The sequence below is a fragment of the Geotrypetes seraphini genome, chromosome 12, assembly GCF_902459505.1.
Source record: "Geotrypetes seraphini chromosome 12, aGeoSer1.1, whole genome shotgun sequence".
Lineage (NCBI taxonomy): Eukaryota > Metazoa > Chordata > Amphibia > Gymnophiona > Dermophiidae > Geotrypetes > Geotrypetes seraphini.
The window spans coordinates 109,540,159-109,680,587 of NC_047095.1; the positions used below are offsets into that span (position 1 = coordinate 109,540,159).

Genomic DNA, 140,429 nt, shown 5'->3' on the forward strand with positions numbered 1-140,429 from the left:
GTGTTGTTTACTGTGTCGTTTGGTGAAATTTAAAGTTTTTTAAAATTTATTGATTTATTTGTTACATTTACATAACAAAAACACAGGTATATCCAGTTCACACATAGCATATAAATGCTCATCAAATAAAGTCAAAGGCAATAGTTTATCAATGATCAATGGCCGAGAGTAAAAGAAAAATGTAGAGTAAAAAAGTTTATAATACTTTCATTAATCACAGCTCTTATACAAAAGTGCTAAATAATAAATAAATTTAAATTAAATGTGAAGTGCTCAGACCTTATAACCAGTGTTTTAAGTGTTATCACCAAAACGAGGTTAACATAGGGACCTATGTCTATAGAGTAAAAAAGTTTAACATCTTGGCAGGCTAAGGGATGTGGCACATTCTTTAAATCATCAATTACACTCTCCAGCAAACAAATAATAATTTAAGAAACTATCTGGAAACGTTTATGTCTAAGAAAATCTTCTAACTGGACTGGTTCCAGAAACACATATTTGTCACTTGCAAATGAAATAAGGCATTTATATGGGGATTTTAAGAAGAAAGTCGTGCCCCCTGCTAAGGCCTTAGGCCTAAGCAATAGAAACTGCTTCCTCTTTATCTGAGTCTGCTTAGAAACATCAGGAAATATTTACACTTGTTGGCCACAATACAGAGCTTGTTTCTTAGTAAAGTACAACTTCAAAATAACCTGTTTCTCTAGTTCTGTTTTGAAAGTTACCATGAGTGTAGCATGTTTTGTAATTGTGTCCTTAGAGGACTCAAGAAAATGAGACATAAGAACATAAGAACTGCCGCTGTTGGGTCAGACCAGTGGTCTATCGTGCCCAGCAGTCCGCTCCCGCGGTGGCCCCCAGGTCAAAGACCAACGCCCTAACCATGACCAGCCCTACCTGCGTACGTTCTAGTTCCACAGAAACTTGTCTAACTTTGTCTTGAATCCCTGGATGGTGTTTTCCCCTATGACAGCCTCCGGAAGAACGTTCTAGCTTTCTACCACTCTCTGGGTGAAAAAGAACTTCCTTATGTTTGTACAGAATCTATCCCCTTTTAACTTTAGAGTGCCCTCTCGTTCTTCCTACCTTGGAGAGGGTGAACAACCTGTCTTTATCTATTAAGTCTATTCCCTTCATTATCTTGAAGGTTTCGACGGATCCCAACTGTCTGGTGATACTAATTTATCTATTTCCTCCTGATCTACCACCTCCCTAGAAGCCCTCGGAATGTAAAAGAGGTTATCAGGCTCAACCTTATCCACGTTAGAGTACTGCAAAATCTCCCTCATATACATTCGTAATAGCTCCAATGGAGATAGGTAATGAGTGATGGGAAAGTTTAAAAAACAAAGATTTTTAGCTCTCATATAATTCTCCATTTTTTCCATCTTGGCATGAACCGTTATATTATCTTTAATGTTAGCAGAGGCAGTACTCTGTAAATTATTCACTGATTTATCCAATTTATCTAATTTATTTCCTAGCTCTGTTATTCGAGTTTCATGGTCATTTATTTTAACTGCTATATCAGAGGAGAACTGGCACCATTTCAAAACTGTATTTTGCAATGAAGACTCAATTCTATTAACAGTGACTACTTTATCTTTAGGGAGAACATTCAGGCTTGATTCCACAACCATTAGTACAGGAGTCAAACCTTTTTTTCCCACCATACTAAATTGTCAGACAGTTGTAAGAAGGAGGTTACATCCTCAACCTTGGAGGGTGTCTCTACTCTTCCTACAAAGCTTAATGGAGGGGAGGTGCTGATAGCTCCCCAGAGCAGAGGGAAGCAGACTGTATACCTAAAATTACCTGCTCTTCCAACTGTGGCAATGAAGAAACCATATCTTTGGGACAGTGCTGTGAACAAGGCTGCCCTGTGAACTTGTAAAAGCTAAGTTACTCAGCATTTCATATTCTGCTCTTTTCACTGTTTTTCAGCATTATGTCTGCTTAATTTCTCTTCTACTCCCTGTTTCTTACTTTAAAAAAACCCAAAAAAGCACACAAAAAACCCTTCTCATCCCTCTGTAAAATCTTATTTCCTCTTCCTCTTCATAGGAATAAGGGTAAGACTTTATTAAATCTAATTAAATCCTGGTGCTTGTGGCACAGGTTGACTAAAGTAGGGAAAATCCTGTTATAAATCCTGTGTTTTAGGGTAGCCACTGATTTGTTATAGAGCCTGCATTTTTGTTTAAAATACTGTGTTTTAGGGTGGTACAGAGCCTGCATATCTGACTTACTAGTTTTTAGCCATTGTGTCTGCTGATTAGGTGGAGAAGGGAGGGGATCTGATTTACTTCTAAGGTTAACTGCATTATCTTTGGGACAGTGCTATGAACAAGGCTGCCCTGTGAAATAACAGCGGAACCTGGAGCGGCCCGCTTTTTCTAAACTTACTTTTATACCTATCTTTCTTATCCCTGTACAACCCCAAGAAGACACATAAACCGGTGTAGAAAAAAAATGGCCGCATATTTAAATAACTTTTAACATATTATAAATAACATATACAAACAGCATTAATAACTGCTTATCCAATTAAACCAGCACAATGGTATCACCATTGTGACCCTGATCCCGAGCTACCGGCTTAGATGTAAATGGCCCCCGATCCTGCCGTCTAAGCAAGGGTCCGAGGGGTGGCATGTCCCCACATGCACCATTGTCCAGGGTCGTCCGACCCACCAGGCACGGCTCCCAGCCAGCCCACCGCTCATCCCATGATGAGCCCAACCGCCAGTAGCTCGGGATACCGCCACAGGCCTGTAACTCGTTACAGGCTCCCCAATGAACAGAGCTGCGGCTAAGGATCCAACACACGCTCGCAACAAGAAGCAAAATCATTGAGGAAGAGATCCCACCCAATGTCCGAAAGGTGCATCCGATCCCGGGAAAACAACCCAGAACAAGAAACGTCAACCCAGGCATGCCTAATCTGAATTCCATCCCACACTTCTACCCACCGGCCTACCTGACGATTTACCTTAATGAGCCCTCTGGCCCAACTGCGAGACACCAGCCGCTTCGGGCGCGGTATAATGTCAAATCAAACAAGTCGGGCACCAGGAAACCAACCCTGAACCACCCCGAGATCACTAATGACTGTATCAATTAAACATTTGCCGCTAAGCGAATCGACATCGTTGCCCCCGAGATGAAGAAGCAAAAGATCTGGCACCGGGCGTGACACCGAAGATCATCCAGAAGAGGCAGCAGCTGATGCCAACGCATGCCCCGCTGACCCCACCAAGAGATGTAGACTCTGCGATGACGAAGGCCCAAGTGCTGACCACACGGTCGGACAACTGCACGCTCCCCAGCCCAATGGACGAAGGAGTGTCCAATGATCCAAACCGACAGGACACGCTGTACAGCATCTGTAAGGCAAAACCCAGCAGTCACGCCAACGTCCCCGAAACCAAGAGGTTACTAAAAGAAAGCCATGCAGTGAAGCAGCGCAGTCACCCCCAATGCACCCTCCCACATACACCACCCAACCCCTACCAGCTGAAAGGCACCCTCTGTAACCCAGCCCACCAGACCGAGAACCGTCCTGTCCAGAACCCGACGGACGAATGTAACCACGATAGGCCCTGGACGACCAGCGGCCCAGCCGTTGAATAGCCGCAGCAGGCACCCCAGCCTCAAAGGCACTAGTAGCAGCCCCTATGCGGAAGGAGTGCGTGCCAAAGCACACTGACACCTCGCCGCACCAACTCAGGGCCCGCCGCAAGACCGTAAAAAACTGATAACGGGTGAGCTGAACACCATCTGCGTGTAGCAACAACGCAATGTCAGAACTAGGACGAACCGCCATATAGGCAGCCAGGGAGTGGACGGGGTATGAAGCATAGCCCGCCACTTGGTGCAAAACCAATGTGCACCCCCTGCTCAGCTGTTCCAACTTAGATCGGGCGATGAATAAATGCACCAAACCCTGCTCCACATGAACCTGGCTACACAGGAGACCCCGAAGACCCTGGACGTCGGACGGGTGCACAAGCAACTCGCCCACCCGCAAAGCCCCGAAGAAGGCCAAGGAAAAGGCCGCTCGGAACAGACAGGCTTCAAAGTCTCAACTCGCCACTACCGGCAACACCCCGATGAGACGGGACAACAAGGCATGTGTGACAGGCAGCCGGGAATCGGGCAGCCATGGAGCTACCCGGCCCCAGGCTGCCAACATCCTGCGTTGCAAAAATCCCGACGCCGGGCAAGACCAACCGAAGGCCCTACAAAAGAAAGCAAAGCCCGCCAAGTGGCCCGCCGCCACGCTACGGGAACAGCCCACAAGCTGAGAACCGGCCAAGAAGTCAGCCAACAAGACCTCCGATACTGGTCCGGGGACCCATCCCCGCGTACGCAGAAAGTCGCACATGGTCGAGAAACCCCGATTGTACCGAGTCCAAGTGGAGGGAGCTACAGACCGCTGTAACAAGCACCAGATCCGCTCACCACCAGGCTCCACAAATGCTCTGGCATCGGCGACCCATCCATCTTCGCTGGCGCCAGCTCCCGAAACTGCAAGAATTGAGAACGAGAAAGAGCATCAGCAAGCCTGTTCTGAACCCCAGGGACCCGCCGCCAATTCTCCGGCCACTCAGCAGCGCACCAGTCCCCTTGACAATAAAGGCCGAAGCCCACACCACCAGCAGCATCCGATTGCAGATCCAGATCCAAACTAGAGACATCAGGATGCTGGATCGGGAGCAACCCATTAAAGTGAGATAAGAACAGCGACCACATCTGCAAATCCGCCCGAATCCCAGCCCTAATCCGGACAAAGTGATGGCGATCATGAACGCCCGACGTCGCCACCGCCAGATGACGGGAAAAAGCACATTCCATAGGCAGTACCCGCCAAGCAAAGTTAAGGGACCCTAACAAAGACTGAACAACCCGCAGAGTAGGTTTCCGGGTACCCCGAACCAACGAGATCAAGGACAACAACTGACGCACTTTACCTTGTGGGAGCCGAGTCACCATAGCGACCGAGTCGATCTCAATACCCAAGAAGGTGAGACAAGAAGTAGGCCCCTCAGATTTATCAGCTGATAACGACACCCCAAATTCCGCCGCCATGCTTTCGAACGTAGACTTCAACAGGCTATAATCACCAGAACCCGCCCCCCTACGAAAAGAAAATCATCGAGATAGTGAACTACCAACTCCCTCCTTGCGCGTCGAACAGTAACCCAATGGAGAAATGAACTGAATAATTCAAAAAACGCGCAGGAGACCGAACAACCCATCGGCAGGCATCTATCAAAATAAATTGCCCCCTCAAACCAAAATCCAAGCAACGGATACGAGGAAGGATGGACCGGCAACAACCGAAAGGCCGACTTGATGTCCACTTTGGCCAACAAGGCCCCAACGCCCGCAATGCGCACCAGGCGCAAGGCACTATCAAAGGAAGCATAGCGAACAGAACAGAGATCATGAGGAATGCCATCGTTCACGGAGCGCCCCACGGGCCTAGACAAATTATGGATTAAAGGATATTTACCAGGCTCCTTCTTAGGAATAATCGCCAAAGGAGACAACACCATCACCGGGAACGGACGCTCCCGAAAGGGACCCGCAACCCGCCCCCTGTCGAGCTCCTCACGCAACTTCCACCTCACTTCCTTTCGCAGCTGGGATACATAAGAAGCATTAGAAGCCTGCACATTAGTCTGAGGCAGCAAACATGGAATCACAAAACCCTCGTTAAATCCCCTATCCAGAACCGCAGCCGCCCGCGTATCCCTATATTGGTCCAACCAAGGCTGCATGGCACCCACCCGGACCGGACTGGGCAACCGCTGAATCTCCACCTCACTTGGCTGGGGCGGGAGGCACCCCAGCTCCCTTCTTGGGGCACTTGAGCACTGAGTGCCCTTGACTACACAAGGAGCAGGCGTGACGGAACCGACAGTCGGGAAAGGAACAGAAAGATTTATTAAACAACCAGCAGAGACCTGGGCCCCCCTGGCACCCAGGCCTCCCGAGGGTCGAAAGGAACGCACCCCCCTGGGACCGGAAACCCCGACTTACCCGAAGCACCCATACCGGACCCCCCAGGTTTCGCCATATGGGTCAACCACAGATTGATGTCTTGCGTACCCCAGGACATATGCCCGTTCTCCTCCATTTTGTCGTGGAACGCTTCATCATAGTTGAGCCACGCCCACCCACGCCCACCCACCGAACCGCTGATACGCATCCAGGATGGAGTCCGCATAAGACAGCAAAAGACCGTAGTCCTTGGGACGCTCCCGACCCCAGACACTGGCCAACCTCAAAAACACGCGCATCCAGTTCAAGACATTGCGGGACACCAACCCCACTTTCGACTTCCCCCCCTCCTTCTTGCTTTTCTTTTTACGCCCACGCACCTGGTCCTCCAGAAGCCGAAAAACGTCAATACATGCACACTTCTTAATCTTGTGGCGAAGCAACAACGGAACCTTTTCCCACAACTCCAACAGCGCCACAAGGGCAGGAGCCCCCCGACCATCGCCCTCCTGCACCGTCCTCTCACCTGCCCCCCGCCGAGGTGACCCAGACGTGGAAGACGATGTCGAAGAGGAAGAAGAGGTTAAAGAAGACAAAGAGGACGAAGAAGAAGCCCTACTCCGATGGCCTTTCTTACCCTTCCCCTTCCCCTTCCACCTCCCCTTTCCCTTTCTACCCTTACCACCAGTCCCAGCCATTAGGCCAAGTTACCTGTGGTCCGGTTGCTTTCGTCCTGCGTCCAGCATCTTCAGTACCAGGAGTGGCACCCTCCGCAGCAACCACCATAGCCGGACTCCCGCGAGCCGTTTGCACCGGCTCCTTGATGCCAATCCGCTGGGCTTCAACCCGTCCTCCGCACGATCCTTCCACAGCAGATGGCCCGGCACTGCGCTCACGTCCAGCGGTGATATCCTGGGGGAAAAAATCCAGACAGGGGCCAGCAACCTGCACAGCATGAGGGTAAGTTAGCCCAGGTGCCCAAGCCCCCACCCGCTGGTCCCCTACCCCGTCAATCCCCCGAGGTCCACCCACAACCGCTGCGCCCTAGCCCCAAGTACAGCCCAGGGGCCAGATCCCCAAGGAGGCCCCCAAGGCCCCAACATCCAAGGAGACCACCAGCCAGGAGGGCCCGCTGGCGACCCGCGACCTATCCCAGATGTCGAGGGCTGGACAGAAATCTCCAACGACCCCCCCCATCTGCACCACACTCCACTGAGGGAGTAGCCGCCCCTCCCCGCCAGCCAGACTCCAACCCAGCACTAGCCTGCTTATCATCCAGTGCAGCCACAGGCACACCAGCCGCTGAAAGGACCCCAGCAGTCAACGGCCCATCTGTCCCACTATGAGCCCCCCTGAAGTCTCCACTGACCCATTTCCAGGCCAGGACACGCCATGATCCCTCCCACGGACTACCGACTGCCTGCTCCGGCTCCTGCGGGTCGACCCCACACCATCATGCACCGCTGGCATCTCCCCCACAACCTCCAGCGCTATAGCAGTTTGGGCGGCTGAACGCGAGTGCCGAGGAGGCAACGATCTACCCCCCCCCTGCAGCAGCACTCACCGGCTCCAGATCAGCCTCATCCAAGGAATCACCGGCCAGGAGAGACAGCTCAGCCGCATCAGTGGGGTTACAGGGTGCACGCGTCATAACTCCCCGCTGCCGACACGCTAGGGAAGCAGGGACCGCCAGGAGACGAAACCACCGAACACGTGGCAGGGCGCAAGCTCCCACAAACCAGCCGACGCCAAATTTGCCTCGGAGGACCGGAAACCGTTAGGGTCCTCCGAGAGCCCTTTTATTTATAGCCTACCCGCCCTGCCCTGCAGCTGCGACCCGACCTATCGGAGGAAACCCCCCATCGGAAATGACCTCCTCCCTATCTCCTCTTTTGCCCTATACTTAACCCTCCTCCCCCTTGTTTTCCCGACAGGCGGCCCCGCGGGCCTTCCAGCTCCGCGTTAGAGCCGCCCGTCGAGACAAGCTCTCGGGCTATTTATTCTAAAAGCTAAGTTACTCAGCATTTCATATTCTGCTCTTTTCACTGTTTTTCAGCATTAAATCTGCTTAATTTCTCTTCTCCTCCCTGTTTCTTACTTAAAAAAATAAAAAAAACACAAAAAAAATAAACCCTTTTCTTTTCCTCTTTCCCTTTCCCTTCATAGGAATAAGGGTAAGACTTATAGTCCCACCAACCCCAGGGACCACTTTTCAGATATAGAGACCCAAATAATCAGGACTACTCAAATCAAGTCACTTCACAACCAATCAAGATGACCTTTATTCTATGAATCACTGTGGTGCTTTAATTCCAAGACACAGTATTTGGAGGCTTAAGGCTTACCCCATCTGTCTTCAACTTGCTAGTATTAAGGAGGAGCTCTGCAAACTTAAACAGGAATTGAATACAATTAAAGCAGCTTCCATCACTCCACAAAATCATACCAACTTACCACCTCTACCTCAAAGAATAAAACAGCCCAGGAATAAATGGGTCACAGTAAGCTCAGGAAGACTGCGACATGTAACACAGAAACATCCACCTTCACAAATATTACCTCTACAGAATTCCTTCGCTCCACTAGTACACTGCGATACTCAAGAAAACAGAAGGGAGGTGGGACTGGAACCAATGAAGGTAACTCAAGAGAACAAGCGCACCCTAAGCACAAATAAAAAAGCCAAAAACAGAAAACTATTACTGTTGGGGGATTTCATCATCAGAGGCATTAACCTTGGAACACAAGGCGAGGAGACCAAAATAGTGACATGTCTTCCAGGATCCTCAGCTACAAGGAGTTCCAGGCAAATACAGACTATAATTAAGGAAGAAACTAAGGATTTTAACACTGATGTTGTTATCCATCTGGGAACAAATGACCTGGCCAACAACTCCATACTTGCAGCACCGAAAGCTTTCCGGGAGCTTGGTGAGGGCGTGAAACCTTTTGTAAAGACTTTAGCTTTTTATGAAATACTGCCTGCATATGGAAAGGGAGAGCAAAGAGTGAAAAACACAGAGGACTTTAATAGATGGCTCAAAGCCTAGTGTCATCAAGAAGGCTTCAGGTACATAGGAGGATGGGGAAATACATGGAAGGACAAGAAGCTATATTGCACTGATGGGCTACATATTACTACAGCAGGAAAAAGAAACCTTGCAGATAAATTTAGACAATATTTTTCTAGGCATTTAAACTAGAAGGTGGGGGTGGTGTATGTATGAAGGACAATTATAGAGACAACTTCCGGCAAAAGAAAAGAAAGTAGTAAAGACTAAAAATAAGCAATATCAGCAACTCATTTCTTAGTATTGCAACGGAAAGTGAAACGAAACAAAAACCCATACAAAAAAAGGAGATTATCGCTGAAAAATAGCTGGAAAGCGATGACCACAAATGCTCGCAGTCAAACAACAAAGTTCATGATCTGCAAGCCCTGATATTAGAGGCAGATCTAGATATTGTTGCTATCACAGAGACATGGTTCAGTGAATCACATGGGTGGGATGCAAACATATCAGGATATAATCTTTTTAGGAAGGACAGATGGTCAAAAAGGTGGAGGAGTAGCTCTCTATGTAAAGATCAATATCAAAGTGACTGAAATGCAAGGGACCTGGGGAGAGGAAGAAGCGATATGGATCGCTCTGAAAAGAGAAGATGGAACTTCTATCTACATGGGTGTAGTCTACAGACCTCCGACTTAATCGCAGCAAATTGATAATGATCTGATTGTGGATATCCAAAAGTTTGGAAGGAAAGAGGAGACTCTGCTATTGGGAGATTTCAACCTGCTGGATGCGGACTGGAATGTTCCATCTGTGGAATCAGAAAAAAGTAGGGAGATTGTGGATGCCTTTCAAGAGGCTCTGCTCAGACAAATGGTGATGGAACCCACAAGGGAAAAAGCGATATTGGATCTGGTCCTCACAAATGGAGAGAGTATCTCTAATGTTCGAGTGGGTGCTCACCTGGGAAGTAGCGATCATCAAATGGTTTGGTTTAATATAACGGCTAAAGTGGAGAGCGGCCCCATGATACTTAAAGTCCTAGATTTCAAACGTATGGACTTTAATGCAAAGGGAGAGTACCTGAAGAAAGAGGATGGGAGGATATAAGAGAAGTGGAAAGACAATGGTCTAAGCTGAAAGGAGCGATAAAAATGGCTACGGACCTTTATGTGAAGAAAATCAATAAAAACAAGAGAAAAAGGAAGCCGATATGGTTCTCCAACCTAGTGGCTGAGAAAATAAAGGCGAAAGAGTTGGCGTTCGTGAAATATAAAAAAACCCAAGAAGAGGAGAGCAAAAAGGACTACAGTGTGAAACTGAAAGAAGTCAAGAGAGAAATACATCTGGCGAAAGCACAGGCTGAAGAACAAATGGCTAAAAATGTAAAAAAGGGAGACAAAAATTTTTCAAATATATTAGTGAAAAGAGGAAGATGAAAAATGGAATTGCTAGGCTAAAAGATACTGGGAACCAATATGTGGAGAGTGATGAGGAGAAAACAAATGCGTTAAACAAATATTTCTGTTCTGTGTTCACAGAAGAAAATCCTGGAGAAGGATCAAGATTGTCTGGCAAAGTTACAAAAGAAAATGGAGTAGATTCTGTGTCGTTCACGGAGGAGGGTGTTTATGAGCAACTTGAAAAACTGAAGATGGACAAAGCGATGGGACCAGACGGGATCCATCCCAGGATACTAAGGGAGCTCAGAGAGGTTCTGGCGAGTCCTATTAAAGACTTGTTCAATAAATCTCTGGAGACGGGAGTGATTCCTGGGGATTGGAGGAGAGCGGATGTGGTCCCTATTCATAAAATTGTCACAGGGATGAAGCAGGAAACTACAGGCCGGTGAGCCTCACTTCAGTTGTTGGAAAAATAATGGAAGTGTTGCTGAAAGAAAGGATAGTGTACTTCCTTGAATCTAATGGGTTATAGGATCCTAGGCAACATGGCCAAACGAACCTGATTGAATTTTTTGATTGGGTGACCAGAGAGCTGGATCGAGGACATATGCTAGATGTAATTTACTTGGATTTCAGCAAAGCCTTTGATATGGTTCCTCATAGGAGGCTGTTGAACAAACTTGAAGGGCTGAAGTTAGGACCCAAAGTGGTAAACTGGGTCAGAAACTGGCTGTCAAACAGACGCCAGAGGGTGGTGGTTAATGGAAGTCGCTCGGAGGAAGGAAAGGTGAGTAGTGGAATCCATCAGGGTTTGGTGCTGGGGCCAATCCTGTTCAATATGTTTGTGAGTGACATTGCTGTAGGGTTAAAAGGAAAAGTGTGCCTTTTGCAGATGATACCAAGATTTGTAACAGAGTAGACACCGAAGAGGGAGTGGAAAATATGAAAAAGGATCTGCAAAAGTTAGAGGAATGGTCTAATGCCTGGCAACTAAAATTCAATGCAAAGAAATGCAGAGTAATGCATTTGGGGATTAATAATAGGAAGGAACCGTATATGCTGGGAGGAGAGAAGCTGATATGCACGGATGGGGAGAGGGACTTTGGGGTGATAGTATCCGAAGATCTAAAAGCTAAAAAACAGTGTGACAAGGCAGTGGCTGCTGCCAGAAGGATGCTGGGCTGTATAAAGAGAGGCATAGTCAGTAGAAGGAAGAAGGTGTTGATACCCCTTGTGGCCGGGACCGTCCCTGAGTAGGTGGAAGGCCAGGCTCTGACCACAGGCAGATTTATTGTAGCGCCTTTTATGTGGCTGGATAAATGACAAACCTGGAAGTCGGATTGTCTAGGAACTGGATTCAACTTTATTAAAGTTTTCAAAGACAAAAAAAAAAACAACTGAGAACAGGTAGTTACTTTTGCACACTCTCCAGAGCCAAGTATATGCGCAAGTCCTTGTGTCCTGCCTGGAGCTTCCAGGTTCAATAATCAGAGCAAGCTCACACAAAACCAAAAAGAGAAAAACAAAAAGGTTTGGGATTCCAAGTGCCCCGTCATATGCTTCAGTCACTGGAAGTCGTCCCCAGAGAAAAACAAAATCAATTACTTTCCTTTTATAAGTTCTCTGGAGGTGAGGCCACTTAAAGTTTTTTATAGTGACTTTAAGGCTACTTAAAGTTTCTTATAGTGACTTTCCAGAATTGGACAGGACTATCTCTGCCCTGCTTCCAGGCCTGCTTGTCTTCAGGGTTTTAATTAACCTGGACTGGATTTCTGGGAGAGTTAGCAGGCCCTACTATATCCCACTCTCTCCTACATCCATATCTTCCCCAGGTTCACTCTCTCCAGTAAGACTGTTCATTTCTCAGTCATTAACCCCGTAGCACCGGCTGTCTCTCCACCCGGTAACCTCAGGCTGTTCCTCCCAGCTCCCTCCTTGCCTGTGAGTTGGCTCCTTGTTAACCTGACCTCTGCCTTGCACCTCTCTTGGATCACCCTCCCAGGGTTTGTCCGGCCAGGCAAGATACCTCCCAGGGTTTCCAATCTCCCTCCTGCTGGGCTGCCTCTGGGACAAGGTTCTAGGCTGGGGCTCAGGCACGCCGTAGTAGCTGCAATCCTTCCTGGTTGAAGGTTGATTGGGTTTTGCCACAGCTGAGCCTCCTTGCTGCTTCTCTCTAGTTTGTATTTGAGGTTTTTTCACAGGCACACCCAGGGGCTTAACTCCACCCTCTCCTGGATTGGTTTTGGGTTTCAGAGAGGGAGGAAAGGAGTAATAGGGGGAATGATTAGGTTCTAGTGCCCTCCCCCTCTGACTCTTAGGCTGAGCTATCACCTGTCTTTGCTCTACCCTTCCGGGCTGTGCCGGCTGTCCCGGCTCCATGCCGGCTTTTCCTGGAACAGGGCAGGATGCATGCTAGGGTTCGTGGTTCTTTTGGCTGGGTCAGGGGCTTCCCTGTCACACCCTGTACAGATCATTGGTAAGGCTCCACTTAGAGTGTTGTGTTCAGTTTTGGAGAGCGTATCTGGCGAAGGACATAAGAAGACTTGAGGCGGTCCAGAGGAAGGCGACGAAAATGATAGCAGGCTTGCGCCAGAAGACATATGAGGAGAGACTGGAAACCCTGAATATGTATACCTTAGAGGAAAGGAGAGACAGGGGAATTATGATTCAGACGTTCAAATACTTGAATGGGTTTTAATGTAGAACAAAATCTTTTCCAGAGAAAGGAAAATGGTAAAACCAGAGGACATAATTTGAGGTTGAGGGGTGGTAGATTCAAGAGCAATGTTAGGAAATTCTACATTACGGAGAGGGTAGTGGATGCCTGGAATGCGCTCCCAAGAGAGGTGGTGGAGAGTAAAACTGTGACTGAGTTCAAAGAAGCATGGGATGAACACAGAGAATTTAGAATCAGAAAATAATATTAAATATTGAACTAAGGCCAGTACTGGGCAGACTTGCACGGTCTGTGTCTGTATATGGCCATTTGGTGGAGGATGGGCTGGGGAGGGTTTCAATAGCTGGAAGGGTGTAGATGGGCTGGAGTAAGTCTTAACAGAGATTTCGGCAGTTGGAATCCAAGCACAGTACCGGGTAAAGCTTTGGATTCTTGCCCAGAAATAGCTAAGAAGAAAAAATTTAAAAAATCTAAATTGAATCAGGTTGGGTAGACTGGATAGACCATTTGGGTCTTTATCTGCCGTCATCTACTATGTTACTATGTTATAAGGTGCCGATCCTTTGGGCCCAAACCTGAGGCTAATAGATAGATTTTCGCCTTTCTTTTGCCCATGGTGAAAGGAATTGATAATAATCCGTTCCTGGCTCCTCACGGGCTCTGAAGGGGCTCAAAAGGGGCGTGTCCTGCCCCTTTGGCCAGACCCCTTGGACATATGACTGCAGGCTGCTTACCGTGGCTTCCCTTGATTTTTAAAGAGCCACCAAGGACCCATCTCGTAGCGCTGGACGCCAGGTCTGCTGCGGGGGCTGCCTCCTCCGATGAAATGAAGAGTGCTGCTGGAGGCACTGGCTGTGGAATTAAGTATTATACTGTTTTATTTTTCTGGTTATGTTGTCAGTTTCTGATAACAGAGTGAACTCTGGAATATGTGGAAAAATGGCTCATTATTACATAAAGAGGGCAAACTCTTTTTCTAAGTTTACAAATGTATACTAGTTTGCATATATTTAGATTGGTTTATACATACATGGTGGTTCCACTATAAGGATATCATACACATCATTCGACAGTGTGCACAATTAGAATATAAAAATAGCCTTACTGGGTCAGACCAAAGGTCCATCATGCCCAGTAGCTTGTTCTCACGGTGGCCAATCCAGGTCACTAGTACCTGGCCAAAACTCAAGGAGTAGCAACATTCCATGCTACCAATCCAGATCAAGCAGTGGCTTATCCCATGTCTTTCTCAATAACAGGCTATGGACTTTTCTTCCAGGAACTTGTCCAAACTTTTCTTAAAAGCAGCTATGCTATCCGCTCTTACCACAATCTCTGGCAATGCATTCCAGAGCTTAACTATTCTCTGAGTGAAAAAAAAAGTTTCTCCTTTTGGTTTTAAAAGTATTTCTCTGTGACTTCATCGAGTGTCCTAGTCTTTGTCATTTTTGATGGAGTGGAAAATCGATCCACTTGTACCCTTTCTACTCCACTCAGGATTTTGTAGACTTCAATCATATCTTTCTCAGTGAATGATAATATATATATATATATATATATATATATATGTGTGCGTGTGCGTGTGTGTGTGTGTGTGTGTGCGTGTGCGTGTGTGCGTGTGCTTGTGTGTGTGTGTGTGCGTGTGCGCGTGTGCATGTGTGTGTGTGTGTTTGGGTTCTGCTGACTTTCATTTGATAGTTACATGTAATGACATAGAATAGGTTGTTGACACTCCTTGTACTTCCCCTGACCTGCCCACTTTTGTGATGGCTGGTAAATGCTGATATTTAGTGGCATTGCCCAGATAAGTGCTGAAGAATATCGGTGGATGAGTGGCCCTAAACAAGTTAGTATCCCCTTTTATTAAACTGCGATGGAAGTTTTTAGCACAGAAAGCAGCGCTGAATCTGCGCTGCTCCTGATACTCATAGAGTTCCTATGAATGTCGTGAGCAGTGCGAGACATTCAGCTCAGCAGCCCGTGCTAAAAACTGCTAACGCAGTTTAATAAAAGGAGGCCTAAGTGGGCATGAGCTTCTTGAGTCCATTTAAATCACTCTGAGTGAAGTGCTTACATTTAGCTGTTAAAGTTATAGGACTAGGGGAATTTTGTGATTGTAGATTTCACTGGCTATCCATGCATACCCTTCACCGCTAAGTTGCAGATGTACTAAAATGTGTTACAGTGACGCTCTGAGCTCCAGCTTACATCATTCTAATGCATGAATAGAAAAGAACTTCCCATGCCATAAATTAATGGTATGAAAACTACAATTGTATTAAAAGTGTGAAATGAAAGAAAAACAGTGTACACTACCGATTGTATCATCAGGAGTGTATGTCTCCCTTTCTCTCAGTTGTTATTTTTCTAGATGGGACAGACAAAGAAAATTCCATTTTCTAACTTTCTTCATCACATAATTAATTCTGAATTTAAATCACCTTTCAGTGGAGGTAGAGAATGCAAAGCTTTCTGCAGAGGCTGGCTAACTTTTATAAATGTACTAGCTGATGCCCCGGCGTTGCACGGGTATTTAATTATAGCAATAACACTGTAAATGGAATCAAATAAAGATACTTTATAGTGGTGAATGAAATTATTTTTTTACAGCTTTATAAAAAGTACAATATTCAAATTATAATGTGAAATATTTGACAAAATGAATTCAATACAACAAACACAAAACTTGATTATAAACAACATTTTTAGTTTCACCTCCAGGAGCAAGAACATATAAATTCTTGGGTGAACCCACCCTTGAGCAAGCAACATAGAGTTGTCCATGGGAAAAACAGGGGGATCTTAAATCCACTCCACAGTATGTAATAGTCAGTCCCTGTGATTTGTTGATTGTGATAGAGAATGCAAGTCTCACTGGAATTTGCAATCTCTTAAACTGAAAAGGAAGATCTGTTGGAATAAGTGGCATCCAAAAGTTTCAGTATTGATTTAAACAACTCAATATGTGGAAACTCAGGTTGAAAAGAAACTCCATGCAGTTTTTTCCCGGTTCAGAATGGAACCTGTGTTCCTAGTTCAGCATATGTGAGTACTCATGTAATGTAATAACATTATGAACTGGGGTGCATGAAGGAAACAGTTACAAACACAGTTAGAACATACAAACTCTATATGTATGGTGTCCGTGGTAGAATAGAAATGATGTCCCTAGTGGTTATAGTGTCATAGAAAGTGTTTTGTAGTTGGAATTACTGTGAGAATGGCAGCTTGTTACATTTTTTCCATTGACATGAATGGGTGAAATCTGATTTTCTGTTTGTAGCTCCGCCCACGTGTGCAGGTGGGCCGCGAGACCCCCAGAACATATCACCCCAGGTAGTGAGGGATCTGCATACCAAGTTTCGTTCAAATCGGTCAAGCCGTTTTTGCGTGATCGCGGTACATACACACACACATACATACACACATACATACCTCCGATTTTATATATATAGATTTACAAAGCTCAAAAATGCAGATGGTTCTGTAGTTGTAAATTTTTGGATGCTAATCCTTCTGTGAGAAAACTGAATATGGAGTGATGTGAGTAGAGGAAGGAGTGATATTTAGGGGGACTACTGCAAATGAGTTTATGGCTGCCAGTTAATCCCTTTCTGCTTCCTTGCTCTTTTATTCCCGTCTCCTTTCTCCCAGTTCTGATACTTCCTCCCCTCTTTTCTCCAACCTCATCTTCTAACTTTTCCTCTTTACTTTCTCCCTTCTTCTACTCTTTAATTTCCCTTTTATCTCATACCACACCCCATCATTGATTCCTTTGTTCTCACTTCTCTTTTTTACACCTTCTTTTTTCTCTTCTCTGCTTTCTTCTCCTCCTCTTTCTGCTCTTTTTTTGCCTTTTCTGTCTTCTTATTGTCTCAGATGCATCTTCATCTATGGTGACTATCAACTTCCTCTAGCGTTTCTAGTGTTTCCACCTTGGTTCTGGTCTCATTTTATTACTAATAGTGAGAAACCTCCACCAGCACTTTCAGACTTTACTGACTACTGCCTAGTGTTCAGCAGTTAGTTTCTGTGTTGGGTTAGATGCATATAGATGGGTAGAAAACAGAGGTGCTAGAGTCCAGTGAGCAAGGCTAAATCCATATGGGTAGGATATGCTTTTACTGCTAAGGCCTGACAACATGGCAGGTATGAGCTGAAGATTTTGAAAAAACCCAAAAACCCCCATGGTGGAATAGGAGGTTAAAGATATCTGACACAAACTTTTCTTTCATATTATCAAACAAATATAAAACTTGTGACTAGTACTATTTCTAACCTTTATCCTAATCCTAATCCTATTTCACTTTTCTCTATCTTATTCATTGATTCTAATTTCATATTATCTGTCATTCATTGTCCTTTCAGTCCTGTATCCTTGAACTATTACAACTTCCTGGCTTTTGTGTCTGCAGTGGAAGAGATTAACGAAATCTCAGAGCTCTTACCCAACCTCACACTGGGATTCCACATTTATGAACCTTACAACAATTTATTATTAATGTATAGAGCTGCTGTAAATATATTTTCAGGAATGGAAAGCGGGATCCCAAATTACAGCTGCAAAACATCTGGCCCATTGGCTGCTGTCATTGAAGGTCTTCCAGCTGAGCATTCGAGTGAGTTTTCAAGACATTCCAGGATATACCAGTACCCACAGGTCAGGGAAGATCTTAATTTTACTTCATATCCTCTTCTACATCCCCTTCTCAGAGAAACTAGTGTTCAGCAACACAAGACCAAATTATTAACTACTCACACTTAATAATGAGAAACTGCAAAATTGAAATTCTGATTTTGAAACAAAAGTTGTAAAATAGACTACATGAAATAATGCAGCACAGAAAAGACTATTCCAAAAGGTAATCTAACTCAGAACAAGTAGAGATAAAATGATTCCCAAAATAAAGTCTCAAGTCCAAGTATAGAGAGACGTGAAAAGTCATCAATTTAAGAAAAAATATACATTAAATTTTAAGAGGTAAACCTACCCTTTAACTTCTGAGCCTTATCATCTGAGCCTTGATCTCATTCCATTAAGGAGCTCATTTTCAAAAAAGAAAAAATCCAAAAAGTTGCAGATGGATGACCAAGGAGTAAAAGGGGTGCTCAGGGAGAATAAGGCCATAGTGGAAAGACTGAATGAATTATTTGCTTCTGTCTTTACGGAAGAAGTTGTAAGAGATCTACCTGAACCGGAAATGGTTTTTAAGGTTGATGATGTGGAGAAACTGAAAGAAATCTCGTTGAATCTGGAAGTTGTACTAAGCCAAATTGACAAGTTAAAAAGTGATAAATCGCCAGGACCTGATAGTTTACATCCCAGGGTACTAAAAGGACTCAAACATGAAATTGCTGGCCTGCTGCTAAAATTGTCTGTTGTACCTAAAGATTGTAGGGTGGATACTGTTACGCCAATTTTTAAAAAGGGCTCCAGGGGATATCCGTGAAAATACAGACTGGTAAGCCTCACTTTGGTGCCAGGTAAAATGTTAGAAATGACTATGAGAAATAAAATTGTGGGACGCATAGACAAACATGATTTAATGAGACGGAGACAGCATGGGTTCAGCCGAGGGAGATCTTGCCTAACAAATTTGCTTGACTTCTTTGAAGGTGTGAATAAACATGTTGATAAAAGTGAGCCGGTTGATATAGTGTATCTAGATTTTTAGAAAGCTTTTGATAAAGTTCCTCATAAGTGCTCCTGAGAAAATTAGAGTCAGTTGTGGATTAGGAATTGGTTATCGGATAGAAAACAGAGGGTAGGTTTAAATGGAAATTTTTCTCAATGGAGGAGAGTAAACAGTGGAGTGCCACAGGGGTCTGTACCAGGACCGGTGCTATTTAACTTATTTATAAATTATTGGGAAATTGGAACGACGAGTGAGGTGATTAAATTTGCAGATGACGCTAAACTGTTCAAAGTTATTAAAACGCATACAATTGTGAAAAATTGCATGCGGACCTTGGGAAATTGGAAGACCGGGTGTCCAAGTGGCAGATGAAATTTAATGTGGACAAATGCAGATTGGGAAGAATAACCTGAATCATAGTTACCAGATGCTTGGGTCCAATTTGGGGGTTAAAACCCAAGAAAAGGTTCTGGATATCATTGTAGACAATACGATGAAACCTTCTGCGTAATGTGCCGCGGCAGCCAAAAAACAAACAGGATGCTAGGAATTATTACAAAAGGGATGGTTAACAAGACTAAGAATGTCATAATGCCCCTATATCACTCCATGGTGCAACCTCATTTGGAATATTGTGTTCACTTCTGGTCTCCTTATCTCATGAAAGATATAGTGGTGCTAGAAAAGGTTCAAAGAAGAACGACCAAGATGGTAAAGGATATTTAACTCCTCTCGTATGAGAAAAGACTAAAAATGGTTAGGGCTTTTCATCTTGGAAAAGAGATGGCTGAGGGGAGATAAGATTAAAGTCTACAAAATCCTGAGTGTAGTAGAACTGGTACAAGTGGATCGATTTTTCAAAAATTACAAAGACTAGGGGACACTCGATGAAGTTACAGGGAAATACTCTTAAAACCAATAGGAGGAAATTATTTTTCACTTATAGAATAGTTAAGCTCTAGAACGCATTGCCAGAGGATGTGGTATAAGTGGATAGCGTAGCTGATTTTAAGAAAGGTTTAACAAGTTCCTGGAGGAAAAGTCCATAGATTGTTATAGAGAAAGACATGGGGAAGCCACTGCTTGCCCTATATTGGTAGCATGGAATATTGCTACACCTTGAGTTTTGGCCAGGTACTAGTGACCTGGATTGGCCACCATGAGCATGGTCTACTGGACCATTGGTCTGACCCAGTAAGGCTATTCTTGTGTTCTTATGTTCTCCCCAAACCTTCCAAATTGCTGTTAGTCTGCAATGCATCTAAATCTCAAGGGGGTGTGTTAGAAGTATGTCTTGGTGGGATTAGACAGACTATGAGTTGAATGTATTTCTGCAATAATTGAACATTATAGAGTAAGTCTAGGCACAATTTGGATATTTGAGGCTTGACTTGTTTTCCTAACAAAAAAGTTCCAAAAAGGTGCTCACACTCACCAGATGACCACTGAAGGGATGAAGGCATGACTCCATTTTTTTCCCCTAGTGGTCATTGATCCCTACCTCTCCTAAAAGTTCCTGGAGTATCCTGGCAGGTAGTGCAGTAAACTATAGAGATGCACTGAGGACAAGGACATCTGAGAAATGGCCATTGTTGAAACAAAAAGATGGATGCTTTGTTGTTTTGAAAATGGTCATGTTCACTTCTGGATTTTTGTGTATGTTCCATAAAATATCTAAATTCAGATTTAGATGTCATATCGAAAATGTCTTTCCACATTACACTGTAAATGAGAAAGATTAAAAAAATAAAATATTTTCTTCTGATGTTGCAAAACACATCTACAGAGAAAACAAAGAAAAAGAAAGTTGTTCCAAGGCTAAAACTTTGGGTTTCAAAGTAAGAAATATGTTTCTCCTTTGCTGAGTAACAAATACATTGCCTGAAAAAATTTATATTATATGCCCTAAAAACAGCTCCTGCTTAGCCTTAACATATGTAATTTCAGGAGCTTCTATTTATACAGATCAGAAAGGAAGCTTAGTAGCAATGTTGCATGTGAAGAAATTATAATTTAGGAGTCCTCCAGAAAAGCTGGTTGAGTGAAAGGTGACAGAGGATATTGATCATGGAGATCACTCTCAGGAAAGGGATGTTTCCAATGGTGTGCCTCAAGGTTCTGTTCTTTTTAACATTTTATGAATGATATTGCTGAAGGGCTGTAGGGTAAGATTTGGGGATGATACCAAAATCTGCAATACAGTAGACACCCAGGATGGTGTGAATAACATGATGAAAGACCTGGCAAAGCTTGAAAAATGGGTTGAAATTGTGCAGCTAAAATGTAATGCTAAGAAATGCAAGGTCATGCATTTGGGCTGCAAAATGGTACATTTAATGGTACAGTTTAGGAGGTGAAGGACTTATGTGCATGACAGAAGAGCAGGACTTGGGTGTGATTGTGTGATGATCTCAAAGTGACCAAACAGGTTGAAAATGTGATATGAAAGCTAGAAGGATGATAGGGTGTATAGGGAGAAGTATGTCCAGTAGGAAAAAGGAGGTATTGATATCCCTTTTTAAGACTCTGGTGAGACAATTCTGGAGGCTGCACCTTCAAAAATATATAAAAAAGATGGAGTCAGTCCAGAGGAAGGCTACTAAAATGGTATGTGGTCTTTGTCATAAGGTGTATGTGGACATAATTAAAGATCTCAATCTCTATACTTTGGAGGAAAGGTGGGAGAGGGGAGATATGATTGAGACATTTAAACACCTATATGATATAAATGTGTATGAATCAAGTCTTTTTCATTTGAAAGGAAGCTCTGGAATGAGAGGGCATAAGATGAAGTTAAGAGGTGATAGGCTCAGGAGTAATAATAATAATAATAACAGTTTATATACCGCAATACCGTTAAGTTCTATGTGGTTTACAGAAGATTAGTGGAGTACAAGTTGAGTTGACGTACAAGTTGAGTTAACTTAAGGGATGTGGGAACAATGGGGAGAAAGGGCAAGAGAGGGGAAGGAGGGAAGTGGGTCAGCTGTCTAGGTATTTCAGGAATAGGTGAGTTTTGAGGCGTTTCCTGAATACCTTATAAGTGGTGGGCAATAGGAGTTGTTCTAGGTTTTTACCCCATAGAGCAGCCTGATGTGAGAGAAGATGCTCATGGTGTTTTTTTAGTTTGCATCCTCTAACCGGGGGAGAAACGAAGTGCGAGTGGGAGCTTCTCTTGTGTTTGTTGGCTGAGAAGGAGAATAGCAAAAAAAACTCTGTGGAGTGACGATGTTCCTAAATGGACTTTATTTGAAAGTATCAAAGTTTCAAAGGTACACTAAAATCATCCACATAAAATAATTTCATCCACATAAAAGTAAATCATCCACATAAGAGCCTTAAAGGACCTAGTCCGCTAGGGATACAGGACCCAACACGGTCCGCGTTTCGACAAAAAGTCTTCTTCAGGGGTCCCTGGGGGTCCTATAAAGGTGTGTACGTGGGAAACAATTGTGTGGTGAACCGGAAGTGAGACACTGCTTGCATCGTTGAATGGCTGGCCCTAGGGCCTGATTGGCCCAGGTGGCTCAAATCCCACCCACAGGTGGGGCCTGAGACACCTGAGCCAACTGGAATAGGCCCAGTAGGCTTAGGCCCCTCCTGTGGGCAGGGCCTTAAGCACATGGGCCCAACCCTTAGCATTTTTTTACTAATTAAGCTTGTCTGCTGTGTTCTTTGTTCTCATGTTTAAAGACAATAGACTGTGTTCCCTCCAATTCTTTATATGTGAGTTTGCAAACCATTGGACCCCTGAAGAAGGCGTGTTCGCCGAAACACCGATTATGTAGGGTCTGGTTGGATTTTTATCAAAATATTTGTTAGCATTGTACTTTTTTAATTGAATTTTCATGGTTTTATATATCAGTGTTTAGTAAATTATCTCCAGAACATCTGTATCCACAGTTTTTCTTTGTCTATGCATCTAGAGGAAGGAGAAAGGCCTAAGCTGGTTTTATATACCAGCTTTGATTATGGGTACTTGGACGATCTGGCTTTTTGATCGTCCAAGTACCCATTTAGGCCACTTTTTAGACTTTTTTTTATTATGACCCCTTAATATTTGATTTGCGAAAGAAATGTGATCCTTTACTAACTAAGGTGGTGATGAATTCAACCTGTTATTTTCAGCAGATCAGTTACACCTCAGGAAATCTTGTCATGAGTGACAGAGTTAAATTTCCTTATTTCTACCGTACTGTCCCCAGTGAGCTGCATCTCTGTGCTGTGATAATCAAATTATTGAAGCATTTTGGCTGGACCTGGGTCGGTATCCTTGCATGCATTGATGAAAACAGTCTGAGTGCTGTGCAGATTCTGAGAGAAGGGATTGAGAAGAATGGAGGTTGTATTGAATTCATACAAACATTCAAACATTCTATTGTGCATCAAAATATGAGTGAAATTTACCATACTATCCATACATCTTCAACTAAAGTGATTATTTTGTATTGTAATAGACATTACACAGATTTTCTAAAACATACAATTATTTGGGATGTATCTGGAAAGATCTGGATCTTTGCAGCTGAACCAATGTTTTACATTCCCTCATACCATAATGATAGGAGAAATGCCTTTGCTTTCTCTGTGGCAAAAAAGAATATTCCAAGCTTTCACAAATTTGTCCGTGAAGTGAATCCTGTTGTGTTTCCAAATGATTCATTCTTTGAGATGTGGTGGAAGGACCTGTGTAATGACCGGTGCCCCGAGAGCATCCAAAGAACCTGCAGTAATAATGAAACATCTTTCTACCTCATACATTGTGATATCATAAACTCTGGGGACAGTTATAATGTATACAATGCTGTGTATGCCCTGGCACACGCACTGCACAACATGGTCACTTCTACATCAGATAACACCAAGTGGGGTGGAGAAAGTGAGAGATTTTTAGAATTTTTCCCATGGAAGGTAATATCCTATGTTAGATGAATTTTATTTTAAGAAAGGAGTAATGGTATAGTATTATGCATCGACATTTAAAGCAGATTAAGATCCAACAATGAGAAATGCCATATAAATAATAAATCTTTTATAATTTCTATATTTTAAGCCTTGCGTTATTTATAAGTTTCCAGTTTATTTGGTTTACTTTATTACAAGAGTCTCATTAATGATAAATGATATTGTTGAATGACTATCGGGTAAGATTTGCATCTTTATGGATGAAACTAAAATCTGCAATAGAGTAGACACGCCGGATGGTGTGAATAACAAGAAGAAAGACCTGGCGAAGCTTGAAGAATTTGGTAGCTAAAATTTAATTCTAAGAAATGCAAGGCCATGCACATGGCCGGATTAAGACCCTTAGATGACCTAAGCACCAACTAATTTTGGTTCTCCCTTACACTTGTAATTCAAAATATTAAAACAATAATAAACCATAAAATAAAATTGTATTTATCAAAAATTCAAAATTAAACAAAACTTACATTAAAACCAAAAATAATATTTATTTCTGTATGCTTTCATTTTTTTATGGTTTAATCATTTTCTCCTACTTTTTTCCTTACAATGAAAACGAACACAGTCAAAACATATTCAGACATGTTATAAGACTACACCGCATCCTATCTTGTTCAAAATCTGAAACACATACAATGAAAGCTTGCATAATGCTAATAAAAAGTTTGCACAATACAAACTATAAAATTACATTCTTCTTCAAAACTAATAAAAAGCTTTAATGAGCAAATGAGTCTTCAACTGTTTTATAAATGACATTTTCTCTCAGCGCAATCTCAAAACCTCTGGCAATGCGTTCTATAAAGATGGACCTACAATGGAAATCGCTGTCATTTGCGATTTTTTTGATGCTTTCAGGACTTTAGTGTTGTTGAGCTGCTGGTAGATATTCACCAATTTAACTGATGTTTACCTGAAATGTTTTTCATATATGGAATGAAAATTATGGGGTAAAAAGGTCATCTTTACAAACTTCACAAATAAGTTCCACCCTACTAATGTTGATTGAAAATGAAAGCATATTACTAAAACCAGAGCAGATCATATGTGTTTTTGAAGGTAGAGATGTAACTCTGCAGTTAGCTTCACTAATAAAATTGTTTCTCTTATTAGCTTCATCGTTACCTGAAGAACCTCCACTTTAAGAATGTTCTAGATGAGGAAATCTTTTTGGATGAGAATGGTGATCTTGCCATTGGATATAATATTATAAACACAATCTACCTACCTGATGGTACAAGGAGTAATGAAATTATTGGAAATTATAACCCTTATGCTCCACCAGGGCAGGAATTTATGATCTATGAGGAGATGATCATGTGGGAGAGCACACTCACCGAGGTCAGATTTAAATGATAAAAAAACAAGATGGAAAACCCTGAACCATGCCCACATTGAAAGAGATTCAGTAAATGACACCCAACATTAGACACTAGAAAGATCCAGCCTAAACCAGCATATTTGCACCTTTTATAGAATAGTGCTTTGAATAGATTCTCATGCCCAACTTTGGGTGTGAGGACTTCTTTCTGCCAAAACCTGTGGTAAATACTTGCAACTAACGGTGCAGCTAATGGTGCAAAATTTAAGTATTATATAACGTAGTGCCTACATTTTGGGTTGCCCTGATCCACTCATGCCCATGGATTTGTCTTCTTTTGAGTTTCAAGTTATGAAAGTTGAGGGCCCATTTTTTAGAATAGGGCATAAGGGCAGTAATAACTCATAACTATTGCCAATTAAGTGTTAATTGATTAGGTTCCATTTGCATCTTTCAGATATCAAGATAAATTTGCATTACATGATTACATAAACGGCCAAAATATATTCATTTGGCAAGGCAAGCAGTTTTATCCAAAAAATACCAAGTGTACATGAATGAAATTCTCAATGGGAAAAGATATTAGCTTAATGATGAAAGAAACAAAGGTCCTTATATAGTAAGCAACCAGTGGTGAGGGCAAAATAAATTTGACTCCATCAAAATGAGTCATCATGCCTTATCCATTATGCAAATGTTCAGTTTTGGAAGTAGAAAAGTAGGCTACAATTACATCACCAAAAAGTCCTATTTTGATACCTTGTCAGTGTTGTTCAAAATACTTTGTCCTAGTAGGAGAGTAAATTTTTTTAAAACAATTTATATTCTGCATATCCTACAGTTCTATGTAGATTACAAATTATTTAGGTACTCAAGCATTTTTCATAACTGTCCCAGTGGGCTCCCACTCTGTACCTTGGGCAAAGGGGATTAAGTGACTTGCCTAGGATCACAAGAAGCAGTGCGGGATTTGAACCCACAACCTCAGAGTGCTGAGGCTGTAGCTTTAACCACTGCACCACACTAATATTAGAAAGTTGAAGACAGATAGGGCAGACCCTAAATCTCTAGATGGTGTGTGCCTTGCAACTGTAGGCCAACTATGATTGCATTGAATAAAAGTCATTCTGATTTGATTGATATGGGAATTGGCTGTGAAGTATTCTTAATTTGGGGGTTGTCTATATATCAGTAGAAAACTTTTGAGAGGGTATGAGGAGGGTGGATTGGACTAAAGTCCTTAATTCAGCAGAGAATCAAGCAGTTAAGAACCAAACTTCCAAAGAAAGTAAAGGAAGAGAGGGTTTGAAAAAAAAACATTATTATTTTATTACTAGCTGAAAGTAGGGAAAGGAAAGGATTAGATTCTATGCTTGAATCAAAATCAAGGCTCTACATTTCAGGATTACTTAGCTATTAGAGATTTGAAGTGCTCTAAGCACATGTGCTGCCACCAAGGCTTTGTCCCAGGAAATGACAGTACAATTATCACATTAACAATTGCCTTTAATTTCTGATTCACCCTCATACTTAAAAGTAAAAATAAATGTATTTTTTAATGATTAAATAAAAGTACACATTTATTTTTACTTTTAAGTATGAGGGTGAATCAGAAATTAAAGGCAATGATTAAATAAAAGTACAGGGGGCATGATCGAGACGTTCAAGTATCTTATGGGCCGCATCGAGGCGGAGGAAGATATCTTCTTTTTCAAGGGTCCCACGACAACAAGAGGGCATCCGTTGAAAATCAGGGGCGGGAAACTACAAGGTGACACCAGGAAATTCTTTTTCACTGAAAGAGTGGTTGATCGCTGGAATAGTCTTCCACTACAGGTGATTAAGGCCAGCAGCGTGCCTGATTTTAAGGCCAAATGGGATCGGCACATGGGATCTATTCACAGGGCAAAGGTAGGGGAGGGACATTAAGATGGTCAGACTAGATGGGCCGTGGGCCCTTATCTGCCGTCTATTTCTATGTTTCTATGTTTCTATGTTTCTATATTGAACTGGAGAACAAGGTGGCTGCATAATCTCTTCTCTCCTCCACTGATTTCTAAATCATCGCCACGGAGCAAGTTATAAACTTGACTTTTTGTTGATATAAATATATTTTTCTCTCATTGAGATGTCTGCGAATAAATCTACTAAATCGGATTCACAATCGGCGCAATCATCGGGATCGAAAAGATCCAAACATAATCCCCCAACTCCGGAGAAACTGTCGGCGAGTAAGAATACCCCGGATTCCTCCAATGTAGTGCTGGACGAGATTCGCGCTTTAAAAGACCTGATCACCAAGCAATATGACATTACCTGTGAGATGAGAGGTGAAATAAATTCACTTTCTGTCTCCTTTGCGGCCTGCAAAACGCGTGCTGAAGCGTTGGAAACTCGAGCAGATATGGCGGCGCTTTCCTCTGCACAATTTGAAGAACGGGTTCAACAGCGCTTTAAAAAACTTGATCAGGAGCTGGAAGACCTTTGTAACCGCAATCATCGAAATAACATCAGAATTATTGGTCTAGCGGAATGTGCTGAAGGGTCTGATCTTATCAAATTTCTTACAGACCAATTGCCGAAACTACTTTACTTAACAACTGACTTGCCCCTACAGTTCGAGCGTGCTCACAGGACGCCATCATCCTTGAAGCAGGGGTTTACACGACCGAGGCCTATTGTAGCGAGATTATTGCGCTATCCTCAGGCCCTACAAATTCTGACTGCTGCAAAGTCAATATTGGATCTGAAATTTGAAGATAAGAAGTTTTTGATTGTCCCTGATTTGGCAAAAACAACCGCCTGAAAGAGGAAGTCCTTTCTGGACATGAGAGCAAGACTCAAATCGATGGGCGTGAGATATGGGTTACAATACCCAGCCCGGATGATTATGACTATTAACAACTCAACTCGGCATTTTGAATCCCCTGAACAACTTCAATCCTTTTTGGATGGTCTGCAGTCACAGGGCATGTCTTCATCTTGAAGATTTTCAGCTTTTCTTCAGCTACACGCCTGATCTTTCTTTTGAGGAATGGATGTCAACCTTTGAGCTCGAACAGGTTTTCTGCTTGTTCTGGCCTCTCCTTCTCTGATGCATTATTTATTTAGTTCATTTGACTTATTCTTGCTAGTCGATATCGCTGCTTTATTTTGTCTATAATTGGGACTTGTTTTGACTATGGTTTAATGTATCCCTTGCTTACTTTCAGACTTACTGTTTCTCTCCCCCACATTGCTTTCGATATCCCTGTTATAGTAATAAAAAAAAAAAAATGAGGGAATAATCCCAGGGGATTTATAAATAAAAAAAAAACATAAAAAAAGCACAAAAAAATAATAAAATAATATATAAAATAAATAATAAAAAATGAAAAAAGAATGCCAAAAAAAAAAAATACAGAAAACAAAACACAAAAATTTAAAATATCATCTTTGGAGAGGTAGTATGAGTAGCTATGAATATATTCCTAGATAATGCTAGGATTTCTATAGAGATGCAAATAGCTATTTCATTTTGATCTTTTGTTTCTGTATAATTCATAACATTTTAATTTGAATGCCTTGGATTGTGCTAGTTTCTTTTGGATTTTTGGCCTATTCACCTTTTTAATTTTCAGCTCTTCATAGAGCTTGCTTTACTCAAATATGATGATTTATTTTGGTATGCTTTAAATACTGGTTACTATTGTTATATTTTCTTTTCCTATACTTCATCGTATGGAATTTTATTTCTTTCTTTTTGTATACATGATTGCTGATTGATATGTCTATGGTTCAATGTTATGCTCAGTTTATTGTTACTCTGTGCTCTCTTGCTCCTTTTCATACTGTTTTCTTCAATGGAAGAGGAGATTTGTGCACCCTTGTTACTCTCTGATTAATGGCACCAATCTTCTTTCTTCTTTCTGTTGGCTGGACCATTCTGGTCCTTCATGCCTTCTCTTTTGGATTGCATTTTGTAATTGGGTTTTTGCTTTTCACCGTTCTTTTCCTTTTTGGCACCTGGCAGTACTCATATGTTAATGGGACAATAACCTATAGTTTTTTACCCCAGAACCCATTCTTAATTCTTATAATACGAATATATGCCTTCGGATAAAAAATTGCCTGTCACTATTGTCTCCTGGAATGTTAATGGGCTTAATAATCCTATTAAGAGAAAAAAGGTCCTTATCCACTTAAAACAGAAATCACCTGATATTATAATGTTACAAGAAACACATCTTTCCTCCACCTCTTCTCTACTAAAGTCCTGCAACTGGATTACCTCCGGGGTTGACTCACCTTCCATGGGTAGAAGAGGAGGGGTATCTATATTATTTTCCAAATCTACACAACCTAGAATCATTAGTCAAGCTATTGTTACTAATGGCAGATGGATAATATTGCAGATAACTATTCATAATGTTCCATTTCTTCTGATAAATGTTTATGCACCCAATAGTGATTCTCCAGAATTTTTTCTTGATTTATTAACTACAATCCAGACATTTGAATCCCTGCCAATTATCATGGCAGGTGATTTCAATCTTCCTTTTGATCTTTACATAGACAAACAATCGAATTCTAAACTGTTTCCACAAAAATCTCATGCTTCCTTTCATTCACTCATTACACATCTACAATTATTAGACATATGGAGGCTTCAGCATCCCTCAGACAGAGATTATACATATCACTCCATTCCACACAATAGTTTCTCACGTTTAGATTACATTTTTGTATCTCATCACTTCCTCAACTCAATTGTTAACACTTATATTTCCCCAATTCTCATTTCAGATCACTCATTAGTGTCTGGTACTCTACTATGGACTACTACTCCTGCCCTTAGGTCCCCTTTATGGAGAATGCAACTTTCCCTTCTTGAAGATGATACAATAGTGGATCGTATTAAGAAATTTATTCAAGATTTTTTTGCCACTAATGCCATCTCTGATACCGATCCACTGATTACCTGGGAAGCCTTTAAGGCCTCGCTGAGAGGCAAATTCATTTCTATTGCTTCTCATGAATCCAAATCTGATAAAGCCTCTATAGCAAATTTGGAAACTCAAATTTTAGATCAGGAACATACATACATACAAAGAACCCCCAGCAATATAATACTTTATGTCAACTTAAATATCAATATAATCGCCTTATGTCTAAGCAGGCGGGGATGCAAATTTTCCTAAGTGAAGCCAAATATTATGCGGAAGGGAACAAAAGTGGCAAAATGCTAGCTTCCTATTTGAAGAGAAAGCAATGTAAAATTCAGATCCCTGTGATTCATAATAGTAATAATACTCCTGTCACTTCATATTCTGGAATCTTGAAGTCTTTCATGAGTACTATCAGCGCTTATATTGATCTGAATCTTCATCTGATTCGGCCGCTCTGAATTCCTTTTTATTGAATTTAGATCGACCAAATATGGTCTGCTTTGGATAATATTGCTTTGAATCAGACAATTACTGCAGAGGAAAGTCTTACTGCATTGAAGCAGCTACATTCAAATAAATCACCAGGTGCTGATGGTCTTCCTGTGGAATTCTATAAAATTTTCAAAAACAAACTGTTGCATCATCTTTTAGAAATGTTTCGGTATTTCTCCTCAGATCTAGTCAAACGGAGCCGTTTCACTGAGGCAATTATTACTGTTATCCCAAATCCTAACAGAGATCATTTGAAAGTACAGAATTATAGGCCTATATCGCTACTGAATGTAGACTATAAGATATATGCTAAAATCTTGGCAAACAGAATTAAAAAGGTTATTCATAAAGTTATTCACCCTAATCAAATTGGCTTTATGCCTAGTCGACTCATTGCAGATAATTCTAGACTCTTCTTCTATCTGTCACATGTAGCTAGAAACTTTCTAGACCCTGTTATAGCCCTATCTCTTGACGCCGAGAAGGCATTTGATAGAATTGAATGGAACTATCTTTTTCATATTTTAGAATGGTTTGGAGCTCAATCCCCCTTTCTTCAAATGATTAGAGTGCTCTATACTAATCCATCGGCTCGCATAACAGCGAATAATTCTCTCTCCTCCACTTTTCAGCTCCATAGGACAGGGTTGTCCTCTTTCCCCTATTTGTTCAACCTTGCCCTAGAACCTTTACTCATCCAAATTAGACGGAACCCAAATATATCTGGCGTACTATGCAATTCTCTTGAAGTTAAACTCTCTGCTTATGCAGATGATGTTCTCCTCTACATGTCTAACCTGGAAACCTCGATTAAAGAATTTCTCAATACTATAACTATTTACTCCTCCTTCTCAGGATAAAAACTTAATCAGGATAAAACGGAAACTCTTCCTTTGAATCATTATGCTAATTCTGCTATGGTTCAACCTTATAACTTGATCTAGGCCTCACAAAAATTAAAATATCTAGGCATTGAACTCACTCAGTTCCTTTCGGAAACTATCGATATTAACACACAGAAAATATTTCAACTTGTGAAAGCCTTAATTCAATCTTGGCATCCTCTATTCCTTTCATGGTGGGGACGTCTTGAAACAATAAAAATGATGTTCATGCCCAAAATAAATTATATTTTACTCATGATCCCTTGTCTTTTTCCTCCTACTTTTTACAAAAAGATTGACTCCTCTTGTCCTCCTTCATCTGGAAGAATAAACAGCCCAGAATAGCACTCAAAAAACTCAAATTAAAAAAGGAAGATGGTGGAGTTCTTTTCCCTGACTTCTACACATATCATAAAGCTTTTATTATTCACCAGGGCTTATATTGGTTTTCCGATCAAGAACTTTACTCACCAGTTTGGTTTGAAGTTGAAAAACAACTGTTGTTACCTCTTCCTCCTTCTGCATATCTAACTGCAACACGTAGCCCATCTATATCTCCCCTACTACAATCGACAATCAAATGCCTCTCAGAATTTGACTCACATCTGGAATTTTCTTATGCTACCTCTTTATATACCTCTTTATGGTTTAATCCGAATATTCTCATCGACAAAAAACCTTTCCTATGGAAAGAATGGATAGATAAAGGAATCTTCTTACTGAAAGACGTTGTGGATACTAATATTAAACTACTTCCTTTTCACACCCTCCAAACCACATATGCTCTTCAATCCTCAGCATACTTTAAATGGATGCAGCTCCACCACTGTATTTCAAACACTTCTTCTCTTCATATTATTAATGCTCATCAGCCGACTATTCCTAACCTCGCTATGGCTCTCTTGGCAACAGGACACACGGCTTCCAAAATATATAAACTTGCTCTCATCTGGGATACTCCATCTGATAACACACTTAAGGGAATTTGGGAAAAAGATTGTGAACATCAACTAGGTAATAAAGCATGGGTGCTTCTATGGTCTAAATCTCTTCGGTCCCTTTCATCAGCTAGTACATTGCAGTCTATGTACTTTTTGTATCATAAGGCGCTATGGACCCCTCATAAATTATGTACTGCCGGTCTCCTATCCTCTAATGTTTGTTGGAATTGCAAGACTGGTCAAAGTTCATTGATTCACATGATTTTTGAATGTTCGTTTGTATTTTCTTTCTGGCAAGATGTCTGGTCTATAATGAAATCAATATTTCATTTAGATTGTCAATTATCTTTTTCTATTGTAATGTTTAAATCACATTCTATATATGTTGAATTGTTGGATTCTCAAAGAAAATTGTTTGACATATTACTCATACTTGTTCAGAAATTGATTCTCTCTCATTGGAAATCTATGAACTTACTTCATGTCCAACATTGGTGGAATTTAGTATTACAACATCATAAATTTGAAATAGCGTTCTCTGAATGTAGGGGTCAGCTTCGGTCTGCCAACTCTTGTTGGTCCCCTTTACTGACCTATTTGCAAACCTCTAATGTATGACTGTGTCTGATCTGTGCTTTCTCATAGCTTTGATTGTTTTTGTACTGCCTTGTGCCTCTGTTATGCTGGTTTTACTAAAATTAATAAAATTTTCATGGAAAAAAAAAAAAAAATAAAAGTACAGTAAAAACATACCCCTTCTTTTACTAAGGTGCGCTAACCAATTAGCACATGCTAAATGCTAACACGTGCATGTTAGTCTATGGACATGTTAGAGTTTAGCACGTGCTAATTCGATTAGTGCATGCTTATTGGTTAGCACACCTTAGTAAAAGAAGGGATACATTTTTGTAAAGGACTTTTACTTGTACAAGTGTGCTTGTGAATCATTATTAAACCATGATGGCTAAAAGATGTTCATTAATTGAACAGGCAGGAAGTGGATTGCACAGTCTAAACCAGGAGTAGGCAATTCCAGTCCTCGAGAGCTGGAACCAGTTCAGGTTTTCAGGATATCCACAATGAATATGTACGAGATGGATTTGCATGCACTGCCTCCTTGAGTTGCAAATCTATCTCATGCATATTTATTGTGGATAACCTGAAAACCTGACCTGGCTCTGGCTCTCGAGGACTGGAATTGCCTACCACTGGTTTAAACTAAACTATACCTTAAGAATCCTCTCCATAATTACAGAGCTTGGCACTGTTTATAAGAGCTTAATGTAAGGAAGGAACAGCATAATGGGGTTGGAGGTTGAGTATAGGGAGTAAGAGAGCATTACATTTTTGTGAATAACCAATTTTTCAGATGCTTTCAGAATAGTTGGAAGGAGCCTAGATTTCGTAGTGGGGCAGTAAGGTGATTCCAAAGCTCAGTGATTCTGAAGAAGAGAGATTTCCCTAATTTCCCCACATAGAGGATACCTTTTAGCGAGGGGAAGGATAGTTTAAGTTTATGGTTGGATCTGGTGGAATCAGGACTCAAGGAATTCCAAGATAGTGGAATTAGGGGAGGCAGGATGCCATGTAGGATCTTAAAAGCTAGGCAGGCGCTTTTAAAATGGACCCTAGAAATTACTGGAAGCTAGTGAATTTTGGACAGAAGTGGGGAAACGATCAAATTTGCTTTTTACGAAGATCAGCTTGGCTGCAGTGTTCTGAATCCGCTCAAGTCTTTGAAGACTTCTTTTGGTTAGACTTAAAAAATGGAGTTACAGTAGTCTAGTCTGGAAAGGATGATAGATTGTACAAGGACAGCAAAATGTTGTTGGTGGAAGCAGGATCTCATTTTCCTCAGCTTGTGGAGGCTAAAAAAGCATGACTTTACTAAGGACTTAAGATGGTCACTGAAGGAAAGAGAAGAGTTAATAATGATGCCTAGAACTTTGCCTGAGAATTCAAACTGCAGTATGGCGCCAGAAGGCAGTGAGATGAGGGTAGGTAGCTGTTCTAATTTTGGGCTGAGCCAGAGTAGTTTCATTTTGGACTTGCTCAGTTTCATTTGAACTGTGAGGGACCAGGATTGGAGTTTCGTTATGCATGCTGTTATGTTCTCAGAGAGGTTGGTGAGGTTCAAGTCTGTCTCGAGAAGGACAAGGATGTCATCAGCATATGTGTAGAGTGTTTCAAGGGAGGATAGATGGAAGAGTTTCAGGGAAGACATATAGATGTTGAAGACAATAGGGGATAGAGGTGGTCCTTGCAGGACTATGCAAATCAGTTTCCAAGAAGAGGATGTGATGCCATTTGGGTTAACAGTGTAGGAGCGGGATTGTAAGAATTTCGAGAACCACTAAAACTGTGGAGTCAATGCCTATCTTGGAAAGTTTGTTCAATAAATTTTATTAATATTTTTAGAATAAAAAGAATACAAAAGGGAAAAACATTATAACATGAAAAACTGTCACGTTATCATAGTCACAGACAAAAGGTGCCTAACAATAGAGTAACAAGCCTTTTCCACATTTCAGTGCTACGGTAGCAGACAGCAATGTCCACATCTGGTACAGACTACATATAAAATTATAAAATTATAAAGTATAAGTCCTGATCAGGGACTACCAGTATACAACAGTACAGGAGACCATATATGATGGAATGCAGAATGGAATAGTCTGTCATTGTCTGCTATGGATTTTTCAAATTTGGCATACAAGTAAACGGTATTCCACCATTCATTAGAAGTAAGAGAGGAAAAATCCTTCCAATGTGCTAGTATAGTTTTTATAGCTATGAGTATCAAACAATGTAAAAGTTTAACACTTCCTTTATCTAAAGGGGAAGCTAACGCTATCCCACTCGTAATCACAATAGCATATGTCAAAACATCTTTAATAGGTAGAATTTCACAAATTGTGTTCCAGACTTGCGTCCAGTAGTGTTGTAGCATACCACAAGAATATAGCATATAATCCAATGTACCCACGTGAGTGGAGCATGACCAACATAAATTTTAAACTTCAGTAGATACTTTAGATAATCTATGTGGTGTCCAATATGCACGATGATATAAGTACAAAACCATTTGTTTAAGTGCAGCTGCTCTCATAACTTTAAAAGATGTAAGCCATAAGCATTGCCAACTAGGATGAGGAATTGGGAGAGAAATATCATGGGACCATATATCATAAAGTGCAGTAGGACATTTATACTTATTGTTTTTCAAGAGTTTGTACCAGTTGGATGCTTCACTTTTCTTTCCACTGAAAGCCATACACCACTCAATTATTGAAGGCTCATTGTGTGTTAGAGGTGTTTGGCATAATAAAGCTTGTATACTATGACTTAGTTGTATCCATTGATAGAATTGTGTGGGTATCAAGCCATAAGTAGAGGATAATACTTCAAAATTAGACAGTTTCTCCTCTACCATAACTTGTGAGATAGACCAAATACCTGCCTTGATCCAGGATTTCCATTTAACATTGCCTTGTATTTTCACTTGCGGGTTAAGCCAAATAGATGTGGAAATAGTAGAGTTCCATGGAGTAGTTGCTAAAGCCTCAAGTTCTTGAATAGCCACAACAGTAGATTTCAGAATCAAATGAGCACTCGTTGTAGAAGTAGAGTTTATAAAAGGCGAATATTTTAGAAAGGACTTATTGTACAAGTAATGTTCCAATTTCAACCAAGTCGGTTTAGTATGAGGGGGTACATCAATAATCCATTTAGAACCTTGTCTACCTAGGAAGGCAATATGATAATCATGCATGCTAGGAAAGTTTACACCACCTTCAGATTTAGGGCATTTCAGTTTCTTTAGGGCTATACGGGGAGTTTTGTGGTTGCATAAGAAGTCAGTGAAGAGCAACTCTATCTTGTGGTATATTTTGGTATAGGGAAAGAACGGCAGCATGGATAATACATACGTAATTTTGGGGGCTAATACCATTTTTATAGTTTCCAATCTGCCCCACCAAGAAAGCTTCAGAGGTGACCATGAACCAACAGTAGTCTTGACAATCTCCAGTATGTATTCCTCATTGCGGAGTATAGTTTCCTCTAAAGATGGAGAGAAGATGACCCCTAGGTATTTTAAGCATGATGCAGAATATTTAAGACCAAGTTTGGAAATAAGATCGCTGCAAGGAAAGCCAGACAGTAGCATAACTTCGGTTTTAGTAGCGTTTAGTTTGTAGCCAGAGATGAGTGCATAATTACCAATAACATGCAGAACATGTGGTATAGATGACAAAGTAGTATAAATCATTACATCATCTTCATAAGCTGATAATTTGATTTCCAGCTCATCTAAGCGTAAACCCACAATAGCTGTTGAAGATCTTATGGCTATTAAAAGGGGTTCCAAAGCAATATTAAATAACAAAGGTGAGAGAGGGCAACCTTGCCTAGTGCCCCTTGATGGATAGAAAGCCTCTGAGAAAGCATTGTTGATTCGAATTTGGGGTTGGAGTAAAGGACTCGGATCATTCTGATAAACTGCTCTGGGAATCCAAACCAAGACAAGACCTGAAATAAATATGCCCATTCAACCCGATCAAACGCCTTCTCGTCATCGAGAGCCATGGCAACCATGGAGTCCTTACTCTGCTGGGCCTGAAATAGAACGTGAGAAAAGAGTCTGGTATTGTCACTGGAAAGTCTATTTTTCATGAAACCACATTGATCTTCATGGATGATATCAGGTAGTATTAAATTCAATCTATTAGCTAACAGTTTGGAATAGATCTTGGCATCCACGTTTATTAATGAGAGAGGTCTGCAGTTCTGTACTTGCAAGGGATCCTTGCCAGGTTTGGGCAGAACAATAGTAAGGGCTTCAGTAAAGGTGCCGTTTGCTTCTCCCATCTCTGCTAGTTGACCAAAATATTGAGTCAGAAAGGGAAGTATGTCATCACTAAAGGCTGTGTAAAATTCCACAGATAAGCCATCTGGGCCAGGTGTTTTATGTTTCGCCATAGATTGTAGAGCTTGTTCCACTTGAGTTATCGTGAACATTTCATTCAATATATCCAGCCTTCCAGTTGGAATAGAAGGGTGTGGTAATGAAGTCAGAAAGGAGTTAATCTGAGTCGGATCCGGCCTTTCAGTGGAGTATAATTTCATATAAAAGTCATGAAATTGTTTACATATATCTTTAGTATTCCTCAATATATCTCCATCTTCTGCCATGATAGCTGGAATATCCGTTTTCTCAGAACGTAATTTCAAATAAGTCGCAAGATGGTGACCAGATTTATTCATGCTCGTATAGTAAGTTGTAGATTTTTTAAAGATCTCCTTAGAGGCCTCAGAGCTCCATAACAGGTTCAATTCCATGCGCAGTTTCCGAAGAGTTGAAAGTTTTGAAGGGTTATTCAAGTCGTCAAGATGAGATTTTTCGGCATCTTGGATTTCAGTTTCCAAGCGTAGGATATTGGCGTGATCTGATTTGCGTTTCGCAGCAGTATAAGAGATGATGCAACCCCTAATGTAGGCCTTAAAGGCATCCCATGTAGTCTGCCAGGAAGTATCTGAAGTATTATTAATAGCAAAGTAGTTCGCAATCTGCCGTTTAATATTGATAATGAATTCCTCATCTGATAAAAGAGCAGAGTTAAATCTCCAGCATCCAGACGGTCGGTATTGAACAAAATCTGTCATAGTAATTGAAAAGGAAGCATGGTCAGATATTGAAATAGGATTAATTTGAGCAGCATCTATTTTCTGTGATAAGGAGTAGCTGACCAAAAAATAATCAATACGCGAATAAGACATATGAGGAGGTGAATAAAAAGTGTAAGAGGTGTCATCTGGATGTAGTATTTGCCATATGTCTATCAACTTCAGGTGATACATCATATCCTGAATACTGTGCCAGGATTTAGTTGGTCTGTAGGTTGACTTGGATTTTCTGTCAAGAACCTTATTCAAAATTTGATTGAAGTCACCTCCAATTATGCATGGTGTGTCACCAAGGGATGTAACCAAGTCCGATATCTCATTAAAGAAAGAAGGATCATCGACAGTAGAGGCATATATATTGATGACATTAAGAGACTGGGTACCAATGGACAGCGTAGCTCGGATCCATCTACCATTGACATCTGTGGCATGTGATAATATCTTAATTTCAGCTCTGCGTCTAACTAGTATTATAACTCCATAGTGAGTATAGCGGTGGATAGGCCCATTTAGGAGAGATTTTTTTAGACTCCAATTCAGTGAGATGAGTTTCTTGGTAGAAAATAATATCCGGTTTATATTGCTCTGAGTACTGAAGAATTTTGCATCGTTTAATTGGGTTATTAAATCCTTTTACATTCAATGAAAAACAGGTTATAGGCATAACAACAGTGCACAATGATGTATATACGTAAACATAAAGTAATTTAAATCAATACTCCACTGTAGCAAGACACCAACCTCAGCAAAAGAGACCATGGAACAGAGCAAATTGTGATAAACCACTGAGCTGAGTGTAGCAATCAAGCAGGGTGCACCCATAGCATAGTGTAGTGTTATAATACTGGGAAATAGTGCATAAATTACAATATGACAGAATGGACTTCGCCTGAAGTGAAATAAAACATGTTGGCAATGTGAAGAACACTGGTACAAGCACTCATATCTGTATATTAATATCGCAGACCAGAAAAGGTTAAATGCCATAGCATAGATACTGTAGTATAAGCTCTGTAGTGGGTGAAGTACAAGTATAGGGTTAAAACAAGAGCTAAGGTAAACATATAATTTATCGATCAGGATATAGGTAATAGGACTATCAAATATAGCTATAAGAAAAGCAATAAGGGTAGCCATACACATAAGGAGGCTGAGAATGACAATAACATTCATTACAAAGATACCATAATCAAGTTTGATACAGATAGACAAGGAACAAGTCACTATGCACATATTCAGTTTGAAAAGACACTGTGAAGGTTTGGAGAACAGCATATTGTATATTCTCCTATAGTAAATCTGGAGAAAATAACTATGAATGCCACTAGCTAAAGGCAATGTATTGAAACAGATTGGAGTAACTTCAGCTAGCAACACCGCAAAGGTGGAACCACAGGTAAATGTATTCAAAAAGAACTTATTACACAAACCAGCAGAAAGACAGGACACATATAAAAAAAGAAAAGACAGAGACAACCAGACCAGACACTTAGAAACACATGTTAACAGCGAAGTATAAAAAAGACCTGGAAGCTTCAAGGCACAATACTTTTGAACAGAGAGAAAAACATGACTAGCAAAAAGACTGAACAAACTCGCCACGGGAAGGCAAGCAGCAAGTGGGGAGCAAGGCAACATGAAAAGCCTGCTACATAAGTAAATTATGGTGAAGAACATCATGTTTAAAGTCTACTAAAAGAACATTACTTAAATAGTAACAGTGTCTGCAAAATGGCAGCCATTAGAGCAGAGCATGTGGTTGCTAGGCTGCACTAAGGCACATGTAAAACAGAGACTGACTACTCGATGCCAGCCATACCAAGTTAAGTTTTATCAATTGCTGTCGGATGCAATTCTTCTATGTATTCAGCAAGGTCAGCCGGATTAGTGAAGTCCTTTGTTGAATTATTGAAGGTGACCCTCATACGAGCAGGATACAGGATACCGTGCTTGGCTCCAATGGCAGACAATTTGGGTCTAAAGGCAAGTAGTTGTTTCCGTTTCTTTGCTGTCTCCTTGGAAAGATCAGGAACCAAAATCAGCTTTGATCCCTCAAATAGCACAGGAGAGTCAGTGTTTGCCTTTTGTAGAATAAGTTGAACAAGCGCCTGTCTCAGCATTGTAATCACGATCGGGCACGGGAACTTGCTAGGGCGTGCCACGTGTTGAGGGACCCGAAAAGCGGTATCAATTTCCAGTTTCGTCTCCGGCGGTATCTTCAGCAATTCAGGCAGTAATGCAGACAAAAACTCAGCAAGATCACAAGCCTCCCTACCTTCTGGTAAGCCCAGCAAACGGAAGCTGTTCTTTTTCGCTCTGTTCTTCTCTGCTTCCAAAGCAAGCTCGAGCTGAGCAATGCGGGAGGATTGTTTAGAGAGGAGTTTGATGGAGTCTTCGTAGGATTGCACTTTTGTTTCCAGAGTGTCGGTTCGAGTTTTAACAGAGGCAAATTCTTCATGGAGGGTGGTAAGATCCGATTTCATATCCGTGATATCTTGTTTAATATCAAGTATGAGGTTACGGATTGAACATAGTTCTTCCATAATAGAGGCCCCAGAGGCCTCGTCTGGTTGTTCGTTGCCTGATTTTCGAGGAGAAGGTGGCTCTGCGTTTTTGTGCTTTCCCGGTTTTGTAGCAGACATGTTTAGGCAGCGAGAAAGTAAGAATTCACACAAAAAATCGTGTGTTAATATGATGTTATTCTCGAGTTATTAATATCATAAGCTGGAGCTCTCTCACCCTGCGACCATCCCAGCCGGTGCTCACCAGCGCAACCCCCCCTATCTTGGAAAGTTGATAAATTAGAATATCATGGTGGACAACATAAAAAGCTGCAAAAAGATTGAATTATAATAGGACAACAAGGAGAGTTCCATTGACATAGTGAGCTCAGCTGGATGCTTTTTAGCTGAGCTCCTGCACTTTGGGTCTCATCTGTCTTTAAATCTTTGTTTTTATTCACTTGAATTTGTAGAAAAGGCTATTAACACTTATCTGAATAGATAATCTTCAATTACAAATATTATGAGCTTTAAATGAGTCCTGAAGGAAAAGGAAAAGGAATGGGACAAACTTCAACCATTACAACTGCCTGCTGAGATGGCTGACTCAGAGCTTGTCCAGGAGATAACAGCTGCAGTAGTCAAAGATTTGGAGCTTAGGTTTTCTCACCTTCAAGTCAGTTAGCTGGGGTTGACGCTTTGATGTCTGACTTATCTAGGAGAGCAGGAGAGCTTGAGGTAGGAGTTACTGAAATTGAGGACACAGCTACGGAGGTGAATGGTACACTAGCTACTTTGAAAGAACAGATCAAATTACAGGAACTCAAGCTAGAACAAATTGAAAATTATTCATGAAGAGATAACATCTGGATTCCTGAGTCAGTGTCAGAAACTCACTTACTGTTTCAGTTGGAGGATTGGTTTAAAAAAACCTGCTGCTTCCGTCAGATACTGGCCCTCTCCGTTTAGAACGGGTAAACCGGGTGGGTATTAAACAAGATAACCATCAAAGGCCACGAATAATCATAGCTAAAGTGCATAATTATGCACATAAAGTGACATTATTTCAGCAATATCGCCAATGTAAAGAGACACTAACTTTTGATGGAGCTCAAATTAGACTGTTTCAAGATTACTCTGCTTCATAATCAGAGAAACATCAGCAGTTTTCCCCTATTTGTGCTGATTTAGTGAAAAGAAAAATGAGATTCATTCTGGCATATCCTGCAACATTACGCATTTTTACAAACACTGGCTGGAAATCATTCACATCTGTTTTGGAGGCAAATAATTATATACGACTGTTGTCACAGGTACTTCAACAATTTGATGCCTATCGGATCTTGAAAATTCATACTGTCATTATATGATGTTGATAAGTTATTTTGTAATAGGTTCTGTTCATATAATGTCTTGTTTTGTTTTTTCATTAAGGTGGTTTGTGCATATTGGGTGATGGAGGCTGTGATGGAGCATTTCAAAGTTTAATATACTTTATAGTTTTTTCTTTTGTCTATGTAGGGGTGTTACTGTTGATATGGGGGCGTTAATATCTTATGTTTGCTGATTTCTAACATTTAAATATTAAAAAGTAAACAATAATAAAAACTACATGAAGACAGAGGAAACTATTATTGATAAGACTTAGAAAGTAATTCAGGAAAGAAGAGGGAAAAAATTTTTAAGTCATGATAAAGAATGGCAAAGATGGTAAGCAGAGAGGAAAATTCAAAATGATATGAAGAATGGAAAAGAAATGAGATGCAATTTATGCTTTCTTTCTTCCTGATCTACACTGAGAAGATTCCATGTGAATGTTCTGTCTATCTGTAGCATGACGCAGGAGACTTGTTGACAATCGACCTAGTTCTTCCACAGGATAATTGCTATCAGTCTGGATATTAGAAGAGGAAATAAATGAGATGCAATTTGTGCTTTCTATCTTCTTAATCTGCACTGAGAAGATTATATGTGAATGCTCAGCCTCTCTGTATCATGACATAGGAGACTTTTTATCAGTCTTGATATTAGAAGAGGAAATAAATCTTTAAAGGTATGAGAAAGAGTGGCAAAAATGGGAAAAAGTGGAAGGAGAAGAAATAATGAAGGCAAGAAGGGGTGAAAACTTAAAAGTTCAAAAACAAATATTGAAGAAATGGAAAAGAAATGAGATACATTTTGTGCTTTTTGCCTTCTTGATCTGCTTTGAGATAGACATGTAAATCTACATTTAGTCCATCTGACATTCTAAGTAACACCTCAGTTCAAGAAAGAATATGAAATAATTTTAAAAATATGAGAAATAGAAACGGGAAACATCTGATATTTATACATCTTGATGCTTGTACACCTTAAACATTTTTAAATTAAATTTTTATAAAAATACAGATGCTAATATTGAATATGTGGGAATGCTTCGTTGTAGTGTCTGTTGCTTTGTTTGTATCGCCCTGATTGGAAAAGAAAATAAAAATAAATAGTGAAAGAATCCTATTAAAGCAAAATTTAATATATAATAAAATAAAATGCATATAGCTTATATATTTCTATACATATATCATATGATTCATTATTTAATCTTCTTATTAGTACAATATTGATTTTTATATGTGCTCATTATAGCATAAATTATTATAATAAATGATTTATAAAGATTAAAGAAAAAAAATTGATTGCACATGCCTATATAAAGAAAATCAAATTAGTTTTATAAAAAGTTTATTGATTTTATATATATATATATATATATATATTCTAAAACCTATGTATTATCAGTATGTTTGGACAGATGGGACCTGAAGTCATATCACGTAAGCACGTTAATTTGACTATCTGATTCCCATATATTGGAAATCAGAAATGTCATCTACATTATTGGGTGTTAGGGAGTTTGGGGTACAAGAGAAGAAGAGGAGGTTAAAATTGGGATGGGATGGGTTTTTTAGAACTGTGCACATATTAATAATATTTATAATTATTCAAATGTTGCAATATTATAATATGGAAGATTTCTTAAATTATTTTGGTGCTATTTATGTGACTGTGGGTATCTTTTGCATCTGTGGTGAAGGCTGGGCACCTGGATGTCTTATTTGTATAATTTTCCTTGCAGATCTGTTTTATTTGTGTGATGACTGGGGCTAAATCATTATCGTCACTTAGAGTGGCCACTTGGAATGTATCAGGGGTAAATTCACCTGTTAAACGTACCAAATTACTTGCATGTCTTTGTCGCCAGAAAGTGGATATTGCATGTCTACAAGAAACCAAATTATCTGAAATTGAGCATATGAAACTTAAAACTGGATAGGTAGGGGAGGTTTTTTGTTCTTCCACTGATTGCAAAAAAGGTGGTGTAGCAGTGCTTATTAGCAAACATCTTCAATCACAAACCAAATTACTTGCAAAAGATGATTATGGTCGTTATGTTTACTTACAAGTGACATTAAGTGCATTCACTTTTAATTTATTGGTGGTGTATGCTCCTAATATATATGAACATGTTTTTTTTCAAAATTTGATTGATAGCTTTGAAATCTAATTCAGTTCCTCTAATATTGGCGGGAGATTTAAATCAAGTTCTTGATCCTTCTTTGGACAGATCTTCAGGTCATCAGTCTTCTGTATTTCACAAGGGAGTACCTTATTTATGTTCTGCTTTAAACTTAGTTGATCCCTAGAGATGGTTGCATCCTATGGAAAGAGATTATATGCATTTATCACGCTCTCATTTTTCTTGGTCCCGTATTGATTATATTTTTGTTTCACAATTATTGTTTTCTTGTGTTCTTTCTTCTACTATTGGACCACAAATGCTTTCTGATCATTCGCTGGTGTTTCTGGATTTTGAGGTAGGGGGTTTCTAGAGGAAGTGGATGGAGGTTTCCTTCCTATCTATATGAGGATTCACATTTTCAGCAATATATTGTAGAACATTGGGACGATTATGTTCATTTCAATGATGAACATATAGCAGAACCAGTTCTTTTTTGGGAAGCTTCTAAAGCAGTTCTTAGAGGTGATATCATTACTTATGTCACTTCACTAAATCAACATATTGCTGCTAAAATGATCTCTTTCGAACGTCAGTTTCAATGTGAAAAACGTACTTATTTGCGACATCCTACATTTAATCATAAAGAAAATATGCTTGCAGCACAAATAGCTCTTAATACTCTCTTTGCATGAAAGGTATCAACGTAGTGCTATATATAGGAAATTTACATTTTTTCATTTTGGAAATCGTCTGGTCGTTTTTTTATCGAAACTCACTAAAACTTGGAGTGGATCAAGGATGGTTCAATCACTTTGCCTTTCAGATGGAACTATAACTAATGTAACTAATAAAATTTCCCAAACATTTTGTGATTATATGGCTGATTCTTCTTCCCAACCTTCTCTTGTGCAGGCTTATTTAGAGGATGCTTCTTTGCCTAAGTTAACACCACAAATGTTAACTTCTTTAAATGTGCCTATTAGAGGAGTAGAAATCCAAAAAGTTATTAAATCTTTATCTACTTGTAAGGCACCTGGACCAGATGGATTTATAGGGGAATATTATAAATTACTTATTAATCAGATTCCAAGTACATTGATGTGTTATTATAATCAATGTGTAGAAAACAATTCTTTTCCTTTAGGAGCTACTGATGCTCTGATAACATTGATCCCAAAACCGTATAAAAATCCTCTGTTGGTAGAATCATATCATCTGATTTCATTACTCAATGTAGATCTTAAGATATTGGCAAGAGTATTGGCAGATAGACTGGCAATTCATCTGCCTATGCTGATAGGGGAAGAACAAGTTGGTTTTATAAGAGGTCGTCAATCAGTTTTGCATGTTAGAAAAGTTTTAATGGCATTAGTGACTGGTCAGACAAAAGCAATTTCTGGTCTGTTGGCTAGTCTGGATACAGAAAAAGCTTTTGACCTAGTGGAGTGGTCCTTTCTCTTTTCTGCATTCTCTAAAATAATAATAATAATAATAACAGTTTATATACCGCAGTACCGTGAAGTTCTATGCGGTTTACAAAAGAACAAAAGAGAGTACAAATTGAAGAACTTAAGTGATGGGGAAACAAGTGGGTGAAAGGGCGAGAGAACCATTATGGAGGGGAAGGAGAAGAACGGGTCAGCTATCTAGATACTTCAGGAACAGGTATGTTTTTAGGTGCTTCCTGAATTCCTCGTAAGTGGTGGGCGAGAGCAGTTGTTCTAGGTCTTTACCTCATAAAGCTGCCTGATGTGTTTTTTTAGTCTGCATTAATTGTAAGCGTTGCATATTCTTTTGGGAGATTGCTAAATAGGCGATGTTACAGTAGTCAAGTTGACTCAGCATGAGGGATTGTACCAGGATTCTGAATGCTGAGTTATCAAAATATGATTTAATGGATTTAAGTTTCCAAAGGGTGAAAAAGCCCTTTTTGATTAAGGAGTCAACTTGGTATTTCATGGTTAAGCATTGGTCAAGAGTAACACCCAGTATCTTCATGGTGGGCTGAATAGAGCAATTAAGTTTATTGATGCATAGTTTTGGTGTCAAGCGGGTGTGGCGAGGTAACGAGAAATTTTATCTTTTCTGTATTGAGTTTGAATTTGAAGTCAGTCATCCAGAAATAGGAATTTCTGAATGGTTCTTAGATAGTTTTCGAGTTTTGTATGTCAAGCCAAGGGCCTCTATTTTGATTAATGGCACTTGTTCATCTCCTTTTACTATTTCTCGTGGGACTCGACAGGGATGTCCTCTTTCTCCTTTATTATTTATAATATATCTAGAACCTCTTTTACGTATCTTGAAACAAGATATTCACATTACTGGGATTCGGGTGATAGATCAAGATTTTAAAGTATTAGCTTTTGCAGATGATTTCATAATTATTTTGACTGATCCTAAGAATTCTTTACCACATCTTATTGATGCAATATCTGAATTTGGATTTCATTCTGGGTTTCGTCTAAATTATCAGACATCTCTAGCCCTTTCTTTCAATCAGTTCTTGAAGGAACATTGGAAAGGAAATTTCCCATTAACTTGGGCAAGTAAAGTAGTTACTTATTTAGGGATCATTATTCCACAAGATATTATCTGTTAAAATGATCTTAATATTCAACCGTTATTGAATAAGACCAAATCAACCTTATTAATATGGAGACATTTTCCTATCTTTTTAATGGGACGTATTTCTCTTTATAATATGATAATTCTTCCTCAATGGTTATATGTATATCAAATGTTACCATTGTTGTTGTATTCTAAAGTAGAGCTTGGACAGGAGCGGTGAGACATGGTCGAATTTACTTTTTACGAAGATGAGCTTGGCAGCGGCATTCTGGATCCGCTGAAGTCTATGAAGGCTTTTCTTGGTAAGGCTTAGGTAGATTGAGTTGCAGTAGTCCAATCTGGACAGGATGATAGATTGGACGAGAACTGTAAAGTGATTTTGATGGAGATAGGATCTTACTTTCCTCAGCATGTGAAGGCTGAAATAGCATTTTTTTGCCAAAGAATTGAGGTGGTCGTTGAAAGACAAAGTGGAGTCGATGGTGATGCCCAGAACATTGCTTGAGGACTCCAGCTGCAGAGTGGAGCCAGAGGACAGGGGGATGGAGGTGGGGAGTTGGTCAAGTTTAGGGCCGAGCCAAAGTAGTTTAGTTTTAGACTCGTTCAGTTTCATTTTGACAGTATGGGCCCAGGACTGGAGGTTCGTTATACAGGAGGATATGTTCTCTGAGAGGTTGGTAAGGTTTGGGTCGGACTCGAGGAGAACTAGGATATCATCAGCATAAGTGTAAATTGTTTCTAGGAGTGATAGGTGGAGGAGTTTAAGGGAGGACATATAGATGTTAAACAGGATAGGAGAAAGAGGTGAGCCTTGCGGGACTCCACACGTTGGTTGCAAGGGGACGGATGAGGTGCCATTCATATTGACGGTGTAAGAGCGAGAGCGTAAGAATTTAGAGAACCAGTCTAAGACTGTGGAGTTGATGCTTATCTCGGAGAGTTGGTAGACTAGGATGTCATGGTGAACAACGTCAAAAGCAGCAGAAAGGTCGAAATGATGGAGGACGGCAAACTTATTTCGAGAGTGGAGTAACTGTACCTTAGAGATTAAGGAGGTCAGTAGGGATTCAGTGTTGAAAATGGAACGAAATCCATATTGGTAAGGTAAGAGGATAGAAAATCTCTCTAAATAAGATGCGAGTTGGGTGGCAATGATGGACTCGAGCAACTTGGTTAATAGAGGGATATTTGCTATTGGGCGGTAGCTGGATGGTGTGGAGGGGTCTAGGTCAGATTTTTTCAGTAGAGGGTTCAGGGCTATATGGCCCATTTCTGGGGAGAAAAGACCCGAGTGTAAGGCGGAATTGATGAGTTCAGTAATAGAAGAGATGGCCTGCGCGGGAATTTTCTCATATAGGTAGGAGGGGAATGGGTCTAAGGAGCAGTTGCAGGATTTCAGTTTGAGGCAAAGTTTGAGGACCGTGGATTCGGATACGAGCTCAAAGATGGACCAGGATCTGTCGACTGGGATGGGGTAGGAGGTCGTTGGGGTAGAAATGGAGTCGGTGGGCACCAGGGAGTTGTAGGGGACTGTGGGTGGGAAGGGGGATCTCAAGGTGGTGATCTTATCGTTGAAGAATTTCGCCAGAACACCAGCTGAGGGGGAGGAGGGGACTGAGGTGGAGTCTTTTTTGGAAGTTAAGAAACGCCAGATATTGAATAGAGTACTGCTCTGGTTGTTAGATCTGGTGATTTTATCTGCGTAGAAGTTCTGTCTTGCTTTTTTCAGAACTGTATTGTAGAACTTGATGTTGGCCCTCCAGGACTGTCTGTCGAAAGGGGATTTAGATTTTCTCCATTTGCGCTCCAGAGCTCGACATTTCTGCTTTAGTTCTCTGTGATAGGGAAGAAACCAAGGGGCCTTACGGGAGTAGGAGATGGTTTTAGTGGAAAGAGGGGCGAGGGAGTGGTAAGTGGACTGGGAAAGTTTGACCTTTCGATCTTTGGACACTATCACCACAAGGTCCCTCTCCCCGTCAGTACATATCAGCTTCTCACCTCCCAGCATATACGGTTCCTTCCAATTATTAATCCCCAAATGCATTACTCTGCATTTCTTTGCATTGAATTTTAGTTGCCAGGCATTAGACCATTCCTCTAACTTTTGCAGATCGTTTTTCATATTTTCCACTCCCTCTTCGATGTCTACTCTGTTACAAATCTTGGTATCATCTGCAACAAGGCACACTTTTTCTTCTAACCCTTCAGCAATGTCACTCACAAAAATATTGAATATGATCGGCCACAGCACCAAACCCTGATGGACTCCACTACTCACCTTTCCTTCCTCCGAGCGACTTCCATTAACCACCACCCTCTGGTGTCTGTCTGACAGCCAGTTTCTGACCCAGTTCATCACTTTGGGTCCTAACTTCAGCCCTTCAAGTTTGTTCAACAGCCTCCTATGAGAAACCATATCAACAACTTTGCTGAAATCTATGTAAATTAAATCTAGCATATGTCCTCGATCCAGCTCTCCGGTCAACCAATCAAAAAATTCAATCAGTTTCATTTGGCATGATTTACCTTTTTTAAATCGATGGAACACTGGTGATGTATATAACGTGATTTAAATCAAGGGAAAAAAGACCTCAAAATACCCCTAAAATGTGAGCAATGAAGTCACAAATATTTTGGGGTTGGGTATCATCACTGGTCAAAAACCCTTGAAGTATTTTTAATATTTTTGCTTTTAATTAATATTTAATATTTTTAAATGTTTTTTTTATAATATTTTTTCTATTAATGTGACCAGTGATGATACCCAACCCCAAAATATTTGTGACTTCATTGCTCACATTTTAGGGGTATTTTGAGGTCTTTTTTCCCTTGATTTAAATCACGTTATATACATCACCAGTGTTCCATCGATTTCTGCTATATTACACAATTATTTGGACACTATTTTGTTTTCCATTCTTTCATTTAGTTTACCTTTTTTAAAGCCATGTTGCCTCAGATCCTGTAACCCATTAGATTCAAGGAAGTGCACTATCCTTTCTTTCAACAACACTTCCATTATTTTTCCAACAATCAAAATGAGGCTCACCGGCCTGTAGTTTACCACTTCATCCCTCTGACCACTTTTGTGAATAGGGACCACATCCGTTCTCCTCCAATACCCGGGAACCACTCCCGTCTACAGAGATTTGTTGAACAAGTCTTTAATAGGACCCGCCAGACCCTCTCTGAGCTCCCTCAGTATTCTGGGATGGAACCCGTCTGGTCCCATCGCTTTGTCCACCTTCAGTTTTTCAAGTTTCTCATAAACACTCTCCTCCATGAACAACGCAGAATCTACTCCATTTTCTCATGTAACTTTGGCAGACAATCTCGGTCCTTCTCCAGGATTTTCTTCTGTGAACACAGAACAGAAGTATTTGTTTAGCACATTTGCTTTTCCCTCATCACTCTCCACATATATGTTTCCAGCATCTTTTAGTTTAGCGATGCTCACTCCGAAGTCATCTCTCCTACAGTGATAGTGTCAGTAGGCAGTTATACCTGCTGTATGTCTAGTTGTAGGCCGGCCCACCTCCCACCCTTTCCCCTCATCTAAAAATGTCTAGTTTTGTTCTGTGTGTTTAGAGGCAGGGGAAAGGCCTAAGCTGGTTTTAGATACGTCCAAGTACCCATTTAGGCCACTTTTTAGACTTTTTTTTTTTAATTATGAGCCCCATATTGTCTAAATTTCTCCACAAGGTTTCTTTTTCCTGCTGTAGTAATATGTAGCCCATCAGTGCAATATAGCTTCTTGTCCTTCCATGTATTTCCCCATCCTCCTATGTACCTAAATCCTTCTTAATGACACCAGGCTTTGAGCCACCTATTAAAGTCCTCTGTGTTTTTCACTCTTTGCTCTCCCTTTCCATATGCAGGCAGTATTTCAGAAAAAGCTAAAGTCTTTACAAAAGGTTTCAAGCCCTCACCAAGCTCCCGAAAAGCTTTCTGTGCTGCAAGTGTGGAGTTGTTGGCCAGGTCATTTGTTCCCAGATGGATAACAACATCAGTGTTAAAATTCTTAGTTTCTTCCTTAATTATAGTCAATATTTGCCTGGAACTCCTGGTAGCCGAGGATCATGGAAGACATTTCACTATTTTGGTCTCCTCGCCTTGTGTTCCAAGATTAATGCCTCTGATGATGGAATTCCCCAACAGTAATAGTTTTCTGTTTTGGGCTTTTTTATTTGTGCTTAGGGTGTGCTTGTTCTCTTGAGTTACCTTCATTGGTTCCAGTCCCACCTCCCTTGTTTTCTTGAGTATTGCAGTGCACTAGTGGAGCGAAGGAATTATGTAGAGGTAATATTTGTGAAGGTGGATGTTTCTGTGTTATATGTCGCAGTCTTCCTGAGCCTAATATGACCCATTTATTCCTTGGCTGTTTTATTCTTTGAGGTAGAGGTGGTAAGTTGGTATGATTTTGTGGAGCGATGAAAGCTGCTTTAATTGTATTCAATTCCTGTTTAAGTTTGCAGAGCTCCTCCTTAATACTAGCAAGTTGAAGACAGATGGGGCAAGCCTTAAGCCTCCAAATAGTGTGTTTGGAATTAAAGCACCACAGTGATTGCATAGAATAAAGGTCATCTTGATTGGTTGTGAAATGACTTGATTTGAGTAGTCCTGAATATTTGGGTCTCTATATATGAGCAGTGATCCCTGGGGTGGATGAGACTATAAGTCTTACCCTGATTCCTATGAAGAGGTACAGGAAATTAGATTTAACACAGGAAAGAGAAGCGTTTATTTTTTTTTAGTAAGAAACACGGAAGAGAAGAAGAGAAATTAAGCAGATATAATGCTGAAAAACAGTGAAAAGAGCAGAATATGAAATTCTGAGTAACTTAGCTTTTAGAAGTTCACAGGGAAGTCTTGTTCACAGCACTGTCCCAAAGTTAATGCTACTGGGCTTGAAAGAACATTGGTCTGACCCAGTAAGGCTATTCTTATGTTCTTATGTCTCAAGTAATTCATATTTTTTTTCTCAATCATTAGATACCACCACAGTCCAGATGTAGCCTGAGTTGCCTTCCTGGGTTCAGGAAATTAACCAGAGAGGGAGAGCCCATTTGCTGCTATGAATGTATCCCCTGTCCAGAGGGAGAGATCTCCATCCATACTGGTGAGAGATTTCATGTTATAATGTGTCATGATCTTGGGCACTTTTTATTTACTTTCAGGCTTATATTTAGTCTTTATTGAAGATTCAACATAGGCCAGCGAAAAGATATGCACTCCTGCTTTTGCAAAAACTTTGAACAAAGCAACAGAGAAATTCTACTCTGCACAAGTCCCGGGGAATTCAAAGAAGAAGCAGAGTGAGCCTGGTCTTCAAATTAAATCACACTTTAATAGCCCATGCCGGGGAATTCAAAGAAGAAGCAGAGTGAGCCTGGTCTTCAAATTAAATCACACTTTAATAGCCCATGTCGAGTCCACTGCATGTTTAGATGACATTCTGTATATTCTACATTGGTTGCTGTTAAACTGTGGTTTGATTGAAGACCAGGATCATTCTGCTTCTTCTTTGGTTTTCAAAAACTTCCCTAGAATTGAGAAGGTCCTGATCTGGACATCTATTTTGAAATCTCAGTGGTCTATATAAAATGGGTTTTCGTATGCCCTAGTTGGAATACCCTATGTCTAATCTAAAAATATGAACTGGATATCACTAGCAAAACTAATCACATTCCTATTGTGTAAGATATATGGAATCTTTGGAAAGCACTCATACATTGTAAATGAAAGCAGATAAAGACCTGAAAAGTCCATCCAGTTTCCCCAATAGTTAAAAGCATTATAAATTCATGATTAAAATAAATTGCATTTTTCTTTGATATTTCTGGACCATTGACTGTAGAAGTCTACCCAGTACTATCTTTATTTTATTTATTCAATTTTCTATACTATTCTCCCAGGGGAGCTCCGAATGGCTTACATGAATTAATTGAGGAACTCAAGCATTTATCCCTGTCTATCCTGGTGGGCTCACAATCTATCTAATGTACCTGAGGCAAAGGGGGATCAGGTGACACATCCATTGTCACAAAGAGCAGTGTAGGTTTGAACCCACAAAGTCATGGTGCCAAGGCTGCAGTTGCAACTACTGCACCACACTCTCAGACATAGTATGGTAAACATTGTCTGACAAAATAGCAAAACCTAGTTAACAAAGCATGGTAGAAACATAATATGACAAAACATGGTATGGTGAGACAGCATGGTGAGCATATTTCAGCAAAACATAGCACGGTAAACACAGTATCACAAAGCATGGCTAATATAGTATGATACAATTTGGAAAAAATTGTAGAGCAAATGTGCCTGATGAAAGGTAGCATAGAAGACAAGGAATGGCAAACCTTAAATGGCAAACATGGCATATAGTATAGTAGGACAAAGATGGTGAATAGTATGTTATAGAGTGGTAGAATATTAAATGACAGAACAAGGTATGATAGGTTGAATTACATCAGCATTTGAGATTCGAGACAAAGGAAGGTCAGGGCCCTTTGTCAGAAGATCTGTGGAGTTGGATAAATGCACTCTCTTAAAGGGCCAGGGGAAGAGGTGAGCTTTTATTGCCTTCCTGCAATTCCGTAGACCTTCTAGTGATCTAATGTATATAGGTATTTTGTTCTAGGGGTGCAGCAAAAACTTTCCTGGGCATTCTCAAAGTGAAGGGTGCTGTCGGTCCAGAGGAAGGCTACTAAAATGGTATGTGGTCTTCATCATAAGACGTATGGCGACAGACTTAAAGATCTCAATCTGTATACTTTGGAGGAAAGGTGGGAGAGGGGAGATATGATAGAGATGTTTAAATACCTATGTAATGTAAATGCACATGAGTTGAGTCTCTTTCATTTGAAAGGAAACTGCAATCAGAAGGCTTAGGATGAACTTAAGAGGTGATAGGCCCACAGTAATCTGAGAAAATACTTTTTTACGGAAAGAGTGGTAGATGCATGGAACAGTCACCCAGAAGAGGTGGTGGAGACAGAGACTGTGGCTGAATTCAAAAGGGCTTGGAATAGGCACGTGCGATATCTCGGAGAGAGAAAGTGATAATGGGCAGACTAGATGGGCCATTTGGCTTCTATCTGCCATCATTTTTCTATGTTTCTATATAATTTCTTTTCCTCTTGCAAGCGAAGTAGTGAGTTTGGGGCAATGGGCAGAATTTTGGAGGCCATATAGGCTGGTACCATGTTCTATAAGCGTTTGTAGACCATTACTAGAACTTTATATATATATCATTTGTCAATCAGCAGCCAGTGGGCAGAACGCAATGCCAGGGTGATTGGGTCTCATTTGCAGAGATTCTTTAGGAGTTGGATGGAAGCAATTTGCAATCATTGTAGTTGATGGAGGATTTTTTAGTGATCCCATTTAGGAGTGCATTCCAGTGGCCCATAACGGAGAGGATGAAGGCATAGAGTAGCTGAGAGAAGTCTGGTTCTGTGAAGTATCTTCTGATATTTTCCACAGCTGCCAGAAGTAGTAGAATGAAGCAGGTACTATATGGGAGATATGGTCAGAGAGTGAAAGATTGCCATCAAGGATCACCCCTAGGCTACATACTTTGCCCTTGGTCATCAAGGTGGCTAATTTCCAAGAGATTAATGAGCAGGCGAGTTTGGAGTTCCTCTCCATATCCAGAGAAACTTATTTTTTGCCACATTTTTTTTCATCTTGTTTTGGATCATCCAGTCTTTTATTTCTGAGAGGCAGTTATGCAGTTTGGAGACTTGAGCATCTTGGTTTGAGCCTTGCAGTAGGGACAGTTGTCAACGGAAAATGAGTGGAACTTTATTTGGTATTTTAAGGTGATGTTTATCATTGATTTGATGTAGAGGTTGAATAGCAGAAGGGAAAGGAGGGCGCTCTGAGGTACTCCATATTTTATTGGTTTAGGTTGTGATAGAGTACCGCAAGGTAAAGGCGGAATAAAAATCACTAATGTAATGAAATGTAATAGAGTATATGTTAGTAGTACACTTTGGGTACTATGGCTCAGGAATGATGAGAACCATTGGAGTGCTCAATTTTTGATTACAATATTTGCAAGTCTGGTGAGGAGGCAGGGGTGATTGTTGGTATTGAGGTGGAGTGATCAATGGTACTGAAGGCAGCATTGAGGTCTAGAAGGATCAGTAGCCCATCATTTCCTTTGTCTTGTATGTTCCATCAGTCATCAATAATGTCCGCTAGAACTGTTTCTTTGCTATGAAATTTTCTGAACCTAGCTTGGTAAGGGGAGAGGGCATTCTGTCTGTCAACAAAGGCCTGGAGTTCTGATAGTATGGTCTTGTAATGAAGTTCGCTAGTGTTCTGGTTGTGATAGTTTATAAAGTTGTGGTAGTTTCTAAAGTTGAAGTCATCAAGGATGGTGATTCATTAGTGGGAGATAACTAACTTGATGATGACTGGAGGAAAAGTCCATAGTCTGTTATTGAGAAAGACATGGGGAAAGCTACTGCTTGCCTTGGATCAATAGCATGGAATGTTGCTACTCCTTGAGTTTTGGCCAAGTACTAGGGTCCTGGCTTGACCACCGTGAGAACGGGCTACTGGGCTTGATGGACCATTATACTAACCAGTAAGGCTATTCTTATGTTCTTATGACTGTTGTGAAATCATCTAGGGCATTCATGGGAAGCTTGGGGCTCTATAGATCAGGGAAAAGGTGTGGCTTCTGGTATGACCAGTGGAGAAGGTGAAGCATTCAATGCCATTTAGTGTGATAAGGTCTATCAGTCTTGGTATGATGTTTTTATTTTAAAATGACTGCTACTCCTCATCCTTTTTTTCTGTATGAGAGCATGCTAAGGCTTCATAGCCTGGGACGCATGTCATGCCTAATGTGACTGCATCATTATCTTTAAGCCAGCTTTCAGTTATCAGGATGTAGACCTTAAACGTCTGCTAGCACTATCCTAATTTTTCAAATTACTGGAGCTCCTCATGAAGCTCTCCCCAACCTATCTGCAACCAAATTGTCTGTGGATCTTGTAACCCAATAGAGTCTAGGAAATTCACTATATTTTTCCTTCAGCAACACTTCCATTATTTTTCCAGTAAGGCTTATTTTCTTGTAGTTTCCTGCATCATCTTTGTGACCACTTTTGTGAAGAGAGATTTCATTCACTTTTCTCCAATCCAAACCCTACACAACCACCAACAACACCCCTCCCCCCTCAGCTATCCTCTTAGCAGAACACTTCAAGAACAAAATTGCCAATGCCAGAGCCACCCTCAATCTTACCCCACCCCATCAAAACGCAATCACAATTCACCTCTCAGAAAAAGAGTCAACTGCAGCAGACAGAACATGGTCTCAGTTCCCCAACATACAATGGTCCGAACTCAATAAACTCTACAAAAAATACAGCCATGCCTCCTGTGACCTCAACCACTGCCCTTCATATCTCCTACCTCCAGTGTAAAATTCTGTACCATCCTTCTACAATGGATTCAATCCACGCTCACAGATGGCATTTTCCCTACTGACCTCAGCAAAATCGTCATCACCCCAATCCAAAAAGACCCAAAAGAACCACCAGACCACCCATCCAACTTCAGACCTATTGCCTCAATACCGCTATACCTCAAAATTACATAAGGCCTAGTAGCCAAACTCCTCACCAACTACCTAGATGACCATAACCTACTCCACCCCATGCAATCAGGCTTCAGAACTAACTTCAGCACAGAGACACTTCTAGGCTCCCTAATGGACACAATCAGACAACACCTTAGCACAGGGAGAAAAATGCTTCTCATACAACTGGACCTAACTGCAGCATTCGACCTAGTTGATCACAACATCCTTCTACAGATCATGGATGCAATAGTTATCTAAGATAAAGTATACTCTTGGTTTGAAGGCTTCCTAAAATCCAGACCCTACAGTGTAAAATCAAAAAAAAATAAATCAGAACCTTGGTCAAACCCCTGCGGCGTACCACAAGGATCCCCACTATCCCCTACCCTCTTCAACCTTGAAAAGGATTCAGGTCCCAAATCCTGCCCCATACTTTCTCTGTCTCTGTCATATGTAAGTCAGGTACCTGGGGACACATCTTAAAGACCAGAAACCATCTTTCAAATATGTCCGTCTTTTATTATGAGTTTCACATATTTATACGAATCAGGTTTGCCAGCATGTGTCAGCATGTGACGTAAGGTCACATGAAACTTTAAACACATCAGCATTTTTCCTAGCTAGAGATTGAAGTCCACTGAGGGTCAGAAAAAGCCTTAACCAGCAGAGCTTCTTAACTAAAGCTGTCTGTAAATACGGCTTAACAAAACAATTGAATTCACTTCACATTATCTCTGTTTAAACATTATCTGTCCTTGTATTCTCTTCAAGGAAGGGAAAGATAAACAGGGCCTACCTTTGCATCTTTAAACAACATATGCCTAAGGACACTTACTAAAGTTCTGATACGTGTCCGTTCAATTCCCCTCTTACGTCATGTAAATGACGTCACAAATACACAGCATGAGCTGGAAGGGAGTGATACTCTAGGTATGTCTCTCAAGGAGGGGTCTTTTTAGGAGCTGTAATACGAATAACACAGTACATGAGCAGTCAAGACAAGAGTGCAAATAATAAGAGATTATGCATTCAACTAAAGTGCTGATCCCAAAAATTAGATAAATCAGAGTTACATTTGAACTCAGCAAAGAGGTCTGCTAATTTCTGAATGTCCATAGGAGGACCTATATTGTCAGAAAGAAAAGTACAACAGCTTAAAGTACTGAGGAGAATTTTTCAGAATTCTCAGCTAGAATCATATCTAGGGCCATATGATTTTGAGAACCATCTGAGAAGTGGAGCCTAATTGATCAGTAATACTTTGCAAGGCGTTCCTAGAATAGTTCACAAAGCGTTGCTGATTATAATAATTTTAACTAATCCGATCAACATTCTTATTAATAGTAATAAAGGGAATAAGGAACTCAAACCCAGCCTTAACCTGAGCTCGGGCCTTAAATTCATCTGGGACCCCTCTTGGGACCCCTATAGCATCTATGTATACATGTGATCAGATTTATATCAAGACAAATAAAAGGAAAAACCATGTGAATAGGAAGGATGCCTTTCAGAAACAATATGCAGAAGCATAGTAACCTTAACTAAAGTGCACTGGGGGTAAATTACCTACAAAACTACTCTGTGTCAGATTAGAAACATGACATATGTAATTGCCCTTATAGATGATAACGGCAATATCAAGCTTTTGCTGTCCTGGCAACATAGGGTATTTAGAACACTGCAGTGCACAAAGAGGATAGGTAAATAACCCAAAAAGGCATGGTTGGATACCAGGAGGGAGGTCCAGAGGTACGGTTCCTAGATGGGGTCTAGCTTGAGCACATATGTAACAATTACTCTTATTATGTTGATCAGCAGTGAATTTCATCCATTCTAACCAAAGGTTACGTTCTGAAAACCCTACCTCAACAGCCACAATATCTTCAAAAGTGGGATTGGCAATAGCCATCATGTCAGTAAGTTTATTGAATGTAGGGGCCAGTGAGTTAGTATTTTTTGGGGCCCCCACAAAATGGCGGGAGAGGATGAGTGGAGGTAGATAGATCCCGTAAGAAAACTGATGGTAGCTAGACCCACCCTTAAACCACATGTCCATAATGTACATACCTTCATCAGTAGGTCTAGGGTTGTCAATAGTAAGAGAAAGCTTAATAATTTGTACAGGAACACTTTTCCTATAACAGTGTCCAACCTTATGAAGGGTCATACAAGTAAGCAGTGATTTACCATTTTGGTCCACTGTTTTTCAGGGTATTTTCTAGTTTATAAGCCCAGTCAGTATCAATATTCCACCCTACCATTCCCCAGAATGCACACTTAACCCCCCAACGTAAGTCAGTAACATATACATATATGTCCTTAGTTTTAGGAATCTCTGAGGACCAATGGCACAGCCTTGGGATATCAATTGATGAACAGTCCACAATGTCACAATACTCAAAGGAGAAGGTGGCAACTTGCACACTGCTGGAATTATACCAAAGGGTAGCATACTATCGGTCTTTTCTGGATTCCAATTGAAGGACAGCCTTTGCGAGGGAGTAGTCCAGCTTGACGTCGTGTTCGCAAAGAGGTGTCGGGGGTGCTGTTTACAGCAGGAGTGTCATTTACAGATGGGTATGGGCAGAAAGTGTCGTGGACCCAGAACACATCATCCCTGTAGACCCAGTTAGAAATGATCCATACAGGGAGAAAAACTAGCAGCAGCAGTGCCAGTAAGAGAATGATAAAGTTGGTAGAATGCTGCAATGAGATCATCATGTTGTTCACTGGAGGAGGTGAAATCTGCGCAGGGAAGACTTGCTTCTAGGGTTTTAGGTTAACCCTCTTCAAGCGACTTGCGTGGATCCAAACAGGAAACTCCTCAGTGAGTGCAGCGGGCCTGGGCACAGCGATCACAGTAGTGGGAAGGCCAAAGGGGAAATCTGTCTGCTTCCGATCCTTGGAAAGCTGCTGGATAATCACCAGGCTGGAAAAAATGGGTAGGAATCTGTGGAGAGAAAGGAGAAGTGCAAGACACGTTTCTTTGAACAAGCCCTAATATTTCAATTAGCTTTTGGACGTATTCCTCCTGTATCAAGGGAAAATCTACCCATGGGGCAGAGAAAGGTCATCCCGTGAGAATCTCAAAGGGAGAGCAGCCAGATGTCTGTGCATACAGAAAGAGATACTTGAAAAGAAATGCTTGAAAAGCATTCCAAATATCATTCAGCAGCTGTACTCCAATGTGATCCAAATAAGAGATAAAAAACAAGAGAAACCATGTTGCCTGTACTGAATGTGGCAACATGTAACAATACCAATTCATTCACTTAGCATAGCCATGGCAAAAGAGAGACAATACTCACTTACTTAAGGTTCTTAATTGAACAATCCAAAAGGATATGTTTTTTCGTGCTTCATATAACTATTATGCACTTCAGAGAGACCATACTGATGTACTGAATGTATTCAGAAATGTATATTGAATGGATCATATGTAGGGAACACCACGAAATAAACGCTGTATAAAGTAAAACTTTTTCTTATAACCCCTAACTAAACTATATTCAGAATATAAAAGCTAAAAGTAAAAGAACATTGCGCAGTTAGGCTAGTAAGAAGTGGAAAAAGAGCTCTAGAAATGGCCAATATTATGTATCCTGGGGTACCCACTAAACTAAGACAAGTAGACATGACACAGACAAAACATAAAGTTTTAAGCGTGGAGCTATTACTCCATCTGTCAAGTGTGCAGGGCTGAATTTAACTCTGCAAATAAACACATTGATATAAAAAAAAACCAAAACAACAAATAATGTATATCATAACCATCTCATATTTGAAAAAAGGCATAAAGCTAATGTCTCTTTGGAGCGTCTCTATCTCTGCAGTGATAAAGAGGACCCGTGGAAAACACTAGAAATATCTGTGCCAAAATGGATCTGGGATGGCTATGTATAAATCCGGAAAAACCCATTTTAAATTAGCAACATCCTAATTTCAGCTAAAACAATAGAAAGGAATTGTATTTTCCAATTTATTTTCAATTCACAACCGTGCCAGTTGTAATTATTGAGCTATATATCTCTGTATCAAGGAGCAAAAGGTCAAGAATGAAAATATCACTAGCAAGAAGTTAAAATGTCGAGCGAGCACTACGATAACCAATACCATGATATTGGGCAATGAATAAGGGAGAGCTAGCAGCTGGTATCCAGGGTTTCCCCTCTTTGCACCAAAGTTCGTCCAAAAGGGCGGCTTTGGGCACCTGCCAAACGCCAGGCATCAAATTCAGAAGGAGCTGTGAAAAAAGAGAGGAAGAGAATCCTGTTCACCCGTGAAACCCAAAAACCCATTTAAAAGAAGGGCTTGAACATCGTGAAGAGTATGAAGGGTAATGGGGTGACCTAGGATCAGAAAAGTAACCATCTCTACCACCATAGCACAAGCAGCCAGGGAACTTGAACAGGAGTGACTATAAAAAAAGGCAACAGAGCGTAACTTACCGCCATGTTCTCCCTTCATGGTGTTACAATAGTCCCAAACAAAGAGATAAAACATGTGGGCATAAGCAGGAAAACCCAAACTTGAGCTAGAAACCAAAGCACATCTTAAATGTCCAACATTTCATAAGTCCATCTGATAAGAGCAGTCATTTCAGAAACCAGGGTCTGTCTCAAAATCTGGTCATAGAAGGAACAAGCAGAGATCCATTGGCGGCAGTGACCAATCATAGCAAGAAAAGTAAACATGTCTTTCTTGGTAGCTGGGCGGGGGCAGACCCAGAACAGCAGCAATGCAGAAAGTGCAGATTTTCCTCTGACCATGAGACAGGACAAAACCCAGGTATTTCACTTCAGATGTACACCAGTGCAGTTTATTTCATGACACCTTGTGACCACACACAGACAACCATTATATCAGCCTGACAGGTCTCCTGAATTATGGAACACAAAAGTTGTACAAAATAAGAATAGGACCATGAGGGGCAGTGCATGACTTGTAGAATAGCCCGAAGGACATTCCACACTAGGTATACTGTTGCTTAAAGGTGAAGGCAAAAAAAGAGCTGAAAAGCTTCACCAACAGGGACTAAAATAAAACATTCTTTAGGATAATGACAGAAAAAAAAAATAATTGGCTGCCGGTGGAATGGTGGAAGAAACATAAGTGCAATGAGAATTACCAAAACACTAACAGCCCTAAATCTAGGACGAAACAGGGAATGCCATCAGCTTTGGCAACAAGAGCGATGGGCGTATTATAAGAAGAGATGGTGGTTTTGATAATGCCGGAGAAAAGTCAAGAGACAAGCAGTGGAATCTCACCTTACTGCTTTATAAAACCAAGAATGAGTAACTTCAAAGAAGCACTATAGGGGGTCAGTGGAAGCCCAAACAGAGAAGTCTGGGGGAAGGGACAAAAACATTCATGCACAGACCCTGATAATGAAAGCAAAGAACAGATTAGCTTTTGCTCTGCACAAGAAAGAAAACCTTTAAAACGGAATTTTTTCTTTTTTTTTTTTTTTAACTACAAGGGAAAGATCTTAGACTGATTCAAACATCGCATTCAATTCATTCCACATAACAGCATGTCCTACCTCAGTAGTAAACATTGGTGACACAGAAAGATGGGAGCTGAAGGAAAAATGTCATACACACACACAGCCGTACAAGTCTCATTTGTCTAGGAGTAAGTGCCTTTATGACTCATTACAAAACCCATATAACAATGCAAAAATATTCGCTTATCTTACCTTATAAGCGAGGTACAGTAATAAGAGACAATAAAATCTTATACTCTATAAAAGTTTTAACCTTACAAATGACAGAGTGGGCAGGGGGGTTCTATAAATAATTTCATTCTTTCCGAAAGAATGGCAGCTGCTTATATATATGAGGGGTGCTTACCGAAAGTACCCCGAGATTTTCCCCAAAAAAACTCCATAATAGAACCCAAAGCTTGAACTTAAAATAAAGGGTGGGTACAGGTCACCACTACCCAGTGAGTATTAAAGAACAGAAAAAATTCAGAAATACTCACAAAATACCGGTGATATCATCTGCCCATCGCGGACAAGCCCCCAACTGAAAAGGATTCAGGTCCCAATTCCTGCCCCATACTTTCTCTGTCTCTGTCATATGTAAGTCAGGTACCTGGGGACACATCTTAAAGACCAGAAACCATCTTTCAAATATGTCCGTCTTTTATTATGAGTTTCACATATTTATACGAATCAGGTTTGCCAGCATGTGTCAGCATGTGACGTAAGGTCACATGAAACTTTAAACACATCAGCATTTTTCCTAGCTAGAGATTGAAGTCCACTGAGGGTCAGAAAAAGCCTTAACCAGCAGAGCTTCTTAACTAAAGCTGTCTGTAAATACGGCTTAACAAAACAATTGAATTCACTTCACATTATCTCTGTTTAAACATTATCTGTCCTTGTATTCTCTTCAAGGAAGGGAAAGATAAACAGGGCCTACCTTTGCATCTTTAAACAACATATGCCTAAGGACACTTACTAAAGTTCTGATACGTGTCCGTTCAAACCTATACACTGCTTCTCTAGGAACACATCTGGACAATCTAGGCATAACCACCTATAGTTATGCAGATGACATTACCATCCTCATCCCATATGATCAGCCTAAACCCACCATAACAAACACACTACACCAAACACTAGAAACACTCACGACCTGGATGAAAGATCACAAACTTAAACTCAACCTAGACAAAACCAAATTCATCCTCCTCGAAAATGACAAAGTCCAAACCATAACCAATTTAAACTCAATCAACTATCTAATACAAACCATCATAAAACTACTTGGCATAACCATAGACAGATGCAGCACCATGTAACCGCAAATAAATAAAACAATACAGAAATTCTTCGCAATCATGAGAAATCTGAGACTAGTCCGGAAATTCTTTGAAAGAACACAATTCCAACTTATAGTACAATCCGTAATTCTAGGTCTGCTGGACTACTACAACATCCTCTTCCTTCCATGCCTTGTTACTATGACTAGACAACTTCAAACAATCCAAAATACAGCTTTGAGACTCATCTACTCATTGAGAAAACATGACCATATCACAGAAGCTACATCAACTCACATTGGCTACCAATCCAAGAAAGAATACAATTTAAATTCTACTGCATGTTATTTAAAACCCTAAATGGAGACAGCCCATCTTACCTGAACAACCGCCTCATCCAAGCATCCACTGCCAGACACAGAAAAACACACTCCCCATTCATACCTCCCCCGATCAAGGAAGTAAAACGATCAAAAGTACACAACGGCCTCCTAGCCACTTAAGCCACAAGACTGGACAACCAGATCTCCAACCTTCTGACGACCACCCCAGACTACAAGACATTCAGAAAAGAAATAAAAACTATACTTTTCAAGAAATTCCTGAAGCAGCCATAACATCACGCACTCTTAATAACTCTAAAATTGACACTTGATCTACTCTTTACTTCACTAGTAACAATAGTGCTTCCATTGTTTTAATTCTTTTGCAAGCCGCCTTACCCTTAACAACCCGAGAAATGTTAAAAGATCTATTACTTACCTCTCTAGTTAATCAATAGTTCTCCCATTGTAACCCCCGTTTTATTAATCTTTTGTAAGCCGCTTTGAACCTCAAGGTAATGACGGAATAGAAATCCCTAATGTAATAATTTGTTTCCAGGTGGATAATGCCATCAGAATTATAGTATTTGCCTGGCACTCCTGGTAGTTGAGGATTCTGGAAGGCATTTTATCAGAAATATTGAGATCCAACTGACTAATACCTTGGAATTTCTCAGAGTAATCCTTGACCCTGATCTAAAATGAAAAACCATCTCCCTCATGTACTTAAGAAAATCTTTTTGAACTGAAAATTATCAAACCCCTGAAGTGAGTATTATCTGATGAGAATTTCAGACTTGTTGTCCAAAGCACCATCATACCTCTCTTTGACTAAAGCAATGCTTACTAATGGGAGTTCCCCCAAACACCCAAAAACTCTGCAATCTGTACAAATTACTGTAGCCGGGTTGATTCATAATATCCCATGACATGAGCATATCACACCAACATTGATGTATTTATACTGTTTGCCAATAGAGTATTGCATCTGATATACAGTGAAACAGTGATTCTGGTTGTCAAAGCATGATGGGTATGTTATCTCCTTTACTGGCATCCACACTATATAGCCATCAACCTACTCGACCACTATAGTCCTCAAAAACTAACTTCTTTGACATGATTTTTTATGGAACCACCGTCACAAACGTAAAGGCGGAGGTTTAGCCATAATCTTTCTCAAAAATTTAATTAAATCTCAGGATCAATCTGTTATCAATTCTACTATTGAATATCTCCACTTCAAAATAAATTCCACAAATAAAACTGACTTTCTCTTATTATACCTTCCCCCTCCAATAGACTATTCAAAATTATCCTCACTTCATAATTTACTCTTCGAATTTTGCTCAACTGCTAACTGCCCAATCATACTGGGTGACTTTAACATCCATTTTGATAACCATAATAACCCACAAACCTTAGAAACTATCAAACTTTTTAATGACCTAGATCTGCAAATATTGATTCATGATCCCACTCACCAGGCTAAACATATATTAGATATGATTCTAATTCCTTCTTCTGAATCAATATCCTACTCCACTCCGAATATTCTTTCAGTTCCCTGGTCCGATCACTGCTTAATCTCTTTAAATCTTCACTTCCCCAAACAAATGATATCAAACTATTCTTCCAAAACCAAAACATATTCATACAGGGACTTTTCTCAATTAGAAAATTCAGACATCTCATCAAAATTTAGCCCTTCAACCATCATTCCATCATTTGAAACAATTGACGATCAACTTTATTACTGGAATTCAAATTTAGAATCCATACTAAACACTAAAACACCACTAGTCACTAAAACTGTAATCAACAAAAAACCCAAAAATCCATGGTATTCCAAAAAGCTATCTTTAATCAAGACTCAACTTCGTGCTGCAGAAAGGAAATGGCGTTCCTCAAAATCCCTCACCAACCTTCAAAAATTTAAAGACACCTCTCTCTACTATAAACATGAAATTACCCAGGCAAAAAAATCTTTCTATAATAACAAAATTCAAAAGGCAAAAAACACTTCTGTCCTCTTTAATATTTTAAAATCAGTTAACCCAGAAAAAAATAAAAATATGCCAAATCAAACATCAATACTGACAGCTCAAGAACTAGCGGACTATTTCTGCCAAAAAATATCAATAATAAGACAAACATTCACGACCAATACATTAATCTCTCCGGGTATCGAAAACCTATCTACAATTAACTCTATTCCAACAGCCAAATGCATAAATTTCAAAATTCCAACTATAAATGACATTGAAAGACACCTCAAATCAATCAACTTAAAAGGTTCTCCTACAGAAATTATTCCGCCATTCTATTTAAAAAAATATTTCGATTTTTTTGGTCCTTTTATTCTATCTCTCATTCAAAAATGTTTATCTTCTGCTACCGTTCCTTCTGCTTGGAAAACTTCTACTGTAATACCAATTTTAAAAAACTTTAAGTCCAGTCAAGATGACTCATCTAATTACCGCCCCATCTCAAATCTTCCATTCCTAATGAAACTGACGGAAAAACTAGTTTTCGAACAACTATCTGACTTCATTGAATCCTCTAATGCGTTACATCCAAACCAAACAGGTTTTCGTAAATATCACAGTACCGAATATTCCATGATTGGTCTTGTCACAAATATTCACTACTTCCTTGACCATCACAAATCTGTAGCTCTCTTTTCTCTAGATCTATCCGCAGCCTTCGATACCATAGATCATGATATTCTTCTCAATCGTCTACAATCACTAGGGGTAGAGGGCCAAGTCTTACAATGGTTAACCTCCTTTTTATCGGATCGTCTCTCTAGAGTTAAATTCAATGAATCCTATTCCGAATTCTTCTCCTCATCTTTTGGAGTTCCACAAGGATCAATACTTTCTCCTCTTCTATTCAACATTTTCCTATCCCCACTTATCACCATGTCACAATCACTAGGATTTACAGCCTTTTCTTACGCTGACGACATTCAGCTAATGCACCCTCTCAATCCTGAAAATACTGCAGAAATAAAAATCATCAATGACAAACTAGAAAAAATTAAAAACTGGCTAAAAAATAATAAACTGGTTCTAAACACTCAAAAAACAAAATCCATGCTTTTCACTTGGAAAAGAGATATATCCCAAAAAATACCATTCACACTTGACAATATTCCTATAGAACCGGTACCTAAGCTAAAAATTCTAGGTGTAACCCTTGATGTAGATCTATCTTATCATGATCATATCAGTGTAATAGTCAAATCATGCTTCTACAGACTACGGCTTTTACGTTCAATCTCTACATTCTTGGATACTAAATCCCTCAATATTTTAATTCACTCTCTTATTATTTCCAAACTGGACTACTGCAACTCTCTTCTAATTAATATAACTCAAAAAGAAAATAGACGTCTCCAAATTATCCAAAATACAGCAATCAAACTAATTCATAACGCAAAGAAATTTGACCATGTCACCCCCTTATTAATTAAATCACACTGGCTTCCTATAACCCATAGAATTACGTTTAAAATTTTATTCCTGGTTTACAAAACTTTAACCTTCAATGAACCTCAATATATTGCAAAAATGATTGTCCCACACAAAACTTTACGTTCTCTTAGATCTTCTTCTTCACAATTGCTCTCGGTCCCTTCATTAAAAGTCATAGGCACTAGGCGAAACGATATATTTTCTGTAAAAGCCCCCACACTGTGGAACTCCCTTCCAAATTTCATTAAAAACGAAACTGACCTTGTTATGTTTAAGAAAATTTTAAAAACTTATCTATTTCAAGACGCGTTTGACATATGAAATACCACCTTTTAGGTCCTATATTCTTCCTAACCCTTTATTACCCAATGTGCTTCCCCTTCGATGTCAATTTCTAACAAAGAACAAGATTGTAACTTTTCCCCTTCCTTCCCACCCCCTCCTGTTCGTCTAATTTTGTCTGTCTTATGAGTAACTACTGTAAACTAATTGTATTACCACATTCTGATGGTTTTTAATTCTGTACATCGCTTAGATATTATTATAAGCGATTCATCAAATAAAGGTCAAACTTGAAACTTGAAACTTGAAACTACCCTCCACTGAAAAAAATCCACCTTGAAGAATGCAGGAACTCTATTTTTTTACATTAAGGGTCCCCAGAGGTAGAACCTGCTCTCAGAACAAATTCAGTTGATATCTTAAGGCATTTAGAACCTCAGTGAAAATATATCTATTTAAAGATGCCTATACCACCTATTCATTGGTGATGGAAAATCACTAAGCAGAAATGAAGGGTTAGGCTATAGAGCTAGAACCTTAACCTGAGAGTTGAAATTACTTAGCTAATTGTACTTTGTCTTGTCTCTAATGTGATTATATTCCTTTATATCTCATCCCACCCTATACTTGTTACCCCTGAAAATTTTATTTCCCATCTTAAATTATGTATGTAGTACTGTAATCTACCTAGAAACTTACTGATTGCATGGAATATAAATCCTTCAAATAAATACAATTTTGGGCTCCTTCACCTTTGTTCCAAATTTAATGCCTCCAATGATGGAATACCCTAGCAGGAATAATTTCCCGATCTGAGATTTTTATTTGTGCACTGGGGTGCTTTTTTCAATACATTTCAAGTACCTCTTAGAGATACAGTACATGATTGCATAAGCAGTAAGCTCATTGTCTATTACATGTTTAATATTTCTGCAGTCTCTCATTCTGAAACATGCCTTATAATAATGAAAAGTGTTCATTTTCTGTTCATTTGCTGTCATATAACTGATGCTATTTATGACATAATAGGATAATATTTTTTCATTCTCAGATATGGACACCTGTACAAAATGCCCAGAGGACCAATGGCCCAATCAAAAGAGAGATGCCTGTATCCCAAAAGTGATAGTTTTCCTATCTTATGATGAACCTGTGGGGTTAACGTTGACTTTCATTTGTCTTTTCTTATTTCTCATTAATGTTGTTATTTTGGGGCTCTTCATTCATTACAAAGACACCCCGATAGTGAAAGCCAACAACCGGGAACTCAGTTACATTCTTCTCATCTCCCTCATGCTCTGCTTCCTCTGCTCCTTGGTATTCATTGGCCATCCTGACAAATTGACTTGTATCCTCCGACAAACTGCCTTTGGGATCATGTTCTCCATTGCTCTCTCCTCCATATTGGCAAAGACCATCACTGTAGTCCTGGCCTTTCATACCACCAAACCTGGAAGCAAGCTTCGAAAATGGATGGGTACCAGGATTTCAGTTTCTATCGTCCTTTCCTGTTCCCTTATTCAAACTGCTGTGTGTCTTGCCTGGTTGTTTATTGCTCCCCCATTCCCATATCTTAATATGAGATCAGAAATTGGAACAATATTAATTGAATGTAATGAAGGTTCAATAGTTGCATTTTATTGTGTTCTGGGTTACCTGGGCTTTTTGGCTGGCATCAGCTTCATCGTAGCTTTCCTAGCAAGGAATCTACCTGACAGGTTCAATGAGGCCAAGTACATCACTTTCAGCATGCTGGTGTTTTGCAATGTCTGGATCTCTTTCATCCCAACATATCTGAGCACCAAGGGCAAATATATGGTAGCGGTGGAAGTATTTGCTATCCTGGCCTCCAGTGCTGGACTTTTGGGCTGTATCTTTTTCCCTAAGTGCTATATTATTCTGCTAAGACCTGAAAGGAACAGTAGAAAACGCATATGAAAAAAATTAAATTATTATTATTTGAGTAAAGGATGGCTTAATTTAATATCAGGTATCAGTGATTGGACATGTCAAAGGTAAATTTCCTTTTTATACCTAGAACCTTTATCGTTGGTTGAGGTCATCCTAAATTTCATTATTTTATTATAACTAAGGCCGTGATACTGCCATGGAATTGAATGAACTTTGGTGTTTATTATATTATATACAATTCCAATGTAAAATTTAAGTAATTATTATAGTTATTAATAAAGTTGCTGGTGATACTTTTTATTGGAATAAATTTACATATGTACACATGGATCGCATTATTATTTAAATTTACATACACAAAAGGTGCATAAATTTATGAACATAAGAACAAAAGTGCTGCCATATTCGGACAGAATGAACATCCGTTAAGCCCAGTATCATATTTCCAAGAGTGGCCAATCTGAGTCACAAATACCTGGGAAGATCCCAAAAGAGAAAACAGATTTTATGCTACTTTTCCTGGAAAACACATTCCCATACTGTACCATACAGTTTCTTAAATCCTGCAAATTTCAACAAGGATTCAATGTGTTCAAAATAAAGATTCTTAAAGTATTAAGTCCCTCTTTTACAAAGGCATGCTAAGTGTTTTAGCATGGATTTAGTTCGCGCTAAATCAATATTTGCGCTAACCACTAACACATTCGTAGGCTAACATGCACCCATGCCAAAAATCTTAGTGCACCGATCTAAAAAAGGAGGTAAATATGGTCAACAGTTGATGGATTAAAGATCGAAAAAGTATGTTCTGTTCATCTCAAAGAACTTGGACATTTCTGAAGCAAATACTTGCAACATACCATTAACCCCCCTTTTACAAAGCTGCAAAAGCAGTTTTTAGCTCCGGCCAGTGCGCTGAATACTTTGCACCGATCCGATGCACATAGAGCTGCCATGAGCATCAGAGCAGCGCACATCATTCAGCATGCAGCTGGCACTAAAAACCACTTTCACGGTTTTGTTAAAAAGGGGGCGGGGAATATTTTAAAGCCATACTTTGTGCTGGTCTGCATTTGTTGACAGTTTTACACAGAGTAAGAAAGGAAATGTTAAAATGTTTAATGACACTTTAATGTGCCGTGGCTTATTTTAATGTTATTTGTTCAACTGGTAAAGTTATACAGGGTGGACCACGGAAAAGTAGCCTGCCTCCAATACCGGCGCCAGAAAGATGGTATTCTCCCTGGAACAGCAAATAGTGATTGTGGAAGGCTATATGCCAGGAACAAAACCACCAGCTAAGCGTTGTATTCAGAGTCTGGTTTGGAAATGGCTCGTTTATCTCGCCATACTATCGCCAGAAGCGGGCTACTTTTCCGTGGCCCTCCCTGTATATATCAACTTTGGTTTGAACTGAGGTAGACATGGAATTGGAATCTAATCTAATCTAATCCTTAGGTTTGTATACCGCATCATCTCCACATTCGTAGAGCTCGACGCGGTTTACAGTAGGAGAAATAGGAAGGAACTACAACAGAGGGTTAGAGGTAGAAGTGGGAAGAAAATTTACAGGACTTGGGATGCCAAGGTATAAGAGTTTCCTTGATTCCTAAGTTGGCGGGAGACTTACATTTTTTTGAGAAAAGCCAGGTTTTCAGATGTTTGCGGAAAACTTGGAATCTCTATAAAGAGGAGTATAATGTGGCAAGTTTTTTGCTCATTTTCTTAGAGCTCCTTTTACATAGGTGCGCTAAACGTTTTAGCGCACTATAAATATTAGCACACGCTAACCACGAGCTAAACGCTAATGCATGCATGTTAGTCTATGGACGCATTAGCCTTTAGCACACACGTAAAAATGCTTAGTGCACCTTTGTAAAAGCGTGGGTTAGGTTTTAATAAAGCATGGAATACTCAACTATCCCTATTAAAGAGATGCAGTCTTTGGAAACATTAACTAACCCAGTAGCATACAGTATGTGCACTTTCAAAATAGAGAAAATAGTTTACATTACCATTTACTCTATCTACAGTGTAGAGTTTGGGACACTGATATACACAGAGGTCCTCCTGATGGAAATTACTATTATATAAACAAGCTTTTCCCTATTCGAGAAATAAATAACTATTGCAATTTATAGCAGAAAACCAGGTTCAGAAATTCATTGTCTTCTCTCACAGAGTTACATTTGATGCCGTCCCATATTAAATTTATCTTCCATCAAACCTTTTTTAAACCCTGCTAAACTAACTGCTTTAACCATCTCTGGTAAAGAATTCCAGAGTGTAATTACACTTTGATTGAAGAAATATTGTATCTGATTTGTATGAAATTTACTACTTAGCAGTTTCGTTGTATGTTCCCTCATTTTTGTATTTCTGGAAAGAGTAAACAAGTGATTCGCTTCTACCTGTTCCACTCTACTCCTGTTTTAGCATGAAGGGATTATTGTACTTTTATTGCACCATGTTGTCACAGAGTCTGATATCCATTTTCAGTTGGACAATCAGGAAGGACAGAAATCACTAAGGAATTAGCAATGTGACCTTGAGTAGCAGGTATTCATTCCCTTTCTGAAATATGGAATTCATGTATATTTCGTAAACTACAGTTTTAGATGTGTGCATCCTACTTTTGTGAATTTTGGATTTAGAAGATTCTGGAATAAACAAATTTAGCAAAGAGGGGGAAGTTGCTACCTTTCAGATGTGTTTATTTAGCTCAGGTCCCATTTTATGCAGTGAGACTTCGGGGCTCATTAAAAAAAGATAGACGTCCAAAAGATGCCATAAACCGGCACTTGCATGTCTTACTAGTCAAAATGTCCAAGTGGTCATTTTCAAAATTGAGTTATTAGATGTCTCAAAAGTGGTACTCGGCACTAGTTGCCTCCCCTTTCACCCCTCCCTTTCCCCTTTCAATTCACCACATGTACATCTCCGCATTATTGAAGAAGAGTTATTAACAATTGGAATAAATAAAGGCCGCAGCAATAGATCCATTAACATCAACATCAACATATTAGTGCAACAACAAACAATTAACTGCAAAGCATACAACTGTCCACTAATCAGATCCTTGTACATCATACCTTTGCTTGACATCACATCTACTCGACGTCTTGTCCAAGGTTCAGCAGAAGATGCAGTTAGCAACCTGCTTGTCGGGGGAGGGGGGTGCCGTTCAAGCCGCTCCTCCGTGCCGGCCATCTCCTTTCCCGTATAAGGAAGGGGCCTATTACATGCCAGTGTCAATAGGCCTCCCTGCTCTCCAAGCAGGGAGACACGCATCTTGCTTGTTCCCCTCAGCTGCTTCGTTCAGTGCTATGTGCTACCCCTTTCTGCTCTCACCCCAGTGCTGGTGTGTGATGCGTTTAATTGCCCCGCTTCGCTTATCCCGGTTTTCCACATAGCCTATGGCTGCACCACACGCCTTGTAACACGGCTTCTCAAGCATCCTGTAAGGTGCTGAGATATATGTCCAGACCAATGTCAGAAAGATGTACGCCGTCGGGTCTATACACCCCTGTGCAAATGTCCTCCAGTAGCCCAGCCCCCTGTCTTTTGCATGAACCTGCCCATCCACTTGTTAATTTTCTTCCGTATCCTTTCGATTGCTTGGTGTGACCTAGTCTCCCTCTATACCAGCCGCAGAATGATGTGAGTCCAAATGAGCACCGTGTTGGGCATAAGACTAGCTATGGCCATTACATCAGTTTGTATCTTCTTTGTCAACAGCACGCTGTTGGTAGAGGTCAAATCATTTCCTGTTAAATGCAAGAGGAGGGCAAACAGAGGTGAGTGAGACCTCGGCACCCAGAGAATGGTCGGCATCAGTCCCCATGACCTTAACCAAACTATGGCAGCCTGTGTCTGTGGCAGACCCAAATTCTCACCCAAAGGCCTTGCCTTTGCTCTTCATTGTGCCCAATGGATGAACGAGTGCCCGCAAATCCAGATCTGCCTTTGGCCTCCCAACACACCTGTAAGGAGGGGGCAGACAGTATGGTAAACATCAGGTCAAATATTATGGGCATGGGGACAGGGTTTCAAGTCTAATGTATCGCCTATATGCATTAGACTTCCATCGGCCGATGTCCCTAATCTGCTGATGAGAGAGGCCCCTGGCTGCTGCGGCTGTAGCCACCCTGATTATAAATTAGTGCGACCTGAACCTGAGATTTCCCACCCCCAATCTATCCATGCATAGCTGCAATACTCTTACAAACTCCGGGACAGGGGAGAGTTATTCTCATGAATTAGGAGGAACCCCGGGGCTGCGGGTCTACGGACCATGTATGCCTGCAGGTTGAACACAGAGCACGTGACTACCCCTTTGCGTGTGCCTAAAGTGATGAGCACACCTTTTGCTAACTGGTCCATCTTGGATTGGGGCACCAGTACTGTAACTGAGTTGGACATATACTGAATGTTAGCTAGAAGCAGGCCGCCCTTCACCCGGGGTTCTAGAATTGGGTACTAACTCACCCACCCTAAACGCCCCACGGAAGGCCAAGGCGAAGGCACATTTAAATAGCCGTGCTTTGAAAACTGACAGACAAATGCTATGCAAAACCCCCAGCAGTTGCCCCAAATGTGCCTCCGTGATGGGCAACTGGCTGTCGGGTTGCGATCTCTGAAGCCACTCCCACCTCTTCATCATTCTGCACACCACAAAAGCCTTGGTGGGATTTTCCATCCCCAACGCCTGGGTGAAAAAACTGATGTGGCTAATGTGGCCACCACTCGGCTCCTCTTCATACCATCCTGCTTGCACTCCGATATGAAGCGAACCACTATCGATACATGGAACATACGAACATAAGCAATGCCTCTGCTGGGTCAGACCTGAGGTCCATCGTGCCCAGCAATCTGCTCACGCGGCGGCCCAACAGGTCCAGGACCTGTTCAGTAATCCTCTATCTAAACCCCTCTATCCCCTTTTCCAGCAGGAAATTGTCCAATCCTTTCTTGAACCTGTGAGCCTGCCGGTGCCGGGTATTGCAACTGGCTCCCGACCAGGGCTCAGCAAACACCGTCCATAACGTGCCTTCAAAAGAGGTTGAAGGTCCTGCTGGTTCTTATGAGTAAAACAATAAAAAATGTCAGGCACAATAAAGCTTTTCAACAAAACTGAGTCCAACTTTATTTCCCAAATAGCAAACTGCAAGAATTTGGGCTACGGATTCAAAATCAAACATAAACAGAAAATTTGGGACTGGCAAAAAAGCCCACACCTTTCTTGCAGTTCTGTTGCAGCTCTTTCTTACAGACCCCACCATTCAAAAAGGGAAAAATAAGAGCTACAAAAACGGCCCAGCCTTTATACTGGTTCTTCACTATAGTTCTTAAGGTCTCTTAGCACTTGCTGATTAGGCCTGGCTTTTAACAGGCCTTCCCCAGCCAACTTAACCAGCTGGTGGGGGAGGGGAGTAGTCGAATCCACTATCACAAACTTGCCAAAAATGGCCCCACAATCCCAACCCGAGGATCTTCAGTGAATTCTCCCCACTACTATCCCTTTCATACTTCAGCAACAGAGTCTCATTCCAACAGTCCAAAAGAAAAGAGAATGCAAAAACAAACTTCCTTCAGTGTCCCACAAATAAGGCACCAAGTTCAGCAGTGAGCCTAGCACTGCTCACACAGTCTGGACTGGACTTGTGCTTCCAGACAGCCCAAAAGAAAACAAGATTCAAAAACAAACAAAACAGCAAGGAAATCCAACTTAGCTCTGATCCATGTAGATTTCCTCTGGTTCCATGGAAGTGTCCATAGCCTCTATGGGATCAGTGCTGGCTGTCTGATCTGCCTCAGGGACGGTTGTTGCATCCACCATTTCAATTTCATTGCTCTGTTGCAATTCAGGAGCCCAGTCCCTCGAGACTCCTTCCTGGGCTGGCCCAGGGTAGACTGATTTGGTCTTCCTCAGCTCAGCTTCTAAAGCACTGAGCTGGCCACGCCCTAACCTGGGAGGGGGAAGGGCAACCTGCTGCTTCTGCTGAGTTTTCCTTTGAGCCTTAATTAGACTCAACAGCTGTGAGCTCCCTGAGTTAGGAGCCTGCCTCCTAGGCTATTCCTTTCTACAGGGCACCTCCTGTTGCTCTTGGCTGTTCTCACAATATTCCTCCTTCTCCCAGGGTTCTGGATCTTGGTTGTTCAATCTGAACTCAGAGCCTACCTGTCTGTCTGAGTTGGAGCTGCTACATTGGTCAGCCCTCTTAAGGGTAAGGCCTGGGTCTTGAAAAGATCTATCTGGCACAAGCTTAGCTCTAAGGCTGGGGTTGTGACAAACCCCAGTACTGTACTCTGCCCTATTACACCCTCTGGAAGCGCATTCCTGGTGTCCACCACACGTTGGGTAAAGAAGAACTTCCTAGCATTCATTTTGAATCTGTCCCCTTTCAACTTTTCCGAATGCCCTCTTGTTCTTTTATTTTTTGAAAGTTTGAAGAATCTGTCCCTCTCTACTCTCTCTATGCCCTTCATGATTGTAAGTCTCTATCATATCCCCTCTAAGTCTCTTCTTCTCCAGGGACAAGAGTCCCAGTTTTTCCAATCTCTCAGCGTATGAAAGGTTTTCCAAACCTTTTATCAGACGTGTCGCTCTTCTCTGAACCCTCTCGAGTATCGCCATATCCTTCTTAAGGTACGGCGACCAATATTGGACGCAGTACTCCAGATGCGGACGCACCATCACCCGATACAACAGCAGGATAACTTCTTTTGTTCTGGTTGTAATACCCTTCTTGATTATGCCTAGCATTCTGTTTGCCTTCTTAGCGGCCGCTGCGCACTGTGCCGTCGGCTTCATTGCCATGTCCACCATTACCCCCAAGTCCCTTTCTTGGGTACTCTCATTCAATAACATCCCTCCCATCATATAGTTGTACCTCGGGTTTCTGTTTCCCACATGTAATACTTTACATTTCTCAACGTTGAACTTCATCTGCCATCTCGTCGCCCATTCCCCAAGTTTGTTCAAGTTCGTTTGCAATTTTTTGCAATCCTCTTTAGTCCGAGCTCCACTAAATAGTTTGGTGTCGGCCGCAAATTTTATTATCTCACACTTCATCCCTGTTTCTAGATCATTTATGAATATATTAAATAGTAGCGGCCCGAGCACCGAGCCCTGCAGAACCCCACTCGTGACCCTCCTCCAGTCCGAGTAGTGGCCCTTAACTCCTACCCTCTGTTTCCTACCTGACAATCAGTTTCTGATCCATCCTTCCACCCCATGGTTCTTCAGTTTCCGGAGTAGGCGTTTATGGGGCACCTTGTCAAGGGCTTTTTGGAAATCTAGATATATGATGTCTATGGGGTCTCCTTTGTCCATCCGTTTGTTAATTCCTTCAAAGAAGTGCAATAAGTTCGTTAGGCACGATCTCCCCTTGCAGAAACCATGTTGGCTGGTTATCAGAAGTTCGTTTCTTTCAAAATGTTCATCGATGTTTTCTTTTCCCCATTCCCCGGAACCGAGGTCAGACTCACTGGTCTGTAGTTTCCCAGGTCACCTCTTGATCCCTTTTTAAAGATGGGCATAATGTTGGCTATCTTCCAGTCAACCGGGGTCATGCCTGTTTTCAGGGATAGATTGCAAATTTGCTGCACTAGTTCCGCTATAATAATAATAATAATAATAATAACTTTATTTTTCTATACCGCCACAATCTTGCGACTTCTAGGCGGTTTACATTCAAGAGAGCTGGACATTCAGCGATTTACAATATGTAGAAGGAATATAGAGTACAGAGACTTTAAGAAATCGAAATTACAAAATATACTGTTTGCTAAGAAAAAAAAAGGAAATTACAATATACAGTTTGTTTAGAGATTAAAAAAAAAAAACAAAAAACAGCGAAAATATATAGTTTGTTTAGAGATTCAGACGCATTAGAAGAATGGTCCTGAAATTACAAATGCTGCTCGATTAGGATTTCAGAGGGCATTTTGAAAAGAAACAGAGTGTTTGGTGAGGTTCTGTTTAGGTGATATATCTGTCGAATAAGGTAGTTTTTATGAGTTTTCTAAAAGCATTGTAGGTCAGTTCAGCTTTATTAAGCTATCTCCTCCTTTAATTCCTTCAGAACCCTTGGATGGATTCCGTCCGGATCTGGGGATTTGTCAGTTTTTAGTTTTTCTATCTGCCTGCGTACATATTCTAGGCTCATGGATGTTAATGGATGTTAATTTTTCTGCTTGATTTCCATTGAAGAATTGCTCAGGTTCCAGTATGTTGGATGTGTCTTCGTTTGTAAATACAGACGAAAAGAACATATTAAGTCTTTCTGACACTTCTTTCTCCTCCTTCACCACTCCCTTCCTGTCTCTGTTGTGCAGCAGTCCCACCTCTAGCCGGTTGCTTTCCTTTAACATATCTAAAGAATGGTTTGAAATTTCGTGCTTCCCTGGCTAGCCTCTCTTCATACTCTCTTTTGGCTTTTCAAACCACTCGGTGACATTCTTTTTGATACTTCCTGTGCTCTTTCCAGTTCCCCTCAGTTTTGTCCTTTTTCCATTTCCTGAATGAATTTTTCTTGTTGCCTATCACTTCCTTCACCATTTTAGTTATCCACGCCAGGTCTTTTGTTCAACTCTTTTTGTACCCATTTCTGAATCTGGGGATATACAGATTTTGTGCCTTGCTCACCATGTTCTTGAGAAAAGACAAGGCTTGTTCTACCATTTGCCATGTTTTGGAAGTGTTCCTAAGTTTCTTCCTTACCATTTCCCTCATTGCTTCGTAGTTTCCTTTCCTGAAGTTGAAAGTTGTCGCTATGGTTCTCTTTCTTTTCGATATTCCTACTTCAACCTTGAAATTGATCATATTATGATCGCTGTTTCCCAATGGTCCCACTACCTCTACTTCCTTTGCAGGTCCCCTTAACCCATATATGATTAGATCCAGAATGGCATTTCCTCTTGTTGGTTCTCTAACAAGCTGCTCCATGAAACAATCTTGTATAGCTTCCAGGAATCCTGTCTCCCTAGCGCATTTTGAGCTTCCAAGACTCCAGTATATCCCAGGGTAGTTGAAGTCTCCCATAATAACCGTGTTACCACTTTTGTATTCTCGCATCATCTCGGCTTCCATTTCTTCATCGATATCTCCAGTTTGCCCGGGTGGATGATAGTATAAGCCCATCTTTATTTCAGGCCCTTTCCTTCCCGATATTTTAACCCATAGCGATTACAGCTTGTTGGTCATCTCTGCTGTGTCCATTTTTGTTGATTGTATGCTTTCTTTTATGTATAGGGCTATTCCAACTCCTTTCTGTCCTGACCTGTCCTAGAGCTTGTGCCCCGGCAGTGTTGTATCCCATTTGTTTTCTTCATTCTACCATGTTTCAGAGACTCCAATGGCCATGGCTTCTAATTCCCCCATTTTGTTTCTTAGGCTCCTTGCATTAGTATATATGCAATTTAGATCCTGGTATTTTCTTGTCTTCATTTCCTTTCCCTGTGCTTCGGTCTTTAGTTTCTTCTCTTTTGTTACAATCCTTTTAACCTCCTCTTCTGGGTTAGTCAACTCTTGTAATTTGTCCATTGTTTCTTCCCAACCTTTTTTCCCCTCGGTATCTTCACGGGATACCTTCTTCCGAATCATTAATGCTTGGTCGACTGTCGGCTTTCCCTTTCTTCTTAGATTAAAGCCTGTTCTATTCCTCTCTGACGTTGTTTGCTAGAAGTCTTGTTCCCGCCGCGCTCATATGCAGTCCATCTCTCCTGTAGAGCTTGCTCTTGCCCCAAAATGTTGTCCAGTTCCTCACGAAGTGGAACCCTTCTTCCTCACACCATCTCCTCATCCACGCATTTATTGATTGTAGTTCATCCTGCCTTTTCACATCTGCCCTCGGTACTTGTAGGACCTCTGAGAATGCTATCTTTTGGGTCCTCATCTTTAGCTTCCTTCCCAGAATCTTGAACTATTCTATCAGCATGCTTCTTAAGAACATAAGAACATAAGCAGTGAAACATAGAAACATAGAAACATAGATATAGACGGCAGATAAGGGCCACGGCCCATCCAGTCTGCCCACCGCAATGACCCTTCCCCACCTAACTCAGTGAATAGATCCCACGTATCTATCCCATTTGGCCTTAAAATTAGGCACGCTGCTGGCCTCAGTGACCTGAAGTGGAAGATTATTCCAGCGGTCAACCACTCTCTCAGTGAAAAAGAATTTCCTGGTGTCACTGTGCAGTTTCCCTCCCCTGATTTTCCACGGGTGCCCCCTGGTTGCCGTGGGACCCATGAGAAGGAAGATATCTTCTTCCACTTCGATGCGACCCGTGAGATACTTGAACGTCTCGATCATGTCTTCCCTCTCTTTGCGTTCCTCGAGTGAGTAGAGCTGTAACTTATCCAGCCTTTCCTCGTAAGGGAGATCCTTGAGACCCGCGATCATCCGGGTTGCCATTCTCTGCACCGACTCTAGTCTCAGCACATCTTTTCGGTAATGCGGCCTCCAAAATTGCACACAGTACTCCAGGTGTGGTCTCACCATGGATCTATACAATGGCATAATGACTTCAGGCTTACGGCTGACGAAACTCCTGCGTATGCAACCTATGATTTGCCTTGCTTTGGAGGAAGCTTGCTCCACTTGATTGGCAGCCTTCATGTCCTCACTGACGATCACCCCTAGGTCACGCTCTGCTTCAGTTCTTGTTAGGATCTCGCCATTTAGGGTGTAAGTCTTGCATGGATTATGGCTGCCCAGGTGCACGACTTTGCATTTTTTGGCATTGAAGCTGAGTTGCCAGGACCTAGACCAGCGCTCCAGTAGTAGTAGGTCGTGCATCATGTTGTCGGGCATTGAGTTTTTGTCTGTTGTACTCTTGGCCACTACATTGCTTAGTTTGGCGTCATCAGCGAATAATGTTATTTTACCTCGGAGACCTTCTGCCAAGTCTCTTATGTAGATGTTGAACAGGATCGGGCCCAGGACGGAGCCCTGTGGCACTCCACTGATCACCTCCGTCATTTTGGAGGGGGTGCCATTCACCATTACCCTCTGAAGCCTACCCTCAAGCCAGTTCCCAATCCATTTCATCAGCGTGTCGCCCAATCCTATAGAACTCATTTTGCTCAGCAACCTGCGGTGTGGTACGCTATCGAATGCTTTGCTGAAGTCCAGGTATACGATGTCCAGGGACTCCCCAACATCCAGCTTTCTCGTCACCCAGTCAAAGAAGCCGATCAGGTTGGATTGGCAGGATCTCCCCTTAGTAAATCCATGTTGACGGGGATCACGTAGATTCTCCTCGTTCATGATCGTATCCAATTGGCATTTGATTAGAGTTTCCATTAGTTTGCTCACTATTGATGTGAGACTCACCGGTCTGTAGTTTGCTGTTTCCATCTTGGAGCCTTTCTTATGAAGTGGAATGACGTTAGCCATTTTCCAGTCCAACGGGACGTCACCTGTACTAAGGGAGAGATTGAAGAGTGCGGATAGCGGTTCCGCCAAGACATCACACAACTCCCTGAGCACCCTGGGGTGTAGGTTGTCAGGCCCCATTGCCTTGTTAACCTTGAGCTTTGACAGCTCGCAGTAGACACTGCTGGGCGTAAACTCGAAATTACTAAATGGATCAGCTGAGTCAACCCTTGTCTGCAGCTGAGGACCAAGTCCCGGCGCCTCGCGGGTGAAGACTGAGCAGAAGTATTCATTTAACAGTTGGGCTTTCTCCGAGTCCGTTTCTGCATAGTCTCCCCCTGGTTTCCTGAGGCGTACTATCCCACCTGAGTTCTTGTTCCTGTCACTGATATACCTGAAAAAGGATTTATCTCCTCTCTTTATGTTCCTTGCTAAAGACTCCTCCATTCGGAATTTGGCCTCTCTAACTGCTGTTTTGACTGTTTTTGACTTAGTCAGATAGATTTCCCTGGAGTCCTGTTTCCCTGATTGTTTGTAAGAGATGAATGCTTTTTTCTTCTCCTTGATGAGGTCCGAGATCTCCGTAGAGAACCATTGTGGCTTATTGTTCCTACTCCGTTTACTTACCGATTTAACATAGCGGTTTGTTGCTTCCTGTATGGTGGCTTTTATAGTTGACCACATTTCTTCCACGTTATCGGTTTCTGTTTGGCTTTGTAGCACCTGGTGAACGAAGTCTCCCATTTCTTTGAAGTTTGTGTCCTTGAATTTAAGGACCTTGGTCAGTGTGGTAGATTTAGTGAAACCTTTTCTGAGATTGAACCATACCATGTTGTGGTCGCTGGAGGCCAATGTGTCGCCCACCGAGACCTCTGTGACACTTTCTCCATTGGTAAGTATCAGGTCTAGGATTGCCTGATCCCTTGTTGGTTCCAACACTAGTTGCCTTAGTCTTGCTCCCTTCAAGGAATTTAATAGCCTCCTGCTGCTGCATGAAGCAGAGGAAAGCGTGACCCAATCCACATCAGGCATGTTGAAGTCACCTAACAATACTGTGTCCCCACGCAAGGTGATATTCTCTATATCTCCGATTAATTCCATATCTTGGTCATCCTGTTGTCTTGGGGGTCTGTATACTACGCCAAGATACAGGCATTTGTCCTTCCCTCTGGCCAAATTTACCCAAAGGGATTCTCCAGTGTACCGTACATCTGTGATTCTGGTGACTTTAATGTCATCTTTAGTATATAATGCTACACCTCCTCCCATTTTGCCCTCCCTGTCCCGGCGAAGCAAGTTGTAACCCGGTATGACCATGTCCCACCCGTGGGAGTCTGTGAGCCAGGTCTCAGATATCGCCACCACATCCAAGTCGGCATTTATAATTTCTGTTTCCAGTTCCAGGATCTTGTTTCCCAGACTGTGGGCGTTGACGTACATAGCCCTCCATGTTGTATGTTTGTTATGTCTCAGTGGGGACATTCCTGCTATAGCAACTAGGCCACCTTTAGCATTATTTGCATGTCTCGTACTCTTCCTAGACCCAGAGCTGCAACGTGCACCTTTCCCGGACTCCCCATACCCAGAACTACAGTTTATGGCTAACCCAGACTCAGAATTGTGTGTACTCTGTGGGGGTATTCCCTCTTGAGCAACTTGACTTCCTATAATACAGTTTGCAGTGTGTATTCTGTCGCTGGACCCAGAATTACAATGTGTAATTCTTCTAGTCCCAGAATCACAGTGTGCACCCCTCCTAGATCCAGAATTACAATTTGAACTCCCCTTAGACCCAGATTTACAATGTATACTCCCCTTAGCCCCAGCATAACAATGTGATCCAGAATTATAATGTGACCCTGAATTATAGTGTTTACTTTCTTTAGTCTCCCTTACTTCAGTCTCAAGAAGAAATTGGTAGCTTAGCATCGTGTCAATCCCTCCCAGGTCATATCAGCTGTTAAGATAAGTGGCTGAAAATAAGGCTTAAAGTGTTAATCTTTAATACAGTCTTTAATACGATAAGAATTTAACTTATGAAAGGGTATTTAAATAATGAAAAAATGAAAAATAAATTAACATACGGCTGATGATGAAAGTCTGCATAATTCACGCTATAAATTTATACCAGCGATGGAGTAGTGGTACTGAGGCCTAAGGATATATAGAAAAAGAATCTGGATCATTGCAAGGAATTATGATATTTTATTGGATATTGTTCCGGAATACTGTAAGTAGAAAAATTTTACATCATATTTGATTGCTGATTTTATGTTAGGTGGCTGAGGGTCCTGCTTCAGTTCCAGGGTTCTCCAGGTCATCTGGGTTTTTTTTTTCCTTTTTTGAAAAATATCCTTCTTAAAAAATTTCAAAAATATTAATCAGAAATTTTTTTGAGAAGGGTATTTTTCAAAGAAGTATATGTTCTTTCTCCTTTTTTTAATTTTTATAAATCTTTATTCATTTTTAACACTTTCATCCTGTATACAATTTTGGTGTTTTTTTTTTCCATGGCCACACTGTTCAGTCTCCTGCTATGGCTGCCTCTATCCATCCCCCTCAACCACTGTCCAAGAGGTCACAGGTGTCTTGGGATGAGGATTCTTTTCTGGCTGATCCGATTCCTCCGGATGAAGACTTGGATCTTAGGGAGGACTTTCCAGATCCATTACGCAGGGGTAGGTAATTCCGTTCCTCGAGAACCAGAGACAGGTCAGGTTTCAGGATATCTACAATGAATATGCATGAGATGGATTTGCAAGCACTGACTCCATGAGATGCAAATCTATCTCATGCATATTTATTGTAGATATCCTGAAAACCAGACCTGGCTCCGGCTCTCGAGAACTGGAATTGCCTACCCCTGTATTAGGGGATCTGATGTCTTAGATGGAGGTTTTTCAGAGGTGCTGGTTGGTGAGAACACATCTGTTGTGCATATATTTCATCAGGAAGAGTTGCAGGAGCTCATTCCTCAGGTGTCTTCAGTTTTACAATTTGAAGAGGAATCTAACGACCCCTCTTGTGTTGTCGATCCTCTGCTTAGAGGGATCTAGTCAACATCCCACTCTTTCCATATGATATTTGGGAAGTAGTGCATGCTCAGTGGAATGTATCAGATGCACCTTTTCAATTGACGCTGTCCATGGCCAGACTCTACCCCATTCCTGATGGTGATAGAGAAATCTTTGTCTCCTGTGGCAGATGCAGTGGTCTCGGCTATTACGCACAGACATACCGTGCCAGTAGAAGGTGGCTCAGCTCTGAGAGACCCTCAGGGCCGTAAGATGGAAGCTCTACTTAAACTCAGTTTTGATTTGGCTGCTCTGGCTGCCAAGGCAGTGATTTGTGGTGGTCTAGTACCCTGGGCTTGTTTCCAATGGTCTGAGAGAGTTCTTGACTGTGAAATGGCTGACTAGTCTTTAGTGAATCAGGAAGTTGCTAAGATTGAGCTGGGAGCTTCTTATCTCTCTGATGCCATGTATGATCTGTTGCGTCCATGGATCTGGGTGTAGTGAACCGCTATACCTTGTGGCTTCAGGGTTGGTTGGTGGATGCAAGGTCAGATTTGGTCAGTGGATGCAGTGTCTAAGGCTAAGCTCAGTAAGTTTCCCTTTCAGAGTTCCTTTCTCTATGGGGAGGAGTTGGATAAGCTGGTTCAGGCCTTGAGTGACTCTAAGGTGCCTCAGTTATTAGAGGACCAATCTCACCAAGCTTCTCAAGGTGGTTCTGCCTGGGAACATTTGAGAGAATTTCATAGGTTCTGCCCTGGCTGGTATGCTACCTCATTTCCTTCTAGAGGATTTACTTCCAATGCATGCAGTCCTTTCAGGGGGCCCACAAGGAGTGAAGGCGGGGACAGGTGTGCGACTCCTCTGGAGGCTCGTCCACTGCTTGTCTTGTCCAATTACTCATTGCGGGTCCTTTCCCCAGTTACAGTTGGAGCCCGGTTGTGAGAGTTTTGTCAGGGGTGGACCGAGATCACAACAGATCAGTGGGTCCAAGCAGTGATTCAGAACAGTTATGCTCTGGAGTTTTCCCGACCTTTGCTAGATTATTTCCTCTCCTCTCCTTGTCAGGCAACTTGGAAGAGGAGGGCTTTTTTGTCAGGCACTGCTCAGTTTGCTGGACCTCAAAGCAGTAGTCCCAGTGCCTCCTCAGGAGATTCTCACTGGCAGGTACTCCATTTACTTTATAGTGTCCAAGAAAGAGGGGTCTTTTCAGCCCATGCTGGATCTCAAAGGTATCAACAGAGCACTCCTAGTTCTGTCCTTTCATACGGAAACCATGAAGTCCATAATTCTGGGTTGTCCAACCTGGGCAATTTCTGACTTCTCTCGATTTGACGGAGGCATATCTGCATGTTCCTATTTGGGCCTCCCATCAACGATTCCTTTGCTTTGCAATTTTGGGAAAGCATTATCAGTTTTGTGAGCTTCCCTTTGGGATAGCTACAGTGCCGCAGTGGCTTACCAAGGGGAGGCGGGGGCGGTCCGCCCCGGGTGCAGCCTTAGTTGGGGGTGCACAGCCAGACAGGTCTGGAAAATTCCTGGGCTGCGATGGCACTCAGCGGCATTGGCGCCCCCTCTCCGCGATGGCACTCAGCGGCATCGGTGCCCCCCCTGCCCCGCGAAAGCACTCAAGTTTAGCCTCCTTCTCCCGGCATCAGCAAAACTTTAGATCGGCAACAGGTGCTCAGTCAAAAGCTTCCCGTGACTCAGCTTCCTGTTTCCGCCCAGGGAGTTCAGTCAGGGGAAGCTTTTGACTGAGCACCTGTTGCCGATCTGAAGTTCTGCTGTAAAAGGGGGAGGGATTAATTTGTGATGACATATTCTATACTAGGCGAAGATATTTTCTGTGTTCTCTGTGTTTGAAAGACATGGTTTTCTGTTAGGATTGACGGTGTAGGATTGATCTGTACTAGTCTGGCTTGTTTAGTTTTACAATGGTGTATTGATGTTGTACTGCTCACTGCATATGTAAGATGCTACCTTTTCCTAGGTACTCATGTGTGACGTTTGGCTTGTTACTAAAAATCATATTTTTCGTACAGATGGGGGGGTGCCAAAATATGATGGGCCCCAGGTATCACATATGCTAGGTACGCCACTGCAGTGCTGCACACCTTCACCAAGATTATTGTAGTGGTGGCAGTGGCCTTGCGTAACGAGGGCATTCTGGTGTACCGTTATCTGGATGATTGGTTAATTCAAGCAAAGTCACAATTCTTCTGACTGGTATTATTACACTTCTCACAAATACTTCCTTTTAAATGATTATTTGTCTTGTATTTAATGAAAGAAAGCTTTTGCATACTCATATGTAAAAAAAACACAACAGCCTATGTTTAATATTAAATGCACAGATTAGGGAAGATATCCCTCGAGGCTGAACCTTAGAGGAGAGGAGTCCTATAAAGATCACATGGTGTCCACACAGCTACAGGATGCTCACCTGGATCGGAGTTCACATCAATATCAACACAAGATTTCCATGCTCCCTCTATATTGTAATCTGTGACCATCAATGCATATTCCTGCGTCAATTTTGAAATTGCTTGATTAATGTGATGTTTTGTTTTCTGCTCATAATACAAAGCTTCAAAAGGATGGGGGTAACCAAGACCTGTTCAGTATCCTCTGTTATGTTATGTTTATTAATGCTTTATGCTGATCTGTGGAGGACAACTGACTGCCAGGATCCACTGGTAGAAGGAAACTTCCCAGAGCAATATTTCAAGGAAGGCGACGTCATGATTGGGGGATTCATACAAATGTTCATTTATCATGAAATGGCACGCCCCACCTTCACATATGTACCCTACTTGGATGACCATTTCAAGTAAGTGGCAATGTGGCCTATTTCCTATCTGAATTGTACTTGTAAATTTCATTTTGCTGGCTGCCGACATGAACTGCAAATGTAATTTCTACCCCAAGAGGGAATCTTTTCATGCCCACTGCAGTTTCTTCATTTCCCTGTCTCTGTGACACAAGTTTATAGTTGAATGCTCACACTTGGCAATCAGAGTTTGTGAACACTTTATTTCTTACTAAGCTGTGGTAGAGGCTTCTACTGTGGCCCAGAGCACGGAATGCTCTGATGCTGCTCACAGAAACCTCTACAATATCTTAGTAAAAGGGGTGGGGGGTGGGTGGGTTAGTTAGCAATTAACAGGTGAGAAACATTAGCAGATCGATTCTCATTGTCAATATAATAAGTTTCTTTAGGATGCTAGGGCCCTCTTTTACTAAGGGGTGCTAACCAATTAGCGCGCGCTAATCAATTTAGCGTGAGCTAAACGCTAACACGTGCATGTTAGTCTATGGATGTGTTAGCGTTTAGCGTGCGTTAATCAGTTAGTGCACCTTAGTAAAAGAGGGGGTATGTTTCATCATTTTTTGCTCTTTTTTACTAATTCTTTTTTTTTTCGGGAGGAGGGGGTGTTGACTTTAGATTTTAAAAGAATACCGCACTGATTTTCCTGCCTAAATATTCTCTGCTCTCACTAATTAAAAATGCATGAAGGCTTCTGATTTTAGGCAGCCAGAGGTGTGTTTTGATCTTGAAGGAAAACAGAGAATAAATTTTTCACAAGAACACGGGGGTTCTCCCCTTTACCACCCAAAAAAAGAGAAAGTGCAAACCACGTTGTACAGATCTTCTATGAGGAAACCTCATAGGAAGCAGAGGAGAACAAAGAATTCAGGAGGGTTTATCCCAGACGGTAATATTTCCAAGTATATTAGTTATGTTCATGGGAAGAGAAAATATACGAGAAGGTGCTGAAAAGTTCTCAGCCCAACCAAGAAGAGAATGATGAGGTTCAATCAATGATCTGAAAAAATGTCAAAACAGAGAATTTTGTTTTTGTAACTTGGCACTTAATGAAATAACACTTTTCAACCACAATGGCAAAATAACTTTCAGAATTTAGGAAGTTGGTAACTTACAATATAATCACAAATCTCAAAAGACTACTCACTTCCATATCTTCTGTGGTCATCTTTGTATAGCTTCAGTATAAATATGTTAATAGTGATTCACACTGCATGTTGTTTTTTATGACTTTATAGGCATGAAAAGATGAAAATGCAGTGTTTTCACATTTTAAATAGGTAAAGTGCAAAATTTGGCTTTCCTGGTCACAAAAGCAAAGGGGGTTTTTGGGTTGTTGTTTTTTTTTTTTTTTTTTCAAATAACAGACATTTTCTATACTTTTTAGGCATGAACAATATATTTATTTAAAATATTTATAATCTGCTTAACACCTAAGCGGTTCACAATAAAACACACATAAAAGAATAGACATACAATAATATCAAATAGGGCAAAAAACACCCACCAACATCTACCCATATATAAACTCTTCTTCGAAAATGGTTCAACAATCTTCCATTTAAGTGGGAAATTCAAATATCAAACAAACGCTTGAACAAAAAAGTATGTTTTGATCAACTTCCAAAAGTTGTATCACCTTAGAGGACACAGCTATAAACTTCACATAAAGGGTGCCAGGTGTATATCTCACTATAATTTATGGTGAGCCCCCCCCAACTCCCCTAAACCTACTAGACCCACCTGTCTACCACCCCAATAGCCCTTATGGCTACAGGTGACACCTATATGGCAATAGAGTAGGGTTTTGGTGGCTTCACACTTTCTATCGTAAATGTAGTGGTTAGAGTGGCTTATAGGCTTAGGTCCTCCTCTCTAAGGTTCACTAATCCACCCACCAGGTTATTTAATACACCTCTGTGCTGCTCTACTAGGCTTTGCCATACCAAGTGCTGCTGTTCTAGAGACAGGTACGCTCACTTTAATTCAGAAATTTGGGGGTCGGAGGGGGGTCAGTGACCACTGGGGGAGTATGTGTGTGGGGGAGGGGTCATGCCTTCATGTATCCAGTGGTCATCTGTTCAGTTTGTGTCCCTTTGTGGCACTTAGATGCTTCTAAAACAGGTCTAGACCAAAACATGTGGAGGGGCATAATCAAAAGGGACGTCTAAGTCCGTTTACATCCATCTCACAAGTCATCCAAAGTAAAAAAAAAAAAAAACAGCTTAAGACACATTTTCGAAAGACACGTCCAACTTTTTTTTCATTTTGAAAATTGTCTAATTACACGTCCTGCCGATCTGATCGTCCAAGCTACTAAATCGTCTATCTTTATACCACATTTTCGTCCAACTTTCCGTCCAAGTCCAAAACACCTAGAACAAGCCCTGTTGGACGTGGGAGGGGTCTGCAAAGTGATAGACTGCACACCCAGACATGCCACCTAAATAGTGGGGTACCAAACAGGGCACTTCTGTGAACTTCACAAAAAGGGTGCCATGTCTTCTCCTCCCTACAGTTCCCTTATAGGTTATGGTGAGCCCCCAAACCACCTCCAGAATCCCCTAGACCCACTTATCTACCACCCTAATAGCCCTTATGACTGCAGGAGTCACTTATATGCCAGTACAAAAGGGTTTTAGGGGTGTATAGGGGAGTGCAAATGTTTAAGTATCAATGCAGTGATTACAGGGGCTTATGGGCATGGGTCCTCCTCTCCATGAGTCCCTAACCAACCCCCAAGGTGACTTAAGCTGCCTCTGGGCTGGTCGACTAGGCTTTCCTATGCCAGGCAGCCTGGTGATGATGGTCTGGAGGCTGAATTTTAAAGTTATGATTAACATTTTTATGGGGTGGGGGGGATGATCACTGGGGTAGTGTGTGGGGGTTTGTTTTATGTGTTTGTATTGCTTATCTGGTGACTTTAGTTGGGATCAAAGCAGTTTACAATATAATTCACAACAATTTTGAAAAGAACTCCATTCATATAGAAAAAGAAAGAAAAGAAAGCTATTTTTATCTATACCCTTATCCTTCATTGCCAATTCTAGACTTTATTCCTTTCATCTAGTTGCCCTGTATGCCTGGAGTAAACTACTTGAGTTTGTCTGCCAAGCCCCTTCCCTCACCTTGTTTAAAAGTAGACTGAAAACCCACCTTTTTGATAGGGCCTTCAATCCATAACTTAACTCCCGTCTGCCCACTGCTTACCACCCTGGCCATCAGATTAAGCAACTCCGGAGGAGGGAGGTCTTCTTAAAGGAGTGCATCATCCTAGTGAAATAGGAAGCAATCCTGTAGCCAGGACCTTCCCACCAGGAAATGCAATGTCTTCTCACACTGAGGATGTGTCTCCAGGGGCTTCTGTCCAAGAGAGAAGGGTTAGGATGGCCATTATAGAAGGCTTTCAATCATTAGGCATGTAGATAGTTGGGTCGCTGGTGGAGATGAGGATCGGTTGGTCACTTGCCTGCCTGGTGTGAAGATTTTAGACAGTGCTGAGAAGGAACCTCCTGTCTTGGTACATGTTGGTACCAATGACAAAGGGAAATGTGGTAGGGACATTCTGGAAGCCAAATTTAGGCTCTTAGGCAGTTAGTTAAAATCCAGGGCCTCCAAGATGACATTTTCAGAAGTGCTCCCTGTTTCACACGCAGGATCCAAGAGACAGACAGAGTTCCGGAGACTATTGGCTCCTTTTACTAAGCTGTGCTAGTGGTTTTAGCGGGTGCTGCATTACCGCATACGCTAATCCCGTGCTACGCACCAAGAACTAACACCAGCCCAATGCTGGTGTTAGCGTCTATCGTGCGTGCTAATACTGCTAGGCTCCCCGAAAGCCTGTATCTACAAGAGATTCCTTGACAGAACACTGTCATTTCAAGCAGGCAAATGAAATAAATATCTAACCACCCTCATTTCCAACTCAACCATCCTACCAATCCTGGCACGTAGCACCAACCCATAGGACGTGCTGGTGCTGAAAGAGCCTGCTGCTGATCTCTGCTGAGCTGCTGCGGGGCCTTGAGCATCTGTGCATGCTCAAGGCCTTCTGGCTCCCACCCTTTTCGAGAATCTCATGAGAATCTCATGGAAAGTGGGAGCCAAAAGGCCTTGAGCATGCGCAGATTTTCAAGGCCCCACAGCAACCCAGCAGAGATCAGCGGCAGGCATGGCAGGATCTTTCGGCACCGTCATGTCCTGTGTGTTGGTACTGCATGCCGGTGTCCTGTTCGCTTGAGGTAAGGGTTTGGGCTGCAGGGGATGAGGTTTTTTTGGGGATGTGGTGGGTGGGGTGGAAGTACGCCAATGGCCTTGGGAGGGAAGGATCTTTTTGGGATGTGGAATGAATCATCTGAGTTTCCCTTACTTTGCATGGGGAAACTCGCTTTGATACATGAGCATTTTGATTTACAAGCATGCTTCTGGAACGAATTATGATCGCAAACCAAGGTTCCAGTATAATTGCATATTTGGATGTTTCTCTAAGAACCCTGATAAAAAAAATGTTATCTCCTTAATATCATTACAGCTACCTTCCATTTAACATGTATAATTTATTGGCCTTTGTGTTTGCGGTGGAGGAAATTAACAACAGCACAGAGCTCTTACCTAATCTCACACTGGGTGTCAACATTTATGAGTCTTTCGACAATTCCCGTATTCTAATTCTCAATGCTGCGAAGATCTTTTCTGAAAGGTTCAGTTTTCTAAATTACAACTGCAAATTATCTAGGCCCCTGGCTGCTATCATTGAAGGCCTTTCAGCTGAGAAATCAACTAACCTCTACAACACGTTCAACATATATCACTACCCACAGGTCAGGGAAGTCATAATTTTACGTTACACGCTACCCTATATAAACAGGCTCTACAGACCATCATATTTCCTCAAGATGATTTCATTATCCAGATATTGAACACTGATAAACTAGAGATTAACAGATAATCACTAGAAAATGCATGCATGCTATTAATGATGAGGGAGTTGGTAAAAACTTGCTATGCTAACTGAAGTGAAATCTTATCCAAAAAATGATAAAAGAATCTAAGGAAGTTTGCAAATGGAGAGTGAAGAGAGAAGAAAATAAAACAGCTGGAAGAAGGATATTATTACCTCTAGGAAGTACAAGGGTGACATTTAAATGCCTTGTTTGATCCCACAGTGTGATGAGGTATCTAAACATCATTCAACTCTCTCATCCTCAGGTTAGTTAATGTACCCATTCAGAGTGATAGGAACCTGGAGTGATAGAACTTCTTTGACGACAGTCAGACATTCCTAATAGATGGATGGAATAAAGGAAGGAGGGAGGAGACATGAATTGGAACAACGAACGGAGAGAGAGTGGGAGAGCATGAACTTGGCACATAGGATGGAAGAATGGAGGGAGTGAGAGAAAGAGATGCTGAGGTAGGGGAGGGAATAGAAAGGGAGAATTGTTGAGCATGAGTGTCAGAGTAAGAGGGAGAGAGAGAGAGGGTGCACATGGGGAAATGAAGAAAGTGGAGAATTTGGGGGCATAGGGAGGGAGAGAAAGTTATTGGACATGGTGGTGAAAGAGGAGTGAGGTTAGGTGTTGAATATCCATGCCTAACAAGATAAGTTGGATAACATAGCTGGTTTAGCAGTAGGCATTAACCATGAATATTCAGGGTAAAAACTCATGGGTTCATGCTGAATATTTGTGGTTAGCTGTACAAATGCTATTTAACTGGTCAGCGGTCATTGTTGACCAGCTGAGATAGGGCTGAATATTGGGGGAACTGTTTCAAAAGTTTCATTTATTAAAAAATTTATAACCCACAGGTCCAACAATTCTGTGCGGAATACAATAAAACAACAAAAAATGGAGGAACTGGAAAAGAAATCCACAAAACCCCCCACAATATTTCCAGTTTAAATGTACACTGGTGGAAAATGCTCAGTACCTTAACCCCACATGAGCACTTAACTGCAAACTAACTTCAAGCTATTATAACTAAATAGGGGAAATGCCTCAGATGCTGCAAAGCAAACGTTGCTTTGACACTAGGAAAAGGAGCTTAAGTAATTCGTTAGCTCCCTTTCAACTTTCTATCACTGGCGAAAATCCCCCTAGGTTATGCTTGAAAGAACAATAAAAAAAACAACGATCAGCACTTATCTTTCACTGCCGTGACTGCTACGTTCTCTTTTGAGACAATAAAAGCCGACGGTGGCCAGCGTTTAATGACCTGCTGATCATTTCTTCAGGGCTCTGAAGTATTAGCAACACATAGGGCTAGATTCACGAACCTGCCTGATCAGGCCCAATCAGGGCAGGTACGATGAATTCACGAAGCCCCAATATGCAGATGGGGGCGATCGGAGGAACACATCCATCTGCTTTTCCAGATCGCTCAATAGCGATCCCAGCACATGCGCAGACCATCTGTAGATGGTCTGCACATGCATTGGACCTCAGGGCTGGCATAGATTAAAAAAAAAAAAATAGGTGATCGTTTTAATGGAGCCCGTGGTTTTAACCTGCTTAAGCCTGTGGGTTAAAACCACGGGCTTGCAGTGCGGGGAATGGAGGCAGTCAGGCAGGTGCGTTCGGGGCTGCAGGATAGAGGGTTACAGGGCAGAGAGTAGGGCAGCAGATGGCAGGGCAGTCGGAAAGGGTTTCAGTGACTGGTCCTCAGCAGTCGCTTGTTTTTGATCGGCCAGCCCAATCAGTGTTGCAGGGTTTTGTTTAGTGAATCACATCCCTGCCTACTTTACATGCCATTGCTCTCATTTGCATGCGTGGATCGGAGGATGGTCGGAAGAGAGGTAAGTGAATTGGGCCAGGGTAGCTAAGGGGTCGCAAACTGATCGGTACATGATTGTTTGCTTTGTGAATCTAGCCAATAGAGTCTTACCTTACCCCGCAGACTCTATGTGTCGCTAACACTTCAGAGCCCTGAAGAAATGATCAGCAGATCATGAAACGTTGGCCACCGTCGGCTTTTATTGACTCAAAAGAGAAACATAGTAACATAGTAAATGACGGCAGATAAAGACTGATGACCTTGGCCTATGTCTTAAGTAGTCCTGAGGAGGGCCAGCTTGGTTTACCTGGACAGGTACGAGTGAGGTGATAAAAGTGAGCAAACATGAAATAATTAAAAAAAATTCAGCTATTACACTTTCTCACATTGCACCAGGATTTACTAGTTAGAAAAACCTGTTGATAGATAGGGCCTAATCCAAGAGCAAGTGAGAATGTGGAGTAGTAGCTATAAATGAATAAATGAAAATTGGATAAGCTGAAATATAATAATCAGAAATACAAAAGTTCAAGATAAAGATTCTAAGTTAACATATTGATTTGATACATGTCTCATGTGCTTGATGATACAGGAAGGCAGGCTAAGACATTCGGTGATTGATAACTACCATACCAAATTTACCCCAGATGGAAAAGCTTAAGTTTATAGGACTTCTTTGTTTTGAAGAGTGACCAGCCTGAACTAGGCCAATCCTCAGGGAAATGTAGGCAGACAGGAGTTGGCTTTTGACCTGGTATCCATATACCAGGGGGCCCTAAGGTTGTCATGACTTGAGTTTTGCTGTGGGAAAGACAGATCGAAACCATATGTGTATCATGGTATGTATTGATTCAAAATTAAGTGTTAGTAAGTCAGTAAGTCAGTAAAATTACACAATAGAAATTTACTTATGTAGCTATAGGGGTAAGTTAACAAGTATAGATTAGGAATATATTTTATTTTGATTTTCATATATCTGAAATCCTGAAGAGATCCTGATAAGGTTACAGCTGGTGTTTGACCTCTGACCTTAAGCAACTTTTTTCTACTCATAGAATCTTGATGGGAGGGGTAACTGCTCTTTCCATTTTTTCTTTGTTCAGTCTTAGTGAGACAGAGATCTCAGTATAGAAAAGACACACTGATTTTTACAGGAAAGGATTTAAAAGCTGAATAGTTTTGTGAGTATATTAATAATAATAATAATAATAACTTTATTCTTGTATACCGCAATACCATGGAAGTTCAATGCGGTTAACAATAGAAGAGACTGTACATTTACAGCGATGATACATATTATAGTGTTGTTACATTTACAGAGATGTTACATAAATAGCAGTAATAAAAAGGCATATACTAAAGAGGAGGCTGTGCGTATACAGCGATGTTACATGTTATAGCGGTAATACATTTACGGTGATGTTAAATGTGAGGCAATGATAAGGCAGGGCAATTAGATAAAACAGAGATTGAATAAGAGAGGCCATAGTGGCTTGGGAGGGGGGCGTAGTCAGAGGGCATGGAGGCATATCGAGGTCAGGAGGGTGCAGGGAAGGAGGGAAGGCAGCGTTAGCGGAATTTGTCGAAGAGGTAGGTTTTTAGTGACTTCCTGAACAGGTGGTAGGGCGGGGAGTTGGAAATGAGGGCAGTAAGGCAATTGTTCCATTTGCCCGCTTGGAATGCTAGGGTTCTATCAATGAATCTCTTGTAGAGGCAGCCTTTTAGGGAGGGAAAGGTGAATAGGTGGGCGTTTCGTGTGCGAGAGGGGCCTGCTATTTCAAGGTGCTCCGACAAGTAGATTGGGGAAGATCCTGTTAGAGTTTTGAAACAGAGGCAGACGAACTTAAAGATGATCCTTGCCTCTACTGGAAGCCAATGGAGTTTGGTGTAGTAGGGGCTAACATGGTCGTATTTTTTGAGATCATAGATGAGGCGGACGGCCGCATTTTGGACTGTTCTAAGACGTTTGATGTTATTTTTATAGGATCCCAGGTAAATAATGTTGCAGTAGTCTAATATGGTTAATACCAGAGATTGAACGAGTAGACGAAAGGCTTGGTGGTCGAAGTAACGTTTGATGGTGCGCAGTTTCCAGAGGGTACAGAAACATTTTTTCACCTGGGCACTGGTATGGTCATCGAAGGTTAGAGTGCGGTCCAGGATGACTCCAAGGATTTTTATGGTGGGTAGGATAGGGTAATCTAGCCCATTCAGTCTGAGGGAAGTGTTTGTTAATTTATGGTTGGGACTCGCTAGGAAGATTTTGGTTTTTTCAGAGTTCAACTTTAATTTGAGTTTTGAGGTCCACAGTTCTAACTTGGTGAGGATAGATGCAATGAGTTTTTCCGTTTCTAGAGTGAGTGAGGTAATGGGAACAATGATGGTGATGTCATCTGCATATATGAACGATTTTAGGTTTGAGTTTGCTAGGCTTCATGCCAGAGGGGTCAAGTAAATATTGAATAGGGAGGGGAATAGGGGAGAGCCTTGTGGGACTCCACAAGGATTACGCCAGTGGTGGGAGAAGGCTCCATTACTGTGGACCTGTTAGGTACGGTTGGTTAGGAAGCCTGTGAACCAATCTATTACCTGTCCGGAGATGCCGATGGAGTCAAGGCAGTTGAGCATAATGTCGTGGTCGACCAGGTCAAAGGCGCTGCTCAGATCGAATTGAAGTATCAGGGCGCTTTTACCCAGCGAGAACAGGTGGAGAAGGTAATTTGTCAGAGCAGCTAGGACGGTTTCGGTGCTGTGGTTTGGGCGGAAACCGGACTGGGAGTCATGAAGAATATTGAACTTGTCGAGGTAATTCGTAAGGTTGTTGTTGACAAGACCTTCCTTGAGTTTTTGGAAGAGTGGTATGTTGGCGATGGGTCTGTAGTTGGTGATGGAAGAGATTGGCTCCTTGGGTTGTTTAGGGATAGGGGAAATGAGGATGTGGCCAAGTTCAGACGGGAAGTGTCCAGTGGACAGACATAGGGATACCCAATTGAAGAGTTCTGCTTTGAATGATGGGGGGGCGCATTTCATGATGGTGGGAGGACAAGTGTCTAATAGGCAGTTGGAATTGGCGTATTTAGAGTAAAGTTCGAGGAATAGATTCCAGTCAGGATTTTCAAAGGAGGTCCAGGACATGTCGGCTATTGAACCTTCTATATCTGCTGCGTATAGGTTGAGTGGGGGTTCGGGGCTGTGAGCTGCAAGAGACAGTTTTAGAGTGTGGATTTTGTTCGCGAAGTGGTCGGCTAGAGTGATTGCGGACGGAGGGAGGTTGGAGGTGGGGCGTTTGTGAGAGTCTATGTCGAATAGGGAGTTAACTAGTCTGAAAAGTGCTTTGCTGTTTAGAGAAGGGGAGTTTATTAGTTGGGAGTAGTGTTTACTGCGCTTATCGATGATCTGTTTTTTGTATTCTTTGACTTTCAGTCGCCAGGTAAGTCTGTCTAAATCAGTCCCTGATTTACGCCAGATTCTTTCAAGTTTCCGGACTTCTCGTTTTATGGTCAGGAGGTCCGCGTCAAACCAGCTGTTTGAGGGGCGAAGAGTTTTCGAGCGAAGTTTAAGAGGGACAGTGGTGTTAAGAACCTGGTCGCTAAATTTTTCCCAATTTAGGTGGAAGTTGGGGTCTACGTCGGAGTCGGAGATGAGAGTGTAGTGTGACCAGAAGTCTGCTGGATTAAGATGTTCTCTTGTCCAGATGAATTGCTTTGTATGGATGGGGTTAGGCTTTTTGTTAGGTTGGTTTTTGTGCCAGGCTAGTTCAAAATTGCACAGGAGGTGGTCAGACCAGGGGGTATTTGACCAGGTTTGGTCTAAGAAACTTATGTTGAGAGTGGTGTTGGTATTGGAGAGAAAGGTGATGAGGTCGAGGTAGTGACCTTTGTTATGGGTTGTGGTTTGGGGGGGATTGGAGAAGCCTAGTGACGTGAGGAAGGAGAGAAGGTCTGCGACATTTGAGTTCTCTTTCTGTTCTAGGTGTAGGTTGATGTCTCCTGCTAAGAGATTGTAGGTGCCTGCTGACGAGTTCGCAAGAAGGTGCTCGTAGAAATCGTCTTTTGCTTGATTCCATTTATTAGGGGGTATATAGAATAGCGTGACGATTAGGTTATCTATACAGTCTGTTTTGGAAATTTTGCAGGTGAGGATTTCCAGGTCCTTGGTTGATTTAGAGTCTAGGACATGGAAGTGAAGGTGATTATGGAGAATGATAGCGAGGCCACCTCCTCTTTTTGAGTTTCTTGAGAGAGTGATAATTTTGTAGTGTGGAGGGAGAATGTCCCCTATGATGGGGTCCTGGTCGGAAATGAGCCATGTTTCGGTTAGGAGGACAATGTCTAAGCGAGTTTCATCCAGCCAGTCTTTGATGAGCTGGGCCTTATTTCTAGCTGAGCGGATGTTCAAGTAGGCACAAGGAAGAATGGATTGTTGTGGGGGGCAGGAGGGTATCGTATATTGCAGATATTTTAGAGATCGTTTTCTTTTAGGAGTTGGTCTAGGAGGGTGGCGGGTGGTGTTGATCATAGGAATTGGGAAAGGACCTGCTTCTGTGCAATCGTGTATAAGTCGATGAGGGCGGAGGAATTTGTCAGGGCCGGGGATTCTAGTCCAAGTGGTGTAGGTTGAAATAGGTTCAAATGCTAGAACATTTGTAATCCAGCCTCTTGTGCTAAGCAGATAGAGGAGGAGAAAGGCGGGGAGATTATGAGTGATGCTGGTCATGTTGGTCTGGTCGGGAGGGGGGAGGAAGATTCAGAGGGGGGGGCAATCTGTGAGGCTAGTGTGAAGGGGAGGCCAAAGCTGGGTTCGCAGGGGGAGATTGAGGGGTGTTGTGGGAAGAGGAGGGCTAGGGGAGAGGCTTGGTGAGGGGCAGCTAGGTGGAAGCAGCAGGCCTGGGAAGGGAAGAGAGAAGAGAATAAAGAGTAAGATGGGTAGGCTAAGGGCGGATACAGACACGGGGTATGTAAACTAGAGTGCAGAGGGGAGGCTTATGAATGAATATAAATTCAGGGCATGTAAACTGGAGAGATTGTGGAGAAGGTAAATCTATGACTATGAATAGGTCATAAGATGGAATTAAAGGTAAAAATCTGTAACAGGTATGAAGTAGGAGTCGTGGGTAGATACAAAGAATAAATCTGTGAACTTGAGAGAAGATGATCAGATCAGGGAGGCCGCAAGTGACAGTCAAGGAATGTAGTACGTGGCCCTCGGGAGTTAGTGACACTGAGTTAGGTGTCGGTCTTTGGCGGCTGAGCCCTTGAGAGGGCTGGAAAGGCAGGCCAGATGCCGAAGTGGCTGCTGGGGGGCGGGGCAAACCACCGAAAGCGTTGCTCCTCCGGAGCAGTGAAGGGGGACGACTCAATCTCCCTTCCCCTTCACTGTGCTGGAACAGGGAAAAAGGCCCGGTCTGCAAAGCCCTTAAGAGGGCTGGAAAAGCAGGCCAGGTGCCGAAGTGGCTGCTGGGGGCGGGGCAAACCGCCGAACGCGTTGCTCCTCCGGTGCAGTGAAGGGGGATGACTCGATCTCCCTTCCCCTTCACTGTGCTGGAACAGGGAAAAAAGGCCCGGTCTGCAAAGCCCTTAAGAGGGCTGGAAAAGCAGGCCAGGTGCCGAATATTACAATATCTGTCTATGTATTTCTTCTTTTTATAAAATATGTAAGCTCAATATGAGTATGTAACTTTTTAGGTATAAGGATGTAATATTAGGAATGCTCCTGTTACACGCCTTTATGAAGCTAGCCTTATATGGAAACAAATAATTTGGACCTATTAGATTGCAGTTAGATTATAACGAAGGAATGTCGTCATTTAGGATATATATGGAAGTGTAACTGGTAAAACGTTGGAATTTATTATGAGCAAGGCCAGCTTTTGGCTTCTGTAATAATTCTCATGAAGCAACTGAATCAATTGATAATTAATTGATAATTCTTATGATCTAATATTGATAACTAATAAAAAATAATATATTGGATTTTATATTTTGCATCATTTTTGTCATTTCATTTTACAATCCTAAAATAGCTATAAGTACGCTTGTGTGCAATTATCCTGATCAATTGGCATCCCTGGGTGGGCCACAGCGTACTTTGCGTTTCTAGGTTTCATATTTTGAACCGTTGGTGGACAGGGGTTCGCTTGGACGTGAAGCATAAGGTGATGTCTGTTCTTTGATTAACAGACTGGGGGGCCCCATTGGAGCAACGAAATATCGTGAGTTATATGTATATTTTATTTGTATAATAATACTAATCGAAAAAAGAAAAAAAAATTAAAATTCAGATGTAGGAGGAATTAATGCTTTGTAGGTAAGCATAGTGTTTGGGGATATTGTATTATATGTTTAGTTTGTTAAGATTTGGGGGTATAGAGGTAAAATTGTATCTTCGATTTTGCTTTATGACTTTATTTCTGCTGTCTATCAATTGGCCAGGTCTCTCTCTCTGTTTTATTTTTCCTCTCTGGTTTCACAGCTGTCCTGTTAAGTTTGGGTGTGAGTGCCCAGGGAAGTGTGCTTTGTAAATACCTCCTGGGGTTTTGTTTCTTACAGTGTTTATTTTGAAGTTGTTTGTTTGCTAAGAGGAGACAGTATTTAGGTGATTTAGGACTTGTTTGAGAGTAATTGTGAATAGACCCCAATGGTCCATCCAGTCTGCCCAACCTGATTCAATTTAAATTTTTTAAATTTTTTTCTTTTAACTATTACTGGGCAAGTAAGAAAGGAGCAATCATGGCAGTGAAAGATAAGTGTTGCTCGTTGTTTTTTATTGCTCTTTCAAGCATAACCTAGGGGGTTTTTCGCCAGTGATAGAAAGCTTAAAGGGAGCTAACGAATTACTTAAGCTCCTTTTCCTAGTCTCAAAGCAACGTTTGCTTTGCAGCATCTGAGGCATTTCCCCTATTTAGTTATAATAGCTTGAAGTTAGTTTGCAGTTAAGTGCTAAAGTGGGGTTAAGGTATTGAGCATTTTCCACCAGTGTACATTTAAACTGGAAATATCGGGGGGAGAGGGGGTTGGGTACAATAAAGCATACATAATAAAATATATAAAACAGAAAACAACAAGGTTATATTAAAAAGCTATAGGAACATAAGTGGACAAAGATAAGTGGAGGGTTCTTTACTCAACCTAATACAGTATATTATATTCAGTGTCATCTGTTTTATGTCTGGCTTGTTTAGAACTCACATTTTGCCACTGAACCGATACAATTTTTGCCCTCTCCATCTCTATCAGTGCTTAGCTATATAAAGCCAACTTTTGGCCATATAGCAATTTATATGACCAAAATCTGACCAGCTAAGCCACAGAATATTTCTTCAAAATTCCTTATGTGTAGCTCTGTATATTCCACAAAACAATGTTTAATCATCGAACTCAGAGGGTTCTAGAAGATTAATTTTCACTCTAAAGAGCCTGCAATGTTAATAGGGGTATCTGAATATTAGGGTAGAGATACCTAAGGTAAGATGGCAGAGTCCTCTAATGGCTGCATGAAAGTAGTGTATGGTGACCTTTTGGTTCCACTTTCATTTGGTGCCAGAGCATGAGAGGATTCCCTAAAGCAGGGAGGTAGTGGTGGGAGAAGACCTCTCTCAGAGAAAAATTTGAACTAGTGTAAAAATAATACATCTCAAAGGCAGTTAGCTGCTTTTGGTTACATCAAAGAGAAGAGTAAAAGTCCCTTGTTGATCCATCCTTTGAACTAGTGTATCAGGTAGTGAAAAAGAAAGCTTTTGCCTTGCACTCCAGAACTAAATTGGAGAAGTCTTCACTTTTTTTCTGGTCTATAAGGTGGTAGCTAATTCTTTTTTTTGTTGTTGTTATGCATATATATACTGGCTCCTCCCACAAACATATATTATACCTGATGGCTCCTATCTGTGCTTTCTTCCAGTTGGTGGTCAATGTGTCTGTTGAACTCAATGTACCCTCCAATCACAGTCCTGCAAGTGTGTGTGTGTGGGTGGGGCAATACTTCAATATCATGGTCTCAATCATTCGAGACAGGCAGATCTTTTAGAGTTTTCCAGAATTTGCCTGTTCCTTCCTATTGAAAATGTGATATTGAATCAGCACCACCACCGGCAAGAATATAGATAGCTTAGGGGGAACATTGGTTAACCTTGCCTCCATATTTGCCCATCACATGTGACTGCTGGCCAGTGTTCCCGGTACGCTTTGTTACAACGTACCTGGAAATCAGTATTTCAATTGTGAAGGGCAGGTAAGTACACCTCTTCCAGCAAGGATGCCTGTGCAGCTGAATTTTGGACTATGCAGCCAAAGTCAGTTAAGGTCTAATTTGTCCCTCATTACACCATCACATACCACATAGTGTTTCCATCCCCGTAAGCAAAAGAAATGACTAAAAATACTATCACACTGCATCAAAAAAGACTCATACAACTATTTGAAATATATTATACTAATCTTATAGCCCGTTACATTAACGGGTGCTAGAATACATGTGTGTGTGTGTCTCTCTTTATTTCTTTCTCTCTCTTTCCTTAGCTGCTTTCTTTCTTTCTGTCTTTCTTTTTCCTTGGCTGTCCCCTTGCCTGCTCCTCCTGTCCATTCTCCCTTCCTTTTACCTCCCCTGTGTCCACCACCACCCCTTCACAGGTCTCCTTATGCAGCAGCATCCCTTCTCCCTTTGTTTTACCTCCCCCCTGTCCAGCAGCACCTTCCTTCTCCCCCTGTCCAACATTAGGCCTCCGTTCCTTTTTCTTCACCCCCCCCTGTCCATCAGCACCTCTTTCCTTCTCCCCCTGTCCAGCAGTAGGCGTCCCTTCCTTTTTCTCCCCCCCTCCTCCTTCTTATCCCTATGATACACTTACCTTGCTCTGCCCCTGATCAGAGGCTCCCGACAGCCGCCCAGTTGCACCCATTGGAAAAGTTCCCTCTGCGGCATCCCGCACCCCTCCTGACGTGACTCCCACTGTCCCGCACCTGCCCCTGTGTCTTTCTTCTTGTCTTTCTGTGTCCCTTCCTCCCTCTCTCTGTCTGTCCAAAGCAACATTCCCTCCTCCCACACCATTTCCCTGTGCACCTGCCCCTGTGTCTTTCTTCTTGTCTTTCTGTCTCCCTTCCTCCCTCTGTCTGTCTGTGCAAAGCTGCATTCCCTCCCCCTTCCATTTCCCTCCCCCCCCACAAGTTCCCTGTGCCTGCATTAGCGTTTCCTCTACCCTCTTTCCCTTCCCACAGTCGCGAATACAAACGCGGGCCCGAGTCCTTTGCCCCCTCCCTTCCCTTCCTGCGGGCCCGACTACACATGGCGATTCAAGCAGCGTGTGCTGCAGTCTTCACACGCTGCTTTGGGCCCTTCTACTGGCCTGATTTACTCTGGCATGTCCGGAGCAAATCAGGGCAGTAGAAAGGCCCGAAGCAGCGTGTGAAGACTGCTGGACACGCTGCTTAAATCGGCAGTTGGGCCCGCGGTAAGGGAAGAGGGGGGGCGGCAAATGACAGCGGAAAGTTGCTGGGCTCCTCGATGGGGGCGCTGAGTGGCCGCGGTCCCTCTCCTCCCAGACCCCCCTCCCCGGAGGAACGGAGATCGAGTTGCCGCAGATCGTTCTGATCTGCTCCTTGCCTTAGTATATTTTTAAGTTGAAAGACACGGTGGCGGCGGCTCCTCTCAAGATCCCCGACTGCATTGGACTTCCGACGCAGGTGGGGATCCTGAGAGGAGCCGCTGCCTCGTCTTTCAACTTAAAAATATAGTAAAGCAAGGAGCAGGGCAGAGTGAAGAACATTGATTCCCATAAGATCATCCGCCTCGGGGGAGACAAACGCCGCATCCGACATCAGCCTCGGGGGAGGAGAGAGAGTGTTTCGGGCGCATGCTGCACTCCTATCTGAGATGCTGTACATCTCACGGAAAACGGACCCACGCGATAGGACTGCGCATGCGCGGCCTAGCGTTTTATTATATTAGATATGTTTTAAAGTATACTCTTGCTGTGACAAACTGCTGATGAGTTTTGGGTCTTTTTGTTTGTTTGATCAACAGATCAGTTACAAATCACAGGATTATTTTATGAGTGACACTGTTAAGTTCCCTTATTTCTATCGGACTATCCCCACTGATTTTCATCTCTGGGTTGGGATAGTCAAACTACTGAAGCATTTTGGCTGGAACTGGGTCGGTTTAATTACACTCAGTGATGACAGCAATGTAAAGGCTAGCAAGATATTGAGAGGAGAGATTGAGCGGAATGGCGGTTGTGTTGAATTCCAAGCAGCAATTCGGCGCAAAGGAGGCTTGTCAGAGAAGCAAAGAGAACGAGTTATGGAGCTTCTTCATCATTCATCAGCTATTGTGATCATTTTCTATTGTGAAATAGACACTGCATGGAGACTGTATTTAAAATTGTTTGCTAGTCTTCTACAGACATCTGATAAGGTTTTCATCACCATAAATGAGTTGAACTTCCCAGCGAGTGTCCCAACTCACCTTGATTTGAAAAACAATACATTGACAGTCATAAATTTTGGAAAGAACATTCCAAATTTTTCAAGCTTTGTTCGTGAGATGAAGCCTATTGAGCTATCAGGGGATATTTTTGCTGAGGGCTGGTGGCAGAGTCTGTGTGATAGCCAATGCCCGAGAAGTATCAAAAGATCCTGCAGTACTAATGGAACACTTCAAGCCTATATGCATTGCAACATAAAACACTTTGCAAACAGCTATAGTGTGTACAATGCTGCGTATGCCCTGGCGCATGCACTGCATGCCATGTTCATGTCTGGATCAGGAAACTACACTGCACAAAGCAGGGACAGATGGAAATTTGGGGATTATTTGCCATGGAAGGTAATATGGTTTCTTAGTGGAATCTTATATTCGGAAGGATGACCAATACTGCTTATGGCCATAAAGTGCTTGCCATCAAAAAACTTAAAAAGAGACTTCTATCAATAATAGCAATTTTTTATTTTACTGTTTTCTAGGGTGAACACAAATTAATAATAAGCATGCAAGTGTGATTCTTATAATAATTGTGATATAAGAGAGAAAAATTGAGGGCTAGAAAATAAAAGAGGTACATAAATCTAAAAACCCTCCTAAATTGGCACTTGGACGATCAAAAAGACAGGTTGTCCAAGTACCGATAATCGAACAAGGGTTTAGACGCATCTAAAACCGTCTTAGGCCTTTTCACTGCCTCTGTGCACCCAGAGCGAAAAGGGGCATTTTGTCCAACACCCATAATCAAAAAGTTTAACAGGTTGCCTGGATGAAACTTATACGTTTTGACTTAAAACAAGTCAAAAAAGGTATAAGTTCCAGATCGGGCTGCTGAACTGATCGCGGCTGCTGCGATCAATTCAGCAGCCCAGGCTACCCATTCCTCCAAACCTGCAATGATCATGACAGGAAAGATACCCAATCTCTCCTGTTGACTCCTACCATGACCCCCCCAAATAATCACTGCAGGAGGGATGCCCAGTCCCTCCTGCCCCACACCCGTGGGTCATAGCTGGTGTCGGCAGGAGAGATTGGGCATCTCTCCTGCCACAATCATTTAAGGGGGGGCTCAGAGCTGGTGTTGGTAGGAGAGATTGGTCAAATGCCAGGGGGAGAGGGGGAAGTGACAGTTCTACTATATCTTTCTTAAGATAAGGAGACCAGAATTGAACGCAATAATCCAGATGAGGTTGCACCATGGAGTGATACAGGGGGCACTATAACATTCTAAATCTTGTTAACCATCCCTTTTTTAATAATTCCTAGCATCCAGTTTGCTTTTTTGACCACCGCCGCACATTGGGCAGAAGGTTTCATTGTATTGTCTACGATGATATCCGGATCCTTTTCTTGGGTGCTAATCCTCAAAGTGGACGCAAGCATCCAGTAACTGTGCATCACTTTGCATTTGTCCACATTGAATGTCATCTGCCTTTGGATGCCCAGTCTTCCAATTTCCTAAGGTCCTCATGCAATTTTTCACAATCCACATACGTTTTAACAACTTTGAACAGTTTAGTGTCATCTGCAGATTTAATCACCTCACTTGCCTTTCCAATTTCCCAATCATTTATAAATAAGTTAAATAGCACCGGTCCCAGTACAGATCCCTGCAGCACTCCACTGTTTACTCTCCTCCATTGAGAAAAATTACCATTTAACCCAACCATTTGTTTTCTATCCAATAACCAGTTCCTAATCCACAATTGAACTTTGCCAGCTATCCCATGACACTTTAATTTTCTCAGGAGCCTCTTGTGAGGAACTTTATCAAAAACTTTCTGAAAATCTAGATATATCAACCGGCACACCTATATCTACATGTTTATTCATACCTTCAAAGACATCAAGCAAATTGGTGAGGCAAGATCTCCCTCGGCTGATCCCATGCTGACTCCATCTCATTAAATAATGTTTATCTACATATTCCACAATTTTATTTTTGTTAAATTATTTCTACCATTTTACCCAGCACTGAAGTGAGGCTTACCGGTCTGTAATTTCACGGATCTCCCCTGGAACCCTTTTTAAAAATCAGCAAAACATTGGCCTCCCTCCAATCTTCAAGTACTACAGATGATTTTAGCGACAGGTTACAGATCACTAACAGGTCAGCAATTTCATGTTTGAGTTCTTTTAGTACCCTGGGATATATACCATCCGGTCCTGGCGATTTATCACTTTTTTAACTTGTTGATTTGGCTTAGTACATCTTCCAGATTCACTGAGATTTCTTTCAGTTCCTCTGCATCATCATCTTTGAAAACCATTTCCAGTTCAGGTAGATCTCTTACATCATCTTCCGTAAAGACCGAAGCAAAGAATTCATTCAGTCTTTCCGCTATGGCCTTATCCTCCCTGAGTGCCCCTTATCTGCTTACTTTCAAGATAACATCCCTAGCTATTTATTATACCCTGTTACATGGCATTCAAACTCTGTCCCCTTTCTTATCTTGTAGGCACGTCTGCAAAAACATGTACCTCTCATACATTTCTTTCAAGCTGTTATGTTTGTCCGCACAAACCTTTTTGAGTATATCTGAGGGTTTTTTCTTTTAAATTCCTTCCGATTCATGACAATCATATAGTAAGCATTATATTATAACTCCTTCACTTGGCACAGTTTGAATGGGAAGTTCTCACAGAAAGAAAAGGTAAAAAACTAAGACTACCCTGATTCTCTGTGACCATAGTGAGAGGGCTGCTAAGACTGAGGCAGCTTTGCAGTGATGGATGATAAAATTAATGAGGAGAAAAAAAATAAGGATGCCTTTTACACAGTCAAAGTAGAGGCTTCTACCATGGCTCAGCAAGGTAAATGGTCTGATGCTTGTAAGAATTCTATAAGTGTCAGAACATTTACCTCACTAAGCCACAGTAGAAACCTCCACCACAGCCTTGTAAAACCCAGTATAAGTGATATGGTGCTGGCCCTCCTTCCACAACAACATCTGGAAGTAAGTGTACAGAGGCACCAACAGTGAAAGTTAGGAAGAGTGAAAGGTTGGGAGAGAAGAAGACATGTAGAACCTCAAATCCTGAGGTCACATAAAAACATGATGGCAAATAAAGGCAAAATGACCCATCTAATCTGTCCACCCACAGTAACTGTTTCTCTCTTTCTCTCTCTAAGAAATACCACTTGCCTATCACAGGCTTTCTTGAATTCAGACACTATCTCTACCACTTCTTCCACAAGACTGTTCCATGCATCTACCACCCTTTCTGTAAAAAAGTATTTCCATAGATTACTCCTGATCCTATCACCTCTTAACTTCATCCTGATGCAGCCACTAGGTGGCGAAACAGGAGCCTTGGAATAATTGCTGCTTTTCTTCACCACAGCGTTGTGGATTAGTTGAGAGGTGATTTCAACATGAACAGCTGTGGGCCCAATTTCAACGGTCTGTGAGCAAGGATACCAGCTTGTGAAGACAAGTTAAGCATTTTTCCTGTTCTTCTGTTGTTTTCTTGTGCACTTAAGTGTGGGTTAACCCATTTTTGAAAACAGAAATTGTACTTGGTGGAGTTTTTTGTCATCTGATATTGAAAGCATTTTTTAATGCAATTGAGGCTTTTTCTCCAGTATTAGTAAATGTGCTTCAGTGGGTATCTTCACCATTAGGCTAATATCATTGATATATATATATTTTTTAGATTGATTTAAATGTCTCTATCATATCTTCCCTCTCCCGCCTTTCCTCCAAAGTATACAGATTGCGATCTTTAAGTCTGTCCCCATACGCTTTATCACGAAGACCACACACCATTTTAGTAGCCTTCCTCTGGACCGACTCCATCCAGAATTGTACACAATATTCTAAATGAGGTCTCACCAGAGTCTTATACAGGGGCATCAATACCTAATTTTTCCTACTGGCCAAACCTCTTCCTATGCACCCTAGCATCCTTCTAGCTTTCACTGTCACCTTTTCAACCTGTTTGGCCACCTTAAGATCACCACATAGAATCACACCCAAGTCCCGCTCTTCCATCGTGCACATAGGTTCTTCACCCCCTAAATTGTACCGATCCCTTGGTTTTTTGCAGCCCAAATGCATTACTTTGCATTTCTTAGCACTAAATTTTAGCTGCCAAATTTCAGACCATTCTTCAAGCTTCGCCATGTCATAGGTTGTGAGTTCAAACCCCATGTTGTTCCTTGTGACCGTGGGCAAGTCACTTAATCCTCCACTGTCCCAGGTATAATAGATAGACTGAGAGCCTGTCAGGATAAATAGGGAAAATGCTTCAGTACCTGATTGTAAACTGCTTAATACACCTTGTCCAAGTTGTACATCAAATCCTACTCCCTCTGTAACAATGGAAAAGAATTGCTATTTTTTTGCATCTTCGATGAAGAAGGAAACCTTTGGGCTTCTACCCCATAGATCCAGAATCTTTATAATAACCCCATATATATGTATCTCAATATATAGGGCTGTATAGGGACTGATGCACACAGGAAAGAGTCATGCATTTCCCTAAACATGGAGAATGACCAAAATGAATGTTTGGGCTGCCCATCCTGTCCTGGAAGAGACAGTTGTTAAAAACTGTCCATCCCTACAAAGCACTGTTTTACCAGAGGCAATGACTTTGAAAATTGTTCTCCCCATCAAACAGAGTTTGTTTTTGTTTACGTGTATGCTTGACATTATCCGTGTAACCTGGTACTGCTAAAAAAAAATGTATCCCTCGCTCCTTAGCTCCATCATTATCTGAGGAACTTCCACTTTAAGAATGGTCTGGGGGAAGAGATGTACATGGATAAAAATGGAGACCTCGCTACTGGATACGATATTGTGAATTTGCTCTTTCTGCCTGATGGGACTTGGAAATATGAAGCTGTTGGCAGTTATAACCCCTATGCTCCCCTGGAACAGGATTTCACCATTAATGAAAAGGCGATCATGTGGGATAGATCATTCACCCAGGTCAGATTTAAGTGATATAAGAACATGTTCTAAGATAATGAGTCAAGTATCATGAATCTTGCTATACCATGGTGAGAATGGCTGTCAGTGATTGGCTGCTACAGGTTTTTTTTCCTTGAGAGTAACTGGTTGCATTGGGGATTGAAAGGAGTAACTAGGCAGATGGGAAAGGCCAGTTTGACCTTTTCTTCTGCTTTTTTTCAAATCAGGGAGATTTTTTGGAGCAGAAATATATTTTTAATAAAGCCTTCATTTAATAGGAAACTCATAGAATTATCAAACACATTGCTCAATATATTCCCAGTTTGACTTTTATCTCAAATGTTTGATCCCAAGCCACTTCCATCTTTAATTTACGAATAGGAGTCAAATTTCACCATCTCATATGCTGGGAAAGAGCTGAATTCTCAGTAAGCTACTCTATTATGAGAGATAACATAAGAACATAAGAAAAGCCTTACTGGGTCAGACCAATGGTCCTTCAAGTTCAGTAGCCCATCCTCATAGTGGCCAATCCAGGTCACTAGTACCTGGCAAAAATTCAAAAAGTAGAAGCATTGCATGCTACAGATTTAGGGCAATGAATGTCTCTCATTAACAAACATTTCCTCCAGGAAATTGTCCAAACCTTTTTTAAAACCAGCTACACTATCTGCTCTTACAACAACCTCAGGCAATGCATTCCAGAGCTTAACTATTCTCTGAGTGAAAAAATATGTCCTCCTATTAGTTTTAAAAGTTTTTCCCTGTAATATCATTGAGTGTTCCTTAATCTTGGTAGATGTTGATGGAATGAAAAATCGATCCACTTGTACCTGTTCTACTCCACTCAGAATTTTGTAGATTTCAATCATATCTCCATCTCTTTTCTAAGCTGAAGAACCATAACCTTTTTAGTCTTTCCTCATAAGAGAGGAGTTCCATCCCCTTTATCATACTGGCCACTCTTCTTTGAATATTATAAGTAAATTTGCAGACACAAGTGGAATAGCTAGTTCACATTTGAAAATAAATCTATAATAAAGTTGGGTCTGTATTTTGTGGACTCAAAGAAAATTAGGACTTATTTTAATGTTATAACTGAAAATGTGAGTTTGCTGGCTAATTTTTCCATAGCGTAAACATACTATCAGACATAAGCAATTGTATGAATGCCACTGGGCAATTGCCCTAGAAATATTTAGCCTAACAGATTAATAGCAAATAGCATGAGAGAGAGATTTGGAATTTTGGTTGGAGGTGGCAATTAAAAAAAACAGTGTTCTATTACCCTATCCAGAAATTCATACTTCAAAAGTGAAAATACATAAAAACATAATCACCATACTGGGTGAGACCAATGGTCCATCTAGCCTAGTATTCTGCTTCCAAAAGTGACTGATCCAGGTCACAAATACCTGACAGAATTCCAAACAATAGCAACATTCTATGCTATTGATCTTAGAGATAAGTAATGATTTTCCCCAAACCTAGCTTAATAAAAGGCTACCAACTACTGGATCAAGATTCACAGTGCATGCTGGGATTCATTGATTTGCTCTTCTAGGGGAATGCAATGGGGAAATCAAAACTACAAGTCCCTGCAAGCAATGGGGTAAACCCAGAACTGGATCAACTCTGTTCTGCAAATCTGGATCTAGTTGGCAGCCTTATCTTAATAACAGATTAATGCAATTTATAATAATTTATTTTATATTCCATAGTATACTTTTCAGTTCGACATGGATTAAAGCATAGAAAATGGCCAGGAATTACAGTCCATGAAATCATAATCAACTTCCAAGTCTTATCTAGAACAAATTTTCCGAATAAAAAGGGTTTTTTTTGATGCCTTATAATCAGGAACAGTTAACAATTTAGCAGCCTGATAGGAGAGCAGGAGAGCAGGGTTTTTTTGTTGTTTTTTTTCACTTGCTTCAATTTCTTTTAACCCCTCAATGAGGGGAAGGCAAAGGATGCACAATTTTGAAAATCTCTAACAGGGATTGCTACAGAAAGACAATCATACAGATATTGTGGTGCCATATCCATATAATACTTCATGTAATAAACAGAATTCTTGCTAGCATGGGAGACCAATGAAGATGGAAATAGCAGTGCGAAATACTATCCAATATGTTTAACAAATAAATAAGTTGTATAACAGCATTCTGAATAGTCTGCAATTATTTTAATAAGCATCATGGACTTCTCCTCCAGGAAGCTGTCCAAACCTTTAAACCCAGATACACTAACCCTACTCCCTCCCTCATCCCTTTTACAAAACCACACAAACAGTTTTTAGTGACAGAACATTTAGGTCCTTTTACTAAAGTGTGCTAACCAATTTAGCGTGCAAACTGATTTAGCGTGCATTAATCGATTTAGCACGCGCAAAATTCTATAGACTATAATGGACATGTTAGCATTTAGCACGCACTAATTGATTGCATGCACTAAATCGATTAGCGCTAGCTAAATCAGTTAGTGTGGGAGCAGCGTAGAACATTCAGCATGCCAGCTGGCATTAAAAAAATGCCAATCACGCATCGGTGCTGCTTTCAGAATCACACCTACATTTCTGGCACCTATCTTTGTGCGAATTGCGCCTATGTAGGTGCTTTTAGGTCACCTAACACCACTTCCGGCATTAGCCATGCCTACTTTGGAGTTCGGCAGCCTAAAGCACCTATGTAGGTACATTTCCAGCACCTTTTATTTAAGAGCCGATAGGCGCTTTAACCTCGCCATTTTTCAGGGCGTTCAACTAACTGCTTTTACTACATCCTCCAGCAATGAGTTCCAGAACTTTGACTGAAATGAGTGAAATGAGTGAAATGAGTGAAAAAATATTTTCTTCTATTCATTTCAAACATAATATCATATACCTTCATCGAGTATCCCCTAGTCTTTGTATTTTTTGAAAGAGTATAAAATCGATTCGGCCATGGCGGTAACAGCTTCGATGCTCATGGAATTCCTGGAAGCCTGTTTGATTTTGAAGCTTGTTATTTGTTAAATAATTGTTTCTCAGACTACGCCTTTTGCAGTTCATCATTAACAAACTTATTAGTTAGAGCATGCTTGCTTCAAACTCAAATGCATCTTCAACAACATATTCCCAATATTCCACTGTCAACCTATACATTGAGATATAATATGCAGTTACATGCTAATTTCTATCAAACTCGTACAGTAGATGGATTGCCAAATTCTGAGTCAACTACAGAACTTAGAAACAGGATGATGAAATACCCCAAAATATAATATTACAATAATCTAAGCCCGCAAGGGCAATAGATATATTTGTAACTTACTAAGCATTTTCAACTTGAAATAAACTGTTCTGATTATACTTTGCATAGAAGAGCAGAAAGACCACTGGAGATCTAATATCACCCCAAGATATTTAACTTCAGTGGAAAATGCATTGATGATCCAGTTACATAAGAACATAAGAAATGCCTTCACCGGATCAGACCGAGGTCCATCTTGTCCGGCGATCCGCGCACGCGGTGGCCCATTTAAGTACACCTTTTGGGATACCCGGATTTCCCGTATCCCTCAATATGGTTTTCAAGAAGATGTGCATCCAACTTGCGCTTGAAACCCAGAACAGTAGTCTCCACCACAACCTCCTCGGGAGAGCATTCCAAGCTCCAACCACTCGCTGTGAGTAACAGAACTTCCTGACGTTTGTCCGGAACCTGCTGCCACTTAGTTTCAGGCTGTGACCCCGTGTCCGTGTGACTTCTGAAAATGTTAACAATGCTGCTTCCTGGTCTATTTTATCAAAACCTTTTAATATTTTAAAAGTCTCTATCAAATCCCCTCGCAGTCTTCTCTTCTCTAGGGCGAACAGACCCAGTTTTCTGAGACGTTCCTCGTAGCTCAAATTCTCCATACCTTTGACTAGTTTCATGGCTCATCTCTGCACCCTCTCCAGCAGAGTTATATCCTTCTTAAGGTATGGAGACCAGTGTTGGATACAGTATTCCAAGTGAGGTCTGACCATTGCTCTGTAAAGTGGCATTATGACCTCTTCCGAATTACTCGTGATCCCCTTCTTAATCATGCCCAACATCCTGTTTGCTTTCTTCACCGCCGCCGCGCATTGAGCTGAAGGCTTTAGGGTTCTGTCTATCAGTACCCCCAAATCCCTTTCTTGTTCGCATTTGGCTAATGTCACCCCCAACATTTTATACTCATGTTCTTTGTTTTTCTTTCCTAGATGCATCACCTTGCATTTGTCTATGTTAAAATTCATCTGCCACTTTTTCGCCCAAGTTTCCAGTTGGTTTAGATCCTTCTGGAGATCCTCACAGTCCCCTAGAGAGCCAACCACCCGACATAGTTTTGTATCATCTGCAAACTTCATTATATTGCATGTTGTTTCCTCCTCAAGGTCATTTATAAAAATATTAAACAAAATAGGCCCAAGAACCGAACCCTGGGGCACGCCACTAGTCACTCTCTCCCAGTCCGAGAATTGCCCATTTATGCTCACCCTTTGCCTTCTCTTCTCTAGCCATTTGCCAATCCATCTGTGCACTTCTCCTCCTATTCCATGGCTCAGTAGTTTTCTCATAAGCCTTTCATGCGGAACCTTGTCGAACGCTTTCTGAAAATCCAAGTAAACTATGTCCATTGGATCTCCACTATCCAATTGTTTGTTCACCTTCTCGAAGAATTGAAGCAAATTTGTCAGACATGACTTCCCTTTCCTAAAGCCGTGTTGACTAGCCCTTATTAAGTTGTGATCTTCCAAGTGTTGTACAATGTTGTCTTTAATTATTGTTTCAATTATCTTCCCAGGAACTGATGTGAGGCTCACAGGTCTGTAATTTCCTGGTTCACCTCTTGATCCTTTTTTGAATATTGGTATGACGTTTGCTATCCTCCAGTCCTCTGGTATTTGCCCAGTTCTAATTTACATGTTAGCTAAGGATTGCAATAGTTCGCCAATTTCTACCTTAAGTTCCTTTAATACTCTCGGGTGAATTCCATCCAGTCCAGGGGATTTGTCACTTTTTAGTTTATCAATCTGAAAGTATATCATGTCCAACTCCACATTTACTGTTGTAAGGTTTTCCTCTATGTCTCCGGTGAATATCTTCCCTATGTCTGGAATTGCTGTTGTGCTCTCATTTGTGAAGACAGAGGCAAAGAATGCATTTAACTTATCGGCAACTTGTTTGTCTTCTTTGATTGACCCTTTCCTTCCTTGGTCATCGAGAGGGCCCATTGCCTCTCTTGTTGATTTCTTTCCTTTTATGTATTCTGCATCCTCTGTTACAATCATGTGTCTGATTATGGCAAGATTCAACATCAACTTGCTGTTAACCAAGTCTGTATAACCTCCAAAACATCATTCAAATGAGCTATAGCCAATGAAAAAGAAATTTTAATTAGAAAGAAAAAGTGTAAATCATCAGCATAAAACCAATAAGACATGCCTTGCTGTTTACACAGGGGAAGACGATAGAAATTAAATAGTACCAAAGAAAGTGCAGAACCTTATGAAACACCTGTATTCATTTCTCTACATTCAAAGAAGCTTCCCCCCACATTTACTTCCTACATCCTATCTCTCAAAAATGAGTCCAACCACTGCAGCATTATACCTCAATGCCCACATTCAAAAAACTAACTTACCAAAATATTGTGATTTAATGAATCAATGCAGTAGCCATATCTCAAAAAATCATAAAATATTTGCAACCGTGATCAAATCCAATACAGAGTTCATCCAAAGTGGTTATCAATAAAGTCTCCATACTTTGAGATGTGATGCAAGAATGTCAAATGTGTGGGAACCCTTCAGTTGTAAGGCCAGACAAGCTGACCTCTTCTCTAAAGATGTTATCAATCCAGTGAACAGTCACACCAATGTAAAATTTTCCATAGGGTGACAAAGTCTAAGTCTGATCTTCTATAGACATATTAACCAAGAACTGCAACCAGTTTCAACTTTGTCTCCACTTCAACATAACCCAACTTATCACTGTCCTTTTGTCTGGAGAACAGTAACCAGTTCAAACTTTTAAGGATGACCTGCATAGGAACATTACTCAAGACATTAACCAATCAGCCTGAATGGCTACTTTCAAGTCAAACTTATTTCATATTATCTTTATTTCAAATCAAAGCATAGTTCATAGTCATTGCCATATTCTACTAAGTAGCTTGTTAATGAGAAGAAAATTTATTGGGCAAAACTGACTCAGTTTTAGACAGAAAAGTAATATTCTATTTGAAAAGTCATAACCCAGGGTTGTCTCCAGTAATTCAGATTTTTTTCCCCTCAATCATTAGATTCCGCCACAGTCCAGATGTAGCCTGAGTTGCCTTCCTGGGTTCAGGAAATTAACCATGGAAGGAGAGCCCATCTGCTGCTATGGATGTATCCCCTGTCCAGAGGGAGAGATCTCCATCCATACTGGTGAGAGATTTCATGTTATAATGTGTCATGATCTTGGGCACTTTTTATTTACTTTCAGGCTTATATTTAGTCTTTATTGAAGATTCAATTTAGGCCAGCAAATAGATTTTCACTCCTGCCTTTTCAAAAATTTCACAAGAATTGAGCGGGTCCTGATTTGGACATCTCACTTGCAATCTCAGTGGTCTATGTAAAATGTGTTTTCACATGCCCTAGTGGAACACCCTATGTCTAATCTAAAAATATGAGCTGGATACCATTAAAAAAACTAATCACAATGCTATTGTGTAAGATACATAGAATCTTTGGAAAGCATTCATACATTGTAAATGACAGCAGATAAAGACATGAGCAGTCCATCCAGCTTGCCCAATAGTTAAATGCATTATAAATTCATAATTAAAATAAATTGCAATTTTTTAAATATTTCTTGGTCAATGATTGTACAAGTTTACCTAATACTGTCTTTATTTAATTTATTCAATTTTCTATACCATTCTCCCAGGGGAGCTCAGAATGATTTACATGAATTTATTCAAGAACTCAAGCATTTTTCCCTGTCTGTGCTGGTGGGCTCACAATCTAGCTAATGTACCTGAGGCAATGGGGGATCAGGTGACACATCCATTGTCACAAGGAGCAGCATGTGTTCAAACCCACAACCTCAGGGTGCCAAGGCTTCAGCTGCAACTACTGTTAAAAGATAGCATGGTAAACATTGTATGGCAAACATTGCATTGCAAAATGGCAAAACATAGTTAACAAAGCACGGTAGAAACATAATATGACAAAACATGGCACGGCGAGACATTTCATGGTGACCATAGTTTTGCAAAACATAAGGCTCCTTTTACTAAGCTGCGATAGCGTTTTTAGCACGTGCAGAATTATAGCGCTACATGGCTAGAACTAACGCCAGCTCAATGCTAGTGTGCGCGGCAATGCTGCGTGCGCTAGGTGTGTGCTAAAACCACTATCACAGCTTAGTAAAAGGAGCCCATAGCACGGTAAACACAGTATTACAAAGCATGGATAAATATAGTATAATAGAAGTTGGGAAAAATGGTACAATTTGCTTATTCATATATAGTTTCTCAAAAAGGTCAGAAGTGGGAAAAAGGAAAAGAAAAACCTTTCATTTAGCTTTTGGGGTGTTAACAGGTCCCCACATGGGCCATGTTTCGAAAGACTTTATCAAGGAACCCAAAAGAAAGAGTTGGTGTCTTAAATTGCCAGTCAGGTGATGTGGAATCAAAGGCATGCTATTCTGTTATATGTAGCTCTTATAAGATGAATACGGCTATCTCAGATTAACACTTTTGCCCATATCCTGTGGGGAGAAAGAACCACCATTGTCAGGTCCAAATGGAGCCACTTCAGGTCCCACTGGGCTTACTATCACCTCCTTCACATGGGCTGGGCCCGATGGAGGACAAGCCATTAGGGAGGAAACAGAAACACATGCCCCAAAGAAGCAGACTCTCCTCCATTTGCGTCCAATGCAGGGCCATCACCCTGCTGAGACTTCACTGTCTGGGATTAGAAGCCCTGTAATATTGTTGGCTGTAGCAGAAAGGAGAACAGATTCAGTGGTTGTACAGTATTGATCATCTCTTTCCACTTCATATGCGACATTGCGACTGGAAAAAACAGCAAGGATTCCAATCACCATCAGCATCCTACCTCCATCTTGACTCCATCCCGCAGATGTTCCTGCTTCCAAACATGCCTTATTATAAAGAAAAAGTATTCATTTGCTGTTATTATTGCCCAGGTTATGGAAAACAACAGTAATATCATCCAAACCCAAAGATTCTACATCTCATCTGAAGAATGCTCTAAATTTAGGCCTATAGCAAATCTTCCTTTCTTAGCGTAACTTACCGAGAAAATAATATTCATTCAACTTTCTTCTTTGAAAAATAAAATACGCTTTTCATCCAAATCAAACAGGATTCAGACCTCACCATTCCGCAGAACACTCACTAATAAGTCTTACAACATCTATAAAATACTTCTTGGGCCATTGGAAATTAGTTATACTTATCTCAATAGATCTTACCGAGGCCTTTGATACTATTGACCACTCAATACTTCTGGATAGACTATAATCCATAGGAATATCAGGTAAAGCCCTTGAGTGGTTCACCTTCTACTTCTCTGATCGCACCTATCAGGTGAATTATGCAAATTCTACTTCAGCTTCCTATTTGCAAATCTTCGGTGTCCCGCAAGGGTCAATTCTTTCACTCAGTCTGTTCAATCTATTTCTAGCACCACTCCTAACCCTAGCCCAGTCCATAGGCTTCAGAGTATACTCATATGCAGACAACATACAACTCATCCAACCAAATGTAGCTAGCGATATACAGGACAACTCTCACAAACTAGACAAAATAAACCACTGGCTTACAGAAAACACACTCTCTCTCAATATTACTTTAACCAAAACTTTCAAATTTGAAGTCCTGGAATCTGCTTGAACTGCTCATCCAGGTTCTCTCACAGTCCTCCTATGTACATGCAAATTCAGGAGCAGTTATTCTAACTCTTCTATTACCTTTAATTCAAACAGAAGCAGTGATTCTTAACTCTTCTGATGTTTATGGTTTATGAGGCAACACCACCTTATCAGAAAACAGCATATTATTTTCCCCAAGCTTTACCCTATAATCGTGTCTTCAAACATGAATCCTCAGGCCCCATTTCCACATCAGCTCCATACATTTCTTCTGGCATTTCTATATCAAATTCCTCATTACCTTCAGAAGAATGCTTAAAGGTTTCAGTCCTGAGATTTTTTTTCTTGTTCCCTGTGGGGAATACTGGTTTGTCTTCTGACCCCTGGTTTGCACAGGTCTGCCTCTTTCCAAGGGTTCAGGTAGGTTGCAGTTTGTGGCTGCCTCCATTGCCTAGAGACCAAACCTTTTTCTCTAACTCTGGGCTGTCTCTAGGATCACCTGTGTTTCTCTGGCTCTTTGCTCCTGAGCCTGGATAGCTTCCCTACTAATTAGCCCTGCCCCCAGCAGAGCTGACTGCAGGAGCGATTCCGTTTTTGGGTTTTGCCTGATGAGACTTGTAGTTCTTTGCACTTAGCATTTCCAAACTAGAACTAGGCAAGTATAATTAAGTCGAATTAGAGCTACTTTTCACTTGGGGGTAGCTTCTGCAGGGCTTTTTCCCTAATCTGCCCGCTTCTAGGAGAAGGTTTAGGGGCAGTTTTAGAGTACTGCAGGGTTTCTTACAACATGACAGGGCTCTCCCTGTCACAGTATTTACTAAGCTCCTCAACAATCATGTTAAACTTTTTAATTTTGTATGTTTATCACCTAGACAGGTCGATAGGAGGTATATCAAAATAAAAATAAACTTGACACTTGATATAACTGATGCTATCTATGAGATAATAAGAGAATATTTTTCATTCTCAGATATGGAAACCTGTACAAAATGCCCAGAGGACCAATGGCCCAATCAGAAGAGAGATGCCTGCATACCAAAAGTAATAACGTTCCTATCTTATGAAGAACCTTTGGGGATAATGTTGACTTTCATCTGTCTTTTCTTATTTTTCATTAATACTGTTATTTTGGGTATATTCATTCATTACAGAGATACCCCGATAGTCAAAGCCAACAACCGGGAACTCAGTTACATTCTCCTCATCTCCCTCATGCTCTGCTTCCTCTGCTCCTTGGTATTCATTGGCCATCCTGACAAATTTACTTGTATTCTCCGACAGACTGCCTTTGGGATCACGTTCTCCATTGCTCTTTCCTCCATATTGGCAAAGACTGTCACGGTAGTCCTTGCCTTTCATGCCACCAAGCCTGGAAGCAAGCTCAGGAAATGGATGGGTTCCAGGACTTCAGTTTCTATCGTCCTTTCCTGTTCCCTTATTCAAACTGCTGTGTGTCTTGCCTGGTTGTTCATTGCTCCCCCATTCCCACATCTTAATATGAGATCAGAAATTGGAACAATAGTAAGTGAATGTAATGAAGGTTCAATAGTTGCATTTTACTGTGTACTGGCTTACCTGGGCTTCTTGGCTGGCATCAGCTTCATCGTAGCTTTCCTAGCAAGGAATCTACCTGACAGGTTCAATGAGGCCAAGTACATCACTTTCAGCATGCTGGTGTTTTGCAATGTCTGGATCTCTTTCATCCCAACATATCTGAGCACCAAGGGCAAATATATGGTAGCGGTGGAAGTATTTGCTATCCTAGCCTCAAGTGCTGGACTTTTGGGCTGTATCTTTTTCCCTAAGTGCTATATTATTCTGCTGAGACCTGAAAGGAACAGCAGAAAATGCCTATGACAAAATGAAAAAAAATATTAATATTTGTGCAAAGGATGGATTAATTTAATATTGTTATCAGGCATCAGTGATTGGACATGTCAAAGGTAAATGTCCTTTTTATATCTAGAAACTTTATCATTGGTTGGGGTCACCCTAAATTTGATTGTATTATTACGACTAAGGGCCCCTTTTACAAAGCAGTAATAATGATGCTGCTGTGGAATTGACTGGACTTCGGTGCATATTTTACACAATTTCAATATAAAATTTAAGTAAATATTGTTTTCATTAATAAAGTTGGTGATACTTTTCATTGTAATAAATTTATAGCATTTATACATGGATAGTATTATTATTTAAATTTACACACACAAAAGGTGCTATAAATTTATGACCATAAGAACAAAAGCGCTGCCACATTTGGGCAGACTGAACATCCATTAAACCCAACATCATGTTTCCAACAGTGGCCAATCTGGGTCACAAAAACCTGGGAAGATCTCAAAAGAGAAAACAGACTCTATGCTGGTTTTCCTAGAAAAAAAAACAGTCCATTTTAATAATTTTAGGAAATTATACCATATGATACCATGCAGTTCCTTATATCCCACAAATTTCAACAAGGATTCAATGTGTTTTAAAATAAGATTCTTAAACTATTAAATTTGATCAAGTTACCCCACTGTTACAAAAAGCCCACTGGTTGCCTGTTATACATAGGATAACATATAAAATTTGTCTCTTGGCTTTTAAAACTATACAAACTAACGCCCCAGCATTCATAGACAGACTCTTCATTCCGTACAACCCCCCCGAGAGCCCTCAGATCAACTTCACAGCACACCCTTAACGTTCCTTCTTTGAAAATAATTGGTACTCGTCGTACCTTTATCTTTTCATTGACTGCCCCAATGACCTGGAACTCTCTTCCTCTAGACTTAAGAACTGAACAAAACCTTCAAAAGTTCAAAAGCAGTCTAAAGTGTTTTCTTTTTAAAGATGCCTATAACTGACAATATGATACATATTTACTTTAACAGTGTCCAAAATTTCTCTCTTTTTCAGTTTTCCAGCAATTCTTTACCTTTCCTACTCCCTTTTGTATTTCCCTTCTGTGTACCTTTTCTTTAAATATTGTAGTTCTCCCCCCATTCCCATTGTGTTCGGAGGCTTAAGTACGTCAGTTAGCCCAAGAATGTCTTATTATCAGTCATGTACGTCTAATTGGTCTAAAGGTTTGTCTCCTTGTTATTTTTAAATTTTTTTTGTACAACGCTTTGTACCTTTGGATAAGCGTTTAATCAAAAACTTGAATAAACTTGAAACTTGAAATACAGTCAACAGGGGGGGGGGCGCTGTTGAGCCCATCTGGGATGGCCGCTTGAACAACTAGCTCCAGCAAACTTTATCATCACCCGGCTTATAACCTGTGCTTCTTTGAAAGCTCTCTTTTGTATTGTTATGCTTTCTAAAACCAATAAAATTTGCTTGAACTAGAAACACAGTCAACAGTTGCTGGATTAAAGAAAGAAAGGTATGTTCTGTTCATCTCACAGCACTTGGACATTTCTGAAGCAAATACTTTCAAAACATAACACTAAGGGCTCCTTTTACGAAGGTGCGCTAGGGTTTAGAGCGCATGCACAAAATTACTGCGCGCTATAGTGCGCGGTAGCTGAAAATCTACCGCCTCCTAAAAAGGAGGCAGTAGTGGCTATCGCGCTCGGGAATTTAACTCGCGCTACTGCGCGCGTTAAGGCCCCAGCGCACTTTTGTAAAAAAAAACCTAACTTTCCCTTTTATAAAACCGTGATTTTTTTCTTTTTAGGGCTGGCCGGCGCGCTGAATGCTGTGCAAAGCTCAGATGCTCATAGAGTTTCCATGAGTGTTGGAGCAGTGAACAGCATTTAGCATGCTGGCCGGTGCTAAAAAAAACTCTTTTACAATTTTCTAAAACGTTTTGCTGGTCTGCATATGTTGATAGTTTTACACAGAGTAAGAAAAGAAATGTTAAAGGGGAAAATTCTGTAAATGTCATCCTGATTGTAGGCAACTATACGCATTTTACCGCTGTCTAACCAGCCAATTGGGACACACGTGTTCTTTAAAAAAAAACAAACCCTGAGGCAGGCCACCTAGAGAATGACACGGTGACAAAATTCATCACCTTTCCCGTCCCTGCAGATAACCGTGGGAAACCATCTTCATGTCATTCTTTAAAGAGAGAGGGAAGACTCAGAGTATGAATGGCCACAACCACTGACACGCAAGCTTGCTTTGAAGAATGCTGGTGTAGAAGGCTTGAGATTGAAATAGACACTAGAAAATGACATGGGATTATTTCCCGTGGTTATCCGTGGGGACGGGAACGGTGATGAATTTTGTCACCGTGTCATTCCACCTACACTATAGGCATCTGCCACAGATGCAGGGAGGTGTCTAGGGATGCTTAAGCTCCCCAAGACCAGGCATGGGTGTGGTTTCACCTGGAAGGTTCCTGAAATGTAGGCCAACAAAAAGCTGGTCTACATTTCAAATAGACTTGGTCGCTGAGCTGATAGGGCATGGAAATCTCCCTGCTGTGATCAGCTGAGCAGCCGTGGCAAGGAACCCATCCCCTGCATAATTGGCTGGTAGGAGGGATGCCTTTGGCATTATCTTATTGTTAACTTTTGACGTCTAGCACCATGCGTCTAAATTGGACTTATATGTGATTTCAAAATGACCCTCCACAGATTTGGGTTCCTGGGGATGCTTGCCTATTCTCATTATGTTGTTGGGGGAGGGGGGAGTTGGGGGGACAGGGGTGAGAGTGGCTGGTTACTGTTTGCAATTTTCTGGTCAACCATGTGTTCTTAAGAGTGTATGAGTGTATTGTAGTCTGCTGGTTATTACTGTGTTTGGTTTGGCCAATAAATATATTTAATAGAAACAGTGAAGGTAACTCATGAAGAAAAGCACCCCTAAAGGGAAAATAAGAAAGCTCATTTCAGAAAATCATTGCTGTTATTCAGAAATAAATGGATCACACAAGGGTCAGATAGACTGTGACATGTGACACAGAAACACTCACCCTCACAATTGCACCTACTGAATCCTTTTGCTCCATTAGAGAATTGCAATGTTCGAGAAAGAATTGAGGTGGAACCAGAAAGTGATGGTAACTCATGAAGAAAATTGCCCCCGAAAGAAAACTAAGAAAGCACAATCCATAAAATTATTGCTGTTAAGGGATTCCATCATCAAACCCTTGTGGTTGGAGATGATAAAGGCTAGTTCAGGTGAGTACAAAGGCTATATTAGATGCGCTCTGTTATACCTAGGTAATAAACTACCAATATAGGGGACACAATAGATTGTTCTGGAGAGAGACCGTATCAAACTCTGAATGAAATCTCAAATGTTTCCAATGCAGTATGGATACGATAACTGGACATTTTCATTTTTTCTGATATTATAAACTGTTATGTAATTAAAGGGTCCTTTTACTAAGGTGTGTTAACTGATTTAGCGTGTGCTAATCGATTTAGCGCACACAAATGATTAGAGCACGCTAAATGCTAACGCATTCATAGAATATAATGGGCACTTTAGCATTTAGCGTACATGAATCGTTTGCACAAACTACGGTGACGGAGTTCAAATAAGCATGGGATGAACACAGAGGATCTAGAATCAAAACATAATATTAAATATTGAACTAAGGCCAGTACTGGGCAGACTTGCACGGTCTGTGTCTCTCTTTATATGGCCGTTTGGGAGAGGATGGGCTGGGGAGGGCTTCAGTGGCTGGGAGGGTGTAGATGGGCTGGAGTAGGTTTTAACGGAGATTTCGGCAGTAGGAACCCAAGCACAGTACCGGGTAAAGCTTTGGATTCTTGCCCATAAATAGCTAAGAAGGAAAAATTTTAAAAATTTAAATTGAATCAGGTTGGGCAGACTGGCTGGACCATTCGGGTCTTTATCTGCCGTCATCTAACAACTAGCGCGTCCATTGAGCTAGTTGAGTTAGTTTTTCCGCGTAGAGCGGTGGGCAGCGTGCGCTAATCTGAAGCGAGCGCTAAAAACGCTACCGCAGCTTAGTAAAAGGAGCCCTAAATCGATTAGCGCCTTAGTAGAGGGGGTAAATTATGTCCTGATTGTTTGGCCCGATTGTTGTTCAGAGTGCTTTTTGGCATACAGTGATTTTTTGATAACAGCTTTCCTTTTGGCTATTTTCTTTTGTTAAGTTCTTGCCTGCTATTATTTAGTACCACATGCGGAAGGTTTTTTTGTTTTTTTTGCATATGATGTCTGGGTGGAAGAGCGTGGGTTCACCTCTCCTATGAACTGAGGCTTTTTCTTTCGCCTGTTAAAATATCTTATTGGGCCCACAGCGGCTCACTTTCAACGGAGTGATTCTTTTTTTTTTTTTTTTGCTTTTTGTTTCATTCCTTCCATTCCTCATTTCTGAGTATTGTAAATTAAATTATGTCCCACACAACCATCGAAATCAATATTCCAAGTTTCCAAGTTTTATTTAGAATTTGATTAATCGCTTAACCATACTTCAAAGCGATGTACATTATTAAAAAAAACTTTATAAACTTTCAGGGAGAACAAACATACAAGCAAAACTCAACGAACATGACATACACTACAAAAAGGGGAGAAAGGATAAGAAATAGAATAATTAATAGAAAACAATAATAATTAATAGAAAAAAAATGAATAGGGCGTTAAACATCAGAAGAGTAGACCAAATCCAAGAAGCTAGTCAGTCAAAGGCATCTATAAAAAGAAAGCACTTTAACTTGCTCTTAATATTTGTCTACATTATATTTTAATGATGACACAAGATCTTAAAGGTTATATTTAAAAGAAACACATTACATTTTAAAAAATAAATGCAGATGTCAGGAGCAACTGTCCCTTAAGGCTGAGCAGCAGGGTCCAATGGAAAACACATGGTATCCTCACAGGCGTTAGTCAGCTAGAAATAGAGTGATCGGCTCAATTTCACAGTTTTTCTTCATTCACCATCTGTATAAATGCAAAGTCCTTCTTCAAGTCCAATTTAATGCTTAATTATTTCTGCCCATTATTCAAATCAATCAATTAAATAGCACCACCAAGAACGCTATTCCATCCCGCCTCAACGCTCAAGTGTAACAACTGTAGTTGGAAAGAGAGAGCATTATCGCAGGAGAAACTGTGTCACAGCCCTAACGATGGAAGCTCGTCTGGTTCTGACTTTGTTGATGCTCTGTGACATCCTGTGGAATATGACTGAGGGTCAGTGCTTGCTTGGAGACTACCCACCAGTACAACCTCTACCAGGATACCATAGAGATGGGGACCTCATGATTGGAGGACTTGTAACTGTAACAAACTTTTATCCAGATGGTGGTCCGTCCTTCACAACTCCTCCCTCATTTGAAGGACATAGCTTGTAAGTAGCGTCATGGCTTAACTCCTTTTCTCAGACATGCTTTTCGGTTTTATTTTGGATGGTTACTTCAGGAACTGCAGATACGACTAATACATGTTAGAGGAATCCTATTATATTGAATTTGAGTTAAAATATTACTTTATCTCCAACTACGGTATAATTTGAGAAACTATCCCCCTCTTTTACAAAGGTGCGTTAGACATTTTAGTGCGTGCCAAATGCTAATGCACCCATTATAAATCTATGGATGCGTTAGCGTTTAGCTTGCGCTAAAACGGCTAACGCACCTTAGTAAAAAGACCTTTATGAAGTGTATAGTTGGTTTTGTGCGGCTCACTGAATTGTATTCTAATGCATGTATAGAAAAGAACTTTTCGCCCCCATGAAATAAATTAATGGTATGCAAATGAGAAGTGTATTGAAATTGTTCAGCACCAGGAGTGTTTGTCTCCCTTTATCTCAGCGGGTTTTTTTCTAGAAGATGGCAGACATAGAACCTAACGGATGTAGCGGTATATAAGAAATAAATTACATTACATTACATTACATAGAAAAGTCTATTTTCCATCTTCCCTACATCACACAGGGCTCCTTTTACGAAGGTACGTTAGGGCCTTAAAGTGCAGAATAGCGCACGCTAGCCTCTATCGCCTCCTCTTGAGCAGGCGGTAGTTTTCCGGTTAGCGCGTGCTATAGCCGTGCGCTAAAAACGCTAGTGCACCTTCGTAAAAGGAACCCATAACTCATTCATTCTGAATGCAAATCACCTTTCACTTGAGGTGGAGAACGCAGTCAAGTTTGCTGCAGAGACTTGTTACGTTTTATAAATGTATTTACAAAAGTTTACAAAGCTCAAACATGCAGATTGTCCTGTAGTTGTAAGTTTTTGGGGAGATGCCAATCCTTCTGTGAGAAGACCAAATAAGGGGGTAGTGTAAGTAGAAGAAGGGTGATATTCAGGAGGGCTATTGCAAGGGAGTTTAGGGCTGCCAGTCTATCCCTTTCTGCTTTCTTCTATTCTCCCTTCTCCCCCTTCCTGTACTCACCCCCACAACCTCATCTATTTCATCCTTTCATCTTTGTCTTCTCCTTTCTACTCTCTCAACTCATTTACCTCTTCTCCTACCTCACCTCCTCTTTGTTTCCCTTGTACTCACTCCTATTTTTTACCCCCTCTTTTCTCTCCACTCTTCCTTCTTCTTTACCTCCTCCCTTTCTGTCTTTTCTGTCTTCTTATTAACTGACATACAACTTACTCTGTTCTGACTATTAACTTCCTGTGGCATTTCCAGTTGTTCTACTATGTTTCCATATGTTTGTTGATGGTAGCTGCAAACCTTCCAGTGGCATACTAGCATATATGACACCTGGGGCACATCATTTTTTGACACCACCCATCTGTATGAAAAACATGATTTTTAGTAACAATCCACACATCACACATGAGTATCCTAGGAAAAGGCAGCATCTTACATATTGCAGTGAGCAGTACATCAATACACCCATTGTAAAACTAAACAAGCCAGACTAGTACAGATCAATCCTGCACAGAAAATCCTAACAAAAAATCATGTCTATCGAACACACAGAACACAGAAAACACCTTCGCCTAGTATGGAATATGTAATCACAAACTTACCCCTCCCCCTTTTACAAAACCATAGTGCAGTTTTTAGCCACGGTGGTAACAGGTCAGACGCTCATAGAATTGTGAGCATCAGAGCTGTTACCACCACAGCCAACGCTAAAAAACGCTCTATAGTTTTGTAAAAGGGGAGATAAAATAGAAATACTTAGACAAAGGTTAAACTGAAGCACCAAGAAGCTGGACTCTGCATACAATGCAACACCACAGAAACAGAGATGCATGTCCCTTAAAACAAAAAAATAAATAAATATAATTTTTTTCTACCTTGTCTTCTCTGGTTTCTGCTTTCCTCATCTTCTTGTCACTCTCTTCCTTTCAAACACCGTCTACCCTCTCTCTGCCCCTTCTATAGGTCATATTCTCTCCTATTTCCCTTCCAGAAACTTTCTGCCTATATCGCCCTTCACCGTCATTGTTCTGGCATCCATCTCTTTCCCTCCCCCCCCCAAAGCCCTGGCATCTCTCCCTCTCCCTCCATGGTCTGGAATCTCCTTTCCTTTCCCTCCTTCCCATGGACTTGGTATCTCTGGTTCCTCTCCCTTGTCTTCCTTCTCCCTCCTTCCCTCTGTCTCCCCAATTGGGTACTAAAGAAGCAGCATTTCTCTCCCCATTCCCTGTGTAGCAGCAGCATTCCTCTCCCCCTCCCTTCCCTGTACAGCAGCAACATTTCTCCCCACCACTTCAAGTTTCAAGTTTAATAAAATTTTGATTTGATCGCAAAATCTTATTTCAGTGTGATTTACAAAAAATGTTGCAAATTAGGGTGACATAAAAACGAATAACATTTTACTAAGACAATGATTTACACAACTATATACCAACCAAACCCGAGGAAAAAAGAAAATGGATTAAATACAATTATAAAGTAAATATAACAGGGTAGGAATTTGAAACAAAAGGAAGGGTAAAAGATTACCTGCTCGATTTTACTTATAACTCTTTCTAAAGAAAAGAAAGTCTAGGGGGAATTTAAAATGCATATAGCTTAATTAAAAGCTTCCTTAAAAAGCCAACTTTTTAATAGGTTTTTAAATTTGCCAAGTGATTTTTCATCCCTTATATTAGCTGGGAGAGAATTCCAAATTTGAGGTGCTGTGACAGAAAAGATCGTATCTCTCCTGGAGTAAATGACTCTTAGTGACGGGATTAGGAGGAGAGATTTCTCTTCTGATCTTAAAGATCTTATAGGAGTATGGGGAATTAAACATTTTTCTAAAAACGCAGGGGCTTTGTTTGTTAAAATTTTATGAGAAAGTAGAGCTATTTTGTATGTGATTCATTGGTTAACAGCAGCAGCATTTCTCTCCCTCCTTCCCTGTGCAGCAGCATTTCTCTCCCCTTCCCTGTGCAGCAGCAGCATTTCTCTCCCCCTTCCCTATGTAGCAGCAGCATTTCTCTCCCCCTTCCCTGTATAGCAGCAGTATTTCTTTCCTCCCTTCCCTGTGTAGCATCAGCATTTCTCTCCCCCCTTCCCTGTGCAGCAGCATTTCTCTCCCCTTCCCTGTGCAGCAGCAGCATTTCTCTCCCCCTTCCCTATGTAGCAGCAGCAGTTCTCTCCCCCTTCCCTGTATAGCAGCAGTATTTCTTTCCTCCCTTCCCTGTGTAGCAGCAGCATTTCTCTCCCCCCTTCTCTGTGTAGCATCAGCATTTCTCTCCCCCTTCTCTGTGTAGCAGCAGCATTGCTCTCCCCCCTCCCTTCCCTGTGCAGCAGCAACATTTCTCTTCCCTGTCCTGTGCAGCAAAAGCATTTCTGGCTGGTTCCTTGCTGCAGACGGTTTTCCATTCAAAGCCATGGGCATCGACACCTCGCATGATACGTAGCTGCATCAGAAGCCTTCTCTCTGATTTTGTGATGTCAGAGGGAACGCTTCTGATGCAGCCGCAGATCGTGTGAGGAGCTGACGGCTACGTCTTTGAGCAGAAAAACTGAGCAGGCCAGAAACTAAACACCCACTAGAGAGAGCACAAGCTAAGCCGCGGACACCCCTGATTTGAAGTTTACTGCTACTGCTGCTGGTTAAAGAAAGCAGCAGCGGCAGAATAGGGTGGGTAGCCGGCTGTGCACCTCCTTGGAGCTTGCACCCGGGGTGTACCGCTCCTACCTTGGTACGCCACTGAAACCTCTACTGGTACTTTCATACTTCACTGCATCCTGCATAGTGTTATACAGTTAGGGGCTAATTTTATAAATGGGTGTCCTGATTGCAGGCCATGGTGGGTACCCTACTACCATCTGGCAGCCAATCTAGATGCATGTTTTAAAAAAACAAAACCCTGAGGCAGGCCGTCTGCATTGTAGGTTTTTCTTGCTGGTGCGGTGAAAGGAGATGCCTGAGGACACTTAAGCTTGCCCAAGGATGTATGTTGTTGTGGTTTCACCCAGAAGTGGCCTTGGGTGAGATTAAGCAGCCCTAGGCATCTGCCTAGGGCCACAACAGATACCTGAAATGTAGGCCAGCAAAATACTGGCCTACATTTCAAAAGCTAAAATTAGGTGCGACTGGCAGAGCTGACAGCAGCAAGGGAATCCTTGATCAGCTGAGCTGACAGGCCTCCCTGAAACCGCAGCTTTGAGGAATCCTGACAGCTCCGCTAATGGAGTGGAAAATACCCCTGCCACGATCAGCTGAGCAGCTGTGGCAGGGGGCTCCCAAAGTTCCCTCAGAATCAGCAGGAGGGATACCCACTCCCTCCTGCCACCATCCCCCAGAATCCCATACAGCCATCTAACTGTCAATACCCCCTGAACCTCCAGATTGCCGGATACCTCTAGACCCCTACCCAGTACCCCTAAGATCAGCCCTCTACCCCTCCACCCCCTAACTTCAATGAAGAAAGGCTGGCAGGAAGGAAACTTACCCCCTTCGGCTGGCAGGCCTGCCTCTGTAAAATGGTAGGCTTTCCCCTCGGATGCACCAGATAGGGCTTTAGATCTCCTTCCTGGTGCATCCTGGGATGGAATGGGCATGGCTAAGACTCTGGCATCCATCCTGCTGATTTGGGGGGAATTTGTCAAGGGGGTCCCCTGCCACAGCTGCTCAGTTGATTATGGCAGGGGTATGTTCCCCAATCAGCTGAGCCAGCAGAACTCCCCAAAGCCATGGCTTTGGTGAGTCCTGAGGGCTCAGCTGATCAGGGATACCCTTGCCATGATCAGCTGATGGCAAGGGATCCCCTGATCAGGTAGGCACAATTCTGTAACTGGCACTGGTGTCATGGGTGCCGGTTAGAGAATTGGGGAGTTAGGTGGGGGTTAGGCATCTATCCATTAGGGCAGATGCAATTCTGTATAAGACACTGGTGTACGAATCTCAGCTGCTTCTTATGTGTCCGCTTGGACTAGCGTCCTACTGTATATAGAATCTGCCCCTCAGTTTCTGTTTGGGGTCAAATAGTATATGGAGGGGCAGAGAAATAGAGGTGCTAGGGTCCAGTGATTAAGGCTATATGAATATGCATAGTATATGCATTTACCTCATAGGGTCTGAGAAAATGGCAGATATAACCTGAAGAACAGAAAAAAACGTGGAGAAAGGGGAAAGAGATTCTAGAAACATGAAGCATACACTTTTCTGTCTCATTATAATACAAATATAAAGCTTGTAACCAGCATCATTTCTCACCCTTATCCTAATCCTATTTCATGTTTCTCTACTACTAATGTTTATTTATCTTATGGTTTGATGCTCATTTCATATGTGTCATTCATTGTCCTTGTAGTCCTATATCCTTGAACTATTACAACTTCCTGGCATTTGTGTCTGCGGTGGAAGAGATTAACAACAGCTCAGAGCTCTTACCCAACCTCACACTGGGATTCTACATTTATGAACCTTACAACAGTTTATTATTAATGTATAGAGCTGCTGTAAATATATTTTCAGGAATGGAACCTGGGATCCCAAACTACAGCTGCAAAAAATCTGATCCATTGGCTGCTGTCATTGAAGGTCTTCCAGCTGAGCAATCGAGTGAGTTTTCCAGTCTTTCCAGGATATACCAATACCCACAGGTCAGAAGACATCTTCATTTTACTCCACCTTAGATAAATCAATATTCAGCAACACCAAAATAAATTATTAACCACTCACACATAGCAATGAGAAACTGCAGAATTCTAATTTTGATTTAGAAACAAAATTATTTTTTAAAAAAAATTACATGTAATAGTGCAATATAGAAAAAAACTATCCCCAAGGGTAATCTAACTAAGAACAAGAAAAGAAAAACATATTGCCAAAGTAAAGTCTCAAGTCCACAGTATGCAGAAAAGTGAGAACAGTCATTATTAATTTAAGAAAAAACATATACAGTAAGGCCCCCTTTTACAAAGGTGTGGTAGCTGATTTAGCGCGCACTAATTGATTTAACGTGCGTTAAACGCTAACGCATCCATAGACTATCCCCCTCTTTTATTAAGGTGCACTAGCTGTAGTGTGCAGTAATCGAATTAGTGTGCGCTAAACGCTAATGCATAGACTAACATGCACGCGTTAGTGTTTTTGCACCTGCTAAATCGATTAGTGCGCTAATCAGTTAGCGCACCTTAGTAAAAGTGGGCCTATAATGGGCGCATTACCATTTAGCATGCGCTAAATCAGTTAGCGTGCGCTAAAACGCTTAGTGCACCTTTGTAAAAGAGGGAGTAAATCTTAAGAGGTAAATCTACCCCCTAACTTCTGAGCCCTATCATTTAAGAAGCTCAGTGTCTTTAATCACTCCCTTGATCTCTTTCCATTATGGGGCTCATTTTCTTTCTTTTAGCTTAAGTTCACAAAAATTTTATTAAAAAATTTGCAGTAAAGGACAAGACAAGAAATATAACAGTACAGTAGTAGTCAGTATATACTGAACAATCTTAGCATTAAGCCTACATAGTATGTAAAAATACGTAGATGAACTTGCATATGTGACTACTCTTTCTTATGAAACCAAAAACCTGAAGAGAGATAAATAGTCAAGTTGCATATAATTGATTTTACAGCATAATGAAATAAATACATATAAGTCCTTTTACTAAGTGCACTAACCAATTTAGCGCACAAAAACTTATTTAGTGCACGCTAATAGAATTAGCGCATGCTAAATGCTTTTTTAAAAAAAAAAAATAAATTTATTTTTATTCAAAATTTACATTTTAGATAAGCACTTCAACTTGAATATAGATTAAAATTAAAATACAGGAAAGCTGGATGGTATCCCCATCCAGGGTATTATTGAAAGAAAAATGTTACATTCATTATTTCGTCCACAATGATCCAAGACTTAAGCAAATAACAAAAGATGGAAAACACACAAATTATTTATCAGGACATAATAGAAATAAGAGAGACCGCTTCTGTCTGCTGGTTCGTTAAACTTTCGGAATCACCATTGGTCCTATGGTTACTCTCCCCCACCCCCCATCCCTTCCTTGCCTACAATAAATTGTAACAACTGTTTAGGTTCAAGAAATAGGAAAGATTTTCCTTCTAATGAGATACAGCACTTAGCAGCAAATTTTAATATAAAGGAAGCACCCAGAGCAATAACTCTAGGTTTATAAATCATAAATTCTTCTCTTCTGCGTCTCATGAGAAATATCTGGAAATATACAAATTATTGAACCCAAAAAAAGTTTTATTCATATGTCGGAAATAAGTTTGAAAAATCAAATCCCTGTCAAACTCTAAGGCAAATTAAATAATAAAGGTAGTCCTCTCAGTTATTACTTCCAGAGAGCTTTCCGGAAAATTTGATAAGTTCAGTCCACTTTTATCCGGTTCTTCTGGGTCCGTAGGAGTAGAGCTGTCCTGTTTCTTTTCCAAAGTAATATATTGCACTCTAACAATAAGTGGTAGGCTTTCTTCTGGTACTAAAAGAGCTTCTTTTAAGTATTTTTGGACCATTTCCAGACCAGAAATCACAGGAGACTTTTGAAAATTCAAAAACTTGAGATTGTTCCTCCTCTGTTTATTTTCCATAAATTCCAATTTTAGATAAATAAAAGATTGCTTTTTAATAGTTTCCAATTTCTGTGATTTAAGTGAATTGATCTGGTCATCGTGTTGCAGTATTTTTTCATCCTGCTCTCTTAATTTAAGTTCATGTTCCTTTACCTGAGAGCTGACAGTGCCACTATCCAAATGTAATATTAATACTGCCTTTTTGAGGCTCATTTTCAAAAAAGAAAAACATTCCAAAAGTGACAAAGTTGCAGATGGATGTTTTTCTTACCAAACCTTCCAAATCACTACTTTTGAGACCCATTTTCTGGACAAATTTTAATGTTGTTTGTCTGAAATGCATCTAAATCTCAAGAGGGGGTGTTGGAAGCATGTCTTTAGTTGGACTAGGCATGCTTATAATTTGGAAGTCTATTTTGCAATAATCAGACATTAGAGAGAAAGTCCAGAGCACAATTTGGGTGTTTGAAGCTAGACCTACTTTCCTAACACAAAAGTTTCAAAAAGGTGCCAAAACTGTCCAGATGATCACTGGAGGGATGAAAGCATGACTCCACCTTTCTCCCCTAGTGGTCATTGACTCCCTACCTCCTGTGACAATCCTGCATCCCAAAGTCTTGTCACAGAGAAATATGGGAGGAATTACAAGCCCTGATGCAGAAGGGCTGACCAAGTCAGAGCCCGGGAGTGTAGATCAGCTGACTATCCTATGGACAGTGAAGAAATGGAAGTAGAACAGGAAAGCTGTGACTTCCCTGATACTGTCCAGAAACCAGGCAGTAAAGTTTTACCTCGCTGTTGTCCAGGTGCTGGGAAGCAGAAAGCAGCACAGCAGGGTGCCTTGAGAGCAATGCAAGCCGAGGGAAGGAAACTCACCCCCCTGCAGCTAAAGGAGTGTGTTTTCTTCCCCCAGCTTAAACAGAGGCTCTGTAATGAGCTTAAGGAGGCAGCAGGAACCGACAGATCCCTCGGGACAGGAGCAGAGCAGGAACCAGAATCCCAGCATGAAGCTGGACTAGCTTGGAAGCAGCCAGAGCTACTTGCTGAAAGGGACTGGGACATGAAGGAGGAACAGGTTGGAAACTTGCCTTTACAATACTGTATGCCTGAGCCAATGATAGTTGAGGAAGGCTGTGCTCCCGTGTGTAGCTACTACTGAACCCATGGAGATTGCATAAGGGCTGGGAGTTTATAGAAGGAAAAGTTTCTGTTCCTTACTGTTACTCTGCTGTTCCCCTGCTCACAAAGGAAAGTTATGTCTGTAGAGATAATTACAGAAATTGCCAGTGTTATTCTGGGGAATAGGACTGAATAAGGCATCTGAGCTTATGTGTGTGAGATATACAAACTTGCACATAGTTTAGTCCAACGCTGTGCAGGACGACAGCCTGGGTTTACCCTGGTTTCGGGTTACCAAACTAAACTAAACTAAACCTTATGTTTATATACCGCATCATCTTCATGGAAGTAGAGCTCGGCATGGTTTACAAGAACTTAAAAATGAGAAAGGGTAGGAAAAGGTTTACATAAGTTTATAAGTTGAGTGGAAAAGTAAGGGAAAAAAGAAATTACATGTTAGAGAAGAGCCAGGTTTTTAGTTGCTTGCGGAATAAATGGAGGGAGCTCAGGTTCCGCAGTGGGATGGTAAGGTCATTCCAGAGACCTGTGATTCTGAATAGAAGTGATTTCCCCAGTTTACCTGCGTGGAGAATACCATGTAGGGAGGGGAAGGATAGTTTTAATTTATGGGCAGTCCTGGTGGAGTCAGGGCACGAGGAGTTGAAGGAAAGTGGGATTAGGGAAGGAAGGATGCCGTGAATAATCTTAAAAGCCAGGCAAGAGCATTTGAATTAGATTCTGGAAATCACTGGGAGCCAGTGAAGATTGGCCAGGAGTGGGGAGACGTGGTCAGATTTACGTTTTGCAAAGATCAGCTTGGCTGCTGTATTCTGAATAAGCTGGAGTCTTTGGAGGCTTTTTTTTTTTGTTAAGCATAGGTAAATGGCATTACAGTAGTCAAGCAAGTGCTAATTGATCTCCATAGCAACCAGGGAGAGACAGCCAGTACTGCCTGTCTTTAGAGCCTGAAACCAAACGCTGACTACAGACTGTTTGGGCATGTTGGGGAAGTACAATTACTGTTTATCCAGCTCAATGATACCAGCTGTACCTCGTAGAAACTGAAAAAACTTTTGATGAATATAAGTTACCTTTTTCCAGTTATGCGGCTCTGGTGAAGAGGACTGTTAATACTATGATTTATTTTTATGAAGTCCAAAGCATGCCTGATTATGTTTAAGTTAAAGAAGAGCCTGGTATTTTTGGGTATAAAGTTTATGTCACCAGTGAAACCGGGCTTGCCTGAGGTTGGGTTCATAGATAACCCCGCAAAAGACAAAGGCGCGCGCCGACAACTGAGCGCAAGATGGAGGCGCACGCCGAAGAAAATTACAGTTTTTAGGAGGGTTTTTGTTGGGGAGCCCCCCCCAGTTTACTTAATAGAGATCGCGCCAGCGTTAGGGGGGTTTGGGGGGTTGTAACCATCCACATTTTACTGTAAACTTAACTTTTTCCCTAAAAACAGGGAAAAAGTGAAGTTTTCAGTAAAATGTGGGGGGTTACAACCCCCCAAACCCCCCACAACGCCCCCACAATGCGGCGCGATCTCTATTAAGTAAAGTGGGGGGGTTCCCCCCATGCCCACCGTCGGAGCCCTAAAAACAGTAATTTTCTGCGGTGCGCGCCTCCGCGCTGCGCTCAATTGTCTGCGCACGCCTTTGTCCCGGCGCACTTTTGACCTGACACCCTGAGATTGCCAAGGCCAGTAGCCTAATAAAGTCTATGATTTATAATTTAAACCATTCAGACTGCTGGAGTTTTCTGTGCCAAGAACACACCACATCTAGCCCAGGAAAACCATAGAGGTATCCTGCTTGAAAGGTAACCCTACTTTAAAGAGGCTCACGCCAGGTGTTGGAAGTGTGTCACTGCCTAGCTTTGGAAAACCGCTCGGCCAGAGACTAGGTGGTGACACTCCCCATAATGCTCCTGGAGTAGCCTGGTAGGTGGTCTAGTGAACTATAGAGATGCAATGAGGACAAACACATCTGAGAAATGACCATTGTTGAAACAAAAAGATCAATATTTTATTGTGTTGAATATGAATTTTTGTATGTATTCAACAAAACATCTAATCAGATTTAGATGTCATATCGAAAATGCCCCTCTACATAACATTCAAAATGAGAAATAATAAAAAACAAAACAAATAAATCTTTTTTGCATATCTTGCAATACACAATAGGGGAAACAAAGAAAGCAAGGCTTACACCTTGGGTTTCAAAGTAAGAAACATTTTTCTCCTTTGCTGAGTAACACATGCAATGTCTGGAAAGATTTGTATTGTTTACCCACAAAACAACTTCTGCTTAGCCTTAAAATATAATGTCAGGATCTCCAATTGTTCGAAGTTAGAAAGGAAGGTTACTAGCAATACTGCATGTACAGAAATGATATTCTGAGAGTCCTCCAGGAAAGCTGTCAACTGAACAGTTTCTGTAAAGGGCTACCTTCCTATCCCCATATTCTGAGAAGCATTAGAAACCATACGGAGATAGTAACATCTTGAAATTGGAAAACTTTCTGCATATTCAAAAAAAAACGGTGTTCCTACATTTCTAAGGATTTTTTTGTCTATTCAGGCATAGATTGAGGATATTCTCAAAAAACAGCAAGGGAATATTTTTATCCAAGGTGATACTTATAAATCACTGTTGTACTAATCACCTTTGTTTTACTTCAAGCACAAATTACAACACAAGTTGATGTGGTTAAGTGAACACTCAGACCCACAGCTGAGGTCCGGTGAAACAAGTTCACGGAGCAGCTATTAAGGAGACCATCATTGTTGTTCACAGTCTCCTCCACCAAACAAAGACTAAATAACAGCACATAAACTTGAAGAAAATAAAATAATAAATTTGACAGCAACTTAACTTTGAATGGTGTGGATGATACACATAACTGCTCCGGGCTCCTCCGTTTATTCACAATACCGACCTCCCAACCTAGGTTTCACCCGCTGGCTTCTTCAGGAGGGGTACTACAATTACAAGATGGATTCCTGAGGGATAGAGGGATCGTGGGGTACTGAGTAAACCAACCTGGTCGTGCATGTGCAAGACCGGAGGGCTAGGACTTCGATAGGAGGGCAGAACTTAAATGGGAAACCAAGGTGGCAGGGGAGCCCCTTCTGATGATTCAGACAGGCCTTGACCTGTTTTTGGCCGCCGCGGGAGCGGACTGCTGGGCAGGATGGACCTGTGGTCTGACCCGGCAGAGGCACTGCTTATGTTCTTATGTTCTTAAGATGACTCAAATCAACACTACACCACACAGCTTGCTAACTTAATAAACAGTACATTTTGAATTCCTTACATTCATAGATTGAGGATAGACAGAGACAGGACGTATTTTTATGATGTGTGCTATCTGCTGCACCTTTTATAAAATACACGTCTCAGGAATTAGCCTGCTGCCTATATAGGGGAGTGTGTGGCACGGTGGTTAGAGCACAATGGAGGAGTCGTGAGGATAAGAAGTCAATAACTCAGCCACAGGTATATAGTTCAAAGTACGCTTTATTGATAACAGCAATGCGAAAATTCAAAGACGCGATACTGACAGTGTTTCAGAATCGATACCTATGTCAAGAGCCTCAAAGGATGGTTTTTCGATCACAAGAAGAGTGCATTAGGCGCAGATAAATGTTTAGAATGATTACAGACAGAAACCGGTGTCCAAAGCAGTGCTACAGCCTAAGCACCATGTGGTTGTGGGTTCAAATCCCTCACTGTTCCCTGTGACCCTGGGAAAGTCACTTAATTCCCCCATTGCCCCAGGTACACTAAGAGCATAAGAATTGCCACTGTTGAGTCAGACCAGTGGTCCATCGTGCCAAGCAGTCCGCTCACACGGCGGCCCTTTGATCAAAGATCAGCGCCCTAACTAAGACTAGCCCTACCTGCATAAGTTCTGGTTCAGCAGGAACTTGTCTAACTTTGTTTTGAATCTCTGGAGTGTGTTTTCCCCTACGATAGACTCATGAAGAGCGTTCCAGTTTTCTACCACTCTCTGAGTGAAGAAAAACTTCCTTACATTCATACAGAATCTATCCTCTTTCAATTTTAGAGAGTGCCCTCTCGTTCTCCCTACCTTGGAGAGGGTGAACAACCTGTCCTTATCTACTAAGTCTATTCCCTTCAGTACCTTGAATGTTTCGATCATGTCCCCTCTCAATCTCCTCTGTTCGAGGGAGAAAAGACACAGTTTCTCTAATCTTTCACTGTACCGCAACTCCTCCAGCCCCTTAACCATCTTAGACTCTCTTCTCTGGACCCTTTCGAGTAGTACCGTGTCCTTCTTCATGTACGGCGACCAGTGCTGGACACTACTCCAGGTGAGGGGGCAACATGGCCCAGTACAGTGGCATGATAACCTTCTCCAATCTGTTTGTGATCCCCTTTTTCATAATTCCTAGCATTCTGTTCACCCTTTTCACCACCCCACACATTGTGTAGATGGCTTCATCAGCTTGTCAATCATAAATCCTGTCTCTTTCCAGGGAGGTCTCTCCAAGTACCGCCCCAGACATCCTGTATTCGTGCATGAGATTTTTGTTACCTACATGCATTACTTTACACTTATTCATGTTGAACTTCATCTGCCATGTTGATGCCCATTCCTCGAATCTGATTATGTCACTTTGCAGATCTTCGCAATCCCCCTGCGTCTTCACTACTCTGAATAACTTCATATCGTCTGCAAATTTAATCACCTCACTCATCGTACCAATGTCTAGATCATTTATAAAGATGTTGACGAGCACGGGTCCAAGCACCGAACCCTGTGGCACCCTACTGGTGACGCTCTTCCAGTCAGTATTGTCCATTTACCCCCACTCTCTGTTTCCTATGATCCAGACAGTTTTTAATCCACGTGAGTATTTCACCCTCGATTCCATGGCTCATAATTTTCCGAAGTAGTCATTCATGCGGAACCTTGTCAAACGCCTTCTGAAAATCCAAATATACAATGTCAACCGGGTCGCCCTTGTCTATCTGTCTGTTTACTCCCTCAAAGAAGTGCAGCAAGTTTGACAAACACGATCTGCCTTTGCTAAAACCATGCTGACTGGTCCTCATCAGTCCGTGTCCATCAAGGTGATCAATGATGCGGTCCTTTATCAGTGACTCTACCATATTTCCCGGTACCGAGGTCAGACTCACCGGTCTGTAGTTTCCCGGATCTCCCCTTGAACCTTTCTTGAAGATTGGTGTAACATTTGCCACCTTTCAGTCTTCCGGAATCTTTCCTGATTTGATCGACAGATTGGCTATTAGTTGAAGCAGTTCAGCTATGGTCCCTTTCAGTTCCTTGATGACCTTCGGATGGATGCCATCCAGTCCCTTGGATTTATCACTCTTAAACCTATCAATCTGCCTCCTCTAGACTGACCGTCAATCCTGTCAGCTTTTCTTCCTCGTTTCCAGCATATAGCCAGATGTGTACATCTTCTTCGGTAAATACAGAAGCAAAAAATGTGTTCAGTTTGTCAGCGATTGCTTTGTCCTCCTTTAGTGCTTCCTTTATTCCATGGTCATGCAACGGTTCCACCGCTTCCTTTGTGGATCGTTTCCCCTTAATATATCAAAAGAACGGCTTGAAGTTCTTCACCTCCTTGGCTATTTTTTCTTTGTAGTCTCTTTTGGTCCCTTTTAACCGCCTCATAGCACCTGCATTGATGTTGTTTATGATTGTTCCAGTTTTCATCCGTTTTTGACCTTTTCCATTCCTTATACAAAGTTTTCTTGTCTCTTATCACTTCCTTCACCTCTACAGTGAGCCACACCGGTTATTTGTTCTTTTTCCTCTTTGATCCCTTGTTGATATGCAGTATATATAGATTTTGCGCCTCGGTGACTGTGTCCTTAAAAAGGGTCCAAGCATGCTGTAGCATTTTTACAGTGCTTATCCTCTTCTTAATCTTCTTCCCTACCATGAGTCTTATCCCTTCGTAGTTCCCTTTACAGAAGTTCAGTGTTTTGGCTGTTATTTTGGACTGATGTTTATCCCCTGGATTCAGATCAATGTGGATCATATTGTGATTGCTGTTTCCCAGTGTCCCTTCTACTTCTACATCTTGTGCCGGTCCTCGTAGGCCATTTAGAATTAAGTCCAGAATTGCATATCCTTTAGTGTTTTCCTTGACAAGTTGTTCCAGGAAGCAGTCACCTACAGCAACCAAGAACTTGGTCTCTCTAATGCAGCCGGAGGTGCTTAGGTTCCAGTCTATTCACGGATTGTTGAAGTCACCCATGATAACTGCATTGCCTCCCTTGAAGTTGCATTTAATCTCATCCGTCATTTCTCCATCAATTTCTTCGGACTGCCCTGGGGATCGGTAGAAGATGCCGACCTTCATTTCCAGGCCATTTGTTTCTGGAATTTTGACCCATAGAGACTCTCCAGTAGATTCAATTCCCTCTTTGATATATATGGCAAAGCCCCCACCTTTTTGAGCCACTCTGTCTCTGTGGTATGGTTTGTATCCTGGTAGCACAGTGTCCCAGACATTTTCCTCAGTCCTCCATGTTTCCGTGATGCCTAAGATGTCAACGTTATCTTTTTGTGCCATAGCTTCTAGTTCACCCATCTTATTTCTAAGGCTCCTTGCGTTCGTGTACATACACTTGAGTTTGCGGCCTGTTCCTTTCTTGCATATCCTTCCCTCTTGTGTCCTTCTCGATCTGTCTTGCCTGTGATCCAGTGAGTCTTTCCCTCTATTGCTAATTTTTTGAGCAGAAAATTAAGGATGTCAGATCGAACCTAGGACAATCCACACCCATACAATTTTCGGATTCCTCTGAACAGGTGAATCTTCTACCTTTCAGCACTTTTTCTAATCTTAAACCTCCATCTTTAGCAGACCTCTTTAAAGTCTTTCAATCGATCAATGCCCCTAATAACCCAACAGAAAGCATCCCTCCCTCAATTCTTAAAAAATTATTTCCTATTTTTGGCCCATTTATACTGCAAATGATAACAAAAAGTCTTACTTCTAATCTTGTTCCAGAAGCTTGGAAATCTGCTTTAGTCTTCCCAAAACTGAAAAACCAAAATCTAGACAATACACAGCCAGCAAACTTCCATCCCATTGCTAACCTTCCCATCATTTCCAAACTTACGGAAAAAATAGTACAGAACCAGCACATAGAATTTATTGACAAATCCAACGTGCTTTACCCCTACCAAACTGGCTTCTGCTCTAATTACTTCACTGAATTATCTTTACTTGATCTCATCACTACTATACACTACTTTCATGACCAC

General features: G+C 41.3%; 2 protein-coding genes across 2 annotated transcripts; both read left to right on the forward strand.

Annotated features, from left to right (window-relative positions):
* Positions 1–4,167: 4,167 nt before the first annotated feature.
* Positions 4,168–68,917, forward strand: LOC117346285 (vomeronasal type-2 receptor 26-like). The gene is made up of 6 exons (XM_033915686.1): positions 4,168–4,734; positions 16,983–16,999; positions 17,472–17,763; positions 24,818–25,045; positions 51,513–51,639; positions 68,031–68,917. The coding sequence occupies exons 1-6, from the start codon at positions 4,168–4,170 to the stop codon at positions 68,915–68,917; spliced, it is 2,118 nt and encodes a 705-aa protein (XP_033771577.1).
* A 14,856-nt stretch (positions 68,918–83,773) lies between these two features.
* LOC117346286 (vomeronasal type-2 receptor 26-like) lies at positions 83,774–130,138 on the forward strand. Its single transcript, XM_033915687.1, has 8 exons — positions 83,774–83,835; positions 90,644–90,932; positions 102,898–103,701; positions 108,066–108,293; positions 114,588–114,714; positions 118,146–119,022; positions 124,170–124,445; positions 129,814–130,138. The coding sequence occupies exons 1-8, from the start codon at positions 83,774–83,776 to the stop codon at positions 130,136–130,138; spliced, it is 2,988 nt and encodes a 995-aa protein (XP_033771578.1).
* The last annotated feature ends 10,291 nt before the right edge of the window (positions 130,139–140,429 follow it).

What these genes read in the sequence shown, in the direction of transcription:
- LOC117346286 (XM_033915687.1), top strand. Translation starts at nt 83,774, where the DNA reads ATGGATCTGGGTGTAGTGAACCGCTATACCTTGTGGCTTCAGGGTTGG. An exon ending in CCTGAAAGGAACAGCAGAAA is followed by an intron (nt 119,023 to 124,169) that starts ATGCCTATGACA and finishes AAGTGTAACAAC; the next exon opens with TGTAGTTGGAAAGAGAGAGC. An exon ending in TCATTTGAAGGACATAGCTT is followed by an intron (nt 124,446 to 129,813) that starts GTAAGTAGCGTC and finishes TTGTCCTTGTAG; the next exon opens with TCCTATATCCTTGAACTATT.
- LOC117346285 (XM_033915686.1), top strand. Translation starts at nt 4,168, where the DNA reads ATGGAGCTACCCGGCCCCAGGCTGCCAACATCCTGCGTTGCAAAAATC. An exon ending in GGATATACCAGTACCCACAG is followed by an intron (nt 17,764 to 24,817) that starts GTCAGGGAAGAT and finishes TTCTCTTATTAG; the next exon opens with CTTCATCGTTACCTGAAGAA. An exon ending in AGAGATCTCCATCCATACTG is followed by an intron (nt 51,640 to 68,030) that starts GTGAGAGATTTC and finishes TTTCATTCTCAG; the next exon opens with ATATGGACACCTGTACAAAA.